Source organism: Megalobrama amblycephala, linkage group LG24 (assembly GCF_018812025.1).
Source record: "Megalobrama amblycephala isolate DHTTF-2021 linkage group LG24, ASM1881202v1, whole genome shotgun sequence".
NCBI classification, from domain to species: Eukaryota; Metazoa; Chordata; class Actinopteri; order Cypriniformes; family Xenocyprididae; genus Megalobrama; species Megalobrama amblycephala.
In genome coordinates, this window is record NC_063067.1 from 4989433 (window position 1) to 5133611 (window position 144179).

The 144179-nt window shown below is 36.9% G+C and overlaps 5 protein-coding genes across 6 annotated transcripts; 3 read left to right on the plus strand and 2 right to left on the minus strand.

The window, feature by feature from the left end:
- Positions 1-50657: 50657 nt before the first annotated feature.
- Positions 50658-54201, minus strand: LOC125260701 (natural killer cell receptor 2B4-like). The gene is made up of 6 exons (XM_048179188.1): positions 54058-54201; positions 53541-53864; positions 52798-53102; positions 52586-52730; positions 51846-51910; positions 50658-51697 (listed from the first exon to the last, which is right to left on the minus strand). Exons 1-6 carry the CDS (start codon positions 54095-54097, stop codon positions 51644-51646), a joined length of 933 nt encoding a protein of 310 aa, XP_048035145.1. The 5' UTR covers positions 54098-54201; the 3' UTR covers positions 50658-51643.
- On the minus strand, positions 54117-59552 carry LOC125260702 (hepatocyte cell adhesion molecule-like). Its single transcript, XM_048179189.1, has 4 exons — positions 59120-59552; positions 58491-58814; positions 58032-58325; positions 54117-54265 (listed from the first exon to the last, which is right to left on the minus strand). The coding sequence occupies exons 1-4, from the start codon at positions 59184-59186 to the stop codon at positions 54117-54119; spliced, it is 834 nt and encodes a 277-aa protein (XP_048035146.1). The 5' UTR covers positions 59187-59552.
- Positions 59553-81266: 21714 nt separating this feature from the next.
- Positions 81267-112600, plus strand: LOC125260545. Its single transcript, XM_048178954.1, has 3 exons — positions 81267-81597; positions 111473-111793; positions 112182-112600. The coding sequence occupies exons 1-3, from the start codon at positions 81552-81554 to the stop codon at positions 112529-112531; spliced, it is 717 nt and encodes a 238-aa protein (XP_048034911.1). The 5' UTR covers positions 81267-81551; the 3' UTR covers positions 112532-112600.
- A 19850-nt stretch (positions 112601-132450) lies between these two features.
- LOC125260703 lies at positions 132451-134829 on the plus strand. The gene is made up of 5 exons (XM_048179190.1): positions 132451-132651; positions 133392-133526; positions 133697-133852; positions 133967-134058; positions 134760-134829. Exons 1-5 carry the CDS (start codon positions 132472-132474, stop codon positions 134827-134829), a joined length of 633 nt encoding a protein of 210 aa, XP_048035147.1. The 5' UTR covers positions 132451-132471.
- Positions 133916-137387, plus strand: LOC125260671. 2 transcript variants are annotated; one of them, XM_048179150.1, is made up of 3 exons: positions 133916-134058; positions 135308-136317; positions 136442-137387. In XM_048179150.1, exons 2-3 carry the CDS (start codon positions 135393-135395, stop codon positions 136687-136689), a joined length of 1173 nt encoding a protein of 390 aa, XP_048035107.1. In that variant the 5' UTR covers positions 133916-134058; positions 135308-135392; the 3' UTR covers positions 136690-137387. The 2 variants fall into 2 exon arrangements, with proteins under 2 accessions (XP_048035107.1, XP_048035108.1); XM_048179151.1 differs by lacking the exon at positions 133916-134058 and having other exon boundaries at positions 135004-136317.
- Positions 137388-144179: the final 6792 nt, after the last annotated feature.

Sequence of the window (144179 nt, forward strand, 5' to 3'; positions counted from 1 at the left end):
TCATGCTACTGTTAAAATTTGAAGGAACAACGAATTGTGTGCCACAACTATATGTCCGTTTGATTTATATGTATTAATCGAGAACCAGGATAATTGCATCCAAGGGGGTGTTGTTTACAAGGGAGTGCAAATGTCGCAATTACCCTGCCTGCCTTGGTATAGATTTTGGACACGTCGAGTTGCTACACATTCAGAATTAAACTTTTAATGTATTACAGTCATATTAGCGCGATTTCGGGAAGCGGCGCAATATTACGCGGTTATTTATATGCTTTGAGAACGGACACTGCACTAGTGATATAAAACGTACACACACAGGTCTGTTAAATTAAGCAATACTTTTAAGGTAATTTTTCTGACTAACAAATTGGCACAGTAAGGGTAGATTTAAATAAAGAAAAACGAAATTTAAATAAAGAAAAAACGAAATTTAAATAAAGAAAAACGAAATTTAAATAAAGAAAAAACAAAATTTAAATAAAGAAAAACGAAAATGTTAAATTAAAAACAGTTATTGTTGATAATAACGGGTAAAAATGCAATACTTTTGTTTCTATGTATTTTCCACAATTCAAAGAACAAAACACAAGAATGCACTTCGGTCCAACAAACTCCGCTGTTCTGCGCTCTAGCCAGGAACACTAATAGGGCTGGAACATGATTTCTAGCATGCACGGTGTGGCTCGGGCGCGCCTGAGACGCGCGTCTCAGTGTGCAAACTAACCTGTTAAATATGGGAGCCGAAATAAAAACGAACGCCACGCAGCTGAGACGCTCACGCAGCCAGTTGTCGCCGGCCTTATTCAAGGGGGAATGAGAACCGTTTTTTTATTTTAAATCTAAAGAAAAAAAAGCCTTCTGAAAAGTAGCTTGTGCCATAGCCTGCCTTCAGAAGAATGACGATAAACGCGTTCTCTCATTGAACATCTTTTATTGATGTCTTTTTTCACAAATGTCAAAAATTTCCTTGCCTGGGATTTGCGCACAATTGCATGACAGTGATGGACAGCTTGACAGCCTCACGAATATGAAGCCTAAAATATCGCTATCGCCCTCTGGTGGCTTGCTGCAGTACAGGTAATATGTAAAAATAACATAAATTTGGAATTAGAATTAGTATATCAAATAATAACATATTAGGATACAATTCGAATTTATTTTATATTACGAGTATCTGGCCCTTACAGTGTCTGCAGTGAAAAATTCTGGCCCTTGGACAAATATAGTTGATGACCCCTGGTATAGAGAAATATAATTGATTATTAAAATTATGGGAACCAGAAAACTGGGTGAAATGTTACCTGAATGTGTTACTAACCACTGTTTAAGAATTATGAACAAATGTTCATGCTACTGTTAAAATTTGAAGTGAACAACGTTGTGTGCCACAACTATGCTTGAGAATGTTTAATGAGTCAGGATAATTGCATGAGGGGGTGTTGTATTATATCAAGAAAATGCAATTACCCTGCCTCCTTGGTAAGATTTTGGATGTCTGTTGCTACACATTTGGCCAATGTATTAAATATTAGGCTGCTTACAATATTATTGTTATTTATATTTGTTTGTTTCTGAAATGTATTATACTGTAGGCCAGAGATGTACAGTTATTGTTTGTGCCTGTCCAGAGAAGGAGGAGCAGAACTGGACTGCAGCACACAGAAGTGTGTGTGGTTCTATGTGTTTGCTCAAGGACACACAGAACTGTGGTTCTACTCCTAGAACCTTATAAGGACATCAGCCATCTTGGCTGAGTTTACTGCAGTTCAAGGACACAAAAGCCAGACAGCTTGCACCTGCAAAGGCCTTGAGAAGAGTCTGGAAACTTTGGGAAAGTTACAACGTATGTCAATCAAGAAGATAACGTAACGTCTGTGATAAACAACACGAGTATAAAAGACTGATGAGCTGATTGCCTCTTCGGATACTGATACGTCAGTACCCCCGACGCCTAGAAGCCCAGAGCTGAGGACAAGAAACCCCAAGCTGAAGATGGGAAGCCCAGCGCTGACTACACCTTTGACTCAAGAGTGATTACTGTATTTTGTACTTTAATGATGAAGTTTTATTTGCCTTTACATTTTTTATTATAAAAGTAACCAATTAAAAGAAATTTAATTGATTACAAAAGCTGCCTACCTTAGCTTGATTTATAGTGTTTTAAGACTTTGAATAAGAACGTACCACAGAGGAGTCTTCTGACCAAATTATAAGTAATTTAAAATGCTTATAATTTAGGCCAGACTCGACTTACTTTACCTAACCTGAGAATAATAAATAATAAGGTTAAAAGGTGTTAAGATCAAAATACACACCGTAAAACAGTATCTACACAGATGTAGCAGATGTTTGTGTTGAATTGGTTAGAAAACGTGATGTTGATTCTGACACCATCTGGATATCCAGCTCCAAGCGGATCGCGTTGACATGTCGGCCTATTCCAAAGACAATGATATCTGCTAACGTGCATCGATGTATTTAGCAAGTATGTATGGGCGCGTGTGTTAAAGAATAAGAGCGGGGTGGAAGTAACTAAAGCGTTCTCATCTATACTCCAAGATGGCCGCGTACCTCAGAAATTGCAGACGGACCAGGGAAAGGAATTTTTCAACAAACATTTTCAAGATGTGATGAAAAAGCATAACATTAATCATTTTGCAACAGCTACTGATTTGAAAGCCAGCGTCGTTGAACAATTTAATAAAAACGCTAAAAAGTCGAATGTGGCGATTTTTAACGGCTACAAATTCCCGGCGTTACATAGACGTTTTACGAGATATTTTGCAGGGGTACAACACCAGTTATCATCGTAGTATTAGGATGAGACCGGTGGATGTCAACAAAGAAAATGAGGGGATCGTGTTTCAAAATCTGTATGGAGATATAAAGAGGAATGAAAAAGCAGTATTTAAAGAGTTACAAAAAATACTTGTGAGCAAAAACAAAGCATTTAAGGTGGAAAAGATTTTAGGGGAGAAAAAAACCGGGGCGATCTATGCTTGTCTTAGTGAAATGGTTAGGATGACCATCGAAATTTAATAGTTATGTAGACAAAAAAACTCTGGTGGACTTGCAATCGCCTTAAAACACTTGAACGCGTACAGAATTAGATAATTTGAGTAAACGGGGTACCATGGGCGACGACGGATTCTACGTAACGCTACCATGCAACGCTTCTTTGTCAGTTTATCCAGAAAATCGTATCTCTAGTTACAGAACAAGGTTAGCGAGTCCTATCAACTTGAAAGGTAAATGCGCACTCGTTGAAATTGAATATCCTAGAAGTTGGTACTCCTTTAGCGATGAAGACGGAATTTTCACTCTACACACCGGCCCCGCTCCCGTCCCGAAACATACACAGCCTAAATCTGACAAAGGGCCATTTAAAGAATTACCAGGGGTTTTTTATACATCAAAGAATATACAATTACCTGGAGGGTACTACGCCAACGTTTGTGACGTGATCCGTGAGATAAGTAACATTCTCATACTGACGCTGCATTGTCTCACGATCCTTTAAAAAGCAAAATGTATCTGGTCACGAGACCTAACATCACAGTATCCTTCTTTGGATGAAACTCTCGGACCGGCCTACAAGAAAGATGCTGATTTTACAAAGAGTCAAACTACATACCCTTCTCATCAAGCCAATATCAACGCAGGTTTCTATACCATGTACGTTTACACCAACATTATCCAATATCAGTCAGTCGGTGATTCGTATGTCCCCCTTCTGAGATGTGTACATATAACGGGTGAAAACAATGATATCGTCAGTGTTAGATACAACAAACCGCATTACGCGTCGGTCAACAAGGAGCTCATCACAGATATTACCATTGAACTGAAGGACAACCAAAACCGCAAAATACCATTTTCTTATGGTAAAGTCGTCGTAAAACTACACTTTAAACCAGCGAACCAGTCCATTTTTTAAAAAATGGCATATTACAACCCCTGCGGGATGGACGCTACTGAATATGTTAACTATTACCAAAATCAAGCTGGTGGTGCTCTACCAGGGTATTCAGGGGGTGGTGTTATGTACGGGGCGGGGTTAGGGGGTCTGTTTAGAGCAGTGGTCTCAAACTGCCGGCCCGCGGGCCGCCCTCCCCCTCTACCCGGCCCGCAACTGATCTCAAAAATAAAACATAATCCGGCCCGCTGAATTATAATTATTCTTATTCTATTATTACCTGACTGATATGCAAAGAAAAAGTCGCCGTTCTACGGGGGCAATCACATATCGCGTCACATAAGCGGCCGAGCCGCATTCTCCTTCTTTCCAATGCGCTTTTGCTCCAGTGGCGTCTGTCGTTGCTATGCAACCATGAGCCGCGCTCTCAACCGCGTCGCTTCTATTATGAGCGCGCTTGCCTAAATTACAGTAAAAGCACTCGACTTTGAGTCACGAGCGTCGATTTAAAACCACCGAAACGCATCCGATGCAGCCATTAAACGCTGCCGATGCTCAAACGGCATCTTGGACAAATACGCTGTCAGGTGTCTGTCAAGGAACAGAAGAGTGTACAGATGTATTCAGGTATTGTATTTGTTCAGTAGCCTACAGTGTTGGTCAGTGCAAAATTTTAATGTTATTTAAGCTAACATAAAGTAAGGGAAAATACTTCCACTAAATATTAAAAACTAATAATGTATGTAACAATGAGAGATTTTTATTTTTTGGCAAAATAAAGTTGATACATATATATATATATATATATATATATATATATATATATATATATATATATATATATATATATATATATACAGCTCCAGTTTTTTGTTTATTTCTGACCCCTCCACACCACAAGTGTTGATGGTTTTGTTCCTAAATTACTATTTGTTTTTTTTTTATTCCATGCACCTTGGATGTGAGAAGTTGCACCAGACTATTGCAATTAATAGTATATTAGTATTATTATATTAGTAATAGTATTATATAATTATATTACACTCTGTAACAATGAGAGAGACACTGCTGTTTACATTTAGTATGGTAAATGAAATATTTATAGTATAGGTATAAAGATATTTTAGTAGGCAAATTTGATGTAAATGAGAAATAATGCAAAAGAAAGTAAATTTTCTGAAATGTTCGCTTTCTTGCGCTTGAATGTTAATATGGCCCTCCTATGAGGTGTAAATCACAGAAACGGCCCCCCCACCAATTTGAGTTTGAGACCCCTGGTTTAGAGGTCTGTTTAGGATGGCCATACCGCTGTTGAAAAGGGGGTTCAGTATCACTAAACCCCACCTAAAATCGGCTGCTAAAAATATAGTATCCGACGTCGTCTCAAACGCATTGTCAAGAACGTATAACAATAACGCTAAATCTCAAGACGATAGGGGTCAAAGCGGCATTCATGACCATGATGAAAACATCCGTCGTATTCTAGCCCATGCCTTATCCCTGACTTTTCGTAGAAACCGTCTAAAAAGAAACGACCGATTGACACTTCACCGTGGTTTGCAGCATGATGAATATCCACCTCTCAAGTCTTTTTTACATACTCAAGTCATTCGATCGAAGAGTTTGAGTAGGTCTTACTCTGTCGGAAGTATGCGTTATTGTGTGTCAGAGCCAGTGTGCTTCTTTCGAGATAATGCGTTTTGAAGACGCCCATACAGCACGATGCTAGAGTAGTAAAGCTGAATGGATCAATTTGGGGAGTTTAGCACCGCGGACATCTTAGACAGTGCCATTGGTATGAATGCGTAGCTGTCGATGTACCGCTGTGCAAAAGTTTTGTCGTACATGAAGATTAATTTACAACCTTGCATTATGACATCTAACGCAATCCCTGCATTGCAAAAATACTCCAGAATTAGAAACGAATCAAATCAAATCAAATGAAGCAGTATCCTTTGTATCGCGGCTGTCTGAAGTGCGTGATTAACTGCGCTATACAGCCGGGACCTTCTGCTACAAATTTTTCTCCTTCAAAAGTGATCGCGCAAACAAAATTGGCTATATGTTTTCCATTTTGATAACGCGTTTCAAAATCACAGAAAATGTAATTATTGTTAGGTTCCTTGGGTACTATGGGTTGTATGAAGCATTGGTGTAGCCCATGATCGTGCAAATCTTTGCAGCAATGGCTGCAACGGTTGGGACTACATTTGTGTTGAGCTCTCTTACCTTGACCTATCACATTGAATCGTTTGTTATACAGTCCGCAATATTTTATAGCGTCGCACGGTGCTTTTTCCCATACAGGGTGTGTTTTTTTATGGGCATTGTAACAGTAACTCGACTTATAAAATCGCAAACAATCGGGGCAATGCGTGGTTCTTTTAGGATGTTTGTAGCAATCAGCGTCAAAACATACGTTGCAGACGTGCTTGCATTGATGATTTCTAGGGGTTGAGTACCCTTTGAAACAAAATTCGCATACATAGTCAACGCCGACAAATGCCGTCAAATTCAGAATCCTATAGTAATGATTATTGTACAAATAGAGACATACCGTTTTAGGGTGAGGTTCATCGTGATTTTTGTAAGTTTCCAACGCACCGACATTCGTCCTGTAAAAAAACAACAATTTTAATGTCTAAAAGACTTTCAAACGCATTTAAATCACCAAAACCAATTTTGTCTTGAATTGAGAAGCCTGCGTCATTGTGGATGGACACTGCCAGTCTTTCTAACTCATTCTCGGGCGATTGCAGATTGAGGAAATGCGCAAAGCAGAGAGAGAAGCATAATTTATTTGATATATTCGTGGGGCAAAATAACGACATCTTTTTGCGTTTGATGACCTGATCAAGTGCTAAATCTGTAAGTTTATGACGCCGACCCCCTCCTCGCCTGTTCATGGCCATGTCAACTTCGACTGCGAGTGCATCATCCGTCCATATCTGTTCATTACTTTGTAAAACTCTCTCAATTTGATCGTAAATAGATTGACGTCGTAATTATTCCGATCTGTTAAAATGGTTTGAATGGGTGATGACAGAGAAGACCCCGTTAGGGTCATATTGATTACGCTAGCGTCACCACCAATGTCTCTAGCAAAGGCCACTATTTTGCTAAAAGCGTTGTGTAAAAAAATGTGGTACGACGCTAAATCTGTGGAGTTAATCTCTCTCAGATTCAGCAGTCTTCGCAATTGTACGCTATTGAAATGAGGTCTCGGTAATACGTGGTAACCATTTACTTCCCCGCCCTCACGAATCAAAGTATCAATGTCTGGCTGTGTTAGTCGTGACGTACCTGTAGGGGGATCAGGGGGTGCTGCATTGCTGGTTGACGGTCGCACCGGAGCTGCAGGCTCAGCCGTGACAGTAGATGCATATTGATCCGTGACTATTATTTAAAGCTCCGCCATCTTGTGAGAATCGTATGTTGCATGTGTTTAATAATTTCTCTAATCATGCGGACAGATTAATATCAGGAATTTGGTCAATAGAAGATTGCAAATGTTCCAAATTAGAAGTTTGTTGTAATGGTACATCATTAAAAGTTGATTCTACAAAATCTGGATACATATTTTTCAATTGTTGTAATCTTTCACACAAGATTGCATTTTGTATTTCACGCATTCTCTGTAACAAGCCTGAGAGAGTTTGGTCTGGTTGACTAACGGTTAATTGCCTTTCTCTCAAATGATAATTTAATTCTCTAAGGATACGCTCATGATTCTCTTCAACGCATGTCTGCAATCTATGGAGAGATTCCTCTAGTGACTGATTCAGCTGATATAAGCCATCTAATATTTCAGGAACCAATGCGTTAAGATGCTTCAATCTGTTATGAACTTCAAAAAACTCTGCAGCTATTCTGTCACAATTTATTTGAAAGTGGTAATCCAATTTGTTATGAATCGCTAAAAATTCAGAGGCGTCTCTGTTTTGATTCTCTTTGAAGTGGCCGTCCAATCTGATACATATGTCATCCAATCTGCTATTAAGTTCATCAAAACGCCTATTAATGGCGGATGTACTGTTACGTTTCTCTATGGCCTCATCATCTAATCTTTTAATGATTTCACGAGTCCGAACATCATCCGCTCATCATTTCGGCTCTTCTTCCCCCGCACTTCTTCTTTTTCAGCTTCTTCTTCCTTCGTCGCTACGTAAAAAGGATATGGCGTCTGCCTGGCTCTCACTGTATCCTCATCGTATCAATCACTGTTCCATGACAAACGATCCCATTCAACGACCTGTGATTCCGTCCAGGATAAAACATCATCCACACTCCTGACGTGTCTATATGTGTAGATTATGTTTAAAAACCATTAAAACAGATTTTCCACATTAATGGATGTCATGCTGTGGAATACGTTGATAACTATAAGTGTAAATCTGAAAATAAGACCTGAGTTTGGTGTGAATTAGATCCTATTATGTTTTTCCGCTTCCTCCGAGGTTCAACGATGAATACGTCAGACTCTGTGTCTGAATCTGATGTGAGGTCAATTATTTGTTCAGCACAGCCGATGATTTTAAAATAAAAATAAATAAAAACACCAAAACTACTTTCTATATCAAATGTAATGCTGTGAATATCGTATTATTTTCTATAATAAAAATAATAAAAGAAAGATAGTTTTACCATTAATTACATTAACCTGAGGTGTTTGGCATGAGGTAAAGTCATCTATGTTTTTCCGTTTCCTGGGAGGTACATTGACATTCGCCTCAGACTGAATCTGACGTGAGGTCTGATTTGCCCCGCCGGAGAACTCGCTGACGTGTAAGTAGGCTGAGCGTCTCTTATCCTATCAGCATTGCTGGTGCTAGGATCATGTTCTTCAAAATCCTGCGTCAGATCAATAAACCCTGGTTGTGTCACTAGAAGTGCTATTTCTATAAAAGATAAATATGATTAATATTTTACATTAACATTATATAATATTATTACGAGAAAAAAATAAAAAAAATTACCTGAGTCTTGATGTGTACATCATCCGGGGTCTCCGTCACTTTAAACAAATTACAATTTGGTAAATTTCATTTTGTATAAATAAATAAAAATAAATAAAACATGCACTTACAGAGATTTATGGCAGTGAATGCATCCTGTTCAACATTTGATCCTATTAAATATATAAAAAGCCTGTTATGAATTTACACAAATAATAAGATTCATATTCAAACATTACAATTAACAATAAACCAGAATTTATCTCAATTAAGTGTTTCAAAAAAAAAAAAAAAAAGCAGCACTTTGTCGCCATCTTGTGGTTCAATATAGAAACAACAATACAGAACCCAAGCATACTTTTAACAGAAGCAAAATTGTATTAAATAGCTAATATTATGTTTAACTTTACAAATGAAAAAGGTAAAAAATAGCATGTGAAATATATAACATTTAAAACAGATTAAATCAGAATTTATCTCCATTAAAACATTGAATCAAAAAGCCGCACTTTGGCTACATTTTGTGGTTCAATGTAGAAACATCAAAACAGAACCCAAGCATACTTTTAACAGAAGCAAAAATTGTATTAAATGGCTAATATTATGTTTAACTTTACAAATAAAAAAAAGGTAGAAAAATAGTTAAAACAGATTAAGCCAGAATTAAAACAGATTAAGCCAGAATTTATCTCCATTAAAACATCACATAAAAAAAGCAGCACTTTGGCTCCATCTAGTGGACAATGTGTAGAGATGCAGCATCATAGCATCGAAGCAAAAGTATTCATACATTATAACTTTCTAACAGACGTTTTTATATAAATTAATAATAAAATCATATAGACAATATATCAGCAGTGTGTGAAAGTCATTTACACAGCATTAAGAAAAACTTTTTTTCCACATATTGCCTGTAAAAATCACAGGATCATTAACCTCTGCTTAGCACGTATACAAGTCTCCAATTGCGTAATTGGACTGAAAAACTACATTTTGTCTCATACAAGTATACGTCAGCATGATCGGAGACTTATGGATGCCAATAACAGCCGAACATAACGTTGCAATCTTAACAAGCTACTCCATAAATATCAATGCATAAAAACAGTTGCATAAAAATTTTCGCCAATTATGAAAACAATATGTTGAGCGAATAACGAACATAGTTCATTAAACAATAACAGAAAAGATTAAATGATAAATCGGTAGAAGCTTTTCCTCTTTTCAATGAAATACGTTCATCCTTACTAAAACATGTGCATTTTAAAAGCCACAGCTTAAATATTAAAAAGAAACTCACCGATCACTGACATCTTTTTCAGAGACTGGAGAAAAGCAGCTGCAGATTTAGTTCAACTCGCAGAGAAGTGTAGCAGAGATATGACACAGTCCACTTTATATACAGACACCGTCACAGCAGGGGATTAAGGTTTGTTTTAAACACTACTGAGTGTTTTTCCCTTGGACTGCCTTGTGATTTATCTGACTGTTTCCTGGATTACTCTGGCCTGACCATTTACCTGTCCCTGTTTCTGATTATGTTTTGCCTTGGACATTGTGATTGCTGGTATCTGACCCCTGACTGTACGACTACGATTGTTTATAATAAAGCTGCATATGGACCCCATCGATACAATGATATAAATGTTATTAAGTGGTTTTGTTTGCTGGTTACATCTGAAACTGATTGTTAGGGTTTAGTGCCTCTAAACTTTCTACTGATCTTGTGATACTGCAGCATTTGCTTCAGCAGTGTCATGACAATCTGATCAGCTGAAGAATTAAAAAAAAACAAAAAAAACAACAACAACACAGGACTGAGTTTGGACACCGCTGAACTATTGTGTCATTCAGACACACACTGACATCAAGAATCCACGTATGAATCTCGGCAATGGTGACAATCAACAAAAAAGTATTTATTTATTTAATTTTATATTTTGCACTTGCACTTACTACTTTAGTACTTACAGTAATGTGGTATTATATATTGTATTATGTCAAATTTACTTCTGTTTGTATTATTCTAATCTGTAAGTTATTCGTATTAAAGCATTTACTGAATTAATAAATAAATTAATAAATGTTGATGTAAGATATTGTCAGAGATCGGTCGTCCGTCATGAATCATGTCTGTCCTTTAGTGTGCAATAATGACTCTGTTACAGATACAGCTGTTTCCTTTTACACAATATCAATAAATATACATTTGTAGATGAACATTTCTTTTTAATATTAAGATGTCATGTGATATCTGTTGGTTCATACTGTATATTCAGTAACTGATGTACAAAATCAAATCTTCAGAGACTCTTGCCAGTTACAGCTGAAATCTGGAGAATTACATAGAGAGAGTTACTTTATACTCTGTTCAGGAAAAATACAGTAAAAACTTTCTGAATTCATTAAAATGGTAATTTACTCAATTCTAAGCATGAAGATTTCATTTAAAGTTCCATTTTTTTTTTTTTTAAGAAAATATATTAGTAAAACATTTTGACTCAACCTGCATGCATTAAAAGCAGCAGTCAGTGTAATATGATCAAAGCCACTGGAAGGCAAGCCTGCAACCATTACCCAAAACAGCGTATTGGCTAATGCTAACGCTCCGCCCCCCGCGGTACGCAGGGAATGAGACCGGAGGCTGTTTTTTGAATGGAAGTCAATGGATGAGAGGCTTCACTATGCTGATTAAACAGCTTTTGTGGGGAAATAGCTAATCATTTCATTAATCAACAGCCTGTTCGTTAATCTTCAACATGTTTTACACTAAACAATACTTTCATTGGGAACTATATGTAGATTTTAGCTTGATAAAAATGTATTTTTTCAAGAGAAGGCAGACTAGAGAATGTTGTGCCTGACGTCACTGCCGTTACCTGATAGGCTGAGAGGTGTCACATGTGATTAAGATAGCCGTTACGCTCTCTCCAATGGTAAGAGATACAGACCCTCTCATCTCCCTATTATATACAATCTCTGATATGATGGTGAAGTGAGGGGTCAAGGGTCACAGGTTTAGCAGTGAGGGGTCAAGGGTCACAGGTTTAGCAGTGAGGGGTCAAGGGTCACAGGTTTAGCAGTGAGGGGTCAAGGGTCACAGGTTTACAACCTTGCAGGAAAAACAGACTGACCTATCAGGGTTTTCATCATGAGATCAGGGTTTAGCTGGTTAGAATAGGAAATAACGTAATTTCGTGTTCAGACACAAGGGGGAGATAAAGCGCTGAATCTGGGTCTTCTGGAGGGAAAAACACACAATCATTTCATCATTTGTGTTTTGATCCACAAATACTTCTCTAAGATGTTTATTAAAGATGAAGAAATCTGGAAAAACAACTGATAAACGTATTAGAAAAGCAGTTAGTCTCAGAGCAGTCTTCAGCTTAGAGAGACGCAGATGAACAAACACAGATGGACGTCTCTGAGATGAACGTGTGTATCAGGGGGCGTCATTTTACTCAGATCTTAATGTTTGAGGCCATGAATGTTAATGCATGATGTGTTAAATATGAAGGTAAGATATATCAAAAATAAGAACATCATAATAATAATATTGGTCTATCAGAACAGTTAATCATCTGCAGATCCCTTTATATACGTACTTTCCATATTCATTTCAAACTTGAGATTCACTGACTGGAACACAGACCATCTCCAAACACACACACTAACTTCTGTTCACTGTAGTTCTCAGTGCTTTAGAAATGATACACATAATTTCAGAGGTCTGACACTGCCAGAGCGCCATCTAGTGGCTGCTAAACCTCTCTGAACACACGCACTGACCCCAATGTACCTCTGCTGGAGCTGAACAGGATTGTGGAGGATCAGATGAAGCTGCTGTCTTCAGGCTGCTCATAGCTGGTCTATCAGGCTGGTTTTGAGGGGTTTGATCTCTCTTTTTGTTTAACTGTCAGGCTGTGACCACTGACCAGCTGAACACCAGCTGAACACCAGCTAGACCAGAGCAAAAACAAACCAAGACCTGCTGACCGGCTCAGGCTGGTTTTACAATCACAAGACAATGATACCATCACTCTCCTCTCGTGAAGAAATACAATATATCCTTTGATATATTTGTATTTGCTCAAAAATGTGATTGATTTATGTAGGCATAACTTTCTTCTTTCTGATGAACACAATCTGAGAAATATTAATAAATATCCTGACGCATCCGAGCTTTATAATGGCAGTGAACGGGATCAACGAGTATGAGCTGAAGAAAGTGTCTCCATCCACATCATCCATCATAAACACACTCCACATGGCTCCAGGGGTTAAAGGGTTAGTTCACCCAAAAATGAAAATTCTGTCATTAATTACTCACCCTCATGTCGTTCCACACCTGTAAGACCTTCGTTAATCTTCAGAACACAAATTAAGATATTTTAGTTGAAATCCGATGGCTCAGTGACATTTCCTCTCTCAAGATCCATTATTGTACTAAAAACAAACTTTGGAGCGTTATGAATCAGTGTATCGAATCAGCAGTTCAGATCACGTGTCAAACTGCTGAAATCACATGACTTTGGCGCTCTGAACAGCTGATTCGATATGCTGATTCATTATGATCCAAAGCTTCATGAAGCAGTGTTTTGAAATCGGCCATCACTAAATAAGTCGTTATTTATTTTTTTTGGTGCACCAAAAATATTCTCGTCGCTTTATAATATTAATATTGAACCACTGTACTCACATGAACTGATTTAAATATGTTTTTAGTACATTAATGGATCTTGAGAGAGGAAGTGTCATTGCTCCCTATAGAGGCCTCACGGAGCCATCGGATTTCAACTAAAATATCTTAATTTGTGTTCTGAAGATGAATGAAGGTCTTACGAGTGTGGAACGACATGAGGGTGAGTAATAAATGATTTTATTATCATTTTTGGGAGAACTGGGATAACCTTTAATGGCTTTTCCTAATTTAACTGTCTGACAACTGAGTGAACATAAAATTACATAAAATGATTAAATGTTTTACATGTCCTGTACACATTCTGTAGCATCAATTATATTTGGGGTCATTTTGGGGTTGGATGAGATTGAGAATGTTATAAATAATATATAGTAATAATAACAATATAACTTGCAAATCATGCAAGCAACACCCTAGTAATTGAGCTGAGTACCTTAGTGACTTTATAGCAACACCTTAGGATCCACTCTGAGTACCTTAGATACCCTAGCAACCACATACCACATAACAACACCTGAGCAAACAACCTTAGTACCCTAGCAACCGCATAGCTACACCTTAACAACCACCCTGAGTACCTTAGCATCTGCATTAAAACACCCTAACAACCAATCAGAATACCTTAGCAACACCCTAGCAACCAACCCAGGTACCCTAGCAAGCGCATAGCAAAACCATAGTAACCACCCTAAATATCTTAGCTTTTTTTAAATATATTACAGGGCTATTCACATCCCTGCAAACATGCCCCTGCAGGGCCCATGCTGGCTCGTTGCAGGCACAGTGCTCTAGGTCCAGCCCACATCAAACCTAAACAGGCCCAGTGCGGGCTTTCCCAGGCGAGGCCTACAGCTTTGTGCCTCCATCTTAAAACAGTCAAATGACTGGAATAAAGTAAAATCTCCTTATTTAAATAAGCTGAAAACACTGTCACATGATCAGCAGCAGAACATGAAACACTAACAGATCTGTCTAGATCTCAACATCTTCTCTTACTACAATCCAGTTTGACTATTTCTTTCATACTAAACTTTTAGATGTTGATGTTTTATTGAAAATCACAGTTGAAGTCACCGTTATGGAGGTCAGTGTTTGCTTTAGTTGGGCTCTTGACCCTTGACTTTCCTCACTTTAGTGTTTCTCTGGCTGCTGTAACTGTGTGTTTCTGAAACACTTTTGATTAAACAAAAACTGCAAGAGAATCTCTGGTCAGATGAAGTTGATATATATTTATTCTGGAGGTTTAAGCTGCAGGGGTCTAATTGAGTTTCATTGCTCAATATTAAAAATAATTTTCTCGTGCACTGTATTTCTGCTGGTTTTCACACTTCATCTCTCTCTCACACATTCACATGCAAATACACACAAACATCACCTCCTTTTTGACACTTGTGGCTCCTGAAGGCATCAGTGACGTCTGAAACTGTTTATGAAAGTTTGTTTTAGCAGAAGCGTATTAAACCACAGTGTGTTTAAAGGTTAAAGTGTCTCTACACTCACAGTTCTTCTCTCTCATCGATTCTCAATTGATCATTTGCTACTATATTTGCTCAAAAATGCATGTTTAGTTGATGTAAATCACTCAGATCGCTGCACTGAACTCATCTGTGGTTGTTTTGCTGTGAGTTGTTGAAAGACACACCCGACGTCTGTGGATTGGTTGAGTGTAGTTTGTGTGGACAGATCTGAGTTTAACAGCTGAAAGATGAATGTAGAGACACTTGATCAGACCAAACATCTGTGGATTCAACCAACATGTGAACAAATGTGCTCAAATATATGTGATGAGAGATAAAGATCACACTAAGAGCAGAGAGGAATATAACCTGAAGAAATGACCCAAGTTCACACGTTTATTTAGTTTATTTTTCATTCACACTCATGTTTTTCACACTTAATTTTTTCCACTCCAGTGGTCAGCATCTTCTTCGAACTGTTTAACAGTGTTTTCACACACAGCTGTGATGAGATCAATGTTTCTCTGGTATACTCAATAAGCAACTCCATGGGAACCACTCTGAGTACCTTAGCAACCACATAACAACACTTTAACATGCTACCAACATAAATCATTCTAACCCGATAACAGCTGCTAATCAAGATAGCAATGTGTTAAATTATTGCTATCTGTTTTTTTTTTTGTTTTTTTTTTACAGGGCTATTCACATCCCTGCAAACATTTATGCATTTGGCAGACGCTTTTATCCAAAGCGACTTTGCATTATACTATACATTTTTTTTGTATCAGAGTATGTGCAATCCCTGGAATCAAACCCATGACCTTGGCATTGCTAGTGCCATGCTCTAACCACTGAGCTACAGGAAAGCATGCTCCTGTGGGGCCCATACTGGCTTTTTGCAGGCACAGTGCTCTAGGTCCAGCCCACATCAAACCTAAACAGGTCCAGTGCAGGCTTTCCCAGGCGAGGCCTACAGCTTTGGGCTCACTGCGCCTCTCTGTGATCAGCCCACACCAGAGAACTGCCCACATTAACCCATGATGGTCCAGTGTGGATCAGCCCAATCCGGCCCAGAGCAACTTTAAACATTACAAAAATAATCTGTGATTAACACAATAACAAAACAGTTAGATGATAAAATGGTCAAATGACTGGAATAAAGTAAAATCTCCTTATTTAAATAAGCTGAAAACACTGTCACATGATCAGCAGCAGAACATTAAACACTAACAGATCTGTCTAGATCTCAACATCTTCACTTGCTACAATCCAGTTTGACTATTTCTTTCATACTAAACTTTTAGATGTTGATGTTTTATTGAAAATCACTGTTGAAGTCACCGGTATGGAGGTCAGTGTTTGCTTTAGTTGGGCTCTTGACCCTTGACTTCCTCACTTTAATGTTTCTCTGGCTGCTGTAACTGTGTGTTTCTGAAACACTTTTGATTAAACAAAAACTGCAAGAGAAACTCTGGTTAGATGAAGTTGATTATATATATATATATATATATATATATATATATATATATATATATTCTGGAGGTTTAAGTTGTAGGGTCTAATTAAGTTTCATTGCTCAATATTAAAAATAATTTTCTTGTGCACTGTATTTCTGTGCACTGTGTTTGCTTTAGTTGGGCTCTTGACCCTTGACTCCTTATTTTCATTAACGGTAAATGTTTGGCACCCTGCGCTGACAGATTTATTGTTGTAGATTAATATTGAGGGTCCAGTGAGGGATTCCTGGGGTTAAGTGAGGGCTGCCTGTGGAGGGCCAGCCACTAACAGGTGCCGTGATGAAGAGATGATCAGTGTTATTCACTTCACCTATGTGTGTGTATATATATATATATATATATATATATATATATATATATATACACACACACACAAATAAATAAATAAATAAATAAAAGGTTTAAGTTGTTGGGGTCTAATTGAGTTTCATTGCTCAATATTAAAAATAATTTTCTCGTGCACTGTATTTCTGCTGGTTTTCACACTTCATCTCTCTCTCACACACCTTCACATGCAAATACACACAAACATCACCTCCTTTTTGACACTTGTGGCTCCTGAAGGCATCAGTGACGTCTGAAACTGTTTATGAACGTTTGTTTCAGCAGAAGCGTATTAAACCACAGTGTGTTTAAAGGTTAAAGTGTCTCTACACTCACAGTTCTTCTCTCTCATCGACTCTCAATTGATCACTTGCTACTATATTTGCTTAAAAATGCAAGTTTTTTTGGTGTAAATCACTCAGATCGCTGCACTGAACTCATCTGTGGTTGTTTTGCTTTGAGTTGTTGAAAGACACACCCGACATCTGTGGTTTGGTTTAGTGTGGTTTGTGTGGACAAATCAACTGAATCTGAGTTTAACAGCTGAAAGATGAATGTAGAGACACTTGATCAGGCCAAACATCTGTGGATTCAGCCGACATGTGTGAACAAATGTGCTCAAATATAGTCATGATGAGAGATAAAGATCACACTAAGAGCAGAGTGGAGTATAAACTGAAGAAATGACTCAAGTTCACACGTTTATTTTTGCCACTGCGTGAACAGTTTATTTTTCTTCTAATTTCACACTCATCATTGTTTCCACTCCAGTGGTCAGCGTCTTCTTCGAACTGTTTAACAGTGTGTTTCAGATCAATGTTTGTCAGCTTTTAAAAGATATTTTTAAAGTTTAAATGTGAATTCACTGATTATTACACCAATTTTTAGAGATGCACCGATTGCAATTTTCTTGGCCGATTCCGATTTCCGATTTTTTTGTTAGTGAGATGAATATAAACAGCTCAAATAAATGCAATAGAATAAAGAGAGCTATGAAACTAAGTTTTTTTTGGGTTAACTGGGTTTCTATTCAGGTAAGAAATACTACAGAAATTAAAGTAATCAAATGTAAAATGACACATTCAGTGTTATTTTACATTGGTTAGACTACCTTAATTTCTGTAGTCTTTATTGTAAATATTAATATAGATCAATTCTTACCATTAAAGTTATAAAACGTATTCAGTCAAGAGCTGAAATTGATTTTCTTTGTCTTTTGTTCTTTGATTAACATGACAGACAGCAGCAGGAATATTGGACTGCTGTCCCTTTAAGAGTTTATGAACGGTGTTCAACGGACCCAATACTGTTACACACAACATGGGTTCACATTCTTAGCTATTTAACGATTCAAAACTAAGGGTGCGTTCACACTTGTCATGTTTGTTTCGATTAAAACGAACCCTGGTGCGGTTGCTCTGTTGAGGTTCATTTGAACATATGTGAACGCTGCTATCCGAACCCTGGTGCGCACCAAACAAGTGGACCGAGACCGCTGAAAAGATGGGTCTCGGTCCGCTTCCAAACAAACTCTGGTGCGGTTCGAATGATATATGAACGCAACACGGACCAAAGACGTGTAACCGAACCAGAAACAGGAAGACGAGACCCTAAAAAGGACAGAATCCTCACGCATGTCGGTTTTTCTCGTCATAGTCGCGAGTTTGCCCATGACAGGCATCAGACGCGCGTCTCCACGCAGCAGATTGTTTGTGTGACGGATGGATTCCCGCCGGTGTTTTGACTACTTTACAATCGGTGCATCTCTACCAGTTTTCTAATAGTTTTTCTTTTGAATGCTCTGGTAGTTTCTCTGGTATTTATTATATGGATAAAAGTGTCTGCTAAATGATTAAATGTAAGTAAATTCAGTTAAAAATCAGAGCATGTTATTGTCAGTGGGATATTGTGTGTGGATCTGTTATTATCAGAGGTTATATCAGTCTTGGTGCTCATGTGAAGATAAATCAAGACACCTGAAATAGTTTTTAACCGTGTTTACACGTATTTATTTTTCAAGACTAACAGAATAATTGTGTAAAATAAGATAAACAGTGAGTAGAACTGCATATGAAAAGGACAAGAAGGAGGCTGAAGAATTTAAAATTATATTAAAGCATTTTTTATTTAAAATTGTACAAAAGGAGGCATGTAGAAATGTGGAAAAATATGAAATATAGATATATCTTGCATATAAAATTTAGAACTTTACACTATAAAATATCACAGAGAGAAAGAGAGAGAGAGAGAGAGAGAGAGAGAGAGAGAGAGAGAGAGAGTGAAAGAGAGAGAGAGAGAGAGAGAGAGAGAGAGAGAGAGCTGTTAGTAACACATTAGTTGTCGCTTCAACAGAGATAAACAAGACTGACAAATCTATTGAAAACATGCTTTGTTCACACCATGTCGTGATTACTGTTATCACGAGATGAGAAAACACATGATTTTATTTGTTCATGTCATCAGATTCAGAATTATCTGCTTCTATCACAGGGGTCACCAAACTTTTTGAAACTGAGGGCTACTTCTTGGGTACCAATTAATGTGAAGGGCTACCAGTTTGATACACACTTCTGAAATAACAAATTTGCTCAATTTACCTTTAATTTTATGTCATTTTTAATAATTAATGATATTCATCTATGTGAAGACACAGATCACGTTAATGATTTCTCACAATAATTATCAATTAATTAGATGCAGCTCACTGGTAAGTGGCGCTATGGTGAGCTATTTTTAGAACAGGCCCGCGGGCGACCTGGTGCCCACCCCAAAATGAGTCTCCAGCAGTCAGGTAGAAGTTGGAGCTCTCCAAAAATTGCAAATTATAATTTAAGGTAATTACAGTAATTACGATGTGGCATGAACACAACAAGCATAAATAAAATAAAACAAAAACACGGTTAAAATCATTAATATGACATAGAACACCACAGCCATTAACTGATATAAATCCTTCACAGAAACTTTAAATGAAAAAAAAACACACAAATAAAAGCACATTTTTTTTAAATTTATTACTTAACCTTGCGTCTTAAAAAAAAAAAAAAAGACTATTACATAATTTGGTCAATTAAAAATTAGAAAAAATAATTATTAAAATATATAAAATACATAATTATATATAATTTTTCCATAATATTTGTAATTTAATGTAATTTAATATCTGTAACAGAAAACATCTGCCTCAATAAAAAACAAGTGCTAGATGTCATTCAGCAAATATGATGCAGGCCGGTATTATGCATAACTTCAAACTTATTGGGAAATCTTTCAAATGATCAAGATCTGATCAACGTCTCGAGACTCCTGCATACACCACATTATCCTCCTCTGTAGCTCTCTGAAAGAAAACACAAAAGCACCATTCATCAATGTATTCATCACATTATTGGCACATCTATCCATCCTCTTTCCACAAGCACAGGAAAATACAGCAGAAATACTTTTGTCAGCAATTTCCTCACACCGGGTCTCAAGTGTTTTGGAGAATGCAGGATATCCTTACAAAAAATAAGTTTATTCATGTGTGCTATTAGTATACTTCTTTTAATCTATATACTTCTCAGAAATATTCTTAAAATCAAATTAAAGTACATGAAGTATATTTGGCCAATACTTCTACTCCAGCAATCCAAGTTTTGTTGTTATATGCTAGGGGGCGCTATTACGAATCTTCTGAAAGAGGACAGAATCTTTTAATAAAAACAAAAGTGTAATTCAAATTATACAGATTCATCTCCAGGAAAGGATCAGATCGGATATATAAAGCTGAGACATCTTGAAGATGGGGCTGTGGGGGAAATTTTAGGATTGTATAATAGAGTGTGAGCGGAAGGAAGCTATAATCATTCCTATAAGGAAGCAGAGAACCCTTCAAAACCTTCTAATTATAGACCAATAGCTCTTACATCGCATGTTTGTAAAATTATGGAAAGGATGATTACGGAACGGTTGATGAATTTATTGGAAAAGAGAGGAATAATGGAACAATGGATCAGAAACGTCTCGGTTAGGTATATAACCCTCGTTCCCTGAAGGAGGGAACGGAGACGTATGTCAGTACTAGTGACCGACGATTTAGGATATCGCCAGAGAGACCTATCAGCTTTGAATGAACTAAAACAAGCCAATGGAATTGGTGTGTAATATTTGCATAATGAGAACTGCCTCCCTCAGGTGGTATAAATAGTTTAGGAACAAAACCAGCAACACTTGTGGCATGGAGGGGTCAGAAATAAACAAAAAACTAGAGCTATGTATCAAAACTTTATTTTGCCAACGTGTTTCGGCACACAGGCCTTCGTCAGGGCTAAAAGGTTTCAGGTGTGTGTAGGTTCCTTTAATTACAAACAGAAACAAAATTCAAACTTACAATGAACCAATGAAAAAACTGCATAAAAAAACATCCACCAATAAATAATAATAATAAATAATCGTGCATCAACCAATGATCATCAAAGAGAGAGGAAGAGAAAAAAAAAAAATTAAAATTAAAAAAATAAAATAATTATAATATATATATATATATATATATATATATATATATATATATATATAACTTTTATTTATTATATATATATATATATATATATATATATATATATATATATACACATATACAAAATATACACCTTTATACTAGAATATAATATATTAATATATAATATTTTTATAAGAAATCTTTTAAGACCAATTCCTCATTAATCCCAGTAGGGAACAAACTTTTTAAATAAAAAATCCAAAAAGCCTCCCTTCTTTTTCTAATTAAGTTGGTGTCACCTCCTCTTAATGGAATTTTTATATGCTCAATGCCAAAGTATAAAAAGGAAGACATAAGATGATTACATTCTTTAAAATGTTTTGTTACTGGTTTTGTTATATCGCCTATTTTGATGGAGCTCCTGTGTTCAGTAAAGGCCGGAACACACCAAGCCTACGCCGACGAACTATTGGCATCGAAAGCAGACTGTGGGGTTGGCTCACGTTGGCAGTCTCTGTGTCCAAAGTTGCCCTGACACACCAAACCAACGCTAGACAGCCGACGACCAAGTAGCACGTCAGTTCTGCGCCTGCGTGAGATGAAATGCCTTTCCAAACCAGCAGGTGGCAGTATCTGAATGATCAGATGACCCGACGGACCAAGGAGCTCCGACGGAGATTCAACATTTCGAATCGGCTGAAAAACTTAAGCCGACGGTGCAGAACACACTGAGAAAACTTAGTCGGTCGACGAACAAAAACTGCCAGATGGCTGACCGTCAGCTTGGTGTGTTCCTGCCTTAATACGATCCCTTAAATGACGTGATGTTTCCCCAAAATATATTTTTTGGCAAGGACACTTGACGCTGTAGTGGAGGAATTTACGTGGAAATACACATATGGACTGGCCGTGAGCAGTACACATATGGAGTCCTTGGGATGGCTCCAGCCTAGAGACTCATCTGACAGGTGACAACAGAGCTGGCTCTGCTAAGGGAAAGACACGAGCTCACTGTAGGGAGTTTGACCGTGGACAGTATACATATGGGACCACTCATGTGGAGGGGTCACAACATATAACACATCCTCCCAACCAAACATCAACATCGGTGACGGACGTTTGGCCTGGCATCAGACACTCTGCAATGTCCGAGCCGCAAGGGGAGGTGGAGGCTTCAACAATTAAGTTCTGTTCAAATTAAGTTCTGTTCTTTTGTGCCAAATGCAAATATCGCACACCAATTCCATTGGCTTGTTTTAGTTTACTCGAAACTGATAGGGCTCTCTGGTGATATCCCAATTCGTTCGTCACTACTGACGTACGCCGAATGTGACCGACTGAAAGGGAACCAATATTCCCAGTATAGACAAGTATAAACAGATGAATCAAGAGATCCAGAGCGTCAGATAACTGGGGCTGCTTTTTTAGTTCCAGGCAGTGGAATCAATGGAATAAAGTGAACTTCAAATAATTTGGCAGTCTATACTGTAAAAATGGTAGCAATATAATAATGTTAGGTCATTTAAATTTAAATAGCACACTTAAAATGATAGGGAAACTTCCAAATAGGTTTTGTGAACAATGTCATGTTGAAGAAACAATACCTCATGTGATTTTTGAATTTATTAAGTATGAACAAGAAATGAACAATATGATAGAAGAAATAAAGAAAAATGGAATTCAGGAATTCAATTTTAAGGTTTTAATGAAATGTTCAAGAAAAATAAATAGTAAAGCTTTCTTTGATTTTATTAGGAAGACGGGGCTGATCTTTGTTCCACATTAATTCAGATATAGTCTTTTTCTCAGATTTTTGTTCAATGTTGTTTGTTTGTTTATTTATTTATTAAACTTACATGAAGAAAGAATTAAAAAAGAATGCATGAAGGAAGTATAAAATGATTTGTCAGTGTTGTTATTGTTTAAAAGCAGAAGCCGTGTTCTATCTATCTTTTGATATATTGTATTGAATGTCCAGATATTCATATAACAAATTATTCTTGGGGCCATCAAAGTTTTGTGAAAATGTTGATAAAATGTTGGTGCTGGCTGGCAACTATTTAAAAAAAATGCTGGCGGGGAAGAGTTCAAGTGCAGTTAAAGGTATATTTCATATAAGTAGTAAATATACTACGGCATGTGTCACTTTTTTTGATTGATGACATTTATGACCTCTGACGTGACCTCTGACCTGACATTTGACCTTATGAATTATGATATTAGCCCTCGGGATATTTCCCCCCTCCCTCAAGGTTGACCTTTGACATGGTTATGAATGTGTCCATTGATTCCTGGTATTTTTGAAATACCTCAGATGTTGACCTGTAGGTCATTTATGGGGTGGAACGGATGGATAATTTTTGAACTCTGACCGTACAAATCGGAATTCCTGAGGGTAATTTCCGGGGGTTGCGGGTCACATGTGTTGAGCAGACATCAGCATTCCAGCTCATAGTCTATAATATAAAAAGACCGTTGTGTATTCTGCAGAAAAGAAGTGTGAAACATGGATCATTTAAACTCGCCTAAAACTCCTGAGACGGTGTGAAGAAGCGGTGTGAAGAAGAGATGGCAGAAAGCCTGACTTTGGCTCCACGAAAACCGTGCAGATGTAACAGGTATACAAAGTATACTACTAAATATTGTTATAATTTACACAAAATTGTTCTTTTATACGTTTTTGTGATACCTGATCTAGGGGTGCGCTTCTCCTTTAAGTGATGCGAGGTCACAGTATGACCTAATTTCCTGTCCTGTCTCCTCCTCTTCCCTTTTGAACTGTGATTCAATGGAAGAGGTAGGTTTCTTTTGTCATCCAGTTAATTTTATTTAATCCTTATGTTAATTATATCTTTTATATCTGTATTTCCACCCAAACTTATGTGTAAAGTACTATTTTATTTATCCTTGGGATTATTTTTGTCATTTTACATTCTTTGAGGAATATTTCTGTCTTTTATGTGAAACCAGCACATGGTAATGGAGGTGCATCATATTTCTTTTATAGAGTGTTATAAGGGCCACTCAATCTGAGGCTGCTTATTTTGTCTCTATGATACAGGTATGTTTTCTGTATATTTTATGTTCATTTTCTCATGTTTTCTTCTTCCCTTTTGAAATGTGATTCTATGGAAGAGAGTGTTATAAGGGCCACTCAATCTGAGGCTGCTTATTTTGTCTCTATGATACAGAGAGAGTAAAAAGATCCAGTGAATCGACTGCCTGCTGTCCCGTGTCTGTTTCTGCATTCAACACAACGTAACACAACGCAGACCAAGTTTTAATACCCGGTGTCGCTGGCCGCACATCACGCTGGGCATAAGCGAGCCGCACGGGTTACACAGATATGTCTATTTAACAAAGTTTCTCCACGACAGTAAGGACTGTGTGAGCGGAGAATTTGTAATGAATAGTAACCGTGTATTTGGTTAGATATTCAATAAGGACTCCCGAGTCATTACGCTCTACACCACCGACAGCACTGGGGAATTTATACCTGGAGAAGACCCCTGTCTAATGTTTCCTGTTAAAGACTGGACTTTATTTTACACCCGCGTCTGGAAAGATCTGAATGACTGCGGAGAAGAACCTTTGTACATCGCCGAGTGGGATGGGATAACTCCAAATGTTCGTTATCGCGTGGTCAGCGATCACTCTAATAAGAAGCAGGACGAGTGCGTCTACATATTCTGCTGCAAAGACAAGACAAAGCTCAGAGACCGTAGTGGGGTTATCCTACATGATGAACATCATGATATGTACAAGATGCAATTTTTGTTCAAGTGGTGTGATCTGACTATGCTGAGTTCCCATTTCTCGATCATAAAAAAAATGTTCAAGTGGTGCGACATGCGGGATGGATACAATGAAGTTAGAGTACAGCTATTCAACACAAAGAGATGCGCGCGCAGCAGCACGTATGCTCTACCGTCTCCGCCCATTCACTACAAGCATTTATAAGCATCAGCAGGTCACACCCATATCCTCAGAATGTCTTTATAAGCCATGGCTCAACACGATACTTCAGAGCGTGCTCACATCTGCAGCTGCGGAGTCTCTTTCGACTACGGGATTGACCCTCCTGATGACACCGCTACTAGCCATATTTTGACAGACAAACCCTGTTGATCTGACGCCGATAAACAATGGCTAGATAAATTCTGCAGTGAGCTTGGACAACGCGACCTGAGTTTCCTGACTGATCACGGTGAAACTACATCTACAACGACTGAAAATGCTCTCGACACTCCTGACGGTTGCTTCACCGACGTTGGATTCATAATCGTGAAAGCTACGATCGTAGTGCTACTGCAACACCTCATCGGCAATAAACAGAAGGAGGACTGCGAAGGTTGTGCTATAAATCATCCGAGCCAACTACAACATTCCTGCCTGTTTGAGCCACCGACATACTACTTCGACACCCACTTTGATGAGCTGACCCACAGACTGTTTAAACCCTATCTCCGAACCATCATAGCCTACGCGCTACGCCGGTGTGGGTTAAAGTCTCATCCTCAGCGAATTCAAGGAGCCACCGGGGCAATTCTGCATGAATTAAAAGATGAGCCGTTCATCATCACTAAGCTACAAAAAATCAGGGAAAAACTTCTGGACAAATCCTGCGAGAAAGTAGTCAACGAGACCATTGACCTCTGGGAGGGATTATTTTTTGTGAATGGAGACTGAGCAAGACCCCACTACCATGGGTGCCGTATGTAGCCAAAGGAGCATTGCAGAAACTCTGTTTAAAGGTCATTGCAGAAGACGTTATTGGAAAATTTGATCGATGAAGCCCTTGAAACGTATGATGATCTTGGTTATAATGATGATGATGAGGATCCCTCTCGAGAATCAAAATTCAGGAAATACACTGAGCATATAAGAGGGCGATCTCATTCATGGAAGGATTTGAAAAACATATGTGTTAAAGGGGCTGTACCATATTGCTATACAATAAGAAATGTTCTGGAGGTGATGACACAAAGTAACTAATGCTTTCGCATCAGCTACATCCTCTGTATCTACACATATGTAACAGATGTTTGTGTGGAATTAGCTAGATTCCATAATGTTGATTCTGGCACCATAACTGCTATTGTTGGAACAACAGGGAACAATGTCCTAGACCACGATTGGAAGTCATGCCGCGAATTTCTTTTCTGGCTAGACTATCACTAATCTTTGTTTTTACATTTTACTTTCTTACTTAGAGCATGTGGTCATCTTATATCATTCTAACGGTTTACTTACTGTGTAGAGCATTTCGATGTGTTATTTAGAACATGCTGCCATTATGTAATCACATTTCAATTTATTCTCTTATTACCTAAGGCGTGATGTCTTTATGTAACCTGTTTAATACTTTTTAATAAAAGATTGATTCTCCCCACGTGTATGTCTTATTCTTTTGCGAGGGTTGAAACGACAACATGTCGGAGCTCATGAAAAAAGCTTATTACACTCCATCCAACCCCGGTTCTTTAGGTGGTAAAAAAACGATTAAAAGTGTCCGTATTAAAGGATAGTGGAATACGTCTAACCGATAAAGAAGTTTCTGAGTGGTTGGCTGGGGAAGACGCGTACACATTACACAGAACAGCCCCTATAAATTACAAACGCAATAGAGTTGTAGTATACGGAGTGGATACCCAGTTCCAAGCGGATCTCATGGACATGTCTGCCTATTCCAAGGATAATGATAACAATAAATATTTGCTAACATGCATCGATGTGTTTCGTAAGTACGCATGGGCTCGAGTGTTAAAGAATAAGAGCGGGCCCGAGGTGACTAAAGCGTTCGAGTCTATACTTGGAGATGGACGTGTGCCGCAGAAATTGCAGACGGACCAGGGGACAGAGTTTTTTAACAAACGTTTTCAAGATTTAATGAAAAAGCACATCATTAATCATTTCGCAACGGCTACTGATTTGAAAGCCAGCATTGTGGAGCGTTTTAATAGAACGCTAAAAAGTAGAATGTGGCGATCCTAGAAGTTGGTACTCCTTTAATGATGAAGACGGAATTTTCACACTACACACTGCCCCCGCACCGGTCCCGAAACAGTCACAACCTGCCCCAGACCGATACCCGTTTAAAGAATTATCACAGTTTTTTGTATCGAGGAAGGTACAAATAGACAGCGGGTACTACGCGAACGTTCGTGAAGTGATCCGGGCGATAAGTAACGCTGTCATACCGACTGCCGTATTGAGTCATGATCCTTTAAAAAACAAAATGTATATGGTTGCGAGACCTAACGTTTCAGTATCCTTCTTTGGGAAACTCGCCACTATTTTAGGAGCGAATCCGGGTAAGGCTATTGGCCGTTAAACCTACCATAAAGATGCAGATTTTACAAGGAGTCAAACTATATACGCTCCTATCAATGCGGGGTTCTATACTATGTACGTTTACACAGACATTATCCAATATCAATCGGTCGGTGATTCGTATGTCCCACTTCTGAGATGCGTACATATAACGGGGGAGAACAATGATATCGTCAGTGTTAGATACGACAAACCACATTTCGCATCGGTCAACAAAGAGCTCATCACCAATATTACCATCGAACTGAAGGATGACCAAAACCGCGAGATACCATTTTCTTACGGCAAAGTTGTCGTAAAACTACACTTTAAACCATCGAAACAATCCATTTTTTTAAAAAATGACGTATTACAACCCCCACGGGATGGACGCTACGGATTATGTTAACTATTACCAAAATCAGGCCGGTGGTGGTCTACCGGGATATTCAGGGGGTGGTGTCATGTACGGGGCGGGGTTAGAAGGCTTGTTTAGAGGTTTGTTTAGGATGGCCATACCGCTGTTGAAAAAGGGGTTCAGTATTGCTAAACCCCACCTAAAATCGGCTGCTAAAAATATAGTATCCGACGTCGTCTCAAACGCATTGTCGAGAACGTATAACGATAACACTAAATCTCAAGACGGTTCGGGTCTGATGGTCATGGCTCATAAGAGAATGTCTAAACCGCCGGGTATAAGGAGGCGTGGTCATTCGATAAAGAAGAAAACAAAGCGGGGACCCAAGAATCATTCAGTTGTGCGCAGAAAGCGTAAGAAGAGTGTAAAGCGAAATGTATCAGTTAAGAGATCCGTAAAAACCATATTCTAACATGGCATTACTCCACCGCATGTCAGGAGAGTGCATCAAGTCTGAGTTGGACTTGTTCACCCTTCCTCTGACGCAGACAGTTATTGAGAAGAGCAGTTATTTAGAAGTGCCTCCTTTATCGGCTATATCGGACTCTTCGCCTTTGGAGTTTTTTATAGCTGGGAATGGCGACAATTATGTCGACCTAAATAACACACTGCTGTATCTACGTCTTAAAATCACAAAACCTAATGGGGCCGATTTAGCAGATGACGCTAAGGTTGGCCTGATAAATTACCCTGGGGCTACTATATTTTCACAAGTCGACGTGAGCCTGGGCGATCGTTTGATATCTCAGAGTTCGAGCACGTATCCTTACCGATGTATCATTTCAACACACAAATGAATCTAATGTGATATGCTTTACTCTACGTGCACATGACCGGAAGAAGCGGAAGCGGCGACTGTGGCACAATAAAGATCCGCTGCTGTCGAGATGTGTGTCGCACTTGTCTCTCATTAGTAATTGCTCCAGTGGGCTCATTCCGCTTCCACAGCATTCAGTCCTGCTCTGCTTCATACTACAGTAACGTTGATAATCTCTCCATGAACATGATTTCCTGTCCCGATTCTTTTCCACCGGCTGTAGACGTGAAAACAACACATCCCGTGATTCTGTGAAATCAAGGTGTCAACGAGCTTCGCCTTTGTTTTGAATTAGCGATCTTTAGAGGCAAAAATTTACATATTGTGGCTTTAACAGAACAAATATTCACATATCCCTGTGATCTCCCAGACGAAGGTTAGTTTTAAAGTAACCAACAGTTTAATGTTTGCAAATGACTCATAATTGTATCCTAATTTAGTTACTTGATGTTTGGTAATGAAGGGCCTACTTTGCATCAGCAACACTGACTCAATGACAAACAAAGTCATTCATAAGAAGACAACTGACGGCACCTGTATTCATAGCAACTAGTTTTTAACCAATTAATCATTTAATTGTTAATCATAAATATAGGGGGTTGCTGCTCGGTAATGTTTTCAAGAACACTATGCAAATTGGTATATTTAGCCTAGGCTACCAAAATGAACACCAAAACTTAACACGGACTGTTAAAAATAATAGCAATTCATGCTAAAAAATTGATGGAAAGCTGGCAGCCTGCACATTTCTTGACCACCCTCTTCCATATGGATCAATTTTCTGTTCTGATCTCAACAAGTCTCTGCAAACTATCGCTGTCGCTGCAGTTTTATGATGTCATCATGTAGACTTCTTACAAAGTATTTTACAGTATTTTAAAAATACAAAAATACAAAACACTAAAGTATTTTGATACAAAATACAAAGCCATTTTCATCAACCCTATCAAATACAAATTACAAAATACTATTTTGTATTTGAAATACATGTATCATAAATACTGCCCATCCCTGCTCCCACTTCCACTCACTCTTACGAGTCTACATCCCCAGAAGCCTGCCATCACTAAATGCACAAAGGCTTGTGGTACCATCCAGAATGCAGAATCCCTGGCAATATTCAAAAGACAGCTAAAAACCCATCTCTTTTGAGAGCACTTAACCGCCTTTACTTAACCTCCCTATCCTTTCATTTACTTGAATCCCTCCCTATTCTGGCTTATCCTACGCTAAGCAATGTCTGAATCTTGTATTGTGAGTGCTTCTTTTGTCTATTGACTCGTCATGATGACTCGCTTGTTGTATTCCTCACTTGTAAGTCACTTTGGATAAAAACATCTGCCAAATGAATAAATGTAAATGTAGTATAGTTGCAGTTCAAACTAAAAACGTAGATTTAAACTAGTTGGGTCCTCAAATCTTACTACTGTACTGTTACACTTAAAAGTATACTTTTATATACTAAATAGTGGGCCATTTTACCCCCAAGCAGTATTGAAATAGTACTGATAGTACATAGTATAGGCTACTTACTACATAAAGTATACTTAAAAATATACCTGAATATTACTTAAGAATACACTTTTAAGCATAGGCTACTTCTTTGTAAGGGTAAGGATGGATTTAATGTATTATTTAAGTATTTTTTTATTTGTTTAATTAATTTTTCCTCCAAAATATTCAGGTATTGACAACTGCATATAAAAAAATTCTAAGCAATTATGAAACTGAACTGAACAATGAACTGTTAAAGTAATACACCTCACTTTTAGTTTGTTGGTTTGAAAGCTGCCAGTAAATCCACAAAAGAAGAATTCTCGTCAAAATCAAATAAGCTGCTGCTGTGAATAAGGTCTGTAGGCCTAAACTTGAATACAAGTGTTTCATCTTGGAAATAAGCAGCATACCAAAATATCAGGACTTGCACATGCCTACTTAATTATATGCATAATCTCCATTAACAGGTGGTCTGTAAAAATGTATAATAATGTATATTATTATTATTATTATTATTATTATTATTACTAAGGAAATAAATTATATTAAATAAACATGGAAAAGCCTAGAAAAAAACATAAAAATGTAAAATAAATAATAAATAATTTAGTAAACAAATAAATTATACTTAAATAAAACATTATTAAATATTAAATTAACATGATAAAAACAAAAAAATACATTAAAAATAAATATATTAGAATAGTAAGTAAATAATAAATAAAAAATAAAACATGATAAAATGTTAAATTAACATATGAAGAAAATTTAAAAACTGAATAAAATTAAAATAAATCAATTAGATATAAATGAACAAATTATACTAACTCTATAAACATACATAAAATGTCTGAGAAAAACTGTAAAATGTATAAAAATAATAATATTATAATAATATATTAAGTAAGAAAAGTCTAGAAAAAACAATGTAAAAATAATTAATTAAAATAAATAAAACATTGCTAAACATTAACATGATAAAATTGTAAAAAACAAAACAGATAATAAATAAATTAGATTCAAATAAGTAAATAAAGTTATTAAATGTTAAAATAACATGATTACAATATAAAAATGGAGAAAAACTGTAAAAGAATTAAAACAACAAATAAGAATAAAATCTAGAGAAAACTGTAAAAAAGTCAATAAATTAGATGAAAATAAATGAATAAAAATGTTATTACAATAAAATTAGTAGTTATTAGTCTATTAAATTAATGATTAATACAAATAAAATTTGTTTTTAAGTAAATAAATAATACATTTATCAGTATTTCATTATAGTGAGTAGAAAATAATGTAACTTCAGAGATATTTTAAGATTTATAATATTACATTTTCCAGTATATTAAATGGGCAGATGCATTTTAAATTTCAGGATGGTGGTCCTTCTTTCCTCATATTTCAGGATCCACTTATAAAAGTGTGGAAAGCCTGATTTAGAGGATTCACTGCTGTATTTTAAAGTTGTGTGTCAGCGGACTAATGTTTGTGTTAAATTAAACACACACACAGACACACACCATACACTGAAATCAAAGATCTTACCGATTTATTTCTGTTTCTTCTGTTGAATGTGGGATCAGCGTAAGTGATTTCTTCTGCTCGAGTCTCTGTTTCAACAATAATGACAGAAACAAACACTCAGTGAAATGATGTTTGAGAATTATATACATACAGGAAACACTTGCCTTCTCTGTGTGTGTTTGTGTGTTTCCTGCAGATGCAGAAGATCCCGACAGCAGCAACAATCAACAGAGATCCAGCAGCAGCAGCAGAGATCAGCACTGTCCGAGAGACTGAAAGAGACGGTCATTAGTCCAGATCAATGTGTGCAGAAACACCAGATATCATCAGTGAAGTACCTGCAGCACATGTGTGACAGAGTTCAGTGATGTTGAGGTGTTGAGTCTGGTTTCTGATGGGGATTGTTGATCACACAGCTGTAGGTGTTTTTATCCTGATATTCCACCTCCAGAGGAAGAGAGAGACTGATGCTGAGATCAGACACTCTGATGCTGGAGAATGAACTGTTTCCTTTGAACCAGGAGAGAGTCACATGACTCACATTCACAGCTGAACACACCAATGAACATGATGATGATGATGATGATGATGAAGAGTTTAGTGAAGAGTTACTGATGACAGGAACAGGCAGACGAGCTGAAAACATGACAGAATGAATCAGATTCAGGAGAAATCACTGTGAACTTTTCCAGTTTATTGATAATCAAAAAAATAATTAAACAAGCAGATAAATATTATACAATTTAATTATAATATTTAATCAATAAATCAAACAGGACAGTAACTCTCTCCTCACCATAGACAGTGAGATTGATCGTGTTGATCGTTGTGTCTCTGGAGACTGTATAAAGTCCAGAGTCTGTGGTTCTGCTGTTGATGATGGTCAGAGATCCAGTCTGATGATCCAGTTTCAGTCTGTCTCTGAATCTCCCTTCAGCATTATCACCATAAAAACTTGCTCTCTTTGTTTTTCTTCACTTTAGCTATGAGAATGTCCCCAAACTTCCAGTCGATCTCTTCATCTCTGTGTATTTGAGTGAAACTAGAGTTCAGAGAGACTGATTCTCCCTCAGTCACTGACTCTGACTTCACTGCATCAGCAACAAACACACCTGAACACAAACACACATAATCACTCAAATTAATTCAATATACAGTCAATGAAAGGAGCAGCAGCATCAACAAATATATCTGACTATATTAATCTTATACAAATGGAAAATATTAGAAGCAAAATGAATGTTGGAATAATGTGTTTAATTGATAACCCTAATGAAAAAAAGTATACTTTATTGTATTTTAAATATATTCCCTTTTTCTATAGTATACTGCAAATATACTAACAAAAATATATTATCTTTAAATATATAAAAAGTATATTAGCATCATATTTTCACAATACAACAATACAACATAAAGTGGGTGGGACAGGAATGTGTATGTGGGGGGGGGTATATTGTAATTGTATTATTACAATAATAATAATATTATGATATTAAAATTAAAATTAATATGATAGTTTCTTCCGTATATCTGCTATAATACAATATGTCGTTAGTCTCGAGAGTATGTACATTAGTTAATAAATACGTGGATCCACTTCTAATAATAGATTATACTGATGGACTAGTGGCAGCATTTTCGTTTAGCGTGCAAGAGGTTCTGGGTATTAATCCATTCATGTATGATTTTCTTTTTCTCATTAAAACCAAAGATGTTCATCAGTGATTGTATATCAAGAGCAGGGACACGTTTATGTGTATTTTGTTTTGTGATTTCAACGGAATGAATAGAGAGTATCTGCAACAGTTAATCGATAGACTGAAGGGCTTGTCCGTGTGAATCCGCAGTGTGCACGAGCGCCAAGACAACACTGTTGTGCCTCTGATAACAGCGACAACGAGCACTCAACATGATTTCAACAACAACACACCCCAGCGCCAGATCGCCTATTATTAACACAAATTGATAATCAACTAAAGGTGTTTCTTTAGTACGGAGCTCTATGGAAGCCCGTTTCCGCCACAAAAAAAAAAAAGCCACAAAAAAAAAAATGATTAATTGTGACTTTTTATCTCAGAATTCTGACTTTTTAACTCGCAATTGCGAGTTTATATCTCAGAATTGCGAGTTATAAAGTCAGAATTCTGAGATATAAACTTGCAATTGTGTGATAAAAAGTCAGAATTCTGAGATAAAAAGTCGCAATTGCGAGTTATGAAGTCAGAATTCTGAGATATAAACTTGCAATTGTGTTATAAAAAAGTCAGAATTCTGCGATAAAAAGTCGCAATTGCGTGATAAAAAGTCAGAATTCTGAGATATAAAGTCGCAATTGCGAGTTATGAAGTCAGAATTCTGAGATATAAACTTGCAATTGTGTGATAAAAAGTCAGAATTCTGAGATATAAACTTGCAATTGTGTGATATAAAGTCAGAATTCTGAGATATAAACTTGCAATTGTGTGATATAAAGTCAGAATTCTGAGATATAAAGTCGCAATTGCGTGATGTAAAGTCAGAATTCTGAGATATAAACTCGCAATTGCGTGATATAAAGTCAGAATTCTGAGACATAAAGTCGCAATTGCGTGATGTAAAGTCAGAATTCTGAGATATAAACTCGCAATTGCGTGATGTAAAGTCAGAATTCTGAGATATAAACTCGCAATTGCGTGATATAAAGTCAGAATTCTGAGATATAAACTCGCAATTGCGTGATATAAAGTCAGAATTCTGAGATATAAACTCGCAATTGCGTGATATAAAGTCAGAATTCTGAGATATAAACTCGCAATTGCGTGATAAAAAGTCAGAATTCTGAGATAAAAAGTCGCAATTGCGAGTTATGAAGTCAGAATTCTGAGATATAAACTTGCAATTGTGTTATAAAAAGTCAGAATTCTGCGATAAAAAGTCGCAATTGCGTGATAAAAAGTCAGAATTCTGAGATATAAAGTCGCAATTGCGAGTTATGAAGTCAGAATTCTGAGATATAAACTTGCAATTGTGTGATAAAAAGTCAGAATTCTGAGATATAAACTTGCAATTGTGTGATATAAAGTCAGAATTCTGAGATATAAACTTGCAATTGTGTGATATAAAGTCAGAATTCTGAGATATAAAGTCGCAATTGCGTGATGTAAAGTCAGAATTCTGAGATATAAACTCGCAATTGCGTGATATAAAGTCAGAATTCTGAGACATAAAGTCGCAATTGCGTGATGTAAAGTCAGAATTCTGAGATATAAACTCGCAATTGCGTGATGTAAAGTCAGAATTCTGAGATATAAACTCGCAATTGCGTGATATAAAGTCAGAATTCTGAGATATAAACTCGCAATTGCGTGATATAAAGTCAGAATTCTGAGATATAAACTCGCAATGAGACATAAAGTCGCAATTGCGTGATGTAAAGTCAGAATTCTGAGATATAAACTCGCAATTGCGTGATGTAAAGTCAGAATTCTGAGATATAAACTCGCAATTGCGTGATATAAAGTCAGAATTCTGAGATATAAAGTCGCAATTGTATTAAGCCCACTATGGCAGTAAAAGCTGGTTTTTTTTTCTCCTTGAAACACTGTACTCATGTACAAGGTTACCGTGGAAACATTCTATATGCATATTCCTGCATAATGCATATGTCCGGAGACTAATCTTTATGTGTCTCCTCCAGTAAAATCAATATTTCTTTATTGGTAAATCGGCGCTAAAAATAATCCTTTATGATGTCCTCTATTTTATGTATGATAATAACAAAGCAGTAATCCTGATGGTCTATTTAATGTATAATAATAACAAAGCAGTAATCCTGATGGTCAGTCGCAATGAAAGGAAACGCAAGCAAAGTAAGAACTGTGAGAAATAACGTTTCACACAGTTGTGTGAAAAAAGTCAGAATTGCGAGAAAAAAAGTCAGAATTCTGACTTTATGTCACGCAATTGCGACTTTATATCTCAGAATTCTGACTTTTTGTCACGCAATTGCGACTTTATATCTCAGAATTCTGACTTTTTGTCACGCAATTGCGACTTCATATCTCAGAATTCTGACTTTATATCACGCAATTGCGACTTTATATCTCAGAATTCTGACTTTATATCACGCAATTGCGACTTTATATCTCAGAATTCTGACTTTACATCACGCAATTGCGACTTTATATCTCAGAATTCTGACTTTATAACTCGCAATTGCGACTTTATATCTCAGAATTCTGACTTTTTGTCACGCAATTGCGACTTTATATCTCAGAATTCTGACTTTTTGTCACGCAATTGCGACTTTATATCTCAGAATTCTGACTTTTTATCACGCAATTGCGACTTTATATCTCAGAATTCTGACTTTTTGTCACGCAATTGCGACTTTATATCTCAGAATTCTGACTTTATAACTCGCAATTGCGACTTTATATCTCAGAATTCTGACTTTTTGTCACGCAATTGCGACTTTATATCTCAGAATTCTGACTTTTTGTCACGCAATTGCGACTTTATATCTCAGAATTCTGACTTTTTGTCACGCAATTGCGACTTTATATCTCAGAATTCTGACTTTTTGTCGCGCAATTGCGACTTTATATCTCAGAATTCTGACTTTTTGTCACGCAATTGCGACTTTATATCTCAGAATTCTGACTTTTTATCACGCAATTGCGACTTCATATCTCAGAATTCTGACTTTATATCACGCAATTGCGACTTTATATCTCAGAATTCTGACTTTATATCACGCAATTGCGACTTCATATCTCAGAATTCTGACTTATAACTCGCAATTGCGACTTTATATCTCACAATTCTGACTTTTATCACGCAATTGCGACTTCATATCTCAGAATTCTGACTTTATAACTCGCAATTGCGACTTTATATCTCACAATTCTGACTTTTTATCACGCAATTGCGACTTCATATCTCAGAATTCTGACTTTATATCACGCAATTGCGACTTTATATCTCAGAATTCTGACTTTTTGTCACGCAATTGCGACTTTATATCTCAGAATTCTGACTTTATATCACGCAATTGCGACTTTATATCTCAGAATTCTGACTTTTTGTCACGCAATTGCGACTTTATATCTCAGAATTCTGACTTTTTATCACGCAATTGCGACTTCATATCTCAGAATTCTGACTTTATAACTCGCAATTGCAACTTCATATCTCAGAATTCTGACTTTATAACTCGCAATTGCGACTTTATATCTCAGAATTCTGACTTTATATCACGCAATTGCAACTTCATATCTCAGAATTCTGACTTTTTATCACGCAATTGCGACTTCATATCTCAGAATTCTGACTTTATAACTCGCAATTGCGACTTTATATCTCAGAATTCTGACTTTTTATCACGCAATTGCGACTTCATATCTCAGAATTCTGACTTTATAACTCGCAATTGCGACTTTATATCTCACAATTCTGACTTTTTATCACGCAATTGCGACTTCATATCTCAGAATTCTGACTTTATAACTCGCAATTGCGACTTTATATCTCACAATTCTGACTTTTTATCACGCAATTGCGACTTCATATCTCAGAATTCTGACTTTATAACTCGCAATTGCGACTTTATATCTCACAATTCTGACTTTTTATCACGCAATTGCGACTTCATATCTCAGAATTCTGACTTTATAACTCGCAATTGCGACTTTATATCTCAGAATTCTGACTTTTTATCACGCAATTGCGACTTTATATCTCAGAATTCTGACTTTATATCACGCAATTGCGACTTTATATCTCAGAATTCTGACTTTACATCACACAATTGCGACTTTTTATCTCAGAATTCTGACTTTTTATCACGCAATTGCGACTTTATATCTCACAATTCTGACTTTATAACTCGCAATTGCGACTTTATGTCTCAGAATTCTGACTTTATAACTCGCAATTGGGAGTTTATATCTCAGAATTCTGACTTTATATCACGCAATTGCGACTTTATATCTCAGAATTCTGACTTTATAACTCGCAATTGTGACTTTATATCTCAGAATTCTGACTTTATAACTCGCAATTGGGAGTTTATATCTCAGAATTCTGACTTTATATCACGCAATTGCGACTTTATGTCTCAGAATTCTGACTTTATAACTCGCAATTGTGAGATATAAACTCGCAAAAAAGTCGCAATTAATTTTTTTTTTTTTAATGGCGGAAACGGGCTTCCATAGAGCTCGGCATGTCACCTATAGGATAAAAAAAATAATTTGTGCCGACGATTTTGCAAAAAAAACAACAAAAAAAAAACATTGGATTTGTCAATGAAATATGTCTCTTCATTAGTGATGTTGTTACATTTTATTTATTTGAATGGCCTTGAAAACAAATGCATTCAACTTTGGGAAAATGTCACCTAAGTGATGTGTTAAATGGTATTTAAATGGTAGCACAATTATAATACTGTATTGTGTGAGATTATGCAATTCAAAGTAGGCTACAGTAGTCAACATTTGAAGTGGATCAAAAAGGTTCAGCAAAGTTGTCATAAGAAGAAGGTCAACTTTGATTAAAGGTTTTGATCCACTTCAAATGTTGACTATATTAAAAAAGTCTATAGTTATTGACTGCAAAGTGTGTATTTTTTAGTGTTTGGAATAAGCCAAAGGTACTGAGCATACAGTATATACTCTTACCTGTAAAATAATATATTCATTGTATATTGCTTGTGTGTTCGGAAGACACTCATAATTAATTTATAATGTACTTGAATCACAAATAAAGTGTACTTATAACACAAATAAAAGTATACTTATAACACAAAGTATATTTATAACACAAATAAAATATACTTATAACACAAAACAAGTATACTTATAACACACATTAAGTACACTTCAATATCACTAATCAAGCATGTAATTAGTCTCTACACAGGCATATACTTAAAGTGTACTAAGTATACTTGAATTTGTTCCAATTTAGCACACAAAAGTACACTAAATATACTTAAAGTTGTGTTTTAATACAACCTAATTACAACTATACTTAGTACAAAAATCAAAATAGCACACTTTAAGTTAACTAATCATTAGCATACTTGAAATATACTAATAATTAGTCTGACTGCAAGTATACTTAGTATACTTTTTTTCACAAGGGAAAATAAACTGAAGTGAGGCTATAAAAATACTCACCAGCCTGACACAAGCACAAACAGATGAAAATAAACATTTTATGAAATAGTTTGAAGCAGATCTGTGATAATAGTCGTATCCTGACACTCGTGAAGACGTTGAATGTTTCTTAAAGCGAATAAATCTGCGGGTCTGTTGTAAAGAGGTTCAGTGAAACTAAACTCCTCCTTCAGATACTGCCATGCCTTCTCAAAATGAGCTACAGAAAGGAGAGAATGGAAACTATTTCTAATAATATGACTGAAATATTATGCTTTATTAAAACGAGTGGTCAGAGACTCTTAAAAAGATTGATGAACTGAACTGAGTGTGTCAGACTCGAGACGTTCAGATATGCAGAGGATCTCCAGGAACAACATCACATCACATTTAGAGACATTTTTATTTCAGATGCTGGGATGTGTCCGTCAAGATCCAAAAGAAATGAAATGAAAGACTAATTCTGTTTTGAGAAAGAAAAAGTTGTGAAACTTAAAAGAATTACTGAAAAGGTCAGTCTGTGTGGGAGGAGCTACTGGACGAGTTTAACTGCTGGATTTCTCTGAAAATCTTCATTACTCACTGACAGAACAATCAACATTCGCAAGAGTGCAGGACTTGATTATTATAACATTTCTGAAACTGTTAAAAAATGTTTGATACGTTTATTTTCTTACTATTCTCCTGGAGTCTGACTGGTGAGTATTTTTATGGCTACAGTTCTCTTTATATTATCATTTCTCCACATACAATCTGATCTTTATTGTCTCCATCATTCATTTTGTCTCTAATATTATTAAGTTTTATTAGACTAAACCTTCAGAAATACTTCTGTGGAAAATGAAGAGAATAGTTTTAAATGGACAAAAAATCAAACCCGGTGACTCTCAGAGTATCTGTGTGTGTGTTTGTGTTCAGGTGTGTTTGTTGCTGATGCAGTGAAGTCAGAGTCAGTGACTGAGGGAGAATCAGTCTCTCTGAACTCTAGTTTCACTCAAATACACAGAGATGAAGAGATCCAGTGGAAGTTTGGGGACTTTCTCATAGCTAAAGTAAAGAACAAAGAGAGCAAGATTTATGGTGAAAGTGCTGAAGGGAGATTCAGAGACAGACTGAAACTGGATCATCAGACTGGATCTCTGACCATCATCAACAGCAGAACCACAGACTCTGGACTTTATACAGTCTCCAGCAGCAGCAGAGACATGATCAACACGATCAATCTCACTGTCTATGGTGAGGAGAGAGTTAGTTATTATATATACATTCCAGGTCAAGTCTACATACACCTTGCAGAAATCAAATGTGTTATTTTTGTTATGTATATTAAAAAACAACAACAAACAAACAAACAAACAAACAAAAAAACACCTATGGATCATCCACTATATATATATATATTTTCATTCAGAACATTTCAAGTTACAAATTCTAAAACAAAAATGTAAACTAAAAGGTAAACATAAGTGTATGCATAAAGTAAATGAAAAAACATAAGTAACATCAACTTGCATTACAACTCGGTTAGAATGAAGTAAACCTAACTTAAAATTTATAAAGTTTTTTGTAAACTGCATAATATGCAAATATTATATCCAGCCAATGAGCGAAGCTGAAGCCATTTTAAAGTGATGTGATGAAGACAGCGAGAACTGTGTCAGGTAAACTGTCTATAAAAACATTAAGTAAAATATTAGAGCTTTACTTTTTAAACATTCATAAACACTTGTTTATTGTGTTAGTTGGTGTATTCCTAAACAGGAAGCACAAACTTTTTCTGAAGCGTGATGTGGTGACAATGGTGAAAGAAGGTAAGAAAAGTTTAGCTTTATATTAACAAAATAATACATTAGATTTTGACTTTATAAACATTAATTAACACTCATTTATTGTTTAGATGGGGGTATTCCTAAATTGGAAGTACAACTTTTCTGAAGCACGATGTGGTGAAGATGATGAAAGGAGGTGAACTAAAGTTTAGCTTTATATTACCAAATTTAAAGTAATAGTTTGAACTGCTGTAAATTCTTCAACAATCAGAAAAGTGTTATGAATACTAGGTTGCAAATAGTTACATCGAGTTTGTACATGTAAGTTTATTGCACATAAATCAAGAAACCGCTTTGCACGCCAGTATATTTTATTATGTGTGCGCTTCCATCAAACGGATTTCTTGCTTAAATGAATATAGTGTTTGCACGTATTCATGAAGATTGCATAAGGTAAAAATATTGAGTTTGCACTAACTAGGCTTGGGAAGGTTACTTTTAACTTTTATTTTTAAAAGAATTCTGAGGAAAAGAAATATTTTTAGGGACTCACAATCAACTATCACAAAACATGAAAACAGTCATGGATCATCAAATAATGATAGGACAGTTAAGATTCAAGGGTATGGACATTTTTGAATGGGGCATTTTTTTATAAATTCAGTCATTTTGTCTTGTTGAGTATGTAAACATTTGTTATGTGAAAAGGCTTATTCAGGACAGTATTAGATAAAAATAACATGCAATTTTTATGATCCCTATTATTTTGTTAAAAGTATTAAAATGTTGCATATTCTACAAAGGGAATTAAACTTTGACAGAACTGTAGCTGTCCGACTCAGAGAATCACCAATTGCTGTTTAATTCACAGTTTACATTAATGATTAAATGACATTAAAATTCAAAGTTATCACTTTGGTAATCTAAAATACTTTTTGAATGTAACTGTAATTTGATTACCACCCATTTAAAATTTAACAGTAATGAAATACAGTTACTCAAATTTTGTATTTTTAGATACATAACTGAGTTACAGGTCATTTCTCCACAACCCTGGTACTAACGCATATGCATTGAGTACATTGAGTTTCCAGAAAGGATATATAATAAGAATTGAAAAAGCTAGTCTAATCATATTGTATGTTGTTCAATACTGTTGTTTTTCTCTCCATTCATCATAGTGTGAACAGTTGTGCAACAAGAGCAGGATATGGTGGATCCTGTTAGAACAATTTCTGAAGGTAACAACTTTTGTTAATTTCACACTTGACTATTAATTGTTTTGACGATTTGTCTTTGCCAAAAAAAAAAAAAAAAAGAAAGAAAAGAAAAGAAAAGAAAAGAAAAGAAAAGAAAAGAAAAGAAGAAGAAAAAAGGTGAACCTGGCATGTTTTCTGCATTTTGGCTGATTTGTCTGCTTTAAAGACATATTTTTCTTTAAAAATTTAGATATAAAAGCTTGTGTGTATCCACCGTGAAAATCAACTTTTTGTTTCATGCACTTCTCAACCCAAAGCTGTGGAAATACACAGAGAAGTTGATTCAGTGTTTAATGGTGTACCTCTCTGACAACACTAATGATCTCATCAGGCATCAGCAGGTGAGTGTCTGGAATACATTGAACACTATATATGACAATGGTATTTAATCCTGGTCTTGGTGACCCCTGTTCTGAACATTTTTGCATGTCTCCCTTATTTAACACACCTGATTCAGATCATCAGTTCATCAGGAGAGAGCTCCATGAACTCAGCTGAGTGTGTCAGATAATAGAGACATAAGTATATTCGACTGTTTCTCATGGGGACGTAAGGTATTTTCAGCATATACAGGGGATGGTTGGTGATTTTATTGCCGCCTGAATCCAGAATGTCAATGTTTTTCTCCCACCACCCACATAAAAATGCCTGGCCGAACTACCTACTGTTTTTTTTACAGTTACCAAGGTCATGTGGTAATTTAATGCCGTCTGAATCCACATCTCTGAGTTTATCAATCTGTTCTTGTACAAAATTCACAGTTTAAATCCTTTTTGCATTGTATAAGTGTTGAGCTTCGCTGTAATTTGCATCCATTTAGAAGATACATTTACTACAGAAATGTTGGAAAGTATTTAAAAAAAAACAATATTTCATTACCGCTCCACACAGCGGAGGGAAGATGTTAAAAACAAAAGGAGAAAGAGAAATAAAGGACATGACATTTAAAAAGGGCCATTATTCTGGCAGCAACAGGTGTGCAATACCATTTTAAAATATGTTTTATGTAGAACTGCATGCATTAAAAATATAAACCAAGCAGCTTTATGCTTAGATCTTGGAAATAAGAGGCTGCATGTTCCTACAAAACTCGCTCCTCCGCCATGAATAATCGCCTCCTGAATGCGTGAGTTTCATCACTGAAGTGCCATGCAAATCTATTTTTACAGACGTCCACATGAGAAAGAGCAGATCAGAGTGATATCTGTTTCTATGAAATTAGTTTGATTTCCACCATCTTGAAAATTGAGCTTCAAACTAGGGATGCTAACAATTAATCAATGATTGATCTATTGATCATTAGTAATTTAACTGATAAAACTTGTCAGTGATTTAAGGTCATCATTAGGGTGAGTGGTTTCAAGGTTACGATTAATTGATTATTAATTTAAATGATGGTGGATCATGGGAATTTGTATAAATGAACGCTCTACTTCAAACCTCAATAATCAACTTAATAATGGCAGTAAATAAATTTCACCTCAAATAAACCAGAAATGAAACAAACTAACGTGTATTTATTAAATATAAAGGTGTTTTCTTGTTATTTCAAAACATTGTATCTCATTTTGTGTTATATAAATGTTTTACAGTGGGAAAAATATAATACAATCTGGAACTACAAAGTAATGTAAGTAAATGCACATTTGCTTTGCTTTCCTTTAGGATAGTCATGGTAACCTTGAGGAACTGGAACAGCACACACACTGATCATGAAGGTGGATTCATGGATGATGGGAACTTTCTTTTTGTCAAATTGTCACTTTTTTTTTTTTTTTTTTTTTTTCAGAAGTACCACAGCAGTCTATTTTTGGTTTCATACTAAGTTGCTGTTGTTTCCAGAGTAGCAATCTCTGTCAAAAAACCTAAAATGCTTTATTTTTGTACTAATTTTTGAAATGCTGTCAATGCAGTCAATTTCTTTGTTTTTGCTAATTGTATATTTTGTGTTTATTCTAAGACATTTAATGTTCTGGAACAGTACAGTATGTTTTAAATTAAATGTTTAAGTTGTTTCAACACAACTTGCTATTACTCGGTAGTTTGAACTGGTGTTTTTAAGTAAAAAATGTTGAGTAAACCAATATATTTAAGTACCTATAACAAAGGTTTTCTTGTTTTTTTACATAACATTTCTTCAAGTTGGATTTACTTAAAAAGTGTGATGCAAAAATAGTGCATACATATTTTAAGTAAATCCAACATACTTTTTTGCAGTAATGACACAATATTAATAACCACTTATATGTACATTTTTGATTTTTTTTAAAAAATGTTTAGCTGTTATTATTTTATTTTATGTTATTATTTTCTCTTACGGATTATGTCAACCCAGTATCATTAGAAAAACAGACTACATGTGGGAACGTTTTCGCGAGTAGCAAAATACGTACTAAAACCACTGCAGTTTCGATGTGAAATGTCCACTGAGTGGCGCTAAAAGCGTGTTCATTTTTTTGCCGGAACAGATAAACGTGAATATGGTACGTTTTTATGACGTTGGTTTTAATTCGAATCACACCAGTTCTGATTTTAGATTTGCTCTCCATTGCATTGTAAAATAACATACCACCAACACCTAAACCTACCCGATAGTGTTAACAAAAGCAAATGTGACATTAAAAGTATCCGTAATTGTGCTTTAGCTTGTTTAGATCTCTCTTTGAGCTATTTTACCGTGACTCGCCTTTCACGGGATTCGACTTTCTCGTATCCATATCAGCTGAGCTACAGAGCAAGCTTGTTATGTTATGAAAGCGAAACATTTGGAGCTGGTTAAGTGATGCAAAGTCCAAAATATATTTGTTTACAAATAGTAAAAAAATGTTTTGAAGTATTAACATAATAGGAGACGTGAAAACGAGTCTTTAATAATCCATAATCTGACCCCGTAAACGTAACTATGTATGAAAACGATTATAAGCACTTGCCGTTTTACTGCCTCTAGCATTCATTTCTGTTGGAAACTGCAGTGATATTTACGCAGTGGTAAGTATTTTGGCGACTCGCGAAAACATTCAACAGTAGGCCTATGTCTTTCCATGAGACCAGGTTGCAACATGTCTATGTAAACATTTATGTAAACTATCTTATTCAAGACAGTACTAAATAACAAAAATAGCATATCATTTCTACGATCCCTTTTATTTTGGTTATTTAAAAAAAAAACATTATTTTGAGTATGATAATAAACAACATTTGAAGACTTCAGATGCAAAAGCCTCTAAGTGCCATCTGAAATGTTCTCATAAATTTATAATTTTTATCAGGCTGTGTTTAGGTTCAGTTATTTCCCTTTAAAAGCAATTGAAAGGATGGCACTTAGGCCGTGTGTCCACCAGAGCGTTTTTTCCAGCTCCGAGCGTACTTTTTCAATTGTTTTCAATGGGAGCGCCGCGTTTTTTAAACGCCAGGAGCGTAACGAGGCGCTGAGCGTCTTTTTCACGCTCAAGCGCTGAGAGCTCGGCGTTTTTTACTGGTCGCCTCGAGTTGAAGAATGTTCAACTTTGAGTAAAACGCTGCGCTCATCACTGTCACTTTTTAGCCAGCCGTCCAATCAGAGTGGAGAAGGGGCGGGACAAATACAACTCCGACCAACTGATATTCCGTATCATAGCAACAAAGCATCTCAACTGAAAAAAACGCTACGCTGCAGAAGCGCTCTCAAGCGCTCACAGATAGGCGTTTTAAGCAGAGCGCCTAGCGTTTTCAGCTGGCTAAAAACGCTTTGGTGGACACACGGCCTTAGAAGCTTTTTCATCTGAAGTCTTCATTTTATAAATATGGTTTCTTTAAATCAAGAAATATCAACAAATATCTGCCCTGACAAATATCAGAGCTATTTTACATACTGAATTAAATTTATTCTCCAATATTTTTCAGCTCGTCTGCCTGTTCCTGACATCAGCAGAGACTGTTCTTCATCATCTTCTTCATCATGTTCATTGGTGTGTTCAGCTGTGAATGTGAGTCATGTGACTCTCTCCTGGTTCAAAGGAAACAGTTCATTCTCCAGCATCAGTGCATCTGGTCTCAGTATCAGTCTCTCTCTTCCTCTGGAGGTGGAATATCAGGATAAAAACACCTACAGCTGTGTGATCAACAATCCCATCAGCCATCAGACTCAACATCTCAGCATCACTCAACTCTGTCACACATGTGCAGGTATATCAGCAGCACTACATATTTTTCCACACACTAAACAAAATTTCAATTTTAACATTGCTCATTTCTTGTCTCACAAGACCGCATCCACTGTTGTGGCTTTACTGAAGCTGTGATCCGATTGGCTCTCTCTGCTGTGGTGGGCGTGGCTACTGTGGCTGTTCTGGTTTATGACATCAGATCCAGAAGTCTTCAACAGAAGAAGAGCGTCCAGAAATATCCATCAAACTCTGATTAATCTGATATCAGGAAGATGGAGATGATCCGGAATGACTGGAGAGATTACAGTAGATTACAAGAAACCTTTTGAGTAAATAGCATTCATAGATAGATAGATAGATAGACAGACAGACAGACAGACAGACAGATAGATAGATAGATAGATAGATAGATAGATAGATAGATAATCACACCTGATTTAACTCATCAGCTCATTAGTAGAGACAGCAAGACCTGAAGTGTCAAATAAGAGAGACATTTTAACTGTGCAGGGCTGGTGCTAGATACTACGCTCCTTTAAAAAATGAAAAGTACAGTAAACATTTTAGAACAGGATAACGTAACATCCAAAGAATGTATAGTAGCCACTGGTAATACATGTAATATAGATTAAAACATTTAATCTGAATACACAATTGTGTTTGAATGATCTTAAGAAAAGGAGGATGTCTTGTGTTTCCAGACCTCTAGTTACAATAATAGGATCTACTGAAAATATCTACATTAGAGGCCTACTGTGAAAATTCTCTACATTTTAAAAAGTTCAGTCAGTAGTAGGCGCTACAGCAGGGTCTGTATGAGAGACTCGCTGTCTGAGAGAGTCATGTTGATCCATCAGAATTCAATCGTCTCCTCAGTCTTCTTAAATTTTTTTAAACACCAGCACAGATGATAGTTTAGACCCTGTAGCACTCAATATATTTCATAGTTCTATAATCTTCAAAAGTGTTTAAAAGAAGCAAATTTAAATGTAATTGTTCAGTATTAAAAACTATACTTCCCATGCAGTGGCCAGTTTCTGCTCTGGTTTTCACACTTCATCTCTCTCTCACACATTCACATGCATAAAAGCAGAAGTAACTGCAGCTTTTGACACTTTTAGCTCTTGAGAGTTTCGGTGTGGTGAAAGAATACTTATCAATGTTTATTTTATCAGAAGAGCAATAAACCATAGTGTGTAAATCATTAAAGTGTCTCTAAACAAGGGGTGTCCAAACTTGTTGCTGGAGGTCCACTGCTCAAATCCAGTTCAGATTTAAACTGGTACCAGCTAATCAAGTATTTCAGACACACTAGAAACTTCTAGGCAAGTGTTTGAGAGGAACTGTTTCATTGTTTGAGGGATTCAGAGTAACACTGACTGAACTAAACAATGATTTAACAGCTGAAGGACATTGAGTGGAATATAAACAGTGGAATATAAGCTGAAGAACAGTGTTCCCGGTTCCAGCTGACCTAATCTATGCAGCCTAACAATTTACATGATTTTAATTAAGTAGATAATGGTTTTTGTGTATGCAAGTTTAAACAGATGTGTTTTTAGTCTAGATTTAAACATCCTGGCAAAATTTCATGCTTCCCGCCTCCTTCATGATTTCAGGTGCTTAAGGGATTGTATGTCACACAATTTCACACAACATTCATACCACATGGTAGAAATCATTCTGAGCAACTTTGCCTCTGCCGCCACTGTCAATCAAATTGTTCGTTAAATATTGGAGATTATTTTAAAAAACGTCTTTCACAATCTTGTCCTAGGTTTTTGGCTTAACCTCCATAACTGGTAAATAGCATTAAAATATATAGGCTATATATTTCCTAGTAAATTGCTTGTGTTGGCTGTAAACAGCCTTTTATGATCTAAGTAAAAAAAAAAAAAAAAACATTTAATGCATTTGATCCCCAGTAATTGCTGCTTGCAGTTATATTTCTTCTTAGTTTTTAATTTTACAATTTTTTCCCTACTCCAGTGGTCAGCTTCTTCCTAGAACCATTTAACAGTGTTTTCAGTAGACATGATGAGATTAATGTTTGTCACCTTTAAAAAGACTTTATTCAGATGTTCATTGATTAAAGTCAGCCTTTAACTTTAAAGACTTAAGTTTTTGTTATCTCAATGAATGGCATAGAAGATTTTATTTTCTGAATAAAAGTGTCTGTTAAAAACAATTGTAAGTAAAAACAGAATGTGAAAGTGACCAGACAAAAGATGTTATTTTGAAATATAGTACATAAAGAAATAGAAAGGATATCTGTGGAAATTATTTATATTATTGTTAATGTATTTATTTATTTTGTATTTACTACAAAATATAGAGCACAAGGAGCAATACACTACAAAACTACATGCCCACGGTTAAATATATTGCTGGATCTTTAATGTTGTGGGCCTATTTTTCTGCTGGAGGTCCTGGACATCTTGATCAGATACATGGTATCATGAATTCTAGTAAATACCAACAGATAAAAATCAAAACCTGACCACTTCTGCTAGAAATCCAATAATGGGCCGTGGTTGGATCTTCCATCAGGACAATGATCCAAAACAAACATCAAAACCAGCACAAAAATGTGTCACTGAGCACAAAACCAAGCTTCTGCCATGGCCATCCCAGTCCCCTGACCTGAACCCTAAAGAAATGAGTGGAGTGAACTGAAGAGAAGAAGCACCAGCATGGAGCTGGAATTTGAAGGATCTGGAGAGATTCTGCATGAAGGAATGATCTCTGATCTCTTGTCAGGTGTTCTCCAAACTCATCAGGCGTTATAAGTGAAGACTCAGAGCTGTTATCTTGGCAAAAGGAGGTTGCAAAAATTATTGAATAAAAGGGTGCCAATAATTGAGGCCAACGTGTTTTGGAGAAAAACATTTATTTCATAATGTTTCATAGGGTCACACAAACATAACCAAACATAAAATAAAGTCCAGGCCTGGTCCTCTCTCGTCCTTCACTGTCGTCGCTCCTCCTTTTATGCTCGCCACAGACAACTTTAATGAACTTTTTTGATCCACATCAAATGCTGACTACTGTATATTAATGGGTTTTTAGTTAGTGTGAAATGAATGTAGGCCTATTTTAAATAGGGTTAGCTATTTTAAATAGCTAAACCTTGACCCCATTGGTCTGCCCCAACGGCCTACTACTGGTTGAACCACAATGATTGATATGTGTTGAACCCCACAAAGCCAATGCCATCACACTCACCAACAATCGGTTTTGCTGTACTTTTGCTAAACAACTGAACTCACTGGAGTGTCACTATTGGGAATCTGTGTTGCAGATTTTGGTGCATTTGTCAGAAGGAAACTTTAGAGTCTAGAAACTCATTGTCTCACCATGTATTTCAAATCCGTGAATGATCAAATTATTTTTAGATGATGCTATATCATTTTTTAGATACTTTCTTTTTGTGCAAACCACAGAAAACATGAGGCATGAACTGAAACATCTAGTTTGTTTCTGATAATCGGCTGTAAGGACAGAATTTTCAAAACCAACTTTTGCCTACAGCTCAGAGGTAACATGAGAAATTTGCAAAAAAAAAAAAAAAGATTTCATTTGTTACATTTTTAAGTACTTCAGTCATTTTTTTACTATGTTGACCTGTTATGATTAAATGTCAAATTCAGTGAACAGTATTTGAGTTCTACTTGTTTAAAAAGTAGTATTGGCCTAGATAAAAGTTTACAGGAAATGTGTTTTGAGTTGCAAAAAATAATCATAAGTAAGTTTTGTAATTATGATCTTTACCTTTTTTTTTAATAATTTGCTCACACTTTGAATATCAGTAGGCTATTGTTTAATTTAATTCAATAGCACTTTTCACAATTTTGCATGGTTGCAGAGATATACAACATACAGAAAGCAGTTACATAAGTAAATATTTGTAATTATTACAAATAAAGAAAACAACATATAGTCAGTTTGAAATGGTGAAAGAAATTCACTTACCTGATCAGAAGTTTTACATTTGTATTCCTACTGCACTTCAGTGCACCTACTGTAATACACTTTTGTCATTAATGCTACTTTAATGGCCCTTATTTGCACTTTGAAATATGGACTGCAGCCCTTTGGGCTGTCAAAATATTATGAATTATTAAATTAATTATTTAAATTAATTAAAGTGATCCCGAGAAAAAAAAAAAAAAAAAAAAAAAACGCATAAAGTTAAAATGGCAAATAAATCCAGAAAAGTTTACTGATTTAAAAGTAAATCATTTTAAATTTATGCGTCACATATAAATCCGCAGCTTAATGCAAGACCGTCAGAACATTTAATTGTGTTTTTGTCAGGAGCAGTTGTGATGCATTGAATGTTGAAGCGCGCAGAGACAATCGAATCGGCAGAGGAATGTTACGGATGATTATATTTCATCCGCGCACACGGAGACACAAGCAGTTCAGCATTCAGCATGTTCACATTCTTCCACCAATGAAAGGAACTGTCTGTGTTTTAGTGCGCGCACAAGAATAAAACTAATGTGCCGGTTTATGCAATTGCTTCATGTTGCGTTAATGACAGATAATGTCAGGTAAAAGGGAAGCAAAACATTCTTGATATTTAATGTTGCGTCTGCTGGTTTTATTTCTTTAACAGCTTAAAGTTTAATGCACGTTCATGTTGTATAGCAACAGGCCGTTTCATGTTTATTTTAATATATTAATAGTTTTGTCGGCGATTCACAGTCTTTTAATCCATATAATTTGTGCTCTCATTAATAGTTGTATAATTTGTGTTGTCATTAAAAGTAACCCCAATTTATATCAGTGTGGTGGCGCAATAGGTAAGCTCTTGTGCGTCAGCAGCCCGCGTGACCCGGGTTCGATTCCAGCCCGAACTGGTTCCTGCATTCAGTATACATATAAATCTGTTCTCTTTGTCTCACTGATGTTCACTGGATAAGTAAGTTACTGGTATACTGGGGCTGTCTGTAAAAGGCATATTCTAAAGCTGTGACTTTATTTATAAAGATTACTTTATTGTAGTCTGTTTAAAGAACACTATAATGATGCCATTAGCACACTACAAGTTACCTTGGAATGCCATTGCAATGTGTTTTAACATCACTAAAAGTTTGTTATCAGTATAATATTAATGCATGTTCAACACTCACAATGTAACTGGATTGCAATTCTAATGTCACCAAAATACATTTAACGTTTATGCTGAGTGAATTCTGCATTTCAAAACTCAAGTACACTTTAAATATACTCTTGTATTTAAGTATAGTTGGAATAGTTACACTTTAGCACAAACAAGTATATTTAATACAACTTTAGTTGAACTTCAGCACTGCTTAAGTAATTCACCTCCTTTTCCATTGTTGGATTTTTGGGTTTTAGAAAGCTGGCAGCCCTTAAACAGAAGCACATTTTCTATCAGTGTCGCATAACGACTCCTGCGTACACCACATCCTCCTCCTCTTGAGCTCTCTGTAAGAAAACACACCACAGATGTAGTCATCAAGAACATTACTGAACATTTATAATTTATTTTAACTTACACACAAATACACATCTAGATCAGATCAGACTTTTAGCTCAAATAATACACACACATACACAGAATTAAAGTTCATACCGATTTCTGTGCTTTTCGTTTGTAGAACGTGGGATCAGCGTATGTGATTTCTTCACCGCTCTGAACTGCTTCAACAAAAATGACAATTTGAGAATTATTGCTGATTTTTCGGCAGCACTGATTTTCATTTGTTTAATATTATAATACAGGGCTGTGGGATGCTTGATTCTGATCAATTGACTGGTTGAAGTGTAAGGTATGAACCATGGTTTTACTAATGAATAAAACAAAAAAACATGAATCATGTTTAAATGATGATAACCACAAATTAACCATGGTTTAACTGTTGTTGTTTTTTTTTTTTATACAAATGTGCCAAAACAAAACAACAACAAAAAATACTACTACAATTTATTAGGATAAGGGTCTTTAATAACCAAATTAGTCTGCATATCGATGACTCCATTACTAGCTCTAAAATTACATTCTGTCATTATTTGCCCACCCTGAAGTTGATCAAACTTGTATGAATTTCCTTCTTGTGATGAACACGGTAGAAGAGATTTTAAAGATTGTGGGTTACAAAACATTCATTGATTTCTACAGTATTTTTCCTATACTATGGAAGTCAGAAGCTACCTCCAACTGTTTGGTTTCCCACATTTTTCAAAGTATCTTCTTTTGTGTTCAGCAGGTGACATTCATGTGGTCTCATATAGTCATGACTTCTAGCAGTGAAACTTACTGTTCCTTTAAGAACTTGTATTTGTACAGATATGTCAGCAGTAGGGAATACTTGCCCTCTTGGTGTGTTTTCCTGCAGATGCAGAAGATCCCGACTACAGCTACAATCAACAGAGATCCAGCAGCAGAGATCAGTCCAATGATCAGCGAGGATACGCCTTGATACAGAGTAGACACAATGAAGGGTTGAAGTGAATAAATCTGTCAATCTAACCTTCAGCAAACTATATCTGAACTTCAGAGATCAGTTCAGCAGATATATCAGCGCTGTGATACCTGCAGCACATGTGTGACAGAGTTCAGTGATGTTGAGATGTCTGGTCTGGTTTCTGATGGGATTGTTGATCACACAGCTGTAGGTGTTTTTATCCTGATATTCCACCTCCAGAGGAAGAGAGAGACTGATGCTGAGATCAGACGCACTGATGCTGGAGAATGAACTGTTTCCTTTGAACCAGGAGAGAGTCACATGACTCACATTCACAGCTGAACACACCAATGAACATGATGATGATGATGATGATGAAGATGACGAAGAACAGTCTCTGCTGATGTCAGGAACAGGCAGACGAGCTGAAAATGTGAGAAAATATAGATAAGTGTGTATTAATGAAGTAGATGAGAAATCAAGAGTGAAAAGAAGAGCATTTTAAAACAATCTGATATTGAAAGAACAGCGTACTTGTTCAAGCAGACAACAGTGGCACTGAAAAGCTTGAGATGAATTAGATGTAATTTGTGAATAAAGTATGGCAATTTTCAGTTAAATATTTGAGAATATTTTTTATTATGCCTCATTTACAATCAATCTGTAATTAAATAATTTTGCAGGACTATTGAAAAAAAGATATTCAGCTGCATATAATGAATAACTGCTATAGCCTTAACAAGTCAGCAATGTTATTTCAGGTCTAACATTATTAATATGCTTATTTTCTTAAAGTCTATATCCAAAACTGAACACTAAAGAAACACCCAAATCATCAAACAGGATAGTAATTCTCTCCTCACCATAGACAGTGAGATTGATCGTGTTGATCGTCATGTCTGTTCTGATGCTGGAGACTGTATAAAGTCCAGAGTCTGTGGTTCTGCTGTTGATGATGGTCAGAGATCCAGTCTGATGATCCAGTTTCAGTCTGTCTCTGAATCTCCCTTCAGCATTTTCACCATAAAACTTGCTCTCTTTGTTTTTCTTCACTTTAGCTATGAGAAAATCACCAAACTTCCAGTCGATCTCTTCATCTCTGTGTATTTGAGTGAAACTAGAGTTCAGAGAGACTGATTCTCCCTCAGTCACTGACTCTGACTTCACTGCATCAGCAACAAACACACCTGAACACAAACACACACACTCTGGAGAGTCACCGGATTTGAGTTTTTCTCAATTCGAAACAATCATTGGATAAGAAAAATAACATCATGAGAAAATGTTTATATTAATCTAATAACACATTAAATCAAAGGACTGATAATAACAGAATGGTTTGTTTGTGAGCAAATAATAATAAGCCATAAAAATACTCACCAGTCAGACTCCATGAGCACAAACAGATGAATATAAACATGTCAGATATGTTGAGGTGTCTAGATCAGAAAAGGAAATCCCAGCAGAAATGGTCTAATAAAGTCTGAAAGTGTCAGTAGATCAGGAGAGGACAGTGCTGTGGGTCTGTAGTGAAACTCAGAGTGAATAATAAGCTCCTCTAGAGCACTTCCCTTCAGAGCCTCTGTGGCTTCACACTTATATGGGTTTATCTATAGACCTATTTCTGTAAAAACTATTACTATCTTCATGTCTGTTAGTAGGGCGAGTGTTTAGAGCACGCAGAAGAAGAACAGTGTCCAGTGTTTACAGTAACACGGGTTATAATGGCTTCTGAAGTCTTAAACAGTGAAGTTTAAGAAGAATTACTACTGACTGATGTTCCCATTCCTCCCAGTTCAGTTTTTAAAAGACTGCTTTAAAAATACTGAAGTTTGATAAAATGTCATGATATGATATGAAATCCAATTCTGAGCTGATGAGTTCATCAACATTATCTCAGTGGTTAGTCATCTCACACCAAGAATATACCTTGCATTTACTCCGGTAAAATGGGTAGAGGACGTTTTACCAACAGAAAGAAAAAAAAAGTTGTTTTTTTCTCACATTTTATATATATAGCCTACTTCATGTATCTGACAGCTGATTCTGCAGATGATTCTTCATGAGCATCTAATGTTAGCCTATTTTATTCATTTAAAAAAAAAATTATAAATGCGATTTAAAAAAAATAATAATAAGCACAATAAATTATTTATGCTTTAAACATGGCCCACTTTTCAAAAGCAAGTTTTGTGTTGGCTTCATAAATAACTTGTACATTAAAACCCCTAAGGTTGCTTTACAAATACTGAAGTTTGCTATAATTTCATGTTATGAAATATTGAAATATTATTGAAATGCAATTCTGAGCCGATGAGTTCATCAACATTATCTCAGAGGTAAATCATCTCACACCATGAATGTACCTTGCATTTACTCCGGTAAAATGGGTAGAGGATGTTTTACCAACAGAAAGAAAAAAGCTGTTTTTTCTCATATTTCGTATATAAAGCCAACTTCCTTCATGTATGGCAGCTGATTCTGCAAATGATTCTTCACGAGCTTCTAATGTTAGCCTATTTTCTTTATTTATTAAAAAAAACAACAACAAAAAAAAAAACAATAATTAAGCATAATAAATGACTTATGTGTTAACTATTCCCCACTTTTCAAAAGCAAGTTTTGTGTCGGCTTTAACTTGTATATTAAAACCCCTAATGTATTAAAGAAAAATGCAATAGTTTGAGTTTGTTTGTGGAAATAATATATAGTTCAGATTTATACAGTTCTGCTCATCTCTGTCCTGGTGTCAAATCGTCCATCATCCTTCTTCCTTCTTGTCAAGTTATTGCTACATTTAAGACACATGCAGATCCTGACAAACTTTTGAATGATTTATTGTTTTATTTCACAAGAACAAATCTTTAAAATGTGCTCTTGAGCCAAAATAACAATTAAAAAATCTCTCCTGACTAAAAACTAAATAATCTAACACATATAGTCACTTATTCAAAGAAAATGATTTCCACTTATTAAAGTCTGTCTGTTCACACTAAAAACATCATCATGAGAGATTAAAGAAACAAATTATAAAAACAAAAGAAGAAAACCAACAGGAAAAAAAAAATACATTTACCTATATAAAAAATACAAATGAAGTTAAACAAACTGACCATTAATCATGGCTTACAACAAATGTTTGATCAATATCATGGTATTTTCTGTTGTCATAAATATAACAGTGAAATGGTGACAGACATATCACTATATTCATTCATACTCCAATAAACAAATAAAACATCAAGGAAATTAAAAACATATCGTAACCCCAACAATCTGTCAGCAAACAACTAATAATCTTATTAATGCTTTTATTTAGATAACACACTTCAAGATCATTATCTCATTGAGCGGGATTATTTGAGCTTGCATTTTCAAATTTACTGTTTTACAAGAAAGGCAGAAAAAATAGTGAATCAATTTACTTTTTTTAAACTATTATTCAGATGTTCAATTACAGTCACTAACAACAGAGACTGTAAAATACATGAAAACAAGCCAGCAATAATGCAAGCTGTCATCAAGCCAGAGGAGGACATACAAAATATTAAATTTTTTTGTTTTGTTATTATGTGTGTGAATAGAGACTATTTATTGCCTATTAAATGACTATAACACATTTATTAGAGTGCTTGTCATAATAAAGAGAAAACACAAATATTATATATATACACACACAGTCAAACCAAAATGTGTTCAGACACCTTGAACATTTCCTTCATTAATACAGTTTATTCAATATATATATATATATATATATATATATATATATATATATATATATATATATGGTAATAAAATATGACAAGATCTCAGAGTTAAACTGTGTCAGAAAAACACTTAAGCAAAACATGGTCAGGTCAAAGAGTTTAAATCATTTTTGGTCCCAGATCAATTTTACTGCTAGTCCACTGTATGAAGAATTTACTTTATTTTGCTATCCTCACTTACATAAATGAACTATAGTGTCCTGCACCCACTAGTAAAAATATATCAAACATCCCAGGTGAAAAAAGTAAATTTCTATAATATACTTAAAGTGCTCTATTTTTGTGCACTAATTTTGTACTTAATATACTAAAAACACTTGTTTAGTACTTCTTAAGATAATCTTAAGAACATCTAAGTGTACTCAACTGTGCTATTTTGAGACACCATGAAATATGAACTTAAATGTGCTTTTAATATACTATCTTGGTCCCACTTTATATTAAGTGGTCTTAACTACTATGTACTTACATCAAAAAATAAGTACAATGTACTTATTGGGTTCATATTGAATTGTAAAACACATTTGCAGCTATTGAGGTGGATACGGGTAAGGTTAGGGAAAGCTTTGGTGGTATGGGTAGGTTTAAGGGTAGGGGTAAGGGTTAAGGGATGGGTCAACAGTAATTACAGAAATTAATTACAGATGTAATTACATGCAGGTGTTTTTAAAATATAAGTATAATGTAAAAACATGTATGTACACAATAAGCGCATTGTATCAAATGATTAATTTAAATGTAAGTACATAGTAGTTAAGGACACTTAATATAAAGTGGGTCCACTATCTCTGAATTTAAAAAATATATAAGTTACCACTTGTAGTACACTATGGGTTCAAATGTACTATAAGTAGAATCTGAATACATTTTTTAAATTCAGAGTTAGTATATTAAAAGCACAATTTAGTTCATATTTCATGCTGTCTCAAAATAGCACAGTTGAGTACACTTAGATGTTCTTAAGATGATCTTAAGAAGTACTAAACAAGTGTTTTTAGTATATTAAGTACAAAATTAGTGCACAAAAATAGAGCACTTTAAGTATATTATAGAAATTTACTTTTTTCCCCTGGGATATCATAAAAGTCTAAATAATTTTTGGTTTGACTGTGTGTATATATATCGATTTGTCACAATGTATATTTTAAGGCAAAATTTGAAAATCTGCTTTAGAATGATTTATATTGTGAAAAGACAAACAAACACAACTGATGAAAATTAGAAAAGGAGTAAACTAAAAATGAGAGTTTAGATGCTGAAAAAAATAATAATTTTTAAAATGATATTTCTTGTAATATCACATCTACAGTTGTTCAAGATCAACTCTACCTTCCTGAGTATCTGATTAATCAGAGTTTGATGGATATTTCTGGACGCTCTTCTTCTGTTGAAGACTTCTGGATCTGATGTCATAAACCAGAACTGCCACAGTAGCCACGCCCACCAGAGCAGAGAGAGCCAATCGGATCACAGCTTCAGTGAAACCACAACAGTGGACTTGTGAGAGAAGAAATGAGCAATGTTAAAATAGAAATATTTAGTTTGTGAAAATATACATATATACAGATATCATCAGTGAAGTACCTGCAGCACATGTGTGACAGAGTTCAGTGATGTTGAGGTGTTGAGTCTGGTTTCTGATGGGATTGTTCAGCACACAGCTGTAGGAATCATCCACACACTCCAGATGGAGAAGAAGATCAGACCGGCTGCTGAGATCAGACACTCTGACGCTGGAGAATACACTGTTTCCTTTGAACCAGGAGAGAGTCACATGACTCACATTCACAGCTGAACACAGAAACACACATCTGGGCTCTGATGATCCTGATGATGATGATGAAGAGTTACTGCTGATGACAGGAACAGGCAGACGAGCTGAAAACATGACAGAATGAATCAGATTCAGTAGAAAACACTGTGATCTTCTGGATAAAATGATCAGCATCATCACAGAATTCTCCATCATTTTATCATATTCTCAGTAACATTATCTGGTGAATTTAGTCCACAGATGTAACAGGATAGTAATTCTCTCCTCACCATAGACAGTGAGATTGATCGTGTTGATCGTCATGTCTGTTCTGATGCTGGAGACTGTATAAAGTCCAGAGTCTGTGGTTCTGCTGTTGATGATGGTCAGAGATCCAGTCTGATGATCCAGTTTCAGTCTGTCTCTGAATCTCCCTTCAGCATTATCACCATAAAACTTGCTCTCTTTGTTTTTCTTCACTTTAGCTATGAGAAAGTCCCCAAACTTCCAGTCGATCTCTTCATCTCTGTGTATTTGAGTGAAACTAGAGTTCAGAGCGACTGATTCTCCCTCAGTCACTGACTCTGACTTCACTGCATCAGCAACAAACACACCTGAACACAAACACAAACACCACATTTGGAGTTTTTCATTTGAATAAATAAATAAAAATAAATACTACTAATAAACAAATAAATCTGCAGAACTGCTCTTCACTAATTTCAATGTATAATTCAATAATGTTTAACAGTTTAAACCTTTGATGTCAATGGATGAGAAAAATGACTAAATAACATCATGAACAAAGATAATTGAGTTCAAAGACAAAACATGAAAATGGCTGAATTATAACATGATGGATTGTATGTGGACAAATGATAATAGTCTTTATACAGAAATGAAGCCATAAAATACTTACCATTCAGACTCCATAAGAACAAACAGATGAATATAAACATGTCCATGTGATTTATATTTTTTGGCATTTTGGTGAACGGTTTCAAATTACAACAGTTCCTAATTTCTCAAGTTCATAAATGCTACATTTAAACAACAAAAAAACATAAATGTAATAATACATTTGAATGTTTGGTAAACAGCGACAGAAGAGCTGAAGGGACAGTCAGTGCTGCAGGTCTGTTGTGAAGTGGAGGAGTGAATCATCTGCTACTTTGAGAAACCACTTGATGACGTCACAGCTTAATGCTCATTGGTCTAAACAGTTGTCTGTTCTATGCTGTGATATCATGTCTTTATGTTTATGTGTGAATTTCCAAACAGTCTGACAGCGGGATCTTTCAACATTATACGTGTATTCATTTTTAGCCTTAATTTCATCGCAAATTTCACCTTTGATTTCATTGCAACCTGCTACCACTCAAACTACAAAATGAAAGTCCCCAGAACTAAGGAAAAGGAATGAAACACTACTTAAAATGAGTGTGGATGCATGACACTTTTCTTAATAGAGTACCCCAGGGATGACGTGTTTTTGTAGGCCAACCCGGAAGTTAGCGGCGCACAGGTTCCCTCCATTGAAAGCCTATGTATTTTTCCCATAGACTTTTGGAAAATCGAAGAAAATAAGCTCTGTGTTTAACAAAGGGTTATGACACTTACACGTTTTGTCTATCAAGATAATCTTTAACACAACATTTATACATTTTGAAGCCTAAATAAAGTCATCAGATACAAAAAGCTAACAGTAGACTATAAACGGACTACAGCACAGCATGGTCGCGGATCAACGTCGTCACCACAAGCTTCCTCAAACTTTATTTAGAAAACAACTTTATTTAAAAACATGCTCACTGATTATGATCTGCACTGTGTATGAATACTTATCCACTTTTTCATCAGAAATGCTGTCCAGATGTCCCGTTTTTAATGATGACGTCTAAAGTCCCCGCCAACATTCTTGCTGTACAGCGACATCAACAAACAGAGAACGGAACAAAATGGATGAGAAATTAATATTGCTGGTCTCCGAACATACATAGCAAGTAATTCCACATTGTGTCGACATTTTAGTCTGAAACAAATTACCTGCAAAATCAGTTATAAGTAACAGTGACGAGGATATTCCGTATCATAGCAACAAAGCGTCTCAACTGAGAAAAAAAAAAACAAACGCTGCACAGTTGAAGCTCTCTCAAAAACGTGTTCTTATCATTGAAAGTCAATGCCCACAAAAGTAAACATGACGAAAAATATAAATCATTCATTTAGACTCGTGCAACGTAAGCAATGCCATATATAAAGTTATGAAACGTCACGTTGCCCTCAGCCAAAACGGAGTCAGCGGAAAACGTCAGAAGGACTTGCCGAGGTAAGGCTGCTCTCTGCTGGGCACATGAGCGCTGAGCGTCCGGTGATCGCCTGGATCTCACAACTCCGACAACGTCAGATCAAATTGTCAGAAAGGCGCAATCTTTATCAATAAACCACAAATTTGAGCTTTAAACCAGCACATTTTCGCCTAAAAAACTCTTAAAACTACATATTGAGATTCACTGGGGGGACTCTATATGGGAAGTTTTTTTTTGTTTGTTTTGTTTTTTACTTTCAATGACTTTTCAGCAGTGCTTTAAGTGGCCCAAAAGAGGTTCCGGTACTCTATTATAGCCTTTTTTTTTTTTGATGACTCCCCTCATCCCCTGAGGTAACAACAACTATTGAAGGGGTTTTATATACAGCAGTCAACAGTTTGTGGACTTGCTTGGGTGTACCTCCCCTAGGGCGGTCCGGGGGCATGCCCCCCCGGAAGAAAATTTTTTACATTTTAAGGTTAAATGCATCAATCTGGTGCACTTTGAGAGCTCAAGACTTAAAGGGATAGTTCACCCAAAAATGAAAATGTGATGTTTATCTGCTTACCCCCAGCGCATCCAAGATGTAGGTGACTTTTTTTCTTCAGTCGAACACAAATTATGATTTTTAACTGCAACCGCTGCCGTCTGTCAGTCACATAATAGGAGTGGATGGGGACTTCGGCTATAGGAGTAAATAAAGCTTGCTTAGACAAATCCAAATTAAACCCTGCGGCTCGTGACAACACATTGACGTCCTAAGACACGAAACGATTGGTTTGTGTGAGAAACCGAACATATCATTTTTACCTCTAAAACACCACTATGTCCAACTGCGTTCAGCATCGGTTAGTGATGTCTGATCGCGCTCTGACAACGGCAGTGATGTCTTGCACTCATTGAAGTATATGCGCGAGACATCACTGCCGTTGTCAGAGCGCGATCGGACATCACTAATAGAGTGCTGAACAGAGTTGGACATAGTGGTGTTTTAGAGGTAAAAATGATATAAATACTGTTCGGTTTCTCACACAAACCGATCGTTTCTTTATTTTAGTTTATTTTTTATTATTTTTTATTAGTTACTTCACACAACAGTATAATTTCTTTTTAAAAGATAAATCCTTGAGCTTTTATTTTGATCACCAGATCACCAGCTGATAGCGTGCGCAAATGTGCGCACTTCTATTTAAAACGCGCAGCACATACTGTATATATACTTAATCACTGTATTTTGCTGTTTTATAAAGGCACAACGCCACATCACGGTTTCGATTTTAGTTCGTTGGTAAAATACAACTTAGAGACCATTTAGGCTTTGTATGTTTTAAATTTTCGGATTATGAACTGTGGCGGCGGCACAGGGTCATTGGGAAACACATGTTTAGCTGACAAATGTGCCAAAGTTGTCATATTAGTTATATCATAACAAAAACTCTTCAACCGGACCGAACGAGAGTCTCGAGGCCTGCCGCTGCTCTGAGTGAGTGACAGGAGGCGCGTCTGTGTTCAGCTGCGGTGTGCGTGAACGCGCTGTCGGAGAGAAGAGAGAGAAAGCGCTGCCGGTGTATGGATATGAAGCGCAATGAAATAAAGCAACTTATGATTTCGGGGGTTTACATAGGCTATTGTCCAGTTTCATATTTGCTCAGTGACAGTCATTACATTCGGGGCTGAAGCCCCGGCAAAATCGGCTGGCGCCGCCCCTGGTGTGCGCGTTTCACACACCCTCTCCGGCCACGTTGAGTTGTTGACACTGACAGCGGCAAAAGCGACGCATGCGCTTAAGTTTGTAAAACTCAAGGGTGTTTGGGTGTAGTCTCTGCTCTCGGTGGGACAAATTAGGAAGCGTGCATTGTGAAGGGCGCTCTGAAAAGCGGCAGCGCAGGCAAAGGATTAAAACCTCTATTAAAACAGATGTCCAAATGAGCGTACCGGTACGCTAAAAGCACGTTCTGGACGCACGGAGAGGTGGCAGTACGCTCAAGAGCTATTTTTGGAAGTGGCGGTACTGAGTACCGGTGCGTACCGGCCCACTTAAAGCACTGCTTTTCAGATATATTTAAATATAGGTCTATTTCATGTTTCCTCCAAACAATATTTTCTTAATTATCAAGCAAGCACATTGAAAGGTCAGTGAACAACATTTATGAATTGTGTGTGGCACAAACATGTTAATTCAACAGAATCTTTGCTTGGAGAAAATAACATGTTTGATTTTGGCCAAATTAAAGATACATTGTCTCGGAATTTGCATATGTGGTGCATACTGAATTGAACAGGTCACAAACATTTTAAATACATTTGTCCTCAGGTTAAAAACTGAATGTTTTGGATGGCTACCGCTCAGTTTAGTGTACTTTGAAAATCAACAATTACACATTTAAAAGGGAATCAAGTTTTAATGCAAAAGGAAGCTGATGTGCATTCTAAAAAGCAAAATAATTTGGATGATAATGTAAATATAATAATATTCACTCATCCCTTTTCTTAAACAGTGGTTAAAAGGGTTGAAATGTGATGCTTATCATTTTATACAACTTTTTGAGGATGTTACCATAGACATGGAGTTAAAAAAAAAAAAAAAAAAAAAAACATTGCTACCTAAACATGCAGTTTTATTCTAATATTGATTATTGATTTTTAATAATATAATATTGATTTTTACTCAATAAGCTGCAAGATTCTGGAAATTGAGAATCTTTTTTTTTTTTAAATAGTGTTCACAATTCTCCCATGAATCTGAATTAAAAAAAAAAGTAATTTACTGATTCTGACATCATGTTAGTTGCTGCAGTCTATTTACAAAAAAAAAAAATAATAATTATTTTGAATGAATTATCTTATAAAAATCGATTTGAATAAATGATTCAGTGACTCAATTATAAAGATGTCACTTGTTTCATAGATAAATCAACATTTTTGAACAATTCTTTGTAATGAATGATTCAATGACGAATACATTTTTAACAATCATTTGTTGATGCAATCTTTATTTGAAGTATCTAGTTACTTTCAAAGGGTAATTTACTCTATTTTGTTCATTTCTGTTTGGGATGGGGGACTGGTTGTCTTCCTTGGTTGCGAGGAGTTTGGGTTTGCTCCCTCGTGAGGTTTATTTATTTGTTTGTTGCTTTATTTTTGAAAAATGGTCCACACATGCAAAGTTGGTTGATAACACAACTGCAATAAAGTAACAGCCTATAGTTAACAATTACTTGTTTACAAAGTACCATGGGAAGTCAAACTATCTACTTAAAATGTTCTTATACCGAACTTGTTGATTCTTGGAATATAGCTAGGTTTTTCCTAATAAGCATATCTGTCATATTAGCAGAACACATTTTTACACATGAGGAAAACTAAAGTTTAGTCAATAATTCAAGAAGATCCATGATTCTAACTTGTACTTGGCCTTATGAAAAAGTAGTTCTTGTAATTGTTTAAGCATTGCATTTGTTACAATAAGGATATAATTAAAGCTAGACCATTGATGGCTCCTCATTGCATGCTTAGGGCAATGTTAACTTTTTTTCTCTTTTTTAAATCTATTGCCTTAATAGATTATATATTTTAAATTCTTCAAGCAAGTTAGTTAAAATGCACCACAATAAATACAATAGAACGTGATAAATTCTAGTAAAGGTGGTCATGAGAAGTTTAAAAAGCTTGCAAGATTATTTTTCATCAGTCTTTTTAGTGGCTGTTTTTAGATCATGATGACTTTCTCCATAAAGTTTTACTACATTCTGAATAGAATTCAAATGAAACCCATTTGAATTCTATTGAGAACGTTCTATTTTATCATAGGAACGGCTCGCGCAAATCTTATCACACTTTTGGAGCACGCTGGTGAACGCGCGTGCGGTGCACCACTCATGCTTATAAAAGCTCAGAACGCGCTATATATACAATTAATTAACAGCCTGATTCTATGTTTCGGTGTGGTGGTTAGATCGAGTACCAGCAACATGTGAGAAGTGACAAAGCGTGGGTACGCTACAGATTAAAGTGCCGGTGCGTACCGGCCCACTTCGAGCACTGAGTAAAGGCCCTTTCACACAGGACGCGGTAAGCGCTGCGCTGCGCTATGAAACCCATTTGTTTCAATGGCTTGTGCCACGCGAGGACTGCATCGACCAAAGCGCAGACGCAGCGGAGCGCAGCTTGCGCGCACGCCGCGGTCAAAGTTCAAAATAGTTTAACTTTTGCCGCTGCGCTCTGTGACGATTACCCGCGCGACCAATAGCATCGGGGCATCCAAACAATCGGAAAGCAGAATGGATGAACAGCAATTTACTGTGTTGGAATTTCCAGAGCTATACAAGTTTGCTGGTCGTATAGAGACATCGGGAGAAAAGCTGTGTCATGAAGACATGACAGACAATTCTTAGCACGGGACATATACTTTGCTGCTGACCGAAAGGTGGAACAACAATCAAATGATTAGATGATTAGAACTCCCGATACAAGTTTGGAAAACTCCAACTAATGTGCTCTGGCCAGCGCAGCGCAAATCGCTTTGTATCTGAAGAGCTGCACTGAACCCAGCGGCGAGCGCAGCGCATACCGCGTCCTGTGTGAAAGGGCCTTAAGATCGCGTGGGTGTTTGAATTCAGATTGCAATCTTTTTATGAATAATCATGCAATTTTATTGCGCTGTTTTTGCGCTGAATCGGTTTCATTTTCGTAGGCTATTGAGTGAATAAATACAGAAATCTCTTCATTTCTATTAAAAAAAAAAAAAAATCGAACCAATTTGAACTGGAACGCCGTCCCCCTTGAAATTCCCCGCGTTACCCCCCATTTCCACCCCTAATATGTTTAAATTATGCGGGGTTTCTCCAAGCTGTAACCTCCCTCCCTCGCTTTCTCGTGAAGCCAATACGGAAATAACTTAAACTGCGATTCATCGACTGGCCGCTAGGGACAGGCTGCAAAGGGGAGCAGAATCTCATTGACCGTAATGTTAAAACAGCCAAGTTTACAGCAGAAATAAAAAACATGTTTACACTCTGGTTCAAACTGTGTTTTGGTCTATACTGCTAATTTTGCCCTTCATGACAACTCTGAGTGGGATGAATTTTTTTTATAACTCATCCATTTAAATTATATTCAGCCTTAAAGTTCTGCATAATTAAGGGCGTGGTCACTTGAGTGACAGGTGGATCGCGCTGCTATCTGTGTGCTGTCATGTTACCTCAGCAGCTAATTTCAGCCACTGAATTTGGCATCTCAGCCGTATTTGTGCCTTTTTTCTGTATTATTTTATACAATATATGGCTTGCTGCATACTCGAGACAGATGTCAGTCTGTGTACAGATCGTCGTGGCATTGGCTAAAAGTTTTGTTCCTGAGATTTACTACAATGACAATACCAGGATATACAACTCCGACAGCACTGCTTGGATATAACTAAAACTGCTGCACTATTTAGAAAAATTATACTTTGGGAACGTGCTCATTAGTTTGAGAGAACATTTGAGAGTTATACAGATATCTGGTACCTTTATAGAGTTTTACATTATGAACGCTGCTCAGATTGCATCCTTTCTTGAAGAACGATGATGGAGAGCAAATCATTCCGAAGATATGTAATTCAAACGATGGATAATATATAAAGATTTCATGGATTTAACGCTTTCATGAACAAAAAGTAGTTTTTTTATGTTTTGAAATGGACATGTTACCCACTCAAGTGCAACGGATTGGATTCATCTCGCGATCTCTATTTCATTAAAGGTATGAAGTCCCAGTTGATTTTTTTGTGTTATTTGCACAACTAACAAAAATTAATTAGCCTACTGGTGTTAGAGCATCTATAACGTTATCTTAAAAAACACCGTAGATTGACAGTAAACCTTTAATACTTTCTAATGATATTGTTATCTTTATTAATATTTTTAGATAGTATCTAAGATAGATAACTAGGCGGGCATGGTTTCAGCAACCAGTCGCATGGACTCCCATTTTCAGTTATCCGGGAGTGACGTGCGGTGACGCGCAGCTAAGATGGCAGCGGCCTCATTTTCATGTCAAAGGCCCTGTCCCAAATGGCGCACTTCATGTGGACTTTCGGTCTCGTGGACTTAAATTGCGTGTGCTCGCCGAGTCTATGAGTCCGTAGGCCATCCCATTCAGCATTTTAAAGCTCTGAAGTGTGCTCAGCAGCGCCCCCTTTGTACCCTTGAAGGGGTCTTCCGCGAAGCCCGCATAGATGCAGGCTCCGCACACTTTAACTACCCAGGAATCCTTGCGAAAGGCCAATCAGACAACGGATGGGAGGAGATTTCGCTCAAGAGCAATTGATGACATGGCTGAGAAGAAAATATTTAAGTGTAGGTATCATTACGGTTTTATGACCCAGGTGTACATTTTGTTACCTACAGTTTATACAAACATTATGGTCATCGACCAGTGGTTGATATCTCAAACATAATAGCGCATTGAATAATACAATTGCATTATGATTCATTAAATAAATAGAACCGAATGTCAGGGCTTTACTGAGTCATATGTAAACCTAGTATTTATATTTAAACCTGTAAATTCATCTGAAACTCACGCAAATGTTTATTATGTGTTAAAATTGTAATCTTAGCTCAAATGGAACATTATATATTATTACAACTGTATACATTATTTAAATAAGCATGTATATATCGTCTAATGCCCAGGTGGCATAAGCAAAAGCAGGCTGTGTAGTTGACATGGAGATAATATTTAGCAAAAGAAAAGAAACCTGTTCTCGATGCTAAATATTATAATATTTGTATAAGATATTTGTGATATACAGGGTTCCCTTACCGAGGTCAGAAAATGTAGTTTGCTAGGGGGGTACGGGGGCATGCTCCCCCGAGAAAATTTAGATTTCCTTGGTGTACATGGGTGTGTCTCATACGTTCTGAAAAGTGAAGCTGCGGGCTCTTTGATCGCCCCCTGGAGGCTGGATGCAGTACAGGTCATAAACCCCGCCCTCTCAATGCAGTCGAATGAGACTTCAGTGAAAACTTAAAAATAAATTCTGCTTCAAATAAAACTTTCTGAAAGATGGTTTTGGTCATTTAAGGTAGTTGTTATCACACTGATATATATTCAATTGTTCGTTTTTGTGATGATTTAGATTTTAGCTAGCAATTTGATGCTATAAAAACGGGGCGTGTCGTCATGATTCGAAGTTGATTGACAGCTTGTCTGAGGACTGTCGGAGCTTCGAGGGGAGATTGAAGATGTATTAAAGGTACAATTTGTGATATTTTTTTCCGCTAGAGGTCGCTAGAAGCCTATTCAAAACAAAGGCGTAGTTTGATGACGCCAAGTTTTAGAGCGGAAACTTGGGACATGTGGTCTCCATCTCAACGGACGGTGCAAAAGAATAGGGTTTGGAGTCTGGAAGAACTCATGTTCGTGGATGCGATTATTAACGTTACTGTAGTATGAAGCAGAGCAGGACCGAGTGTTGTGGAGCTGAACGAGGAGCTGGAGCGATTGATCAACACACGCCTCACGAGCAGCGGGACTTTTATTATGACACAGTCGCCGGCGCCGCTTCCGCTTTCCGGTCATGAGTTTACGGGAGCTGTCCTTGTCGACAGAACCAGCGGCAGATGGTAAACAGTAATTAAGTTCCATAAATAAGTAACACAATCCACCATAAAATGTGCAAGAAGTAAATAAGGAACTGCTTGAAGCAAGCTAGTGGTTTGCTGGACGCTGGACACTACTTCCGCATTTGTCCACGGCACTGTTGTCATGTGGTTTCTACGTCAGTAAAGGCGGTAACAAAGGGTAACTGACGTCATTGACAGGCGACTGCACTGTCCCGTGTCACTGTTTAGAATGGGGATTTTCTCATGATTTACAAGTAGTTGAAAACATTAGAGATATTGTTTGTAATCAGCTGGACAAAATATATAACACTAGCCTAGTGTTTTTTGGATATTTTACTGCAAAAATTTTACATATTGTACCTTTAACTAACTGTTAATTTTCGATTTCTTTGTTATTTAACACCAACAAAATGAGTTGTTCAGCAGTAAACTGTACTAACCGACCTACAGGATCTGACGGATCACTGAACTTTTTTTCTGTAACATCAAATGTGGGCGTTATAAGCTAATTAATAAATGTTATTAGTTAAGATAACACACCTAATGTTAACCATGTCGGGAAAAAGCAGGTGATCGTTATCTGGCAGTTACTTATTATTTTTATGGGTATAAAATAATAATTAGCAGGGCAAAACTAATGATAGCTTACTCTAATTACAGCAATCGATCTCCTGTAACGTTAGTTGAACTTGATTTAAAATGGCAGGACCGTTTCTGACGATTTAGAGTTGTTTCTAGTGGCATATTATATTGATTTTATCTACTGAATTTGCTGTTTCAAAAATATTATTGCTCTAGAAACAGAATAGCCTATTATTTTATAGGTAGACTTTTAAATTGTGTATAATTTTTATAGTCTATTTAAAATACATGAATGATGACGCAGTCGTCTGGGCGGAAGTTTGATATCGCGACTCCGCCTCCGGCTCCACTGACGATTCCTTCTGCGCATGCCCAGGCTCCAAACTTTTTTTTTTTGACGTATTGCGTAACGTGTCAGCACCCATTCATCAGCCCATTTTGGCTTCAGTTCAATACAATGGAAGGAAGCGGCGTCCCGTCGTCCATCTTTTTTTACAGTCTATGGTGTACATATGTGCATTAAGACGTTTCAAGGCCAACAAATTGGATAACAATAGTTTTAAAACCATGTCAACAAGTATGCATGCACAGTTTTGAGGCAGCTTTAATCGCATGTGTGGTAATTTCATGACTTCACTTACAACAGAATAATGACGGTCATTGCTTGTAGTTTCTTTTGCGCTTTATTTAAGCTATAATAAAGTAGTTATGCAGCGCGCGCCGGTGCATTTGCGCATGCAATTTTTGAGTATGCGCCGCGAGCACAGTATAACGGCTGATTGGACAGTCATGTTAATTTTTCTGAGTTTTACCGACATAGCCTGACAACATCTCATCTGACCTCAGTTCACTGTTGTTCAACTGAAGCTCCCTCGTCGTTATCTTTTCCTCGCTCGTTTGACTTGCGCTAAGGCAAAGCCGGAATGCGCGTCTGAAAAGCGTCCCATTTGTTGTGGTCGAAAAAGAGACAGTTTTATATAAACGCAGCGTTTTACAGGGCGATGTTTTAAAAAAAGATTTTTATTTTTGGTATTTTATACTCTGTTGGTGGTTTGTGGAGTAGCATCACCCGGGGGTGGGGGTGGTGGGGGGGGGGGGGGTGATGCTACTCCACAAACCCCCCATCCCCCCTACAAATCGCAGCCTGGTGATATACAACAACAACAACAATAGGCAGCATATTCCCCGAACCTGCAGCTCCTGTCAAAAAACAGCCAGACCGTTATTTCCGGCGTGACGATCGAGTCTGTCCCAAAAATATTTGAATACCATTAAAAATTTTAACGTTCCACTTAATGGCAGAAACAAAACAAAAGGTAAGCAAGAATCCGTATTAATTTCAGTACGAGTAATAGACATAGACAGTAAAAGAAATGGACACAGCGACCCCATTGGAACTCAATTGAGACAAGTGAAGCCCATTTTTAGCGATTTTTAGCGCTTCCGTTTCTGACGCGCAGACTCACACTAAGCTTGATGACGTCCGCAACCTGTCTGACAGATGTAAATCTTCTAGTAGCTGTGCGTGCAAACTGCCATCGTTAATCTTGCAGAGACGGCGAGCTTGAGCGGGGAGTTCTTTGGCGTGAGTGAGCAGGATTAAGTATTCTGATTAATTATTTTGTATAGTATTTTAAAATGTAACGCCAGTACGCCATATTAAGTTAATGCATACTATTGCCTGCGAGCTTCTCCTCCTGTCTGTACGGTAATTTCTCTACTGTGCGACAGAGAGTCGAGTGGTTATGACGCAATCGTTAGCCTATTTTTACAAAAACTGTTTCTACGGGGCCATAATGTAACATAGAAGGTAATGGAGCCCTTTATACATTGTCGTGTATCTTTAGAAATAAATAATGGACAAATGGAGTCTTTAAACGCCTCAGATGTAAAGTTATTCACTGTCAAAGTGACGCCAAAATGAATGGGAGTCAATGGGATGCTAACGCAAGTGAAGTTCTGCTACAAGATGGCGGCACGCGGCCGACTTCAACTTCCGGTCGACTTCCTTCCCGCTTGGTAATAGAGGGCGATCCTGTCAGGATCCTTGAAAGGAAGCAAGGAAAGGAAACGAGGATGCACAAATAAGAATTGAGAAGCACCCAGTGACCCTGCGTCCTGAGCTGTGTCCCAATTCAGGGGCCGCGCACTTCGAAGTGCATGAAAGGGGTGGGGTTTTGGAGTGGAGGGTTGCCAGGTCTGCGTAACAAAACCATCCCAAAAGTAGTGTAGTCACAGCACAAGTGTAAAAGTATCCCAATCCCAGACCTGGCAACAATGAGCTGAGTGTCGTTACATGGCTAGTGGCTGTGTGACAGACAGCTGACAGTTGACGTTTATGTGTGCATTTTAAAGTTTATGACTTTCTATTGGGTTTTGACATGCTTCACTGCTGGCGACGACGGCAAAATAGGCCTATGTATGGTTAAACTATGTACCTAATTAACGTTAGCAACTAGTTAACCTTGTTTGTTTTTTATGTTAAATTATGTTAAATTTATTAACTGTGAAAACATATACATTCATATTTGTACATTTACTCTGTATTTAAGTCTGTATTTAAAGTACAGTACTTTAGGATTTTATTCAACTGCACTCCATCTCAGTTGTTGTTTATGATGTTCAGCCTAAGTTTTGTTGTAAACAGTTTTAAAGGTACTCTATGTAATGTATAGAACGATGTATTTTAATTTAAAAATATTGAATTTACCTGATGAAAAAATGATTGTATATGTTGTACAGGCTCCTATGTATAATGTTTCATGTAAAATTATAAGTTGCATAAAAGAAATAAACAGTGAACAGAACAATTCTTTTATTTACAGACGTGAACATGCGTAAAAAAAATAAATTATCAAACAAATTATAGTAACAGAAATTACTCTGGCTCATTTACAAATAAATTACTTTACAAATATAATGTATACAACTTATGCATTTCATTTTTAACTTACATCACAAAAATAAGCTGTACAGAAATTAGGCTGTTTCATTGACAAAGTGACATTTAAATAATATTTATATGCACTATATTCTGTTCTTGAGAAAAGTGGGGGGAAAGCAGCCTTTGAAGTGCGATTCACCGCGGCGCGAGGAGGGATGACGTAATTCGAGAGCGACTTCAAGTGCACCCTCTCTGTTTCCCAGTGTAATGGCCCTGTCCCAAATGGCACACTCCGGACTTGTGGGACTTCCTCAGAGTCCACACTTTGGTGACGTCATGTAGTGCAGACCTATAGGGCCCTTGGCGCGAGTCCACGAGGGCGCATTGAGAGGTATTTTTGGGACAGACTCGATCGTCACGCCGGAAATAACGGTCTGGTTGTTTTTTGACAGGAGCTGCAGGTTCGGGGAATATGCTGCCTATTGTTGTTGTTGTTTTTACAATTGTGTTTGCGAGATGGCTTGCCATTCAGAGAAATCATATTTTTGCGCTCCGACGTCGTAGAAGAGTCCCTTTATTAGATAAATAGGCTATCACAAATATCTTATACAAATATTATAATATTTAGCATCGAGAACAGGTTTTCTTTTCTTTTGCAAAATATTATCTCCATGTCAACTAACTTACACAGCCTGCTTTTGCTTATGCCACCTGGGCATTAGACGATATATACATGCTTATTTAAATAATGTATACAGTTGTAATAATATATAATGTTCCATTTGAACTAAGATTACAATTTTAACACATAATAAACATGTAAGTGAGTTTCAGATGAATTTACAAGTTTAAATATAAATACTAGGTTTACATATGACTCAGTAAAGCCCTGACATTCGGTTCTATTTATTTAATGAATCATAATGCAATTGTATTATTCAACGCGCTATTATTATGTTTGAGATATCACCACTGGTCGATGACCATAATGTTTGTATAAACTGTAGGTAACAACTGGTAAAATGTACACCTAGGTCATAAAAACCGCAATGATACCCAGGGATGGGCAGTATTTCAGATACATGTATTTAAAATACGTATTTGAAATACAAAATACTATTTTGTATTTTGTATTTGAAAGCCTTTGGAAAAAATCAAATGTAATTTGTATTTAAATACATTTAAGATGAGTATTTTTGTATTTTCAAAATACTCAAAATACTTTGAGACAGTCATCCTCTTTATCAGGGTGTTGTTTTCATGCATCAACTAGTTGTGTTTGAAGCATTAACGTTACTGCATGTTAGGGATGGGTGATATCATATGACAATATCGTAGATTCGTAGCGATGATATAAATTGTGAATCGATGGAACTTTTTCTAAATCGTTTACATAGATAGGACTTTCCGCTTTCTCTTTAGCCTTGTGCAGTTGAAGCCTTGTTTATACTTTCGCAATTCGCATGGCTGTACACCATGAACCTGCTTACTGCGAGCGCTTCTCAGTAAACCTACGAGGCTTTTATGCTTGACGTGCTCTCCGTTGTATAATTCTGTGAAACGACAGAGGGCGACTCTGAGTAATTGTTCTCCAAACCACCAAAAAGCAGCGATGAGAGGAAGTAGTTTGCCGAATAATTTGTCAAACACCTCTTATACTATGTCAAACACTCGTCTCGTGAGAAGTTTGTGAATAAATGGATTTCTTCACATGTAAACTGATTAGGTTGTGGGTCATTTTGATGACACATGTGAAAAAGTTTTTTAGTACACTTCTTAAACCCTAACCAAATAATCAAGTTAAAGGGTCATGAAACCCCAAAACACATTTTTTGAGATGTAAACAGATATGTATAGGCTGCACATCATTGAAAACACTAAAGGTACTCATTAATGTTATTCATAAGTGAAAAATAGTTATTTTTGCATTTTTCAGAGCGATTTCTGTCTTCCTGTTTGAAAAGCCGAGTCGGAGCAACGTCACAAAATCTGACGTCATCGTGTACTTTCGAACATGCTGACGTAGACCGTTTCGAGCGATTCTCAACATATATTCATGACATAAAGCTCATTCAATCCAATCACTGCGCTGTAGTATGCATACGATATGAGGAAGTGTCACTTTTCTCGCCTCGGTCTTTTGTCATTCAGAGACATAAGGTTGTTGCTCGTTTCCTCAGTACTACAACACAATGTGTTTTCCTGCGACGCGACCAGAGCAGAGGTTTGTGTGCATGTGGATTGTTTTGCTGTAATCTACCAGCACAAATGGAAATATGTTCGCGTGAGATCGCATTACAGCGGAGAATTCAAATGTCACAAAAGTGCGGCTCATTCACCTCTGCCTGCTCTAGCTGCGTTCAAACATGCGAGCCGTAGTCTGTTTCCCTCAGCATAGCAGCACGTGAGTGTTGTCTGTATTTTGCTCACGATGCGGTCAGAACTGGAGTTTGAATACGAACACATGAAAAATACGACTGTTATGATATAGACGCGGAGCGCGCATATGATCGGTTTCAGCGCGGAGCTCCGCAATGAGTTTAATAACACTAGCCACGTGACACATAGCTCATACAGAATAAAGTATCCATGTTTAAAGTTTTTATTTCACACATTCTCCTGCACCAAACATTAACCAGCACGGTGTAGTTATGCACACATATTTCATCAAGTCTTCTTCAAATGAATTATATGTGTAAACAGGGACACTGATACAGTGGTGTAGCCTATCTGAACGCGACGACACGATTATTCTAAAAGACTGATTTTGAGACTGCAGCGCTCGTAAACGTAATCAAAGTAACCTATTATTAGCCCTATTAAATATTCTTTCGCATTTCTCCCTTGTGCTTGGGAGTTTGTTGACATTTTCTCCGTGCTCATATATTAATATTCATTATTCTGTATAATGAGTGTGTTCTATGTCTCTGTTTCATTGGTTGTTCTCTCCCCTCTTCCCCCCTCTTCACTCCCACTTTTTCAGAGCTTTACATGCCCATTTTCACAGACTTTTTGAAACTCAGAGGTGTGAACGACCAGGGTAAAACAGGGGGGTTTCATGACCAGTAAACTTGAAATTGTGACTTGTGACATTAGAACAAAACATATTAATATGATAACATATGTATAACACTAAATTGAACAATACTGTATATATGTTTTTTAATTCATTAATTATTTTATTTCAATTAACGATTGTATTAAACACGACCATTACTTTATTCATTATTTCTGCTATGCAGGCTCATTTTGTAAATGTAATCATTTTAAATTTTACAAACATGGTGCTTTATGAAAATGTAACTGGACACATTTCCAAATTGTGATTGTGTTTACCCATCTATGCAAATGTTTGTTTATGTAGAGACAAAATAATTAGGTTAATCATTGTCTGTCTCCATCAGTTTAGTGTAGTGATTGTGCGCATTTGTGATGACAATGATGAAAGATACACTACACTTTTAGTTTTATTGTTCACCAAAAAAAGTGCCAAATGATTTCTAATTTAAAAAAGTTTTTATTTAGATAAACTTTATATTTTCTAATTATGTATATAGAAACAAATAAACTTTACATTAAATAAATATAAAAGTTACTATACTACTTGCGTAAAAAAAAGCATCAAAGAGTTTGAAATTCAGTTTTTGCTGTGGTATCAAAACTGATATTGATAATCGTGAAACCATGCCATATATTGTTACTGTGAAGTAAAATTAAGATTTTGGTCATATCACCCATCCCTATTCTTTGCTATATAGCAGAAAAGGTTCCCACAGTTTTACAGTTTTTTTAGTAGTGTTCACCATAAGTAATAGACTACATTGTAACCTTGTCAGAAGTAAGTATATAAATGGCTGCTATTTTGCACTACATAAGTTTAATTGTAATTACTGTACCAGCAAGGAAGCAAGCACTTAAGAAAGTGAGAGAGAGAGAATGACAGAGAGAGAATGACAGAGAGAGAATGACAGAGAGAGCAGAAATGTGGTAAGTTTCTAAGTAGTTGCACACATTTAAATGCTTTTTGGCATTCAGAATAGGCCCAGATAGATTTCAGCCTAATAGGGATACCTGCACTGAATCTTCAATTTCACATGTATTTGTGTATTTTCAAAATACAAAATACTGTATTTGTATTTAAATACATTTTCCCACACAGTATTTTGTATTTGTATTTTAAATAAATTTCCATGTATTTACGCCCATCTCTGCCATTTTCTTCTCAGCCATGTCATCAATTGCTCTTGAGCGAAATCTCCTCCCATCCGTTGTCTGATTGGCATTTCGCAAGGATTCCTGGGTAGTTAAAGTGTGCGGAGCCTGCATCTATTCAAGGGTACAAAGGGGGCGCTACTGAGCACACTTCAGAGCGTTAAAATGCTGAATGGGATGGCCTACGGACTCGTAGACTCGGCGAGCACGCGCAATTTAAGTCCACGAGACCGAAAGTCCACATGAAGTGCGCCATTTGGGACAGGGCCAATGAAGCGCCAATTTCAAGACACTTCACGGTCTACACTATCCCACAATTCATTGCGCGCCAGTGACGACAGGAGTTCTGTGTGAATTCACATAAATGTAAGCAATGCCCCATGTTCACCAATATCTAAATCAAACTGTAATATATGTTTTTCATAAATACAATATTTGTCTCTAAGATGGAGTGCAGTTGAATAAAATCCTAAAGCACTGTACTTTAAATTCAGACTTAAATACAGAAAAAATGTATAAATATGAATGTATATATTTTCACAGTTAACATAAATTTAACATAATTTAACATAAAAAACAAACAAGGTTAACTAGTCGCTAATGATATAAAACTAACATTACATAGTTTATCCATACATATTTTGGTCCAGTATCCCGTCGTCGCCGGCAGTGAAGCATGTCAAAACCCAATAGAAAGTCATAAAACTTTAAAATGCACGTACACAAACGTCAACGTCAGTGCTGCCTTTGATGTGATTGACCATGAAATTTTGATTTCCAAACTTATTAGTTATGGCTTTGCTTCCTCGACAATTAAGTGGTTTAAGAGCTATTTGTCGGAGAGGTCGCAAAGAGTTTATTTTAATGGTGAATTATCTGGTAGTGGTGTTCCTCAAGGTAGTTGCCTTGGACCTTTATTATTTTCAATTTTCATAAATGATATGCCATATATACTCAGTAAAGCTAAGTTGACTATGTTTGCTGATGATTCTACTCTTTATTATGCAGCCTCTACATGTTCAGAGCTTAATCATGTTCTGTCTTGTGAGATTAGCAAATTGTATAATTGGATCAAAACAAATAAACTTGTTCTAAATATTTCAAAAATTGTAAGTATAATATTTGGTTCTAAGTATAGATTATCTGATAATCCTTAAATTAATTTACAAGTAAATGGTCAAAATGTACAGCAAGTAAAAAAGGTGAAGCTTCTTGGTCTTTGGCTTGATTCTACATTATCATGGTCTGATCACATTAATAAAGTTGTGGCTAAAATGGGTAGAGCTGTGGCAGTAACGCGTAATTGTGCACATTTTTTAAATTCACAGTTGTTTAGTCGGGTTGTTTGTACATTGGTTTTGTGTCATTTGATTATTGTTCTGTTGTATGGTCTGCTGCATCTAGTAGTCATTTAAAAAAATTACAAGTGGCTCAAAACAAGGCTGCAAGGCTTGTTCTAAGGTGTTCTTTGAGAACTAGTGTAGTAGAGATGCATGAACGTCTTGCTTGGCTGATGATTAAGCATAGACTATCTGTCAATATGTTAGTATACTTTCATAGAATCATTAACACTCGGACTCCTAAATTTCTTTATGACAAAATAATATATTATTCTGATATGCATTTACATTATACAAGAGGGGCGAGTAGTGGACAGATTTTTTACCCCTACCTAAATCTGACTCTATGAAGAGAACTGTGATGTACAGGTCAATTGTGTTATGGAATAATCTTCCAGTTGAGGTTCGTGAAATCAAGGGAAAAAACTGGTTTTAAAAAAAGACTAAGATTGTATTTGTTTTCAACATCATAATATTGTTTGGATTGGATTGAGTAAGTTTGGATTGTGTGCTATGTTGTTTGTGTATTTTTTTTTATTTTATTTTATTTTTTTATTTTTTTATTATATTTTATTATGATATATTTGTAGTAATTGTGATTGTAATTATTGGATGTTGTATGTATTGTTTGGACCCCAGGAAGACTAGCTGTTGTTTCGACATCAGCTAATGGGGATCCTTTTCAAATAAATAAATAAATCAAAATAAATAAAACTGTCTCTGTCTGTCACACAGCGCTAGCCATGTAACGACACTCAGCTCATTGTTACCAGGTCTGGGATTGGGATACTTTTACACTTGTGCTGTGACTACACTACTTTTGGGATGGTTTTGTTGCGCAGACCTGGCAACCCTCCACTCCAAAACACCCCACCCCTTTCATGCACTTCGAAGTGCGCGGCTCCTGAATTGGGACACAGCTCCAATGTCCATACTATCCATCCTAAATAGTATGTGAGATTAAAATAAGTGTGTCCTAAAGTATGTTGAAAAGAGTATGCCAAAAGTCCTCGGATGGTCTACTATTTCCGGTAGATTTTCGAAGTGTGGATCCATGCACACTATAAAGGCTAATATTGCCCACAACCCATTGCACGTTTGACAATGGCTGTGTCCGAACACCTATAGCTGTCTTGCTGCCTCGCCGTCTTATAAGAGAATGACTTGTACGGCAGCGTTTGTGCATGAAGGCACCTCACGAAACTGATTTCAGACAGACTTCTGAGGCAGCGTAACAGTTTAATGATCTACAGCAATATAGCGCGAGCTTTGCTGAGAACTAAACAAATATTTAATTACTACAGTAGTAATTTCTCAGTAGAAATGATATCAAAATTGAAATATGCTGGTCAAAATCGTACATTTATACACAAACTGAGCAGCAAATGCAACTTTCGGACGCCATCTTTATTTTTCTAGCTCAACTGTCACAGAATGGAAAGCACAGGATTGTGGGATATCAAAGGCAGCTAAGGATACATCTATGCTTCCTTCAAAAATCGATCTGAGGAAGGTATCTCATGAGACAGGAAGTGCTATCATTGGATTCGGACGTGCCTTGATGCCTTACTACCTTGAAATGTGTAGGCAGCATTTTCCAGTTTTCGGACGCAGCCAATGATACTTGGGTAAAGTTGGTTTTATATTCGCACATTCGGACATCCGTATTCAATAGCCTTGTTAATCACACTACATTGGACATTCAGTGGACATTCACAAGTAAATATGCCATTAAAACAATACTTGCCTATTTTGATCGACTGTGAAAAATGTTGTAAGTTGACAATCGTTGGTTGTCAATATCATGTCGCTGCTTAAAATTCGCAAACATTAATTTATTGCACATTTATTGGAAAGTCTGAATTTATCAGAAGTCCGAATGTGCGAATATAAAACCAACTTTACCCAAGTGCCAAAGATTCAGTTCAGAACTACAAACACGAGTAAAAAGTGTTAAAAACTACAAAACATGGCGGATATGCGCAATCGATGCTGAGAGGTTTGAGTGACTAATAATCAGTTCAAACTGATAGAACATATTTATTTAATGTTATCCATGTTAATTTTCATCTGCAAATACCAATGTGGACTTTTATAAAGATCAGATGCATCATTATGCATTAATATGAATAGAGTTCTCCACATGAAAGACCCGCGACTGCAGATCAACATTTCTCTCCGATACGGTAGGACCAGTGGCGAGGCTACAGAAGGGCCAGGGCGGCACTGGCCCACCCAGATTGATGGCTGGCCCACCCAATCAAAGGTGCCAGAATATTTCATTTTATTTCCAGACACTACTTGGGTCTGGAAATAGTCATATCTGTTGCGAAGGCCTATATATGATTTGAAAAATGTATTATTAAAAGTACATATAACATGATATGTTTATATTGCGCCGGTAAACTCAGCTTTCCAGAGTCGCGGCGGCAGCTGTTTCTATGCAGCGTGCGTCACCGTCCATGAGTCGCGCTTATAATAGCCTACGTGTGCCGGTTTGTTTTAATTTTTACCGTGATTGATTAGCCTATTTATTCAACAGTAACAATGTATTCTGTGGTAGTCATCTGTGTGTAACCAATTTAAAAATGAAGTAATGACAATTAAATTAAATCGAGCTTTGGTTCAGTATCCTTCCCCCACACCATTATGACGGTAACTCTCCAAACAAGCAAATCTTTCTAAGATACTCATTTGCCCTTGAGCGCGCGGGCCTTTCAACTTTGCCCATGAGCTCGGAAAGACGCGTTCGGACGCATGCACACGCGCACCGTCCATGGTCATAAAAATTCGGCTGCGCGGACACTGTTCAGGGAGTCAAAGCTAGTCCACGGTCTAGTAAATGTTTCTTGCTTGCGCCGACTGAAAAGACATGAGACAAGAGAGACTCGGACATTGCAGTACTAAACACTGAACGGTCTGTGCGTGAATTTGGATAAAACAGTTAATCGATTTGATGCCGAGTCCGAATGCCGTTTATTCCTTCACAGTGGCATATAGTGGATGGGCATGCAGGGCTATTAATTTTTTTTTATTATTATCATGCTACTTTATTATTAAATTAATATTGCAATTAATTTGCCCCGCGATATCATAGCGCATCACCGCATAACCGACGCGCTGCGAGGACAATAAAATATTAATTAGATAGCTCCTCATTTAAAGAACAACTTGTTAAACACGAAATACTTCTCAAATTAACGAAACCATTTTTCTCACTATGGGCCACAAGAGAAATATTAAGAAAATAAATTAGAGTCATCTCTCATCTCTAAGAGAATATGCGCCGTTATTGCAGCGTCGGATGCCAAAAACTCAAGTCAGGTTTTTACTTTGTTTCTGTAGTGAATAATTGACTGGAGTTTGAGACTTCTTCACCCACATAACTCTCATGCAAAGTTTGCACATTGGTTGTGTGATTTCCTGGCTCGTCTTCATTGGTTTAAAATGGAAATATTTTCAATATTGCGATGTGGCACTTTTCTTTATTGCTCGCAAAATGGTGGACGCTGATTCACATATCATCCACGTCATTTCCCGTGATAATAAAATGAAGTGAATAAACAACAAGCTATATATATATATATATAGCCTATATATATATATATATTAGAAAAAAAATAGAGGTCCACCCTATTTCACCAAGGTCCACCCACTTGAAGATTTCTGGCCTCGCCACTGGGTAGGACATGAGCTAAATGAAATGTGGAGGATGTAAGATGATTGACAGGGCAGTTTACGGTGACAGGATGCGACAGAGAGAAAAGACGCAGTTGTATGACGTGTAGTATGTCCCAAAGCTTTGCTACACACTCAAAAGTAAGTACTTTTTGTTCACAGAAACAGTACATACTTTTAGGGCATAGTATAAGTAGGCAAATTGGGACGCAGCATCAGGCATGTTTTCCTGGAATGTAGAAAATATAGAGCACAAAGGAATATATTATTTATTAAATTAGCAGGACTTGGAGTTGAGGCTTTTTCTGTTTTATCTTTGTTTGGACACTGTAACAAGCATGAACTGGTCACCGAGGAAATTCTTCAGTTCTTGGATAACACAGGACTGTAAGTAAGAATTTAGTTTAAATTTTGACCTGTGGAGGGCAGTAATACGCTTAGCAGCGTCTACACTGCCGGAAACCTACACAAGAAGAAGAAGAAGGAGAACCGTTATAGTTTCTGCGCTTCTCTGCAGTCTTTCAGATCTGGAAACGTAACAGTTCTTCTTTTCAGTAGCATATAAACTATAATGAAAATGTATTAATCAGCTCCAGTCGGTATTAAGATCTCTCTGTAGGTGTTTAGTGGGTTTTGTTCACACTCATCGCTGTCGGTCGGGAGGGTGTGGTTCAGAAACAACAGCGAGCATTAATAATATTAATCGAAATCAGATTTTACTGGAATCTTCGACAGTATGAAGAACAATTACAAACTCTTTCAGATTGTTCTACTAATGTGCGGTAAGTTTATGATTTCTGTTTATTTTTACTACTTTCGGTTTCACTCTGACACCGGAAACAGTTGAGGCCAGTGTGGACAACATGATCCTGGAAAACCAGAGTTTTGCTTCAAATTAAACACATCTGAACAAGCTAAACTAGGTTTTAATGGTTACTGGGGAGCTTCGGGAAGGGAAGTTTGATAGCTCTGTAGGACTTCGGCTCTCCAGGACCGACATTCGCCACCCCTTTTTTAACTTCTCCTTCACTATTTGTAGTCTCCTGCACTTTTATACACGTTGCTCTATTGTTGAATGGAAGCTGTGCACGAATAAATTAAACAAACAAACCGCGACACGACCAAAAAGGCACATTCACGATTAAAGGGACAGTGCAGTTTGATATTAGCCAAATAGCTTAGAATCCAAGAGGCGACACTGATATTTTTTGGGTAACAGCCACTAGATGGCGCTCCGTTAGCGCGGCTGCCATTATGGGGTGAAAATACTTCTGGACCATAGAATCCTTCACATCTTACGCACCCTATATATTTCAGTGGAGTAATAGTAATAATATCTAGGTCTGAATTGAAATGTATAGTAAATTTTAATGGTTCACGGTACAAACATAATGATCTTATAACACATGATGCATTGCTGTGTCCGTTATCGCATAATTCACACTTTTGGACACTTTTGCTTTAACGGACATTAGACAACACTGCAAAATCAAGCTGTTATATTCATATATTTATTGTCCAACATTCCCAATTTTTCTGATGCATGTCCTTAATTTAATTTCATATGTTGGTAATAATTCAGTGTTTATAAGCCTTTTAAAGAATTGACTGGGTTTCTAGAGAGCAAAGGTTTTGTGAAAAAGTGGAAGACTTAAACACAAAGTGTGTAAAATAAACTGTAAAAAGGATTTGATGATCACAAGTGATAGTATTTTATTCTGTGTTGTCATCATTCAGGTTGGATTTCAGCTTTAATGTACTTTTTTGTTTTAACAAAGCAGCTGATATTGCCATAGAAACTAGTGGACTGCCGACTCGCTTTCACCACAAAATGGTGGAAACGCAGGACAGCTGCTGGGCGCCAGTGTTTCAATGAAACGTTCAACTGACTGTCGCCTCTTGTTATATTCTTTGTATTCGCTGCATGTGTGTGTAGGCTGCTTCAGGGACGGTCTGCAAATTCCCTTCACTGCAAAACTAAGTCTAATATTTCTTTCAAATTAATGTTTACAGGGCAATAGTAAATGCCTAGTGTGGGCAAACTGATTTATTATACACTGCTCAAAAAAATTAAAGGAACAGTTTTTAATCAGAGAATAGCATTAAGTCATTTAAACTCCTGGGATATTGATCTGGTCAATTAGGTAGCAGAGGGGGTTGTTAATCAGTTTCAGCAGCTTTGGTGTCAATGAAATTAACAACAGGTGCACTAGATGGACAACAATGAGACGACCCCCAAAACAGAAATGATTTTACAGGTGGAGGCCAATGACATTTTTTTTTTCCCTACTCATCTTTTCTGACTGTTTTTCACTAGTTTTGCATTTGGCTAGGGTCAGTGTCTCTACTGGTAGCATGAGGCGATACCTGGACCCTACAGAGGTTGCACAGGCAGTCCAACTCCTCCAGGATGGCACATCAATACGCGCCATTGCCAGAAGGTTTGCTGTGTCTCCCAGCACAGTCTCAAGAGCTTGGAGGAGATTCCAGGAGACAGGCAGTTACTCTAGGAGAGCTGGACAGGGCTGTAGAAGGTCCTTAACCCATCAGCAGGACCGGTGTCTGCTCCTTTGTGCCAGGAGGAACAGGATGAGCACTGCCAGAGCCCTACAAAATGACCTCCAACAGGCCACAGGTGTGAATGTCTCTGACCAAACAATCAGAAATGGGCTTCATGGGGGTGGCCTGAGGGCCTGACATCCTCTAGTGGGCCCTGTGCTCACTGCCCGGCACCGTGGAGCTCGACTGGCATTTGCCATTTAACACCAGAATGGGCAGGTCCTCCACACTCAAAAAAATATTTAACCCCCAAAGTTAAAACTTATGTAATTCAATTGCATATAAAATTTCCATCCATTTTAATCAAATAAATCCAATGTAAAAAAAATTAACTTTTACTTAAGCTTCCCCATCATGTTCAGTTGACTTGAATGAATTAAAGAAAGGTTATGTTAACTGATGAACTGCAATTTAAGCTTGTGTAATACATAAAACTTACTCTTTTAATACAACTTATTCTTACTTGTTTTATATAACTACCTTACATTAATTTATTTATATTAAATAAATGGTCAAACGCATGTTACATTCATAAAAATTTGTCTCAATTGCTGCAGGAATAATAAGAAACATCCAATCTGACAAAAAAATAGAACATAATGCAGTATTTCACAAGTTAAGACAACTGAACAGGTACTGGTGCCCTGTGCTTTTCACAGATGAGAGCAGGTTCACCCTGAGCACATGTGACAGATTTGAAAGGGTCTGGAGAAGCAGTGGAGAATGTTATGCTGCCTGTAACATCATTCAGCATGACCGGTTTGGTGGTGGGTCAGTGATGGTCTGGGGAGGCATATCCATGGAGGGACACACGGACCTTTACAGGCTAGACAATGGCACCCTGACTGCCATTAGGTATTGGGATGAAATCCTTGGACCCATTGTCAGACCCTACGCTGGTGCAGTGGGTCCTGGGTTCCTCCTGGTGTACGACAGTGCCCAGCCTCATGTGGCGAGAGTATGCAGGCAGTTTCTGGAGGATGAAGGAATTGATACCATTGAATGGCCCTCACACTCACCTGAACTAAATCCAATAGAACACCTCTGGGACATTATGATTCGGTCCATCCGACGCCACCAGGTTGCAACTCAGACTGTCCAGGAGCTCAGTGATGCCCTGGTCCAGATCTGGGAGGAAATACCCCAGGACACCATCCGTCGTCTCATTAGGAGCATGCCCCGACATCGTCAGGCATGCATACAAGCACGTGGGTGCCATACAAACTACTGAGTACTGTTTTGAGTTGCTGCAATGAAATTTCAGCAAAATGGACTAGCCTGCTGCATCAGTTTTTCACTTTGATTTCTGGGGTGTCTTTGAATTCAGTCCTCTGTAGGTTGATAATTTTCATTTCCTTCAAACAATGTGGCATCCTTTCGTTTCTAACACATTACCCAGCCCAGATCAGTATAGATGATATGCATGATATTTTTCCCCACTGAGATCTGTTGTGTTTCCAAAGTGTTCCTTCAATTTTTTTGAGCAGTGTATTTTGCTAGTATCTCGCTTTAGACTGTACCTCCCCTAACATACATATAGAACACACATATTTTTAGATTTTTTTTGCCAGTATCTCCATTACTGTATATACAGTGCACAAATATTTAATAAAAATACTGTAATTCGTCAAAAGGGTTTTTTCACATTCCAAATGATGTAGTAGAGGAGAACGGGGCACAACCGAACGCTTTTGACTTTCTCAGTATACAGTAACACGTACAGGCACGTTGTAACATGACCATATGATAGCTAAAAATGTTATCTGATTTAATTAAAAAAAATACATAAACTAAAATATTTTGTCGATAAAAGGCAATAATAATTTTTTCATATAAAATAATAACATTTGTTTTTAGAAATTCAAATTTAAATAATTTTATAGTTTGACAATGAACACTGCAAAACACAGCTATACAGCACTGGTCACAACAATAAACTCAAACCGATGAATAGACATATTAATACAGAAAAACACAGCAGAATAAAACACTCCTCTCCCTCCATCACAGCTCTCGCAGAACACCAGACAAATAGATTAGACAGAACCAGGGCGTGACATTAACTTTTTTGCTCACCAGCCAATGTGGCTACTGGTTTTCCAAAGTTACTAGCCACTCAGCATTTTCACCGGCCACAATTTTGCTGTTGGGAAATTACATTTTATATGATTAAAGTTGACTCTGGCATGCTTAAATTACTTGATTTTGAGTCATTTTACTTGATTTACAAGATTTAAAACCCTTTCAAACTTACAAATGCAGATTGACCACCCAAATCAAGACTATACATGAGATATAGTTATTTTTGTTAGGCTATATAAAAAGAACAAAGAAGCAAATTACAAATAGTAATTAAAAAAAAAAAAAATCAGATACATTATGTTTATTTAGCATACATGTATACATGTATTTAACATTTTTTGATGTTTGATTAACATAAATGACAGAGGGGTATTTATTTGGGGGCTGCTGAATGCATGGACGTCATATACTGACACACATCCAGTTTTTACCCACCTATTTACGTCCACTTAGCCGTAAGCCATAGCCGACTGTATTCACGCGAGATACTCCACACGATGCATTTTGACATCTGTGTGTGCGTGTATTTAGGCGCAAGGAGAACTGAATCGAGCGCGACAGAGAGAGCGCGCACGCGAGCGCTTCTGTTGTGTCATTTAGCGCGATTCCGCCTATCCCGCCTTCACTAACCGCAAGTTAATCGATAAAGAATTGTGACTGAATTGTAATTTTGTGATACGACAAGCTTGGCTACTTTTCATTTGGCTGTAAACTGAAATTATATTCAACCCGCCAAAGTGGCTAGTGGGAGTGGCTGTCTTACCCGCCACAGCTGAAATCTACCCGCATTTGGCGGGTTGGCGGGTGTTAATGTCAAGCCCTGGACAGAACGCTGAACATTTCTTGAAATAATATTTTCTGGATGTTCAGGTTCTTCCTCTCAGTCTTTATTCATCTTTTTTCATAGTTTTTCAACAGACATTCATTAAAGTTGGTTATGCCAGTTGTATCGTAACTGCAGATCTGCCAACCTGTACGCATTTTGCATAGCGTGTACGCATTTTGACCTGAAAGTATGCTGGTACGATTTGTCATTTTATACTACGCTAAAACCTGGCTCTGTGCACATGTAGTACTCAGATCAAGCAAAAGAAAAAGTTTGACCAATCTGAGCGCTGGGTTCATTTCTCCAAATAGCAAGAGGGGATGATTGACAAATGCGTACGGCCTATCAATAAAAAGAGGCTGCAGATCGACAGCTTCACAAAATCCCACTTGATCCTCCTTTCTCTCCCGCTGTCTCAGTGACTGAATTCTCAAGCGAGGACAGTACAGCAGTCACGGTACTTCTAACTCCTTCAGGTAAACGGGTATAAAATGCTCAAGTAATGTTGAACAACAAATCTAAATAAAATTGAAATCGCTATATGGCTTAGTGAATATAAAAGTGCTGTGATGTGTGACTGACAAGCGCAAGTCTGGAGAAAGGCGTTTATTTATTCTCAGTGTTGAGAAACGTAGCCTACATGTGATGCGTTATTGTGTTAATAACTAAAGTACCTAATTACTAGTGGTGGGCCGTTATCGCCGTTAACGTGAGACTCTTATTGGGCGATAAAAAAAAATATCGCCGTTAATCTATTCTCAAAGTTGGGTTGGGAGCTGGGTCTATACTACGCAAGCTATGATGACTTTCACCTTGATATTTTAGCGCGGATGTATACCTAGCCGAATTGACCCTTTGCAAAGACCCGCCCCCCTTAGTTACTGTTGCTTTGTCCGACAAACAAGCTGTGGCGCTGTCACGCCACCCACAGTGATAAAAGCATCACGGAGCAAAGAGGACACTGACAACACGTCGACAGACAAGACAGAGCAGGTTACTTATGATATTAAACAAAGTCCCAGCTTTCAAACTGTGTAGTTTTTTAAGAAATTCAAACAATAAAAACCGTTTTGTTGCTCTTTAATGTGTCGTGACCATGATCGTGACAGATTGCTGTAGCGCCTCAGCTCAAGAGGCTCGTAAACTGATCATCTCTTACTACGAGTCCATTTATAGCATCAAATAAACATGAATGAACACGAGAATCAATGTTGTTTCAAACACGGAAAGATGTCAATATACACAATTATTCAAGTTTAACTCCACCGAGGTTAATCTTCTAACTAGTGACTGCTTTGTCGTACAAAACGGCGGATTACTTTTAGTCATTATTTGGGTAGCACACATATTCTGAATGTCTTCGGCAGAATTCAAATGAGCCATTTTAATCTAGATTAATTCCAAGATTACAGTGAGATTAATCTAGATTAAAAAAATTAATCTATGCCCACCACTACTAATTATGTTCCATAGCCTACTTATTTTATATGAAAACTAGCACGTTAGTTACTTATGCATTTTAAAATTACCGTTGTCTCAGCGCTGCGCGAGCTTTCGCTCATAAACACAAACGCGCACGCACACAGAGAGAGAGGGAAGATCATTGTAAAATTAAAATCGTAAGTAAGATAAAACAGTAAGATTTGCGAAGCTCCCCCTACAGTTTCCGTCAGTGAATCACACTGTCATAAATACTCCAAGCGCAGCTACAAGTCTACAGCTACAAGTCTACAAGTTGGACTACAACGACTACAACGCTCACCAGCGCAGCAGTTTTGCAAATACAGTACACTCGATGGAGGTGGGTAATTTTCGAAATTGTCTTATAAAGTCATAATGTATATATTGATTTTGAATTACCGTAAAGCATTTTGTCACTCTCACGTGAACGTGAACATGAGGCGAGATTGTGTCGGGTCGGCGCACCTCAACTTGCAAGTGCTGTATTCTGGCGTAGACGTGCCAGAGGGGGTTAGTGCACGCCTCAAACACACCACTACAAGTCAATTAACCATCGTAAGGACTTAGAAAACTATCTATGAAGGTAAAAAAAAGTTACTTAGTTCTGCTTTAAAAAGGGTGGTCTGGGGTGCGGTTCAAGTGAACTCCGGTACGGTTCGCTTCTGATATGAACGTACCAAATTGTGGAAGTGAACCGCTATTAATGCCGTATTATGTGATTAAAAAAGTGTGTGTGTGTGTGTTTAACTCACTTTCCTGACGAGCGTGACTGATGTCAAACTCGGGTTCGGTCCAGGCAATCAAACCAAGTGTGAAAGCACCCTAAAGCTGCAGTCCGCGATTTTTCCTCTTTGTCGCCATCTCTGTTTGAAACATGCGATTGCAGTCATATGCATAACAGTTATCTGTACGTGCGTTGTGCCTCGGCACAGCTCGTCAGCGCGGATGAATCTAATGCTTGCTGTCAGTCACTGCACCGATGTGGATACTGTACTTCAGAATCACAGACTCTACGTCTTGAAAGTATGACCAATATAAGAATTTTCACTGGAAAATATCATCTGAATAAGTAACATGTCTGCCACTTTTGTTCTGACCAACTGAGGAAAAAAGCATTAAGCCTACAATAAATCACGCTGCCAATGATGATTAAATCTAACGATCGCTTAGCTCGGATCATGCCAAACCGTGCAAATTATTATTACTGTTATATTGTTCTCAAATTGTTAATGTTAACAACATCAGCATTACTATGACTATGTGTATATTAGCGTTACCTGTAGATTTCAATTTCTGTAGCCACTCCACAGTCCGAAGTCTTTTGCTTTTTGACTACGGGTGAATCTCCAGTTGTCACTGATGATTGTCATTTGGATCTTTCTGGATTAATCTGCCATCAAAATGATAAGATTAATTATTTCAGCTGCTGTGAGAAAAGGCTGTAAATGATCTGCTACCAGCAGCATCCTCACGTGATAAAACCGACTAGCCTGGACGTGACGTAATAACACACAGACAAACTGCTGCATGCTCGAATTTCCCGCGAAAATCCACCAGGTCGCTCTTATTATAAAACATTATTTCAAGCTTACCATTGTGAATCGAGCTAAGGTAATGAGATCATTTTGAACACTGGCTGGTTATGTAATTGCACAAAAAGTTTGGATAATTTTTAACCAAAAAATGTTACGGACTGCAGCTTTAAGTTTGAGAATCTAGAAGGATATTGAGATATCTTGAGTATTTTTTGTGCTACCAGCATGACAACTTTAGAAAAATATTTATGGCACTCAGAAAGGTATGTTCTAGACAGAAAAAAATGGATATATTTCTAGTTTCAACATTATTTGTTCTTCAGATTTTCTTCTTTAAAACAAGCTGTATCAGCTGTATGCAAAGGTTTTTGACCACTGAAAATGTCAAAATTTCTCCAAATCTGCTCCAAATCTCAGATGAAAATGGTAATTTTGACCCCCTCTACCAAATAATGGATTACTCAGTAAATATACATCTGTGACATTTAATATTTTGGCTTTCATCACATTTTCAGAGCTCCAGACTGCGCCTAAAACGTTCGTATTGGCGGCTAAAAATATTAATTTGTGAGTGATATTTTTGCTGAGGTCGCCATTGGCGTCCATACAAATTCACACGTTATGACTGTAAAATTTGCAGTAATTTGCGTGTTCTGTGACCAGTAGCCTGTCACATCATTTGCTGTGTTGACATAATTAAAGGTCCCGTTCTTCGTGATCCCATGTTTCAAACTTTAGTTAGTGTGTAATGTTGTTGTTAGAGTATAAATAAAATCTGTAAAATTTTAAAGCTCAAAGTTCAATGCCAAGCAAGATATTTTATTTAACAGAAGTCGCCTACATCGAACGGCCAGTTTGGACTACATCCCTCTACTTCCTTCTTTAATGACGTCACTAAAACAGTTTTTTGACTAACCTCCGCCCACAGGAATACACAAGAGTTGCGTTTGTAGAGTGTGTTTGTCGCCATGTCGTCGAAACGCTGTTATTTTCATCCCGCAGTGCAATCACCGGGTCTGATTCCGGCTCAAATTGATAGGGTAAAATTAAAGACATGTTTACAATAACACTGAGCGCATGCATCTCCACGTTATGGTAAGAGGCGTGACCTTTCCGGGACCTTTCCGCTAAGCTGCTGTCGAATCACAACACAGGAACCGCTGGCACAATCAGAACTCGTTACGTATTTCCAGGGACGTGCACAGGGGGGTTGCTCAGGTTGCCCGGGCAACTGCCCATATGCCCTTCTCGACTCACGTTGCCCTTCCGAGGTAGAAAAAAATAAATAAAAAAATCGTACAATGGATGCAGAATTTCACGTAGGCCTAGATAAAAAAAAAAAAAAATCGCAAAGCCTCATTCACTTCCATATTCGCACCCGTCCGAAAGTGAAAGTCAGTAGGGGAAGGGCAAACTCTGTTTACGTGGCTGCAGCGCTGCACGCGACCAGCACCTGAGCTGAGCCTGCATGAGCGGCACTAGAAGGAGATTGTCGCGGTTGTTGGGTGAGACGACTTAACGTTGTCGGAAAGGTGATAAAGACCCTGTTATTCTCAGTCCTTCATATAGCCCGTGAGTTTTTAGGTCAGAGCAACTGCCCCTCAAAATTCCTGTGCACGTCCCTGCGTATTTCTGAAGGAGGGACTTCATAGAACAAGGAAGTCATCAGCCCGTTTTTATGACAGTGGAAACAGCGGTATACAGATAAGTAAATTATGTGAAAAATACTGTGTTTTTTTTACACGCGAAACATGAACACATGTTATATTGCACACTATAAACACAATCAAAGCTTCAAAAAAAACACGAAAAACGGGACCTTTAAATGAAATGCTGCATGTGAAAGTTTCACTGAGTTAGAGCACCAAAATATTAACTAATCTGGTAGGGGAAAATATCACACCAATGAAAGCCGATCATGTTGTCGCCTGGCGTCGGTGCAAAACACTGCATTTGAACACACAGTTCTGATCCTGAGTAAAGGAGACAACTGCCTATTTCTTCATGTAAATTCGCAGACTGCAGATGCAGCGCATGCTTACCGTTTTGAATATCAATCATGCTGATCACTTTCTTTATTTTACCCCGCTCAAGTTCATCAGATAAATTTAAGTGCATAAAAGTCTTCAGGACCTTAAATAGTATAACAAGAGTATTAATGATCATTTTAAGGTTCCACCTAGGTTCCAGTATGTCTACAGATAATTTTTAACTAAAATATATTGTTCGACCAACAATATCTTATCAATTAATAAGAACCCAATGTTCTTGGTTTTCTTCCTATTTAGTAAATCCATGCAATTGGTTGATAAAACAATAATTAAGATTTAAGATTAATTAAGATACAATTTAGACAAAATGAAATTTACTTTAAAGAAAGGCTTACTCAAAACAAAACTTGAAGTTGTACAAATGAAGTGGTGAAAATCACGCCTGACCACTGCATGTCTCCCGACATACTGTTACATCTTAGTCATACTGTTCACTTTTCATAATCAACATAAATGAAATGTAAAAACTAATATTAGGCTATAGTCTAATATTTAAACAAATATGAAACTAAATGGGCTACGTTTTCTTTGACCCTCTGGCCGACGAATGCGCCGGCGCTTTCTGATAGATTTTTCCTCATGACAGATGAAACAACTTAAAATAGGCCTACTCCGTCATTTTTGGCGATACAGATTAGTGCAAGACATCATCACAAACAACAAGTGGTCTACTTTTATTTGTGTATGCTCACAATAAAAACAAAACCTTCTGCTTTTGTAAAATAAATAATAAAAAAAAAAAACAGAATGCGCTTTCATCTGCCTTTGAATTTTTCTGAAACGTCTAAAAAGTTAACTAAACCTCAACTAATTATTATCACACATGATACATAGGTCTAAAGAAAGCATGAAATGTGTACTTTTAAATAAAATAATTCACATTTAACCCTCAGGGGTCTGAGGATTTTTGGGGCCCTGGAGAAGTTTTGACATGCCCTGACATTTGTGCTTTTTTCAGTTGTTCATAAACATATTAATGGAAAAAGTGTCATTACACTGTATTCAGCACAAACTAGGCTACAATAATATGTGAGGAACATGTATGTACATGTTTGTGTTTTTGAAGGAATAACGTTTATGCGTGGTTATTGAAAAAACAAAAACTTAAGTCACTGAAATAAGGCCAAAAAAAGTATATTAAATCTGTGTTCATAAGACTTCTAGGTATTGGAGGTTGTAGACTAGAGTTTTTGCTTCAGAATGAAGTAAAAATTATCCTTCCTACTCCTTCATATAAAACAATAGAGAGATTTAAATTTTCTAAGACACTTTTGGTCAAGAAACACAGTATGCGAGGAGGCGGGAATCCTCATGTATAATGGGTGATTCTCACCTGTGAAGACAAAAGAATTGAATAATAATGACCTGAAATGACTTGCATATTAATGAGGCCTTTCAGTCAGGTAGGCTGTGAAAAAACCCTCTGTGATCATGCTAATAACAGGATTAAAGTCCACTCAGGACAAAAAAAAAAACATGATTTTTGTGATCTCATGCATGCACGTATTATTGCACATGATATGAAGAAAATTTTGTATAGGCCTATGTTAAATTACACTACCAGTCAAAAGATTTAACACATTATAATGCCATTATAATGTTTTTAAAAGAAGTCTCAAGTCTCTAACCAAATAATGGTTTTCTATTTTAATATACTTTAAAATATAATGTATTTCTGTGATGCAAAGCGTCTGAACATTCCTACCTTTAGGGCATTTCATATAGGCTACTATATTTGTTATATTATAGAGCCTAAATGTTGATGTGCAGTTGACAAACTATACATCATTAAAAAGATCTAAGACTCAAGCTTCACATTTTGACTCTTAAAATCTTATATTGACCATAATTTCTTAATATGCTTAAAAGCATACACATTTGGAGAAATATTGATGGATTCTCATATGTTTATATCAATTTTCTATACAGAGGAGTAATATTTATTATTCTATATCGTCATCATTATGAGCGCTGGATGCTGTGTTTTTAATTCATTTGCAGCCGGTGGGCGCTCTGCCCCTTTTGTCCACAAATGCCTCAGTAAAAGAAGAGGCATATTATCATGTGACAATCAAGGAACTAACAGAGGCAAGAGATCGCTAAATATGGCTATTCAAAACACTTTTGAAGACAATAAATATACGATTGAGATGCTGTATGCATGTATTGACTGAATTTGCGTCTGAATAACGCTGGCTCCGTGGGCGTGGCCGCATTAGCGGATAATGAGCTGAATCACGGACTTCTGACATGGCTCTCTTTTCATACAGATTACATAAACACAGAAGGTTTGTTTTCGATTTGACTTACATGTTTTAAAACCTGACATCTTAACGTTTTTTTAGACATAAGTGTAATTTTTTTGTCATTAGTATTAGGGCTGGGCGATATATTGCATGCGATTCATCTTCGATACTGAACGCGATTTTGCGTGGCTTCTCCGTGAACTACGGCTTTGTCTATTAAAAGGCGCTCCATTTGAAAGCAGGTGATGGCGATTTAGCGGTAATCAGGGAACCGGCTTTACTGACGAAATGCGCGTGAGAATCGCATGTGATATATCGCCCAGCCCTAATTAGTATTTACTAAGTTACAGTTCATTTTCTAAGAACTATCAGATTGGACTTCGTTCAGAGGGAGAGGAGAGATCACGCATCATGTTAGTTTTCTTTATTTTACAAAGAGCACAACATTTTGTTTTTACTCTGAGTGTACACAAATGAAAGAAGATATTCCACAGATTAAAATGGTGTATAACTCTTAATTGTATGTGCAACATTGACGGAGTATTTTGAGTCTCTTTCACACTGATAAGAAAAAACCACGGTGGTATCGCCGGCGATACCTTCAGACCTCAGAGTGTTAAAACAAATATTCTACTGCAATGTAATCTGTAAACTAAAGAGATGCACAATTTCTCCTGACTCATGTTGAGAATGTTAATGCTGCGAGGGCAATAAAACAAGATTCATTCTGTGGAATATTTTAATAGTTTCCTCAAAGTAGGTTTCTTATTGTATAGGCACAATTTGCGGATGGGACGTGTCTCGATCTCGTGCCACGCAAGGACGTACCTAAAAGAAAGTAACATCTCAATTCGATAAGAAATTTGTTGGTTTGTGATAAATAAGAGGCGATCTCTCGCTAGAATGATTTATTTTTGCTCGTTGCTGCTGATATCAGTTCTCTTGGTGCTCGTGCACAATGCGCAGTCTTCACACAGATGATCAGTCGCTTCTTATAGAAATATATATATATATATATATAATATTGTGCTCAATACAGTTGTGCTTAAAATTATTCATACCCTTTGTAAATATGACTAAAGAAGGCTGTGAACATGAATCTGCATTGTTTATCCTTTTGATCTTTTATTTAAAAAATGTACAAAAATCGTCTCGGGTTACGTATGTAACCATAGTTCCCTGAGAACCAGGGAACGAGACACTGCGTTTGATTACGCAATGGGAAACGTCACGTGACCCAGGTGTCTGAAAGCAACTATCCAACAACTCCAATCCCTATTGGCCAGCGACAGCCTATGACGTAATATGGCTCAACCCAGACGTATAAAAGGAGTGCCTGGAGAAACAGAAGACATCTATCGTCTTGAGGGAATCGGGCAGGCAGCCCGAAGCATGGCAAGGAAATGCAGAGTCTCGTTCCCTGGTTCTCAGGGAACTATGGTTACATACGTAACCTGAGACGTTCCCTTTGAAAGGGAACTCACTCTGCGTTTGATTACGCAATGAGGAACGATATACCCATGCCGCCATGCTTGAGGAGAGTGCATGCCAAAAAATATGACTGACAAACGTCGAGCAGTTTTGAAGGAAACGCTAGCAACTCACCCTCGGGTCACACCAGGCTGTCAGTGACGGCATTACCTATGGCCAACAGCCCAAGCTGAGCCTACAAAAGGCCTTCCTCTATAGAGATAGAAGGCCTAATAAGGCCGCTAGAGCATCTGAGACCAACTTTTCCGCAGACAAAGTGGCCTCTTCTAGGGAATGAGGCCAGGGAACCGAAGGGAACCCTGACACATCACTAGAGGGGAACGAAGTCACCTCCAATGCCACCAGGGAGGCCGACCTGGTCTATCGTAAGACAAGCTTAGTCTTGGCCAATCCCTGTCTGAACACAGAATCTCAAAAACACATCCTTCACAGAAGGGAGCGGGTAAAAGCGACTGCAAAAGGGCAGGAGCAACTCAAACCCACGTGTAGTGATGGACATCCTGGAGAGCAGAACTCAGCTGAGTGCTATGAACCCTCCTATTAAGGGGAGATAATCCGCTCATCCTAGGATCTACTCAGTGCTTAATTAATGCACTGAGGAGGCTGTGCGCTAGAGAACCCTGATACAGGGGAGCACAAACCAGCCTGGGGCTGAATCTTAGGTTTAAGGCCTACCACCATGATCAGCTCAGGGAGCTAAGCACCATTACAAACATAACCCTAAAAGGGAAGTACAAAGCTCACCTAACAGGTAGACCATGCAATGGGCACATACTCATGGAGGCCAAAGAGGGGCCTACAGCATGATAGTAGCTATATGTGAAACAGTAGTATATTCAGAAAGTGGCCTCAAGGGGCCACCCTGAACATCTGTCTTGCTGCAGCAGACGGGCAACTTCAATGACAGCATAAGAGGCTGCAAAGCGCCCACATGATAATTTACCCAACACAATCCAACGAGCAGTGTACTCAGTAAAAGCATCTTTTTACTCTTTCAAGCAAGAGGAGTACAACATACACCAACACATAGTCGAGGAAGGCCCATACGGGCCTATCACCTCAACAGACACGTGGCATCAGCTCGTGGCAGTGTTCTTAGGCACCGAAGAACGATAAACAACCAACACAAAGGAGGTTAAATATCATCTGGGCCCCTGGCCAACCAGAAGTGTATATAAAGGTTCTCAGAGAGAAATACATGTCAACATATACCACTATGTTGAAAAAGGCGGCCCATAGGGCCTAGCAACCTTTAGACATATGGCATAAGTCCAGTGGCCATCTCTAGGAGCATTGAATAGATCCACCTTAGACATCTAGGCTATTAGCTCAACTAGCATAAGATCAGGGAGAGGGATACAGTTCAAACCAAACCTCAGTAAGGTTTCACCACAGCATACACCCTGAGGGGCTAGCCACTCAAAGTACTCAGAAAAGCACCATAAATTCTCACAGCGAGAAGAGTACGCAGCTAAACTCCAAATGCTACGCCGGAGGCAGAGAAGAGGCCTACCTTAGTAAACATATGGCATCAGCAAGCGGCTGCCATAACCAGTCCACCCAAAAGCCATGTATTTAGTATTGAAACTTCCTCAGAAGAAATACATAGAATGCTGCCACCCAGCGTGAACAGGCCTGATTAGGGCCTATCCGTCGAAGTGGGCCGTGGCCTTTTTAAGGTGGTCGGGTATTTTCCAAAGCATCCTGCCAACAAATCAACTAAAAAGGCGGCCTAGTGGGGCCTACAATCTCAGCGACAAGTGGCGTTCAGCAACTGTAGAGTAAAAACACAGACTGTGCCAGACTCAAGGAGGCTGATGTAGTTATAACCAAACCTCAGTAAAGTTTTACCACAAGAACTCACCCTGAGAGGTCAGCCACTCAGAACAGTACTCGGAAAAAGCACCTTTTTACTCTTAGGTGAGGAGTACATAACTGAACCCCAACATGCTACGCAGGAGGCCCATAGGGCCTACCTTAGTAAACACGTGGCATCAGCAGGTGGGGACCATAACAATACCAACCATTAGGCCATGCATTCAAATATTTAGTTTCTAAAAGGAGTGCATATTACGCCACACACTCCAAGAGAATCCTGCTTAAGGCCTACTCAACAGAGGTGGGGTGTGGCCGATGGTGGTATTGGATTCACAAGCATCCTGCCAGAATATCAGCTAAAAAGGAGGCCTATAGGGCCTACAATCTTAGCAACAAGTGGCATTCAGCCTGTTTGTCCATGGCCCTGTCCCAAATGGCGCACTTCATGTGGACTTTCGGTCTCGTGGACTTAAATTGCGTGTGCTCGCCGAGTCTACGAGTCCGTAGGCCATCCCATTCAGCATTTTAAAGCTCTGAAGTGTGCTCAGCAGCGCCCCCTTTGTACCCTTGAAGCGGTCTTCCGCGAAGCCTGCATAGATGCAGGCTCCGCACACTTTCACTACCCAGGAATCCTTGCGAAATGCCAATCAGATAACGAATGGGAGGAGATTTCGCTCAAGAGCAATTGATGATATGGCTGAGAAGAAAATATTTACGTGTAGGTATCATTACGGTTTTTATGACCTAGGTGTACATTTTACCAGTTGTTACCTACAGTTTATACAAACATTATGGTCATCGACCAGTGGTTGATATCTCAAACATAATAATAGCGCATTGAATAATACAATTGCATTATGATTCATTAAATAAATAGAACCGAATGTCAGGGCTTTACTGAGTCATATGTAAACCTAGTATTTATATTTAAACCTGTAAATTCATCTGAAACTGACGCACGTGTTTTATGTGTTAAAATTGTAATCTTAGTTCAAATGGAACATTATGTATTATTACAACTGTATACATTATTATAAGCATGTCATCTCGCAAACACAATGGTAAAAACAACAACAACAATAGGCAGTATAGCATAGGTACACGTATAAGGTTGGTCAATAAACTTTGGAATCTTCAGAATGCTTTTAGCCTGTTAAACTGTGTTGTAAATCTCACATCGGCTCCGGCCGGTCTGCAAAGACAAGCGCCTTTGGCACTTTCGTGGACCCTCTGAGGTAAAACAGAGAACCATATTTCCTAGCTCTTGGGACATCAAAGGACCCTTCATGTGGACTAAGTGCCAGATCACATTCCAACACACACATACAGACACACAAACATGCATTGAAGACTGTATGTGTAAAATATAATTATGCCTAAATGTGACCGCCGTTGTATGTCAAATTGCATATAGTTATTCCCCACTGTATAAGCTTAGCTAGGATTGTAGTTGTACTAGTATAATTTCTAACGATTACATTTGATTGTAAACTATAATTTCTTTTATATGCTTTTCTTATGGCGAGTTTGGTTTCGATGTAAAGCTCTTTTCTCTCCCTGATTCACCAATGTATGTCACTTAACTGCAAAATGCACTGTTCTATTTTTAATGATACTGTGAAGAAAATACACTCCTATCGGATGCCTCCATAAATTATGCAAATCAAGCCACAAGACAAGACAAAGGAAAGTTTGGCCCTCTAACTTTGCACCTATGTCATTGGCTGTCCCAACCAAGGGGGTGTGTTAGCTTGGTTTTCCATAAAAGCACCAATACACACAACTTTTTGGTGTGTTCTCCTGATTACCCTGAATCATCCATCGCCCACTCACGCACGTCTCTCCCGGACGTCACGGCGACCGTGCTGCCATCGCGCTCATCTTTCGGGACCACCGTCTCCGGTGAAACTAACTTTCAAGTCCTCAGTTCAAACCTTCCCACGCTATAATAGGAACTTATTCTCTTGGCCAGAGAATAACATTCCTTTTTATAATATTCTGTGGAAAACTTAACAGTTTGCTGGCCAAACTGGAATAGTTTCTCTAAACAACTATTAAGCTAGAACTGATCATATACGTAATTGATTATAATTCGTTGTAATTAATTCACATATATGCATAATTCCCTCTTGGGTCGGTATATGTATTATAATTAATCATAAGGCTTTATGATTTATTATATTCATATATTTCACCCATAAATTGATTGAATAACTGTACGATTTCGCTATAGCAGCAAATTAGCCACCTGTTTAGAGCTGCTTCTCATTTGCTGTTTTCTAGAGTAGTTTGAGTTAGCACTCGTCACTTCAGTTAATATGTATGTTTAGGTCGGCCTTAATCGGCCACCTGACATTGTTTGCTTGTGAGCTTCACTTTCTTTCTCTTATCCATGAGATTTCTCTTGAACGTTTGTAAGGTATAAATAAAAACCCTACCGGAGTCGATATAGTCGCGATCAGACAGAACAGGACCGAAAGACAATGAGATGTCTTCTGTTTCTGCAGGCGCTCCAATCCCTAGGCTGTCGCTGGCCAATAGGGATTGGAGTTGGATAGTTGCTTTCAGACACCTGGGTCATGTGACGTTCCCCATTGCGTAATCAAACGCAGAGTGAGGGAACCAACCTTTCATTGGAGAATAATAATTTTAAATGGGGGGAAAATCTCTTTATGCAGGGTTTCCGCGGGGTCTTAAAAAGTCTTAAAAAGTCTAAAATTCAGAACTTTAAATTTAAGGCCTTAAAAAGTCTTAAAAACGGCCAGATTTTCATCCGAGGTCTTAAATTTCATTTAGTCAGGTCTTAAATTTTTTTACTTATTTCCAGAAACGCTACCTGCTGAAAGTTATTACAAAGTAGCAAAAAAGTAGCGAGTCGTAGTTCTTTCTGGGGTATATTGGTGTTGGTATACGCGGTGATAAAACTACAAATCCCGTGATAAATGCAATACCTGCCCGCGAAATACGTCTGCGTCTCCTCGGAGTTTGTTAAAGTTCGGCTACGTGTGGAAAATGGAAAAGTGTACTTTCAACGAGACATGGCTAGATCACAGCGATTTCTGCTGTTGGTTACAATCGGTACCCAGCTCCAGGTACGAGGCTCACTGCAAACTTTGCAAAAAAAAAAAAAATTCAGTTAGAGAGTCTGGGTGTGAAGCGGTGTAAAGGCGTTGGAGTCACACGCCAGAGCGGAGAAACACAAGCTAGCCGCAAAATCCCTTCAGCGGACTCGGCCAATTAGCCTCACCACTGCCGTCGTCCTCCTCAATGCCTGGTTCCTCCGGTCTCCAGCGCAATATCATCACAGCTCCGTCGAACAACCTTCGGGGTACTTTTGGAGCGACTGACACATCGAAAGCCGAGGTGATTTGTATACTACACACGGTGACTAAACAAACACCACTCATTTAATAGCAACAGTGAGATTAGCGATCTCTTCCAAGTTATGTTCCCTGATTCAGTAATCGCGAAGCCGTTCTCTTGCGGGCCCAACAAGATCGCTTATGGCGAGATTTGGATTGGGGGAGTTTATAAAGAGGGACTTGATTCGTACTCTTACCGGGCCGTATGTTGTAACGTTCAATAAAAGCCAAATTGTTAAGTCGAGGTACCTGGCCTCACAGTTCATGGGACAGTGCGGGACACACACACACACACACACACACATACATATATCAGATAATCCATGTTAGATAGATACTCTAATTATCCCGAGGTAAGTATCTATCTATCTAAAATGGATTATCTGGTGTGTGTGTGTGTGCACGCTACATTGGTTGTTACATTGGTTGGAGTAGCCTGTTCAATCTTTATTAGGCTATTAATATGCTGTTTTGTAATGTAAATAAATATGAGATGAAATCTATTCTATTTGAGGGCAAGTTTGTTTTAGCCTATTTTCATTTTGGGCCTAAGGTTTTGGGCATTTGGCACATTGATGTGTGCGGAAGGTTACTAATGTGATTGCTTTATCTGTAAATTAAATTAATGCTTTTTCAATGACTGAATTCATTGAAATAAAATGATTTTTTCAGAATTTCTTTGATTTGAATATTTTTTGGTAATGCGTCGTGTAGGTCTTAAATTTCAATCTTTATGGTCTTAAAATGTCTTAAAAAGGTCTTAAATTTGACTTACTGAAACCTGCATAAACCCTGTTATGAAATAAATGTTTTACTCTAATACACATTGCTCACAATTAATCATACCCTTTTATTCAATACTTTTTGCAACCTCCTCCTTTTGCCAAGATAACAGCTCTGAGTCTTCACCTATAATGCCTGATGAGTTTAGAGAACACCTGACAAGAGATCAGAGATCATTCCTTCATGCAGAATCTCTCCAGATCCTTCAGATTCCCAGCTCCATGCTGGTTCTTCTTCTCTTCAGTTCACTCCACTCATTTTCTATATGGTTCAGGTCAGGGGACTGGGATGCCATGGCAGAAGTTTCTTCTTGTGCTCAGTGACACATTTTTGTATTGGTTTTGATGTTTGTTTTGGATCATTGTCCTGATGGAAGGTCCAACCACAGCCCATTATAAGAGTTCTAACAGGGACAGTCAGGTTTTGATTTTTTATCTTATGGTATTTGATAGATTCCATTATTCCATGTATCTGAACAAGATGTCCAGGATCTCTAGCAGAAAAATAGGCTTGCAACATTAAAGAGACAGCAATATATTTCATTGTACACATGGGGTACTTTTTACCCCTGTTTGCACCAAACCAATCTTAAGTGTTTGCTGCTAAAAAGCTAATTTTTTGTTGCTGTTTCATCTGACCATAGAATGTTTAAAAGGTAACTGACACTACTGGAACTTCAAACAGGATGGGTCAGATTATGTATTTACAAAGTTTTTGATCACTGAAGCCAATAACAGACATATCCGATGAGCGCGTGCAGGCCCGGATTAAGAACACGTTGGGCCCTGGGGCTATAGCAACACCAAGGGCCCCCTTTCATATGATTGCCATGCCACAGTGTCTTGTACCACAATAATTTTTTTTTTATTGTTATTATTTTTAATATTTTTACAAATTTCATTTTATCAAATCATTTTATATGATTTAGTGTGCACACAAGCACACTAAATATTCCATGCTATTTAACATATTTTAAAATATATTTAACATATAAAATATTTAACATATTTTAAAATTGTATTGCATATATGGCTGACACAATAATTCTTTCCTCTTATTAACACAAAATAAACTATTTTGAAGAATGTGGGTAACCAGACAGTTGATGGTCCCCAGTGATTTCCACATTATATTTTTTTCCTACTATGAAAATTAATGGGGACCAGCAACTGTTTGGTTACCCACATTCTTCAAAACATTTTCTTTTGTGTTCAACAGAAGATAGAAACACATTCAGGTTTAAAACAACTTGAAAGGGAGTATGTGATGACAGGATTTTAATTTTTGGGGTGAACTATCCCTTTAAGGACAAGGGTCCACATGCTAACTATTAGGATGCTGTCACTTTAAGACCTGCACGCGTCCGATTTTCTCAACTCACTTCAGACATAATCAACTGTGTTTATGTAAACCTTTTGTGTATTTGACAGTATTATAGCGCAATCAGAAGCGAAAGATGAAGTCCAGTAGTCAGGTGCTGTCTGACAGGCTTAAGTGTGTGTGCACGCTTCGGGTGTATGGGGTCAGAAAAAGCGCATCTCAGAACAGCACACGAATGACATGTTTAACTGGCAGGGCTTTAAAGCACATGCAAATAAAGAACTTTTGTGATTGCAAATAAGTGCAGTGTCCCGTGAGTAACTACCGCTGTGTTAACATGTGATGTGAATGTGTCGAGGTCAAGTTGTACGGATGGAGGCACCAGAACTGCAACTGATAGAATGTGCTTCAAAGGCAGATAGTGGAGACGACATTGCTGTTTGTCATAAAACAGTAGGAAAGTTAATTCGGTATTTTTACACGGGTGATGATGATGAGAGAAAAACACTGACTTTCTGAATTCAAACGGCAATAAAATCAATCGACTCAATCGTCCCTGTAAATGTTGAAAACACCTTACGTTTTCATGAGAAACAATTACCATCCAAATAGGGCTTAACTCGTTATAAGAATAATAACTTGCTGCAGCTGCTATCTCACCTTCTTCAACGTGTAAAGCACGCAGATCGGCGACGGTGTCGGTGGGTGAAGATAACTGTGAGCTGCCGCTGCACGCGGGGTCTTCCACTGGCTCGGATGTTTTATGTGAACCGAAGTAGTTAGTTAGTTTTGGAATTTTTGCTGTAAGACTAGCATCCCTTTTCTCCCTTTCAAGCTTGTTTTTCCTTTTTTGCGCACCACTATCACTTTTGTTTATCATTTTGAACACCAGTGAGGCTGAACAAGCAATAAAGGCCAATTTCCCATTTTCTAGTCTACCTGCGATAGCATAACGCAAAGAGGCATTTCCCGATGTCATGGCGCGAATTGTAAAGTGATTTTGAGTGGACGGTGATTTATCAGTCAGGCACATTTTCCAATCATTTTTTCTTGTTATTTTATTAGACACAAATCAACCACCTTTGACTTGTCAATCTCATTTCCTCCAGCCAATCACGGGCCCCCTCTATCCGCGGGCCCTGGGGCTTCAGCCCCACCCAGCCCTTATGTTAATCCGGGCCTGAGCGCGTGAACAAAATGGCCAATCAGAGGTATTTATGAATTCGCTCAACAGCGCTCAAAGGGTCACATTTTTAAAATTTCAGTACTGATGTGGTACCAAAGCCAGTACTTTTGACTCTATCACATAGTATATACACACATGATATACAATTTTTTTTTTTTTTTTTATATAAAATTTACAGTAAATCATTTTTTCATGTTCTAAAGATTGTAGTAGGTTTATAGTTAGAAATATGATTTAGTACAGGTGAAAGAAAAAAAATGCTGTAAAAGTTTTCTTTTAACACGTATTGGTGAATTGCAGTAACTTTTTCATAGAAATATTTGTGTACTGTACATACAGTAAGGGAGATGCTGGCAAAATTGCAGTAAGTCAGTCTGACAAATATTAATGTACTACAAGCTTTGGATTTTTTTAAATGTTAAAAGTCAGCTTAATTTACCCAGATCAGACGTTTTTAAGCAGTTGGGGAATTGGCAGACGTTCCCTAAAGCCCTATTCGGAAGGGATTCATTTTACATGGGGAGGTGGAGTAATGCAACTTTACCTCAGGACATCTGTAATATTATTGACCAATTGGCACGGGACAAGACATCTGAGTAAAACTAGCAAAAGTGGGAGGGGTAACTCAATTTACGCACCGCCGTCACGGCCGTCACGGCCGTCACCCACCGTCATGTGGATATACGTTGCTTCCTGATACCATATGCGCAAACACATATAATTTAAATATATGAACTATAAATAACAGTTAGGTCCGGTCAAATGATTTATTAATTAAATTCTGATTGGACTGTGATGGTAATAGGCACTTAGCTAAAGATAAAATTAGTTTTGTGCCTCTGACAATTGCTTCGATCTTCTTTTTGCTCTGAATGATATGTGGAAAATACTTGAGGTTTGCAACAGACTTGTCCCACCACCTACAACACAAATGAATGTTTCTTCAAGTGCTTCCATGCTTGAAAAATGCTCAGAAAACTACTTTTAAACAGGAAATGATGGAATTTTACCGTACATATTTACAGCGGGTCTATTCGAACGGGATTAGTATTACCTGAGGTAATTTTTCCGGACCTTTCTACAGAAGGTAAAAGTCGCCGTAATCTTTACTGACATCGTCCGTAATGATTACGGAGATGGCACATTCGGATGGGACTAAAATCACTGAGAAGCTCTGGTAATAATTACTTTACCTCACCTCCCCATGTTAAACTAATCCCATCCCAGTGGGGCTTTAGGCATTATGTACTGCGTTAGTATGTCAAAGCATTCTGAGATAGCTAACTAAAACCAAACTGTTTAAAAACAAACAGTTGAACATACATCAACGTGATAATGGCTACCTAAAATGACAGAAATCATCTTTGGAAAAAAAAAAAGAATTTGAAGTGTAATTTGATTGTTTCATTTGGCTCATGTCCCATTTGTTTACATGGAGATGTTGGGGTTTATGACCTATACTTCAGCCACCCACTAGGGGGTGATCGAAATGATTTGGTTTCACTTGTTTTCAGGACATGTGTGCCACACCCAGTGCTAGGGATGGGCGATATGGCCTAAAAAAATTATCACAATAATTTCAGGTACTTATTGCGATAACGATACCAATGACGATAATATAAATTATGTATATACAGGGTGCGATTTGTGGGGGGGACAGGGGTGATTTCCCCCCTTCTGGTCTATGTATCCCTGCCTCTGCTGAATTATTTTTATCCCCGGGGGGGATAAAAAATATCCCTCCCGGGTGATGCTACTCCACAAACCACCTACAGAGCATATAAAATACCAAAAATAAAAATCTTTTTTTTAAAACATCACCAAGTAAAACGCTACGTTTATATAGAACCGTCTCTTTACGACCACAACAAACGGGATGCTTTTCAGATGCGCATTCCGACTTCACCTCAGCGCCAGGCGCAAGTCAAACGAGCGCGGAAAAGGTGTTAGGTGACGACGAGGGAGCTTCAGTTGAACAACAGAGAACTGCGGTCAGACGAGATGTTGTCAGGCTATGTTGGAAAAACTCAGAAAAATGAACACGACTGTCCAATCAGCCGTTATACTGTGCTCGTGGTGCGCAGTGCATAATTACTTTAGCTATTATATCTTAAATAAAGCTACGAGCAATGACCGTCGTTGTTCTGTTGTAAGTTAAGTCATGAAATTACCAAATATGCGATTAAAGCTACCTGTGCATGCATTTATTTGTTGACATGGTTTTAAATTGTTATCCAATTTGTTGGCCTTAAAACGTCTTAAAACTGCACATATACACCAGGGAAATCTAAATTTTCGGGGGAGCATGCCCCCGTACCCCCCTAGCAAACAACATTTTCTGACCTCGGTAATTATGAAACCCTGCGTACGGCCCAGCTTATATTCTATCTAATGAAATCTGAGGTAAATGTGCATTTCTACAAATGTGCACACTTTTGGACTTAAAGTTTGTATGTGTATGCACTGAAATCAAAAATAAATGGGACCAAACGCGATTGAATGTAAAGGGTTGTGTCTCGTTATTCTATTAATAACTACTGATTGATTTTGCATTTCTATCAGAAATTAAGAATTATTAGTGTCATTGTAAATAGTGGTGCAAATATCTAAGCTATGTAATACTTCAAATCTCAAGGTTAAATCAGAAGATTTTTTTATTTATTTTTTTACCAATTTATATACCAAAAATAGTATATAGCTCCACTGTGGTTTAAAAAAATAAAAACAAAACCTTTTCAAAACATCCCCCCCTCTGTTTTTTTCACAAATAGCACCCTGTATATATATATATATATATATATATATATATATATATATATATATATATATATATATATATATATATATATATATATATATAATTTTGATGGACAGTAAAAAATGTGTCAATCAATTATTACCTGTAATTTTCATTTTTATATTATGATGATAAGACTTTTAATAGCTTCTGATTTCATCCACATTTTCATTTTTATTCATGAACTTGCAGGATAAGGTAATAGGCCTTGGCATTTATTTATATTATGAAAAGAAAGTTGAACAAAGACTGTGTCACTTCTCAGTTTTCAGCTTGATCATCCTTTCCTCTTTGCAGAACGAAATACATGAAAATATGTTGAAAGACAGTAGCTTACCGAAATCGTCAGTTCAGTCAGTGTTGCAAACAATTTCACTTAACATTACGTTAAATGTATACCTCAGAATTCATTGACCATAAACTTATAGTCAGCAAGAAAATTAACAAAATGAACCATTTAAAACAAAACAAACTGGATTAGAAACTGAATTATGTAAGTATAAGTATCATAACTTTATTATTATAAAATATACCTAAACTGAGTGCTTGCCTGTGCTCATTTTATTGTGGAGACTGAGCTTGCGCACTTCAGAAACACTGGAGCACACTCACCACTAACTGGACAGAGGTGGGAATTACAGTTACAAGCTACATCAGCCTCAGTAATCTGTCAAAATGACAAACGGCCTTCATATTTTTTCCGTCATATATATAGATATATATGTCACACGACCGCGGTGGCACAGTTGTCATGCCGACCATAACGGCCCTAACTGTATCAAAAAGTAACAATTCCAACTATGTGTTCAGATAGTTTACAAAATACAGCTGTGACGCAGCTCTCCGTGTACGCGCTTCGGACACTTCGGTAAAGTTGGTTTTATATTCGCACATTCGGACTTCTGATAAATGCAGACTTTCCAATAAATGTGCAATAAATTAATGTTTGCGAATTTTAAGCAGCGAGATGATATTGACAACCAACGATTGTCAACTTACAACATTTTTCACAGTCGATCAAAATAGGCAAGTATTGTTTTAATGGCATATTTACTTGTGAATGTCCACTGAATGTCCAATGTAGTGTGATTAACAAGGCTATTGAATACGGATGTCCGAATGTGCGAATATAAATCCAACTTTACCCAAGTGCGCTTCGGATGAGTACACATCTCCTCACAGCGCGCGCGAGTTCTCTTTTGCGTCTTACAGTTGAATGTTTAAAGTGGCAAGGTTTAAATGAGTTTAGTTTAAACACAGTAGCAACGTGAGATGTTCAGGTCTCACCTGCACTCGCGCGCTATCAACACCGGCGTGAATGACATACGGTTCATTCATTGAACATGTGGTAGTTTCATCCGCATTTGATTTTCTATAACCAAACCAGTTCCAAATTGTGGCGGTAGCTCCTCGCTTAACAACAAGCTGCTCATCAGCCTCACGTCTGCCTTTAGTCATGCTTGTTTTAACTCTGCACTTGAACAGTGAATCGGTCGCGCACAAAACTACGTCAACAACTAGACTTATCGTAATTATCGCGAGGAGACAAATTTTTAACGTGAGGAGAATTTTCAACGTTATACATCGCGAACGATACTATCGCCCATCCCTACCCGGTGCTGGCCCACAGCATTTAATATTTATTCATAGCCAGTGGCGTAGCAAGTCAGCCCCGGGCCCATATGCAAAAAAAAATGTACGGGCCCCCCTTGGCTTCGTGGACTTTTAATATGAATAAGATATCATCAGTAACATGCAAACAAAAATGTAAAAAAAAAAAAAAACACATTTCTAAAACAACAGCACTACAATAGGCCTACTATGTGCTCCTCCATCATTTTGACTTTGCGGATCTATTTTAAAAATGTAAAAAAACGGCTTTTCAACACAGTCTATGCTTGAATTCGACCGAATCGACTGGAATTTCAGAATGATCATAGCATCATGTCAGATGCGATGAGTCCGAAGATTATTCCAGTTATGAATGAATTATTCTGTCACAGACTTTTTTAATGCATGTTTTATTCCTAATAAATTTACTAGAAGTTTCTTCTCTAAATTTGTTTCCATCACGTTTTATGTGCATTTTATTTCGTTGAATATAAAGTAGGCCTATCCACCCCAGCAAGAGTACGAGTTACATTTATTCACATCTTGTGCAGTATCTTAAAATGTGCAGACATAGTCGTTTTTTTCAGAAAACCAACGACACTCATTTAAAATTCTGTACTACTGACATTACTGCATGCGTAAGTTTCAGAAACCCACTTTAAAAATGACAGAAATGCGAATACCGGTCAAATACCATAGATCATCGCTAAGACATGGGATGGACCATTTTATGGTCCATTTATTCAGATTCTTAATGATTTTCAGTACATTTAACATAGATAGGCTATAGCAAGTTATTGAAAACATTATTTCTATTATACTTCATTTTTCTGAACATATGTACACAGGTTCTGTCTCGCGCACAGACGCGCGTGCGAGACTTTGAAAGTATTTGGCTGCAGAAAGACGCGTTCGGCGATCTAGTGGGCTTTTGTTTTCAAGCACTCAATTCACTCTTGCATGGGCTGTTTTCAGTACACACACTGTCCGTGCCATAACAAAAATTGGGCTACACGCGGACGGGGAGTGCGGACGTCCGCGAACCCTCCTGATGACGAAAATGTTGCGACGCAAACGGTGCGCGGATGCCCGAAGTATACTTTGGGGTTAAGCCCGTAATAGCAGGCCCCTAATCCGCCCGGGCCCATATGCGCGTGCATACCTTGCATGCCCAGACGCTACGCCACTGTTCATAGCATATTATTCAGTACACTTAAGAACTGTGGATATTCAGAGTGATTTCAGAGAGTTATTTTTATCCATTCATTTCAAGTGTATGTATGACAGACCAGTTCTGTAATTGTGTCACCTGGGGTATTACCTTTTTGGTGTTGTATTATGTAACTTTGAGAGTGCATTACCTCCCAATCTTAACATTTGGTGGGGAATTATACAGTTTTATTGTTCTTGAGGATTCTATTAAATAGAGTGTTCAGACAGAGGGTGAAAACTGATGCTGCAACAATGTACATTTATAATAAAAATAGTTTTTTTAAACATTAAATCATGTAAACCAGTTTTGCAGACCCAATAAACAAAATTATGAACCCATAAATAAGCATAATAGGGGCCTTGTAATAAGTCATGTTATGTCCCCCTTTTGTCTAGGGGTGATGGGAGAGTAACATATAGAAGTAAAAATGAATGAAAACATATTCATTTGAAAAACAGGGCCAAAGATGAGAGAGAGTTGGTTCTGTCGGCACTCCCAGCACTCACACAAACACAGATTTATTCTTTAAGGTTTTATTCAAAGTAAAGTCTCTTATAAAAATTAAGAATAAGGCAAAACAATAGAGAGAACTCAAATAAGTAATGATAAATAATGAGAAGACTCTTCTAGCTTCAGGAGGGGGTTAAAGCCAAAATAACAAACAAATGGAGATAGCTACTTGGGAGTAAGGGAGTCTAAATAACCTATCAAACAAAACATCATATAAACAGCAAATCTCTTACCTGACTACCTTACTAACTGAAAACAGGGAAAAACAGGGGTTAGTAAAAACAAGGCACCCACCTCCCTACTGCGTCTACAGGCAGTGATAATGGGGCAATTACACAGTGTAACTACAGTATAGTGCTGGGCGGGATGACCAACAATCTGTATGATGGTTTATTTTTAAGATTCTGGTGATTTCACGGTTTGTCACTGTTTTTTTGGCATATTTTACTGTCAGGGGTACAGGGAATATATTAGGCCTATATAAACATTGTAAAGACAAATAAAAATGTTTTTAAAAATGTAATCAAATCAGTTTATAAAGCTAACAATTTAGTTTAAAACATAATCAAATTAAATTTAATTTAATTAATAATATTAATAAGTTGGCTACATTTTTACTGTGCAATATCTGTAATTTCAATGAAGACCTTTGAGTTTGTCTTTATTATTAATTATTATTATTAGGCTATTATCTCTATTAATCGAAGTACACTCGGTTGTACAATAGTATATTTCTGTTATTTCAAGTTATACCAAACTTTTAGTTTGACAGGGTTGTGAAGACCTTTTTAGCTACGCACCGGTATGGCGGTTTTTGAAAAATTCATATCGGTCTCGAAATTGAAAACGGTATACCATATGAACCGGTCTACCGCCCTGCACTAATACAGCAGATAACTACTTTCACTACAGCAGATACAACGTTAGTTCTGGGAGGGCAGACAGGCCATGCTCTCTCTGGTGAACACCCAGTTCCCTCTGTGTAAATGCAAGCTCCTCTCCACCACTCTAATGCGGAACAGGTGGCATCAATTGGGCTCCTGCAAGAGGAACAGGAAAACAGGGAAAACTAAACTTCCCAGCATGCTGTTGGGTATCAGGGAGACACAGGCTGCGTCCGAAAACTGGAAAATGCTGCCTTCTGAGGACACATTTCAAGGTAGTAAGGCATCAAGGCACGTCCGAATCCAATGATAGCACTTCCTGTCTCATGAGATACCTTCCTCAGATCGATTTTTGAAGGAAGCATAGATGTATCCTTGGCTACCTTTGATATCCCACAATCCTGTGCTTTCCATTCTGTGACAGTTGAGCTAGAAAAATAAAGATGGCGTCCAAAAGTTGCGTTTGCTGCCTAGTTTGTGTATAAATGATCGATTTTGACCAACATATTTCAATTTTGATATCATTTCTACTGAGAAATTACTACTGTAGTAATTAAATATTTGTTTAGTTCTCAGCAAAGCTTGTGCTATTTTGCTGTAGATCATTAAACTGTTACACTGCCTCAGAAGTCTGTCTGAAAGCAGTTTCGTGAGGTGCCTTCATGCACAAACACTGCCGTACAAGTCATTCTCTTATAAGGCGGCGAGGCAGCAAGACACCTACCTAGGTTTTCGGGCGCAGCCATTGTCACATACACACATTCACAAAATTGACAACAATAAACGATATACGTCCTGGGACATAACAGTCAAAATGTGTTTATGAGCTCAAGACTGATTTCTGTTGAACTCTGTTCAGTAACATGAGCAGCAGTGTTATATGAGTTTAATCTCTGAGAAACTGTTTGTGTTTGTTCTGCAGGAGTGTGTGGTGCTGGAACAGATGAAGTGAAGACTGTGATGGAGGGAGAATCTGTCACTCTTAACCCTGATCTTACTCAAATACAGGGAATTAATCAGTTACTGTGGAGGTTTGGAGATTTACGTTCAGTCATTGCTCAAATCGAGGAAAATGACATTTCATATCCCATTGTCCCTGAGATGTTCAAAGACAGACTGAAGCTGGATCAGACTGGATCTCTGACAATCACAAACATGAGAACTAAACACTCTGGACTTTATAAACTAGAGATCAACCACAAAACTGGGACCTCACGTTTGAGTTTCAGCGTTACTGTCTATGGTGAGGACACTTTTATTTATGAATAATTAGATGTTTTAAGTTTATTGTTGTTTTATTAATTAAAATGAATTAAACTTCTCTTAAAAATCTTAAAAAGATTTTAAACTGCAGCCTGAAAATCTTAGAAAAACAATCTTACAGAAAAGCTTTTGCCTATAGAGGGAGCAGATTCAGTCAACACATATATATAAGGAATATGTTTAAGGAAAATTATATACAGCAGCACTTAAATTATATAGATGGATAGATATATATAGCATAAACTAATTAATACATGCTTTTTGTAGTAATCATGAGATAAACTAATTGACTGTTAAAGTTAATATTTTAGTGCCACCAGTAACTTTAATTTTTTAATGTTTAATATCTGTGAATCTGTCTCATGCAGAGTCTCCAGCTGTTATTGATGCTTTTAAAGGTGAAACGAAGAGTGTATCAGAGACGGAGGGAGAATCTGTCACTCTTCAGACTGATACTGAAACACACGGAGATGAGCTGATAGTGTGGAGGTTTGGAGATGAAGGAAAACTCATAGCTAAACATGATCTAGAGGCCAAGAGTCCACCATTATATGATCCTGATGAGAGATTCAGAGACAGACTGAAGCTGGATCATCAGACCGGATCTCTGACCATCACAAACACCAGAACCACAGACTCTGGAGTTTATAAAGTGAAGATCAGCAGCAGCAAACAGACTTTAAACAAGAGATTCACTGTTACTGTCAGCCGTAAGTAACTCAAGACTATTAATTAATGTAATAATTGTTTATCAGCTGTCTGTAAATAATTCATAACTTCTCACCCAGAACCTTTATTATCTAAAACGCTTGTCTGACACCTGTAAATACAGTAGATCTGATAAATAAGGATTTTCTTTATCACTCAGGTTATATAGTGCTGATGTTTATAGTGTTTGTTATAGATCAGACTCATTCACACTAATGACTTTTTATCATTACAGTATCAGATCTTCACTCAGGTTATATAGTGTTGATGTTTATAGTGTTTGTTATAGATCAGACTCATTCACACTAATGACTCTTTATCATTACAGTATCAGATCTTCACTCAGATTATATAGTGTTGATGTTTATAGTGTTTGTTATAGATCAGACTCATTCACACTAATGACTCTTTATCATTACAGTATCAGATCTTCACTCAGGTTATATAGTGTTGATGTTTATAGTGTTTGTTATAGATCAGACTCATTCACACTAATGACTCTTTATCATTACAGTATCAGATCTTCACTCAGGTTATATAGTGTTGATGTTTATAGTGTTTGTTATAGATCAGACTCATTCACACTAATGACTTTTTATCATTACAGTATCAGATCTTCACTCAGGTTATATAGTGTTGATGTTTATAGTGTTTGTTATAGATCAGACTCATTCACACTAATGACTTTTTATCATTACAGTATCAGATCTTCACTTAGGTTATATAGTGTTGATGTTTATAGTGTTTGTTATAGATCAGACTCATTCACACTAATGACTCTTTATCATTACAGTATCAGATCCTCACTCAGGTTATAGTTCTGATGTTTATAGTGTTTGTTATAGATCAGACTCATTCACACTAATGACTTTTTATCATTACAGTATCAGATCTTCACTCAGGTTATATAGTGCTGATGTTTATAGTGTTTGCTATAGATCAGACTCATTCACACTAATGACTTTTTATCATTACAGTATCAGATCTTCACTCAGGTTATATAGTGTTGATGTTTATTGTGTTTGTTATAGTTCAGACTCATTCACACTAATGACTCTTTATCATTACAGTATCAGATCTTCACTCAGGTTATATAGTGCTGATGTTTATAGTGTTTGCTATAGATCAGACTCATTCACACTAATGACTGTCTTTATCATAACAGTATTAGATCTTCACTCAGGTTATATAGTGTTGATGTTTATAGTGTTTGTTATAGATCAGACTCATTCACGCTAATGCCTCTTTATCATTACAGTATCAGATCTTCACTCAGGTTATATAGTGCTGATGTTTATAGTGTTTGTTATAGATCAGACTCATTCACACTAATGACTATCATTACAGTATCAGATCTTCACTCAGGTTATATAGTGCTGATGTTTATAGTGTTTGTTATAGATCAGACTCATTCACACTAATGACTCTTTATCATTACAGTATCAGATCTTCACTCAGGTTATATAGTGTTGATGTTTATAGTGTTTGTTATAGATCAGACTCATTCACACTAATGACTATCATTACAGTATCAGATCTTCACTCAGGTTATATAGTGCTGATGTTTATAGTGTTTGTTATAGATCAGACTCATTCACACTAATGACTATCATTACAGTATCAGATCTTCACTCAGGTTATATAGTGCTGATGTTTATAGTGTTTGTTATAGATCAGACTCATTCATACTAATGACTCTTTATCATTACAGTATCAGATCTTCACTCAGGTTATATAATGTTGATGTTTATAGTGTTTGTTATAGATCAGACTCATTCACACTAATGACTTTATCATTACAGTATCAGATTTTCACTCAGGTTATATAGTGTTGATGTTTATAGTGTTTGTTATAGATCAGACTCATTCACACTAATGACTTTTTATCATTACAGTATCAGATCTTCACTCAAGTTATATAGTGTTGATGTTTATAGTGTTTGTTATAGATCAGACTCATTCACACTAATGACTTTTTATCATTACAGTATAAGATCTTCACTCAGGTTATATAGTGCTGATGTTTATAGTGTTTGTTATAGATCAGACTCATTCACACTAATGACTTTTTATCATTACAGTATCAGATCTTCACTCAGGTTATATAGTGTTGATGTTTATAGTGTTTGTTATAGATCAGACTCATTCACACTAATGACTTTTTATCATTACAGTATCAGATCTTCACTCAGGTTATATAGTGTTGATGTTTATTGTGTTTGTTATAGTTCAGACTCATTCACACTAATGACTCTTTATCATTACAGTATCAGATCTTCACTCAGGTTATATAGTGTTGATGTTTATTCAGGTTATATAGTGTTGATGTTTATTGTGTTTGTTATAGTTCAGACTCATTCACACTATTGACTCTTTATCATTACAGTATCAGATCTTCACTCAGGTTATATAGTGTTGATGTTTATAGTGTTTGTTATAGATCAGACTCATTCACACTAATGACTTTTTATCATTACAGTATCAGATCTTCACTCAGGTTATATAGTGTTGATGTTTATAGTGTTTGTTATAGATCAGACTCATTCACACTAATGACTTTTTATCATTACAGTATCAGATCTTCACTCAGGTTATATAGTGCTGATGTTTATAGTGTTTGTTATAGATCAGACTCATTCACACTAATGACTATCATTACAGTATCAGATCTTCACTCAGGTTATATAGTGCTGATGTTTATAGTGTTTGTTATAGATCAGACTCATTCACACTAATGACTTTATCATTACAGTATCAGATTTTCACTCAGGTTATATAGTGTTGATGTTTATAGTGTTTGTTATAGATCAGACTCATTCACACTAATGAATCTTTATCATTACAGTATCAGATCTTCACTCAGGTTATATAGTGTTGATGTTTATAGTGTTTGTTATAGATCAGACTCATTCACACTAATGACTTTTTATCATTACAGTATCAGATCTTCACTCAGGTTATATAGTGTTCATGTTTATAGTGTTTGTTATAGATCAGACTCATTCACACTAATGACTGTCTTTATCATTACAGTATCAGATCTTCACTCAGGTTATATAGTGCTGATGTTTATAGTGTTTGCTATAGATCAGACTCATTCACACTAATGACTGTCTTTATCATAACAGTATCAGATCTTCACTCAGGTTATATAGTGCTGATGTTTATAGTGTTTGCTATAGATTAGACTCATTCACACTAATGACTGTCTTTATCATAACAGTATCAGATCTTCACTCAGGTTATATAGTGCTGATGTTTATAGTGTTTGTTATAGATCAGACTCATTCACACTAATGACTGTCTTTATCATTACAGTATCAGATCTTCACTCAGGTTATATAGTGTTGATGTTTATAGTGTTTGTTATAGATCAGACTCATTCACACTAATGACTCTTTATCATTACAGTATCAGATCTTCACTCAGGTTATATAGTGTTGATGTTTATAGTGTTTGTTATAGATCAGACTCATTCACACTAATGACTCTTTATCATTACAGTATCAGATCTTCACTCAGGTTATATAGTGTTGATGTTTATAGTGTTTGTTATAGATCAGACTCATTCACACTAATGACTTTATCATTACAGTATCAGATCTTCACTCAGGTTATATAGTGTTGATGTTTATAGTGTTTGTTATAGATCAGACTCATTCACACTAATGACTTTATCATTACAGTATCAGATCTTCACTCAGGTTATATAGTGTTGATGTTTATAGTGTTTGCTATAGATCAGACTCATTCACACTAATGAATCTTTATCATTACAGTATCAGATCTTCACTCAGGTTATATAGTGCTGATGTTTATAGTGTTTGTTATAGATCAGACTCATTCACACTAATGACTCTTTATCATTACAGTATCAGATCTTCACTCAGGTTATATAGTGTTGATGTTTATAGTGTTTGTTATAGATCAGACTCATTCACACTAATGACTATCATTGCAGTATCAGATCTTCACTCAGGTTATATAGTGTTGATGTTTATAGTGTTTGCTATAGATCAGACTCATTCACACTAATGACTCTTTATCATTACAGTATCAGATCTTCACTCATGTTATATAGTGTTGATGTTTATAGTGTTTGTTATAGATCAGACTCATTCACACTAATGACTCTTTATCATTACAGTATCAGATCTTCACTCAGGTTATATAGTGTTGATGTTTATAGTGTTTGTTATAGATCAGACTCATTCACACTAATGACTATCATTACAGTATCAGATCTTCACTCAGGTTATATAGTGCTGATGTTTATAGTGTTTGTTATAGATCAGACTCATTCAGACTAATGACTCTTTATCATTACAGTATCAGATCTTCACTCAGGTTATATAGTGTTGATGTTTATAGTGTTTGTTATAGATCAGACTCATTCACACTAATGACTATCATTACAGTATCAGATCTTCACTCAGGTTATATAGTGCTGATGTTTATAGTGTTTGTTATAGATCAGACTCATTCACACTAATGACTCTTTATCATTACAGTATCAGATCTTCACTCAGGTTATATAGTGTTGATGTTTATAGTGTTTGCTATAGATCAGACTCATTCACACTAATGTTTGTCTCTCTTTATCTTTTCCAGTTCCAGGTGTGCCTCCATATGCTGTAGCTGTGATTGTTGTTGTTCTGCTGGTATTATATGCTGCCGCAGGTGCTGGTGTTTTTTACTATTTTCACAAAGTCTCTGAACTACAAAAGCAAACAAGTAAGTATTACAGCTGACACAGCAAGAGCAAAGGGGGGGAGGGGGGGCGTATTTACAATTTGTTTACATAAATTTAATTCAATATTTAAATATGGATTCTTTTCTAGTTTTAACTTTTTAATTAAAATGTACCTTAAATATGAAACTAAACTGCCAGTAGGTGGCAGCAAGTCACTGTCTTGAGTGAGTGTATGGAAGGCCGTTTCAGCATAAAAACGTTCCAGCGTTACTCGTCGTAATTATATTTTTACTAGTAACAATTAAATTAAAGAGCTCTATAATTTAATTTTTACTAGTAACAATTACAATTATAGAGCTCTCTAATTGAATTATAGAGCTCTGCAATTATATTTTTACTAGTAACAATTAAATTACAGAGCTCTATAATTCAGTTTTTACTAGTAACAATTATGATTGTAGAGCTCTCTAATTGAATTATAGAGCTCTGCAATTATATTCTTACTAGTAACAACTGAATTGTAGAGCTCTATAATTCAGTTTTTACTAGTAACAATTCCAATTAGAGAGCTCTACAATTCATTTATTACTAGTAAGAATTCAATTGCAGAGCTCTGTAATTCAATTGTTACTAGTAATAATCCAATTGCAGAGCTCTACAATTCCACTAGAGAGCTCTCTAATTCAATTGTTACTAGTAAAAACTGAATTAGAGAGCTCTTTAATTCAATTCTTACTAGTAACAATTCTAATTACAGAGCTCTATAATTGTATTATTACTAGTAAAAACTCCTATTCATGAGATGCAAAACAGATTGCAGATTTCCCACCTACAAAAGTGAGTTTCAAAATAAAAGCCCTGTAGCGTGGTTCTAAAGTATCCTGAAATATTTTACAGACTTAGGTAACATATTAATCATGTTCACATTAAAGCAAAATTAAGATGATGCCTGAGATGAAAGCCTATATTTAGTCGTTATATTCATTCACCTTTGTATATTGGTAAAGCTAAGAGCCAAGAACACTCCATGTCACTGGACATAATATAGGGTGAAATGCCCTAAGCCACCCAAAGTGTTTTGACAAACTTGATATTAAGGAGTATAAATTCATTTTAAATATTTACAGTGTTTAGTATTGTTATGCAATAATAGAATGATTATCGCGGATATCTAATACAAAATAAACACCTCTAGTTGATTATCAATTTGTGTTAATAATAGGCGATTTGGCGCTGGGATGTGTTGTTTTTGAAATTATGTTGTTGAGTGCTCGTTGTCACTGTTATCAGAGGCGCGTGCAACAGGGTTCACAGCGCTCGTGCACACGGATTAGCACTTCATTCTATCGCTGTTGCGGAGACTCTCTATTCGATACGTTGAAATCACAAAAAAACAAAATACATATAAACGTGTCCCTGCTCTTGATATACAATCACTGATGAAAATCTTTGGTTTTAATGAGAAAAAAAAAACTACACATGGTTGGATTAGAACCGGGAACCTCTTGCATCCTAAACGGAGAAACTGCCACTAATCCATCAGGACATTTAATTATCAAAGGCGGATCGTCGTATTTATTAACTAATGTACATACTCTCGAGACTAACGACATTGTATTATAGCAGATGTAGGAAAACTATCATATTTGAACACATTTATAATTTTAATATCATATTATTATTATTATTATTGTAATAATAATACAACATACCCCCCCATACACATTCTTGTCCCACCCACATTGTAAAACAAATTACGCCACCCCAGTTGAATATGCATAAGGCACGATTAGCATAATGATATGTCGCCGAATACAGAGCTCTGTAATGCAATTGTTACTAGTAAGAATTGCTATTGTAGAGCTCTGTAATTCAATTTGTACTAGTAAGATTGCAATTACAGAGCTCTCTAATTCTAATTGTTACTAGTAAGAACTGAATTATGGAGCTCTGTGACTTAATTCTTACTGGTAACAATTCAATTAGAGAGCTCTGTAATTCAATTATAGAGCTCTATAATCAAATTGTTACTAGTAACAATTGAATTAGAGAGCTCTATAATTTAATTATTACTAGTAAGAATTGCAATTAGAGAGCTCTACAATTGAATTCTTACTAGTAACAATTGAATTAGAGAGCTCTGTAATTCAATTATAGAGCTCTGCAATTACACATATCTTTAATGTGTATTTTTACTAGTAATAAATCAATTGAAGAGCTCTGTAATTCAATTGTTACTAGTAAGAATTGCAATTAGAGAGCTCTACAATTGAATTCTTACTAGTAACAATTGAATTAGAGAGCTCTGTAATTCAATTATAGAGCTCTGCAATTACACATATCTTTAATGTGTATTTTTACTAGTAATAAATCAATTGAAGAGCTCTGTAATTCAATTGTTACTAGTAAGAATTCAATTAGAGTTCTATAATTGTAATTGTTACTAGTAACAATTGAATTAGAGAGCTCTATAATTGTAATTGTTACTAGTAAGAATTCAATTAGAGAGCTCTATAATCCCAATTGTTACTAGTAACAATTGAATTACAGAGCTCTATAATTAAAAATGAATGGAAGTCAATGGAGACATATGACTAGTAATAAATGAATTGTAGAGCTCTCTAATTGGAATTGTTACTAGTAACAATTGAATTAGAGAGCTCTATAATCATAATTGTTACTAGTAAAAATTGAATTATAGAGCTCTATAATTGTTATTGTTACTAGTAAAAACCGAATTAGAGAGCTCTACAATTATAATTGTTACTAGTAAAAATTGAATTATAGAGCTCTTTAATTTAATTGTTACTAGTAAAAATATAATTACGACGAGTAACGCTGGAACGTTTTTATGCTGAAACGGCCTTCCATAGTGAGTGAGTCAACTGATGTGTTCAAATGACTGATTCATTCAGGAATGAAGCTTGGATTCATTTGTTCCAAACGCGGTTTTCAGTCAGTATAACAAAAACATTTCTGTACGGAGACTCTGTTCTGCTGTTCTGCATCATTTTGAAATTTTCGTTTGGCAAAATAAAGAAAAAATAAACATTATTAAAGGATTAGTTCACTTTTAAATAAACTTAAAGAAAAAGAAATTAAAGTTTTTGATGAAAACATTCCAGGATTTTTCTCCTTGACATGGGGGTGAGTAAATTATCAGGAAAAGTTTATTTAAAAGTGAACTAATCCTAAGTAAACAGTACTGTGTCTAAAATGTAACTCACATTGTTCATTTAACAATAAGTTGAAGGAACATTGCATTTGTGCTGATTTGGGGGAAATGGCACTCTTGCTCGTGTGATATTGTAATACAACTACATCTTATGATATAATGACAAAAACTCATCGGGGCAAAAAATGCCCATGAATCTTGAATTTTGAGGGCAAATAACTGCATCCATAGCTATGTTACATCACGCTGAATAAGATGAGTAAAGAAATGCTGTAGGCTACTTATTAAAATAATCACCCTTAATTAAAATATATGAACACAGAAAATCGCTGTTAACAGGTTAATATAACATTTCCCATTCCATGACTAGTAAAATAATCGCAACTTACTCTCTGTAAAATGGCGTAATCTGCAGGGGGATGGACATGGAGGTGGGTAAAAAGGTTGTTGGTGTTGCCACCCTTCGCACTGACTGTAGCTAGGCAAATACTGCAGATTGGGCTGTCTAATGAGCCGAAAAACTCCCATACTGTCGAGCTTACTTTATTTTATTTGGGTGTGGACAGAGCCTCTCACTCTCCCACTCGGAATAGCTGCGTGCTGTGTCTTCTTGTTTGACAGATGTCAGCGTTAAGGTGCAATACTGCCACCTGAGAGCTCAACCAGGTACTGGCGCTGGAGTATTTACATGTCATGATATCATAAGCATCCTGTTCATTTTAAATATTGTGGTTATTGCCAATACCGGTATATTGTCACACCCTAAATTAACACGATATCGATATTTCATCCTTTTAATATCGCGGTTATCGTCAATACCGGTATATTGCGACACCCTTAGTGTACAGTAAATTAAGTAACTTATAAGTCAATGAATATACCACATTATCTCTGGCCAGTTAGTGATATTTATACCTATAAAGATAGAGATAGTTTATTCTAAAATATAAATTTATCCTTAGCCCAGCTTTATGTCAATGAAAACTGGAGCACTTTACACAGTAGTTTTTAGAGCTTGTGTCTTTTCAAACAAGTAATAAGTGTTAACTGTCTAAAAGTATCATGTGACTCGTTTATTCGCTTATAGGAAATCATGTGATGGATTGTGTGTGAACAGACAGAAATATGAGTAATTATTCATTGATTGTCTTCCCCTTAAAGTGACAGAGGGAAGTAGTTGTTGAATGTTTCCTGGGTGAACTTGATGCATTTTGACTATGAAAATAAGATTTGAGGAAACAAATCTTGCAAACATATCATAGCAGATGAACTGCATTTCTGGTGTGTTTAAATATAATTTCTGAGCTTTGTGAAGGACTCTATAAACTGTCATTACATGGTAAAGAGCTGCAGGAAAACTCTTCAGAATCTGTTCATTCATTGGAAGAACGTGAGGACGAGTAAATAATGACAGAATGTTATTTAGTGATATGTTGTATGTCATGTCTGTGCAGACAGATTTGTTTTAAATGTCACAGACACATCACTGAAGCACAGTGACAAATGGCTCTTATAAATTAAAAAGCAGTGCTCTTCTGAAAAAAAATGAGTGTGTACTTACAAACAGATGAATATCTTTAATATAGCAAAATATTGAATGAACAATTTAGAAACAAGTTTGTTACTTTGACTAAAATATTTTTTTTAGTGCTAATTCAGTGATACATTTTTATTAAAGGGGTAGTTCACCCAAAAATGAAATTTCTGTCTTTTATTACTCACCCTCATGTCGTTCCACACCTGTAAGACCTTTGTTCATCTTCAGAACACAAATTAAGATATTTTTGTTGAAATCTGAGTTTTCTGTATGTTAACATGCAACTAGGGCTGGACAATTATGACCTAAAATCAAAACCTTGATTAATTGAACATTTTACCTCAATTATGATTATTTTTTTGGGCCCTCACAGTTCACTGACAAGGTTTGTACTGTAAATATGATTGATTATTAAAGGTGGGATATTTTTTCCTATTGAAAGAGAGATCTGACGTAACAGCTCACTTTCAGCAGTTATTTTATCTCTGTTTAGTAACATTTCTTACAGATTTCTGCTCATTGTAAATCAGATAAAGATAAATTAGTACAGTACCGGTACGAGTGATTGTGTGTGTGAATTAGTCATACCGTCTCTATTAATTGTGAAGCTGTGGGTTGTAAATAGTACAACCCTTCAAAAGTAGAAAAACATGTGCTATAATAAGTTTTGAGTTTCTAAGCTACTTTAGTGATAAATCACAGAACAGCACTGACAAGTAGTTTCTGCTCCTCTGTGCACGCGATCTTCACGTTTTGCTCAGCTACTATTCATGCCACCTTGCAGCTGTGCAAGCTGGTAGCTCAATATAATAATACACGTCTGATCGTCTAATCGCTTTAATGTCTAAACTGGCAAACCTTAATACACATACAACTGACACAGTTTAGTGACGATGCAAGGCTCACCGCTCACGCACGTCTCTGCATGGACAGGGTGGAGTCACGTGGCTTCACACGAGGTAGTATGTTTTTAAGGGGGAAGTATTAACGGGATTAAAAAAACTAAATAACTTACATGGAAAAATTGCGCCATTAGAGGTTCTGAATTTTGGTTTCGATTACTTTTTGATTAATCGTCCAGCCCTACATGCAGCATTGTTGCAGATCTTTAGTTAGAAGTCATCAAGTGATGAAGTGATTATTAGAAGCACATGAAGAGTCACACAGTATCCTCTCAGTCCTTCAGTTCACTCTCTTACAATCTCCTCTTTTCTCTGTTTCTGTGTTCTGCTGTGACATGAAGTGGAGACAGTCATAGAGAGAGAATCTGTCACTCTAACCCCTGGCATTGAAATAAACAAAGATGATCAGATACAGTGGCTGTTTGGAGATGAAAAGACTCTCATAGCTGAAATCCAAAGAGGGACTGGAGAGATCACTGTTCCTCATGATGGGAGATTCAGAGGCAGACTGAAGGTGGACGAGAAGACTGGATCTCTGACCATCACAGACACCAGACCTGAAGACACAGGAGTCTATAAACTGAAGATCAGAGGCGGCAGACTTGTGCAGAACTTGCGCAGAAGACTTGTGCAGAACTTGAACAAAAGATTCATCGTTTCTGTCAGTGGTGAGTCACTCAATGTTATAATGATTACATTCTTCCACATTCATTCAGATTTTTCTGTAGGTAATTCAGTGATATGTTGTATGTTGGCATCAGTTTTTGTAGGAACTCTTGCACAGTCAGGTATTTGGTAGACATTTAGTCTGCATATTTTATACATTGTTTGAATAACAGTTGTTTTCCATGCAGCAATGAGGAACAATCTGAAGTGTGTTTAGTCACACTCTTTATTTAGCAATGTTGAACAGCAATAAATATGTACAGTAGCTACCAGTATTGGCTCCTGACCATAAATTTAGCTGGGGTAGATTCTGGGTTATAGCGCTTGATAAAGATTTTACATTGTAATGGCTGAACACATGCAGACACCCTTTTGCAGTTTTGTGTCCTTGCATAATTCAGCCTGAGGGTGGCGCTCTAATGCGGATTGACTGGCTGTTAAAGGTGCCCTTGATTCAAAAATTGAATTTACCTTGGCATAGTTAAATAAGAGTTCAGTACATGGAAAAAACATACAGTTAGTCTCAAACTCCATTGTTCGCATTTCTAATGATACCCCAAAATAGGCAGTTAAAATAAAAGCTTTAATATTACTGTAAACATTTTAATGACTTAATCACTGCTGTTTGAGCTGCGCACGCTGAAGCTGAAGAGAATAAAAACCCGTAAACAAAGTTAATTAACTCAAAGGAACACATCCTATATAGGGTAATTCATATATATTTATACAAGATAGACATAAAATTACAACTTATATTTGCACAAAATCATGCACGCATGTACTTGAACTAAGTAATGTAATCAGCTCGTGTCATGAATTTGTTAATCCTGTAATAACACGCCGAAACACAGCAACTAGAATTCACAATATTTTAATACAATGTTGTATACAATTATAATGTTATGTAAATGACAGTCCCAGCAGTTATTAATGTTGTGCGTTGCTGTTTGGCTGCCAGTGGTGTGGTCCTTTTTGAATGAAACCAATAATTCTGCCGATCTAACTCCTTTGGGATCAAATAAATTTGCAGTTCTGACGACTGTTGAAACGGCTAACAGCACCACATATCCCAGACATATTGTAAATTTGTTGTGAACCTTCTGAGAATGTTTTGTTGGTCTTCCTCTGGTAGTTGTAGCTGCTGTCACCATAGACTTAAACAGAGCGCGTAGCTGTGACCGGTGTTACGAGATTTTCGGTTTCTGAGATTTTCGGTTTCAGAAGGCGGAGCTTACATGAATATTAATGAGTTTCGCAGACATGCGCGATTGCACGTGCAACTGAGAATTTTAGTTCACATTGTATCTCAAGACATTAGTGGATTATTCCATAAAGGTAATTATATTCTCAGCGTCGCGGCTGACTTATGCCTAAACTACAGTTGTTTTCAACACGTAACAGTTTATAATGTGCTCATTATTATGCACGATTTGTGCAGTCGTCTGTAACAATGACAGACGTTTCGTGTAACAGCAGAACACCTTCAGCTATCGTCTATAAGTTCAGCTAGTTGTGCTATTCCATATAGGCTACCTTGCGATGTAACTGCTGATCCCATATAAATGTGTCTGTGTGTGGACATAATATTTTTTTATATTTACAGACTATTGGTGTGATTTATACATACGTTAGCTTACCTGTTCAGACTAATATTCTCTGGTTTTCCGGTTGGTGAAAAATTCTGAAAATATTGCTGAAAATATATTGTCTTTTCATGGTTTCCGTTTATATATATTAAAGAAAGATACACTGACACCACAAGGTTTAATTTTTCAATTACTCAATAAAACCAAGCATCCCAGAACACCTGAATGAGTTGAAGTAGATTATACTGATTTCATATAACAAATAAATGGGAAAATAAATAAATAGCACATTGTTAAAAAATATGCAGTTGCCATTTCAATGATGTATTGCTATGTTCTTCTGTTAGCTAACCTTATGAAGATTTAAAATTAGGTCATCCCTCTGGAAATCAAAGAAATAATGTCTAAAATCAGTGGCCTAATAAAGATTTTTGCAACCTTTTGTTATTCTCTGCCATGTGTTGTTTTGACCATGTGTGACTTGTCTACCTGGATATACAATGATGATCAGTGATATAAATGGACAATTTATTTTGATACACAAACATTAATTATTTGACATGTATTAAGGTTGATCGGGAAACTTTTTCCCAGTCATCTCAATGGCCAAAAGTGTCCCAGTCAACCTGAATTCACTGGTCATTAATGTTCATAAACATGCATGTTCTTCATGGGGTTTTAATTAGGGGCACATGAAATTTTGAAATTGAAATTTTGAAAAAAAAAAAAAAATTAAACTATGTCAAAACATATATCACAAATCCTGGAATAAAGATAGCAATATGGCCTTGATTTGCTTTTGATTAATAGATGCTTTGTATAATGTGTGATGGAGTGAACATATGATATTATGTGAGACATTTAATGACATTTTGTTTTTGTACAAAAAGATGGGCCATGGACTTGCCAACAACAAACTTTAGCTACTGTAGCAGTCCCTTAATATATGAAAATATGACACATAGGAAAGCTATTCTCAGATCAAAAAAATACATTTTTAGTCAAAGATTGACATTTTTACCTCTCTTTGAATTTTAATGACTTTATTTACTTAAAACTATTTTTATTACAACAAGACGTTATCTTTTTACAGACAGTGGCCCCCAAATAATTTACACAAATGCATTTGCATTAAATTACTATTTGAATGTCTGGAATCACTGTAGTTTTTGTTTGTTTGTTTGTTTTGTTTTTTAAGAAATGAATTTCACAAAGATGAAGTTTATTCAACAAGGATTAATTAGATTTTTGTTTTTTAAAAAAAGGGAAAAAAACATTTCTAATGTTACAAAAGATTTCAATACTGTTCTTCAAACTTGCTGTTCTGTGAATCAACAGGCACTGTATCATGGTTTCCTTGTTTTCAGCACTGATAATAGTAGCATGTTTCTTGAGCAGCAAAACAGCATATTAGAATGATTTCTGAAGGATCATGTGACACTGAAGACTGGAGGAACAGGAATAAACAGCCATTTAAAATATATTAAAATAGAACACAAATTGCAATATTACTGTTTTGCCTATTTTTTATCAAATAAATGCAACCTTGGTGAGCATAAACATAAATAATTTTAATCCTTTTGAAGAGCAACAGGCCTACATCATATCAAAATGAACAAGAATTTAAGAACAATACCAGAATAGATATAGCTAAGTCCTCAAAAACATTTATACAGGTTTATTTCAGTTGTTTCAGGCAGTGATGTACTTAATAATAACAACCAATAAAATACCGAGTTTTAAAACATTGCAAAGGAAGAGCACGAGGAGCAGAACTTATTGTAGACGACTTCGGTAAAGTTGGTTTTATATTCGCACATTCGGACTTCTGATAAATTCAGACTTTCCAATAAATGTGCAATAAATTAATGTTTAGGAATTTTAAGCAGCGACATGATATTGACAACCAACGATTTTCAACTTACAACATTTTTCACAGTCGATCAAAATAGGCAAGTATTGTTTTAATGGCATATTTACTTGTGAATGTCCACTGAATGTCCAATGTAGTGTGATTAACAAGGCTATTGAATACAGATGTCCGAATGTGCGAATATAAAACCAACTTTACCGAAGTTTGTAGACGATAGCTGAAGGTTGTTACACGAAGTATCTGTCATTGTTACAGACGACTGCACAAATCATGCATACTAATGAGCACATTATAAACTGTTACGTGTTGAAAACAACTGTAGTTTAGGCATAAGTCAGCCGCGACGCTGAGAATATAATTACCTTTATGGAATAATCCACTAATGTCTTGAGATACAATGTGAACTAAAATTCTCAGTTGCACGTGCAATCGCGCATGTCTGCGAAACTCATTAATATTCATATAAGCTCCGCCTTCTGAAACCGAAAATCTCAGAAACCGAAAATCTCGTAACACCGGACACAAATATGGCGGCGATAAAATACAGTGACGTCACATGAAACCCATGGATAAGTTAATGGCTGTTTCTTATGGAACGCGATCGGGGCCAAATGTCTTTAAACGAAACGCGTGACTTTTGACCGTGTCAACACGCACTATTTGTCCGCGTCAACGCGACAACACACACAGCAGCCAATGAAATTGTTGTATTTGAGACTATATTTGCATATGTGATGCGATGGTACGTATGGCCTGGTTGGTATATATGTATACAAACATAAGATGTCATGTTTATTCATGAAGGATGTCGTAATGTTATGCTGGTATCAGGGCCGGGTCTAGGGGGGGGCTAGGGGGGGCATTGCCCCCCAGAATTTCCTTGTGCCCCCCAAAAAATGAATAAGCCTACATAAACATTAAAAACGTCTTATCTATTGAATAAGGATCGGCCACTTTAATCACAGAAAAAAAAGTGAATATTATGCTTATAATGATATTTAATCTCACAAAAATGGACTTAAAATCCAAAAACATGCGAACTGGGAAGTAACGAACATTAATCAGAAAACACGTCGAAAACAAGTGTACACCTAATCTTCAAGCAAGTAGCCTAAAAAAAATATCACAATGAGGATCACATCTGCATCAGCCGAACATATTTGCATGCTGAGATAGCTGTCAGCGAACATTTCCTCAGTAATTTCGTTAACAATGAATAATTTGAACATTATATCCAGGGGCGGCGCTAGGGTGGGCTAAGGGGGCTGGAACCCCAAATGTTTTTCCAAAAGCCCTGAATCTTTCAGGTTTGAGGTTTCTGTGCTGCGTGTTTTAAAGAGAAGTGTGCATCCGAAAATACAATGTAGACTGAGACTCTATATCACAACTAAAAAGATGTTTGAGCCCTCTTTCATGACCAGGTACAAGTCAATGCTGTTTCTTTGTTCCATTTGCACTCTGTACATGGGTTGAAGCTCTCAGTTTTGAGCTTCCAAAGTGCACCAGACTGATGCATTTAACCTTAAAATACACAAAAATTTCTAACCGGGGGGGCCTGCCCCCGGACCCCCCTAGATGATGATATATAATGTACATTTTATGAACTTTAACCAAGAATACTACAAAAAACGCTCCTTTCATGTCAGTAAATTAAAATGTCATTGGACAAATATAGATTTCGGTTAAGCCCCGAATGTTTACAATGTCTGGCTCCGCCCCTTATTATGTCCATAAATAATTCACATGGCCTACATAGCCAGTACAAATTAGGCTATAGCCTATAATTTGTTAGCCACAAGACGATTCTTGATGAATCAAAAAAACAAAAAGTTAGCTATGAATATTAGCCTAGAAAATGCTGCCCTACCAAAATTTGTGATTGCCCCCCCAGTCCAGCAAGCCTAGTACCGGGCCTGGCTGGTATGCACGTATACAAACATCGAGGGAACATTGTATGGAACGCGATCGGGGCCAAATGTCTTTAAACGAAACGCGTGACTTTTGACCGTGTCAACACGCACTATTTGTCCGCGTCAACGCGACAACACACACAGCAGCCAATGAAATTTTTGTATTTGAGACTATATTTGCATATGTGATGCGATGGTACGTATGGCCTGGTTGGTATATACGTATACAAACATCAGATGTCATGTTTATTCATGAAGGATGTCGTAATGGTATGCTGGTATGCACGTATACAAACATCGAGGGAACATTGGTACGTTTTGTGTGTGATGTCAGCCTTATGTCATGATTTGTCATGCCCTTTTAAGTTGTCCTGTGTTCTTTCTCCGATACAAAAGTTAATTTAAGTGAAATTATATGACAAATATGTTTATTTACTATTATGGATCCAGCAGCAATTTAGGTAGGCCTAAATAAACTGCATGCATATAATGATATGTATATTTTTAAATATAATTCATTTATATAGGAGTTTTGTAGGGGAAACAGGAAATGTTTAAAGGTTAAATATTAAAATAGGCCTAGTGAAATTCCATGACAAAAAAGACTAAATTATTGGTCCGTGTACTTTTGCGTCCATTCGTTTTTCCTTTTTTAAACCAGAAATGAAATATGGAAAATGCGGTTTATTTGTTTTTTATAGTAACACTGATTAATAGAATGAACAGATACAAGCTAATTTTCCTTATGCAAGATTATGATTTTGTTAAAAATTATATGAATGATATACAACCTGTTTTTTGTAAAATATGTAAATATGTAAAAAAGCTAAATTTAATTTACGGTTTTGCGTCATCCACACAGACGCTACAGCGCCCTCTAGTGCCTTTTCCTTTGGCATCGACTCGCTTCAACAGCCAGCCTAAATGACATTAATTAATTTTAATTCGCTAAATTACTATTAATATTATTTTTACATTTATGTTTTAACCTAAACATTACATTTCTAAACCTTATAGCCTCTTGTTTAGCGCTCTAACATTATAGAGTTGTGGTGTCAATCCCGTCATTTTGCTTTTTACTCTGTTTTATAGGCTAAAGGCCAAAACGACATCTATATTACTGTGACTTTTTCGTCTACCTCTGTTAGGTGTTTTATATTGTTTTATATTGAGAAATTAGGAGTCACTTTGCTATGCTGTTCAAATTGAAAATATACCATCATATATTATGTTATGATGACAAAATTATACCCCAATATGTGATTTTTGTGAAGACAAAATTCCCATGCCCTTTGCATCAGTAGAGTTTGACATGAAATATTTCTCAATTCTCATTGAAAGCAATGCGTTACGGCCGCGTCGCTGGACATTAATGCTTTATGTGGCTTAATCCTAAAACAACATCCAGAAACTATTTTCTCGCACATGTTCTTGTCATCAACAGCAGCATCTAAGGCTAAGACAACGGTGGAAGGACACTATTTTTAAGCGTTGAAAGCGCGTTGTCTTCATATTCGGCCTGACCTGCTTATATCTTTATTGGTCAATTAATATCAGTGTCTTAATGTATTAAGTGTTTTCTTCATAACTGTTTTATTTTCAAGGAAAAAGCTTAACGTGTTATCGTGTTAATAGTGGACTGCTTATAAGATGTAGTGAATTTGCTCCTCCAATATCACTATCACTGGATGAAGCGGGACATAGCCTACTGGTTTAGGGTCAGTTTATTCTCTTGGACATGCGGCAGTATCGGACCCCTCGTGAGTGAGAATGGGGTGGAAAAGTCAAGTATTATCATGTTTCAGAGACATGGCTCTCGAAAGTGTGGGGGAAACAACAATTTTACAAAAGAAAACTTGTAAATTGACATTTTTTCGACTTTCATTGGTCCTTTTTTAATTTTGGTTTATAAAGATGCAAAACTTAATAAACGAAAATCTGAAAAGAAGTCAATATTTATTTTGTGTACATGAAATTTGTGTATTCGGTTTTAATTTAAATTTTGGAATTCACCATAGCATGTAAAAATAAAACAACCGTTCGTTTTTTGTTTTTCTTGACGTGGTTAAAAAACGAAAAAGGAATGGACGCAAAAGTACACGGACCATTATTGCTAAGCATTTTTGTTATGGAAAAGGGGCACTGCAATACCAAAACCAATATCGAAAGCTCTTCCCAACTGTGAAACATGGTTTAATGCTGCTTAGAAGTCATGCATTTTGACACTATATTGGCATGTTAGAGCCGCTTTGCAGCAGAATTGGTTTTGAATTTGTTACTGAAGCTACTATGAAACAATATATATTGTAGCTTGTATGCATATTCTTTCTTTCTCAAACCTGAGTTTTGATTTCTAAGTGATCAATTTATGTATAAGTGTTTTCACACATGATCATTGGCTGTATAGGTCATCAGTAAATGGCAATGCACCACCCCCGACAAAAAAAGGTTTTGTTAGTTTTGAATGACATATCTAATGTAGAGAACTGTTTAGAGTTTTGCAAAAGGTTGTTTTTCAATTGCAAACTGTGTGTAAAGCATATAATGTGCTTGTAGTTTTGCAGACTTGGTCTTAAGATTCTATACATGAGTGAATGGTTTCAGTGAGTGAGCCTCAAGTCACACTTTTAGTGTCTAAGCAATTTGAAAAAACTGTAAAACAAACTGTGACAGAGGTCGCCTATATGGAATGAACCAAGAAAATCTTAAAATTGCATGGGACAGAGAAGCATAAAAGCAAAAAAGACTGCCATAAAAAAACCCAAAAGACAATTATTTTAATGCAAAAAATAAATAAAAAAAATTCACACATCAGTTTCAGTTTCTGTTTGTTAGTAATCTGTACTTAATCTGTGTTTCAGAAAGCCATTTTATTTTTAAAAACACGATTAAGCAGATTAAGGCCTACTCCTGTCTTAATTTAAACCCTGTCTGGGAAACTGCCCCCAAAGGTTTCACAAAGTTATTCTTGTCTCTATAACTTTTGGATTCCTAAAGACATGTTTATGGGTAAATAAAATATTAATAATACAAAAAAAATGAATATCAAAACATATTTTAAATATAATGAAGTCATTTTATTATAGAACTCATCAGCCTGCAGCAGCCAATATGATGTTCCTGGAAACTAAACAGAGACAGAACAGTATAAACAAACTATACAACCAACTAAACACCAAATTACAAAAACATTATTAGGCTATGTGAAAGTGAATAAAGTTCACTTTGTTCACTGTGTGTGTGTGTTCAGTTATAAATATGTGCTGTGTAAATTAGCCTTCATACACTTAGAAATTATATATAGCCTAACTTTAAAAAACAAACAATAACCCATATAGATAAATTATAATAATTGTATAATATTGAGAATTTAGCCTACTTAATATACATTGTAACATAAGGCTACTTTACGCTAGCACAGTGATCATGCGACGAACAACCGTATAAGTCCAAAAAAACAAAAATTGAGATAACCATGTGACTTCAATGTATGTGTGCCACTTTGTATACAGAATCACTTTGGGGGGTGTTCGCGCGACCAAAACTCTGAATTTAAAATTTTAAAATAGTCTCACGCGGAAAAAACCGTTTATGTCCACTAACGAAAAATGGAGACGCCGGTTGCTTTCATGTCCGCTGCGGACATTAATAGACAAAACGTCGGCAAAAAAAGGAGAGCGAACATGAATGAATGGAAGGACAGAGCAAGGAAGTCTTTGAGGGATGCTGGGAAACCATATGTGAACCGGAGAGGAGAGCAAAAACGAGGAAAAAGTCCACCAAAAGAGGTGAGTGAAAAACCGTATACAAAGTATCTACATAAAGTTAGCGGTTACAGTCAGAGGGGCGTGTAGGCTACTGGGCGTCGTCTACTACAGTTCATTCATATAGCTCACTCTGTTTAAAGGTTCAAGTCATGAATGGGTCGATATGAAAGCTGAGAAAATTAGGATTCAGGGGACGTTTTAAACATGTCTCTACTCCTTATAACCACGGAGAAATGAATCGAAACGCTTTAGGTGCGTCTCTAACACCAGCCCAGCTGCATCTAATGTTAGGCTTGAATGTTTTTTGTTTTTTTTTACCATTCATTGATTGTGTTATAAGCACTGCTGGCAGAATTTTATATACATAAACAAACATATGTAAATTCATCCCCAATCTTTAAGATGTTTAGAGTAGAATTTGATTGCTTTATGTCTTCACTGAAATTGGTAAAAAAAAAAAAAAAAAAAAGAAAGAAAAAAAAAAGTCATTGACGTGTTTAAAATATTTTGATATAATTTTTGGATCCCTGTTACCATTTAATGCAACACTTTGTTTTTGTAATATTGTATGCTATGCTATGTTTGTTACTTGTTATTTAATAAATAATAAAAATAAATTAAAAAAGGTAATAATAAAAAAAAATGCATTGATTGTGTAAGCTGTTATATATTCTAGCTAGTAACCTTAATAGCTGCTAATAGCTCTAGTGTTTTATAGCTCAAAAAAACAAAAACGCTAATGTGACTTTGTTTCTGTTAAGGGAAAGGCGTGCAAGGAGACATGTCCCAGGCAGTGTTCAAGCCTAACAGACCAAAGAAAACTCCAGCTCTTCACAGAGTTTTATGCTGTCTCTTATGAGAGGCAGCAGGCTATCATTCTCTCTGGTTTGGAGCAGGTATGCTAACTTAAGCAATTCATGACCATATCATGTCAACAGTATGCAATGCATTACAATGTAGGCCCATGAAATAACCAGTGAATTGAATACTACTGTATACCTTCAATTCACTAAGACTGCACATGTACCTGATCACTGATCATCCCAATATGTCTTTTTACTTCTAGCACAAGGTGAGTCGCAGACGACCACGTGGGCCCGACACTGAGAATACTAAGAGGAAGTACACCTTCAAGTACCATGTGCAACAAGGAGGCCAAAGACTTGCTGTTTGTAAGCTCACATTTATGTCAGTCTTTCAACTGACCAACAGTCGCCTACAGGCAAGTTTTATACAGCCTAGCTTTTTCCGTTTGTTAACTTTTTATTACATGCATGATTTTAATTAGATACATTGTCCATAACATATTTATTTAAAGTTACTTATCTTTGAATAGGTTATTCAAGAAAAGTTAGGCAGTCAGTCTGAGGGAACAGAGCAGGTAGTCAGGTCTCCATTAGAGGACTTCAGAGGAAAACATAAGAACAGGTAAAAAAAAAAAAAAAATCTTGAAGGACCTCATGCTCTCGTCCTGTTAGTTTTTAAAGCTGCACCAATGTCAGCATCAGTTGCCCTACAACATTCCCTGATCTAATGGTGCACTGGACGCTGGCATTATAGGGCGTCGGGTGCCTTGCCACCCTATAGACCTTATGTAGCCCCGCCCCTTTTCAGCGCTGCGCTCGTTGTCTTTTGACTTCCGGTTTGTATTTCCACAGTGATCTTACGTATTTATGAATGAACTGCTCATTTAAAATCTTCCAGGTCTACTGACATTTGTTTAGACATCTGCTTTAAACATAACAATGCTCATGATAACTTTCATTAACTCTACAACAGGTAAATTCACTTCACCAACTAATTATTCTTCAACAGCGAATGCCATAGAAATAAACAGGGCTACCACAAAAACGGAAGTTCAAAGACAATATTCTAAAGATGGCGGCGCGCATGTTTCTCTGGTAAATAAGGTCTATAACGCCAGCATGCACAAACTGTAATGGTTAGGATTCAGCTCACTGTTGTTGCCCAGTCAGGAAACATATTTTTGCACTTTGAGATCGATATCAGAGGTAAAGTGCTATGCAAATGTAATGTATGATCCCGGGATTTCGAGATCGGCCAAAATGTCCGGGATTCGGCTTTTGCGTTCTACAGTTGCCATTCATTGTGTTTACTGTGGCGAGCAGGACGAGACTGAGGGCCGCTGGAGAACGGCGCGAGGCCGGTGGCGTGATTACTGATGAGCGACACCTGTGAGACGCACCGGCCTCGTATCTCTCACGGAGGAGCGGGAATTTTCTTAGCAATGCTAAAACGCACACATCAATCGATCACATGTTTAGCGTTCATGTAAACACTACATTCAGATTCACCAATCAGAATGAATTCAGTTAGATTGAAACAACAGGTGTGCATGTAAACAATGACGATTTTTGCGTCATCGGAGGATTTTTTCCAGACAAAAAATACATAAATCTCTCATCTCAGGGGGATATGAGGGAGGAAAGCATGGTAATTCGAAAATACTACTGGTTTTCTACTAATACAAAGCTTAATGCTAAATCCTGAAGTATCCCTTTAATGATTGTTTGTGAAAAACAAAATCCTATAGTTTAGAGAAAAGTTTACAATTATATTAAATTTTATTGTCACAGAAACAATGCAATTGTGCAAAACAGACCAGCATAGTTTATTATATTTCCCTTGTTCATGAGTTGTGTTGTTTATTTTTTAGGCCTCATAGCATTCATCCTGCAGTGAGAGAGGGGATAAGAGAGCACATCCTGAGCTTCCCACGCCAACCGAACCACTACTCACGGATGAAGGGAGATGTGGAGAGGGAGTACCTGAGCCCTGATTTAAACCTGCTCCGCATGTTCCGCCTGTACAAGGAAAACAATCCAGCATCCACTGCAAAGTTCTGGCTCTATAGGGACATCTTCAAGCAGCAAAACCTCAGTTTTGGGCAGCCAAGAAGTGATACTTGTGCAAAATGTGACGCCCTGTTCTTTAAATTAGTAGCTGCTACAACAGATGGAGAAAGGTTGAAGATCACAGCCGAGAGTGAGCTTCACCACCGGAAAGCCGAAAAAGCGTACACCCAGTTGCAGGCTGACACAGAGTGGGCCAAAGCCAATGATGACTGCCATGTCATTTGTATCGACATGCAGGGGGTAGTGTTCACGCCAAACCTGACACACTCCAACGTGTACTATCAACGGCAGCTGGCCAACTACAACCTCTGTATCCAGGAGATGGGCACTGACAAACCTCCTACAATGTGCCTCTGGCATGAGGGCATCGCTCACAGAGGTTCCATCGAGGTGGCAAGCTGTCTTTTGAAGTGGGCAGAAACATCTTTCGCTCCCCTAGTCCAGGCAAAGGAACGGAAGCTCATCATCTATAGTGACCGATGCTGTGGGCAGAACAACAACTGGCGAGTCCTAAACCTCATGGCCCTACTCGTATCTAGAGGGTACTTCAGTCAGATAGAGCAGAAGTTCATGGTGTCTGGTCACTCCTTCCTTCCCTGTGACCGTTCATTTGCCACGCTGGACAAGAGGCGTAAGGTGTCCACACTCCACACCCCCAGCGATGTCGCCGAGATGATCCGTGGAGCCAGGCAGCTGCATCCATTTAAAGTAATTGAGATGAAATGTGCGGACTTCAGGCAGCTCCCTGATGCAACATTAAAGCATCCACCTGGCTTCCTAATCACATCCATGATGTGGTTGAAAGTGACAGGTAAAAAACTAAAGAACTAAAGAACTAGACTAAAACTAAACTGGTTTTCTGAGATTAACAGTGTTGGGGATATGTGCGTGAAGGAACAATCTTTATTGAATTTCTTGTTGAATCATGATTTCAGCTACTGATCCATGGTGTGTCCACACAAAAGGGAGCCACAGCCTCTACGAGGGATGGAAGCATTGGCTGATCACCAAACAGAGGAAGAATCAACCACCTCCAGCTCCCTTGTTCTCCACCACGTATGCTCGTGCTTACGAGGACCCTCTGCCCATCAAGAAGGAGAAGCACCGTGACCTTATGAAAATGCTAGCCTACATGCCAGCGGAGGCCCAAGCATTTTATGGGACATTAGAATGTGAAGAGTAGCCTGGTATGTGTAGGTCATGTGCAGGGTAAGGTGGGATATATTGTGTATATTGTGTGAAATTAATCATAAAAGTAGTTGTAGCTTATCTTGTATGCCTTATCTTATGTTGTATAATAGGAATATATAGGTATTTATTTTATTTTATTTAGAACCAAAAAAAGGAAGACGTATATGGTAAACTAGCATATGGAACCAGCATGGAATGAAGATGATGTATGTCTGTATTGTAAATATGTATTGTTTACCATTATTACTGTTTATTGTTTGTATGTATTGTTTATTGTAAGTATGTACGGTTTGTTTGTACTGACGTTTATTTTCTGTACTATAAGTAGGCCTATGTATTGTTCATTGTTCGTACCGTATTGTCCGCGTTTTTGTTCTGTGATTTACGTTGGCAAAAAATAAAAGAAATTGAAAGAAAGAAATGCTTAATATTTTCTTTAAGGTTCTGTTACTGTATTAAAACTAAGATAAAGGAATCAAATCTCCAGTGGTTTAAATTGATATGATTAATTGGACTTATACTGTTATTCCACATTAACTGGACATATACTGTTCTTCCACATACCAGAAATGTAAATTACTCTAACTTTTTATTTTTAAGATTGATACTAAAAAATCCTATCTCATTAGAATTGGGAAGCTTTTGTTGTCTATCTTCAAGTAAAAAAAAAAAAAGTAATATAATATTCAGAGTCCAAATTAAAAAAAAATGTATTATTCAAAAATTGAAAATATGGACTTATATGGTTCTTCGTCTCAAGCCCTCAATTAATTAATATTTTATATTAATATGTATGTAGCCTAGGCTACATATAAAGGTAAGTCTGCTTTAAAAAAAAAAAAAAAAAAATTATATATATATATTACACTTCGACATGTACAGAATGTGCGCGTTAAGAAACACGTTCAAATTTGTCGTCTTAACATGATAAAACTGTGCGTCTTTACATGCACTAAAGTAACGCGACGACAACTGACGCCTTAACACGACCAGAATGTGCATGTTGACACGTCAAAAAGAAACACGTAAAAAATTGCCGCGTTAACGCGAACAAACAGTGCGTGTTGACACGGTCAAAAGTCACGCGTTTCGTTTAAAGACATTTGGCCCCGATCGCGTTCCATAGTTTCTCAATTCCAAGAACGCAGAGAACGGACTTGCGTTCTCGTGGAGTCCGGTCTTGCCAGGCGACCTTGAAAGAACGAACTCGGACGCGAGGCATTATTTGAGATGTGCTGCGATCTTGCTGCTCAACTGACCGTCTCAGCATCTTATAAGTGGCTCATGCACAATAAATACAACATAACATCACAAACAAATGTCATAACATATTAAAAGATTTCTTTCATATTATTATAGACATTGTTTTCATATAATTGTATATGTTTTTATTTCAACGCGTGTATTTATGAAAATGAGTAGCATTGTGTTACCTATGCTTTGTCAATGTTAAGATTATTTTTTATATGCCAATAAAAATACTGCAGGCTTTCTTCAGTTTATCACTTTATTAAAATTAAGCAAAACAAACGGTTTACTTTCACGAGCCGTCACGTATTTGCGAGCTTGTAACGTTAGCTGGAATCTCACGAGAACTTTAAAGCTTACAGGGTTCCGTACGTCGACCGCCGCAGCGTCTTCTGGGATTTTTAACGGTTCGATTCTCTCAAGTTTGCATTCGATGCATCCTCGATATCAAGAACACATCCGGGTACTTTCATGCGTCCTCTGTTCTTGCGTTCTTGAGTAATGGAACGAACTTCGACGGTTGATGATGACGTAGAGCAAGAACACAAGGACGCAAGATCGCTGAAGAACGCATATTGAGAAACAGCCAGGCCTGGACTGGTAATCTGGCATACCGGGCAAATGCCCGGTGGGCCGACGCACTTGAGGGCGGGGCCGCTATATGATTTGATTTTTTTTAATAAACATAAAATTGGCCAACGACCGGCCCATAAAGCAGGGACAGCGGCCCATTGGTTCATTTTCCATACTGACACTGGGCTGGCCCAATCACATCTCTTAACAGACTCCACCCCGTCCCCTCTGTTTCGCCAGAACATCTGTGGATTAGGAGGATGGAGAAACAAAAGCGCAAGTGCAAGGGGGGTGCGGAGAAGTTGCGGGCAAAAAATTTTAGAGGTTGATGCCTCAACGTGCAAAAATTACTGGCATGTTTAGTGCGGTTACTGTAGCTTCAGTTTCCAAACCTACAGTACCTGACGTGCAAAAACAGGTGAACATAGAAGAACATGGAGGAGACACCTGTAAGGCAGAGGAGCAGCAGGTGTCTGACAGTGAAGCCAATGAGGGACAGAGTAAGCAGGAGAGTATAATAGAAACGGTAAGCAGGGTAGTTACATGATTAACAGCGAGGGACTCATGATGCGACGACGACGATGATGATGTTTAAATGAATGAATATTATAAGACAACATAATCGTCGTCGTTATTATAAAGTCAGACTGTCACCTACTGCACTGGTCAGCTAAAGTCAAATAGCACAGCAAAAGTTATTTTGCACTGTTTTTTGTAGTTAGCAGTGCCCTTGTAGCTATCAGAGTTCACTTATGCAGTAACGGCCCTTCTCATAGAAAAACCTGAAATGATGCAATTTGATTTTTCAAAAAAAAATAAAAAATTCAGGTTATTATTATAATGTAATATTACTGATGATGTGTTTATTTCACAACGAGACTATAGGTGTCTATTTATAGCTGTTAGTCGTGATGATGGTCTACTAGATCTCACTTTTCAGCTATAAAAAGTTATGTTTTGTAGCTCTTGTACCCTATTACTCTGGTATGAACACTTGGTTGTTTATGGCAAGTGAATAACATGAATATCATTTTATTAGGACGTTTTTTGTGAGTAACTTGGTAGTATAGTTTTCTTTTTCATTGTTTTTAATGGGGAGTATCTAAACAATGAGAGGTAAATGTTTGACACTTAAACAGGGGTTTGTGCTCTTTAAAACAAAGTATATTTGTATTGTAAATTATAGTTTTTCTGCTGTCTGTTTCATTGAAAAAAAATAAAATAAAAAAAAATCTTTATAGAATTATCAGTATTCTACATCCACGTTCTAAGGGTTAACTAGCTTTTATATCATGGAGCACATTGTCCATCTAGAAATCCTACTCTTACTAAGTGTATTTTTAATAACTCTACCAATTAATTGTAATACTCTGGTGGGTGGTGTCCGACCGATTGTGGTGGGCCGGTCTGAGCAAAAATGCCAGGGCCATTTTTTTGTCCCAGTCCAGCCCTGGAAACAGCCAATGTTTTTTTTCTTCGGGGGTGTCAGGGGCGTTGCCTGTTATGTCGTTTGGGTTATTGGGCTACCTTGTTGTACGCATAACATTATATTTCACACACTTTTTTATTTTCCAAATGTAATTAATTAGTCCAACGAACCGTTCGGTACATAATGCGTACCGCGTACCGAACCGAAAGCCTCGTACCGAACGGTTCGATACGAATACGCGTATCGTTACACCCCTATTAGTGACATTTAGTGTCAGCGCTGCAAATCAGGTGATTTGTAAAGTATCAGATAATCCACATTATTGTAAAATGTATTTGGCTACTTATATTTTCCTGTGGTTTGAGTGACAGACGTGGAGCAAATGATCAGTAATGATTTTCTGATTTCTGATGTTGTTGGTTTTCTGTTTCTAATTTCTGATCTATATTTCTCTCTTTCTGTGCTGCAGGACGTCACGTGAATGAATCAGTGCTGAAGGGAGATTCTGTCATTCTGAACTATGATACTGAAATACAGAAGGATGATAAAATACAGTGGAAGTTTGGAGAGAAACTCATAGCTGAAATGACTGGAGAGAACCGTGAGAATCCTCAATGGACTGATGAATTCAGAGACCAAATGAAGCTGTACCCTCAGACTGGATCTCTCATCATTCAACAAACCAGATCTGAACACTCTGGATTATATAAACTAGAGATCAAGACCAGAGATTATTCAACATTCAGAGTCTTCAGGCTTATCGTCTGTGGTGAGTAACACAAAGTCTTTCAGTGTCACATGATCCTTCAGAAATCATTCTGATATGATGATGATTTGCTGCTCAAGAAACATTTATTGTGTACTATATATATATATATATATATATATATATATATTCAAAGAATCCTATTCAAAGAATCCTGAGGAAAAAAAATTATATATATATATATATATATATATATATATATATATATAAATATAATATATATATATATATATATATATATATATATATATATAAATTTTTTTTTTTCAGGATTCTTTTTTAAATAGAAAGTTCAAAAGAACAGCATTGATTTGAAATATAATCTTTTGTAACATTATAAGTGTCTTTACTGTCACTTTTGATCGATTAAATGCGTCCTTGCTGAATAAAAGTATTTCTTAAAAAAAAAAAATTAAAATTAAAATTTATACTCATCCCAAACCTTTGAACGATAGTGTATAATGTTACGAAAGCTTTATATTTCTGATAAATTCAGTTGGTTTTTTTTACTTTCTATTCATCAAAGAATCCTGAAGGAAAAAAAAAAAAAAGTACACAACTGTTTTGAACATTGATAATAATCAATCGTTCTGGACTGAAAATGTGTTCAAATGTGTCTCTATTTTATCAAAGCTGTAAGACTCAAAAAGGTTGTGGTATTTTTTCATGAAGTCAACTGTAAATACAGGCAGTTGCAGATTAATTAATTGGAATTGAATAATAATGAATTAATTTATGAATGTATTTAGTCAGAGCTGGTTTGTGGTGTTTCAGACAGATGTGGTTCCTCAATGAAGCAGCTTCAGACAGTCTTCTTTCAGATGCTGTTGTCTGTTCTGAAACTGTTCTTCACACAGACTGTGTTGCTTCTGTCTGCAGGATTGTTTGATCAACTTTATCAGTCACAATCCTCCTCATTATTCCTGATCATTATTGAACTGCAGTACAGTCATTATCTGATCACAAATCAAACATTCAGAAGCGCTTCTTCACACAAACACAATTCAACACACTCATATTTCATGTCATTTGAGTGGATTTTTACTCTTAGAAACACAGACTGGAGTTCAACACAGTTTCATCAGTCAAACACACATGAGGTGTAGAGATTTATACTTACATTCAGATTTCTACAATGACAAGTTGAGCTCTTTTCAACTTAAAATAGAGTAAATGATGTGTTTGTGATCCAGTATGTCAGGTGTGATATGACAATGTTTCTTCTGTTTATTTCTGCTGCTGTTGGTTTTCTGCTTCTGATTTCTCTTCTGTATTTTTCTCTGTTTCTTTGACAGATGAAGAGAAGTCAGTGTCAGTGATGAAGAGGGCGGATGTGACTCTACGTGCCAATACTGAAATACAGACAGGAGATAAGATATTCTGGATGTTTGGAGATTACAACAGTCCTGTAGCTAAAAACACAGAAGATAAGTGTGAAGAAGAGTCTGAGTTCAGTGATTCTAGATTTAAAGACATTGTGGATCTGAATCGTCAGACTGGAGATCTCACCATCAGGACAGTCAGTATTTTCCACACTGGAGAATACAAACTAAAGATCATCAGAAATGGCAAAACCTCATTCAAGATATTCAATGTTACTGTTTCTGGTGAGTGAAATATTTACTTTCATTGTCATTATGATTTTATTTTAGATCAGTATTGTGTCATTCTTAAAGGATAGTTCAGCCAAAATGTCCTCATGTCGTCCTGAACCCTCAAGACTTTTATTCATCACAGGATTTCTGTTCGTCCATTAAAAGTGGGGAAACAAAACTTCAAAGCTCAAAAACTCCTCATACTTCAGCAGTTTGAGTTTGATTTGGACTTGGACATTATAAATTTTTGCTCTAAGAGTATTTCACAAAGCATTTTAGCACTAAAACTAGCTCCTAAATCTGTGAAACATTAGGAGTAGTCAAGAGGACTCCTGAGTCACTAAGACCAAATCACAGACAATCCTAAAATGGCTGTTGCCGATTGTTCGCCTCAGCAATCCGCCCAAAGACACCGAACACCATTGAGTCAATAGTGATAAAACCTTGAATCTGAGCCTTTTCTTCATAAAATACATTTTTTGATTTATAGATTTGAGTCTATGATGGCATAAAATAAAGGTTCATTTATGTACAGGCAATATGCATTGAAAGAAAACATCTGATCGTCGACGCTGATAGTCTTCTGGGCAGCTCAGATGACCCGGGTTTGAGTTCCACCTCGTGGACCTTCCCGATCCTGTCCCCCCTTTCTCTCTTCCTCTTCGCTTCCTGTCACTGTCCTATCATAATAAAAAGGCAAAAACGGCAAAAATAAATATTAACAAATAAATAAGAATATAATGTCCCATTACCTGTGGCAGTGGTTTCATGAGTTCACACACACACACACACACACACACATATATATATATATATATATATATATATATATATATATATATATATATATATATATATAGCCTTGATTGTCTCAAGCTGACTCCTCCTGAACTTTGTTTATAAAACATCATTTGTCGCTTTAATTCTGCAATCTCTTGAGACTCAGACAGAGGCTTAACAATTAGCTGAACATAAACAACACAAATGATGATTTTTAACTCCAACCGCTGCCGTCTGTCAGTGGTATAATGCAAGTCAGCGGGAATTTGGACTATAAGAGTAAATAAAACACGACAGACAAATCCAAATTAAACCCTGCGGCTCGTGACGACACATTGATGTGCTAAGACACGAAACGATCGGTTTGTGTGAGAAACCGAACAGTATTTATATCATTTTTTACCTCTAATACACCACTATGTCCAACTCGATTCGCAAGGTCTGATCGCGCTCTGACAACGGCAGTGATGTCTAGCACTCATTGAAGTATATGCGCGAGACATCACTGCCGCTGTCAGAGCATAATCAGACCTTACGAACACAGTTGGACATAGTGGTGTATTAGAGGTAAAAAATGATATAAATACTGTTCGGTATTTATTTCCATGGCAAGTACTGTCAGTAGCTCAGTTATATCTTCCTCAGTCTTAGCCTTGAATTTGTAATTTTGAATCAAAATGCCATAACCATAAACTGACTTCTCTCTGGTGATGAACGCAGGACTTCTCTGATCATTTAATTCACTCACATCCTGTTCCTGCAAGCTTTTATATGCTTCACTTACTCGTCTAGTGTGAAAAAGGCTGATGTTTGCTTGTTATCTGTCTTGTGATTTGGGCTGACTGGCATCACGATAGAGAGACACCGTCGTGATGCCACACACCCGCCAGTGTTTATTTTTGCAGCCATTTTTGATTTAGTCTTAGGCCGTTTCTCAAAACCAAGTTCGCAAACTTCGGACTCGCGTCCTTGGTAGTTGAGACTTGGCAAGTTCGACTCAGGAGAACGAGCTCCCTTGGACGGGAGAACACAAGTCATGTGATTCTGCTAATGGAACAGCAGCGTTCTTGATAACGTCACTCAGCTCGCTC

Coding starts and splice junctions, on each gene's coding strand:
- LOC125260703 (XM_048179190.1), top strand. CDS start 132,472: ATGGAGACGCCGGTTGCTTTCATGTCCGCTGCGGACATTAATAGACAA. Junction 132,652..133,391: donor GAAAAAGTCCACCAAAAGAG/GTGAGTGAAAAA, acceptor GTTTCTGTTAAG/GGAAAGGCGTGCAAGGAGAC. Junction 133,527..133,696: donor TTCTCTCTGGTTTGGAGCAG/GTATGCTAACTT, acceptor TTTTACTTCTAG/CACAAGGTGAGTCGCAGACG.
- LOC125260545 (XM_048178954.1), top strand. CDS start 81,552: ATGAAGAACAATTACAAACTCTTTCAGATTGTTCTACTAATGTGCG. Junction 81,598..111,472: donor GATTGTTCTACTAATGTGCG/GTAAGTTTATGA, acceptor TTTGTTCTGCAG/GAGTGTGTGGTGCTGGAACA. Junction 111,794..112,181: donor TTTCAGCGTTACTGTCTATG/GTGAGGACACTT, acceptor TGTCTCATGCAG/AGTCTCCAGCTGTTATTGAT.
- LOC125260702 (XM_048179189.1), bottom strand. CDS start 59,186: ATGCCAAAAAATATAAATCACATGGACATGTTTATATTCATCTGTTTG. Junction 58,815..59,119: donor GTTCTTATGGAGTCTGAATG/GTAAGTATTTTA, acceptor GTTTGTGTTCAG/GTGTGTTTGTTGCTGATGCA. Junction 54,266..58,031: donor CTGTCACACATGTGCTGCAG/GTACTTCACTGA, acceptor ATAAGTGTGAAG/CCACAGAGGCTCTGAAGGGA.
- LOC125260671 (XM_048179150.1), top strand. CDS start 135,393: ATGAAGGGAGATGTGGAGAGGGAGTACCTGAGCCCTGATTTAAACCTG. Junction 136,318..136,441: donor GATGTGGTTGAAAGTGACAG/GTAAAAAACTAA, acceptor TCATGATTTCAG/CTACTGATCCATGGTGTGTC.
- LOC125260701 (XM_048179188.1), bottom strand. CDS start 54,097: ATGTTTATATTCATCTGTTTGTGCTCATGGAGTCTGACTG. Junction 53,103..53,540: donor GATCAATCTCACTGTCTATG/GTGAGGAGAGAA, acceptor TCACATTTTCAG/CTCGTCTGCCTGTTCCTGAC. Junction 52,731..52,797: donor CATGTGCTGCAGGTATCACA/GCGCTGATATAT, acceptor TTAGATTGACAG/ATTTATTCACTTCAACCCTT.